The sequence below is a fragment of the Accipiter gentilis genome, chromosome 29 (assembly GCF_929443795.1).
Source record: "Accipiter gentilis chromosome 29, bAccGen1.1, whole genome shotgun sequence".
Taxonomy (NCBI): domain Eukaryota; kingdom Metazoa; phylum Chordata; class Aves; order Accipitriformes; family Accipitridae; genus Astur; species Astur gentilis.
In genome coordinates this window covers 2,977,678-3,117,392 of record NC_064908.1, presented here as the reverse complement: position 1 = coordinate 3,117,392, position 139,715 = coordinate 2,977,678, and the positions used below count along the sequence as shown (strand labels likewise).

Below are 139,715 nucleotides of genomic sequence, written 5' to 3'. Positions count from 1 at the left end.
CAGGCCAGCACTGGCCAGGGCAGGGGTTGCCCCCTGTGCGCTGTGCCTGCACCAGCCCCAAGGGTTGAAGCAACCAAGCAGAATGGACTCTGGCCAAGGGAAGTTCAATAACCCAGGCCCGAGTTTCTGTACAAAGCAATACTGAAAGCACTTAATAGCTTCTTGAAAGCCAGGTATTCTTTTCCCTGACCTTTGTGCTAGGTTAACAGGTTAAAGTTTAACAATTTTTTGCTCCAGCCCCTGATTACCTGACCCCCGCTAGCATGCGGGCAGAGCCTTTATGCAGCAAGTCAGCCTGCTCCTGCCCTCCCGAATTCCTGTTGACTCCCTCTATTCATCTCCCCCCTAAAGCCTGACATCCAGCCCAACGGCTTCAGCATTTTGGGGTGTATGCAGCACATTTGCTCGCTGACCAGGACGCTCACTCACATACACTGCTGAGCTGGGGCTTAGGGCAAGATCCACTGTCCTTAAAAAGACAAAGTGGCCCCAGGCTGCCAGCGCAGGAAGGCTTAGGAGATGCCACCGGCTGTATTCAGCAGAGTGCCGGAGAACGCCCTCGCCTACAAGCCTGGCAGTTAGTGACCTCCAAGGCAGCCCCGGAGTCAGGGCTGCAGCAGCGAGCAGGTTTAGGGTGCTGCTAGAGCCCCGGGGCTCTCCTTCTCGTGAGTGCTGCCCGCAGGCAGGCACAGCGAGGGTACGGCACCGTTAGGGTCCACATCTCGTACGACAGAGACTGAACCAGCCACTCGGGGTGGGATGATTTATCTGCCTGTCAAACCCTGCCGGGGAGGCTAATCCCTTGGCCATCCCATCCTTCCCCAGGGGTGCTGAGAAGCGGCTTTGTTCCAAAACACCCCCTACCCAAGAAGGCTGACAGCAGAGGATCTCCCCTCGAGACACAAAAGCCTGTGCCCGGCCACCCTGGAGATGGGGACCAGCAGCTTCAGGGGCAGACACTGCCACAGCCTCCACCATCAACGCTATGAGAAGAATCTCCTGCAGGAAACAGCCCCAAGAAGTCCCGCTGCAGGAGACTAGAGAACTCGAGAGTACTTTCCAAGTCAAAAAGGCTTTTAATTAAAGGTTTTTTGGGGCAGAACAGGTATTTTCAGCAGCTGCTGAAAGATGCATTAAGCTACAACCCCAGGCAGCACTTTAGAAGTTGTTCCAGATTGCAAGTGCAGCATTTCATGCTCCATGAAATATGGATTACAACCCACTACGGAAGAGACCGGGGTTCGCCCCTTACTGGAGATCAAAAGAGACTTTGCTGCTTTGGAATATTCCAGGTGCTGCCTTCCCCTTGACACCACGCAAGCCCACAACTACGTTTCTGACACTGCAAGCGCGTCCCACAGGAGGTCCCTCTTTCTATTTGACTTGGCTGCAGGCCAGGGCTTGGGAACCAAGCTGGGAGAAACACCAGTCTGGGAGAAAAAAAAAAGGCCAAATACTGCCATGCGAACAGGTGCAGGAACCACTTTGCACCACCATGGCACACATTACTAAATATTCAAACCAAAAGATGCAGGGAAAAAGAAAACAACAACAACAAAAAAAAAAAAAAAAGGAAAGGAAAAAGAACCAGCAACTCTCTCCCCACCTGCCTGATATTTCAGGGGCACAACAATTTTGCAAGGACTGGGAAGGGCACTCAGCAGAAGTACCCACCAAAAAGCATGAGCATCATTTCACCTAATGGATTTCTAACCAGAAAACAAGGTTTTTTTCAGACAAAGAAGGTTCACGGAAGTCCCCAAAAATCCTTCAGCTGCGGGAGCCTGGTCTTCCCTGCAGTCTACCAACTGATCAGACACACCTTGCGCTCCAAGCTAAGTCCAGGTAGGTTGGTTAAAATTCAGAGGCAAAAAAAGAAAGCCAGGCAGTAAAACCAGATGGTTCAATATTCAGTGCATCTGACAGAAGCAGTTTCTGATTAGCCAGAGGCAAAAACCATGCACGGAGCAGCTCCAGCTTTACAGCCTCAGCCGGTAAGGTTGGATCCGCACAGCCCACGAGGGGTAACTGGTGGAGGCAGCAGTACCTGCTCTCACACCTCAGTGTTTAGGAAGTGAAAGCCACTTAGAGAAGGAGCAAATAACCCAGCTCAGGATAAGCCTAAAGATTAAACAGGTCCGGAAACGCTGAGTGCTACAAGAAAGAATTTGTGGGAAGAGGAGAGATTTGCGGTTAAGCCTCCTGTTCCTACATGGCCAGCTCGCTGAGGTACTAGTTAGTCAAGCCTTTGACTATCTCCAGCATTTATTGAAGAGTCATTGGCCTGTGTATTTAATTTGCATTATAATAGACCAACGCTGCCAGACAAACGAGTCCCTGTCCTAAGGGGCTTCCCCAGATCGGTAAGTTTTCTGGCAGGTCAGAGATTTCGCCTTGTTAGGTGCAGACGGGGAAAGCCAAGTCTTCTCCCCCATCCCGAGGGGAGGGATCCTTCTAGGTCTGTGGGTGGAAGCTGCATTTCAAGGCCCTGATTATGCAGCAAAACAGCAGCTTCTTCAGAACCAGATAGGCTAATGGAAATGGCAGATCTGATTTAATTAAGAGCTGTCGCCTTCCACAAGAAAACCTCTCAGATTTACGGTTGTTTTCCTTGACATGCCTCAGTGGCACGTTAGCGATCCGATCTCACGCCCCGCTCTTCTGCTCAGCCCGCAGAGCCTTACTGGGCCAGTCTCGCCGCTCACGGACGGACCCTCGTTGCTCACCCACGGTCTCAAGACGGGCTGGTGTGCAACCGCCTTTCTTGGGTCCCATCCCACCCCGCAGGGTGCTCGGGACCGAACGGAGGCAAGGAAATCACACTCAAGTTTGCCCTTCGAAGCCTTGCAGATTCCTAAAGGACAGGCCTGCCAGAAAAGCAGCACCCCGCTTTTCTGGGGGGTGAGGGTCCCCCACCTCTCCCTGCACACTTCCAGCACGCTGGATGGCCGTGCTCCGGGCTTGAGCCGTGCGTTGCACGGAGCCACTTGTTTCGGAGGGGCTGAGGCGTCGATGGACTGAGTCACGGTTGCAATCAGACGCTCGGAGGGGCTCAGCTTTGCTTGCGCGCCGCACACCCACCGCTGCCGAGAGCCAAGAGGCAAAACCAACCGAGAACCAGGGAGAGAGGAAGGGAAAAAAAAAAAATCCAAAAAAACCCCAACCCTTCAGACTCAAGTGCAATGTTTGCTCTGCGCTGCCGGATATCTGCAGGCTCCTTTCCCCCAGGAAGCCTGACACGGTCAAGTGGGCAAAAGGAGCTGCAGTCCCCTCCCGTGGGGGGGGGGGGGGGGGGAGATACGAGGCCCCTCCGGGCTCTCCCCCTCCTTCAGCCCGGGCCCGCTGCACCGGGAACGGGGGCTGGGTGAGGGCTGAGCCTTCCCGGTTACCGGAGAACCGGGGCCGGGTGAGGGCTGAGCCTTCCCGGTTACCGGAGAACCGGGGCCGGGGGACCGCAGCGGGATGCTCCGGCTCCCGGGGAGGATGCACCGGAGATGGAAAAATCCTTACCAGTTTACCGGAGCGCTCCCGGGCTTTTTTCACCTTGCCGTAGGTGCCTTTCCCTAACGTTTCCAGGAACTCGTAGCGGTGTTTGAGGTTGTGTTTATGGTGGTGCCGTTTCACCGCCTGCTTCTTCATCAACGGCCGCGGGGATTTAATGAGCCCCTCGGCCAGCGAGGCGGCCAGCGCCGGTCCCGGTCCCGGTCCCGGTCCTGGTGCCGGTCCCACCGCCCGGTCCATGCTTCTCTCCCAGCCCCGGCTCCGCCGCCTCCCGCCCCGGCCGCTAAATGCGGCGGCCCCGGCGGCCGCGCCCCCCCCCCCGGTCCCTTCCCCGCCTTCCCCCCCCGCGCCCATTGGCCGCACGGCGGCGGCCGCCCCGCCCGGGAACCGGTGTCAAAAACAAAAAAAAAAAAAGGAAAAGAAAAAGAAAAAGAGGGGGGGGGGATTGGGGGAGACGCCAGGAAGGGGGGGGGGGGGGGAGCTGTGGGTCAGGGGGGCACCCATAAGGTGGGTGCAAAGGGAGGGGGGGGGCAGCCCAGGGAGAAGGGAGAGAGGCAGGGGGAAAAGTGTAGGGGGGGGGCACAGGGGTAGTAAGGGGTGTAAAGGGGTGTCCCGCAGACTGGGGAGGCGGGGGGGGGTGGGGGGGGGTGTGTGAGGACTTTCCAGAAGATGATGCGGGGAGAGATTGGTACCCAAAGGCTGCGAAGATAAGAGCGCTGGGAGGATGCGGAGCGAAGCGTCCGGGATGCGGGGACACAGAGGGAGACAGACGTACGGCCGGCCAAGACACGCACGCACAGACGTGGTTTGCTGTAAGGAGCCACAATGCGCCCAGGAGTTTTGGGAAAACAAAAATAATATCGGTATTGAGGGCAAAAAATCAGAGAGGGGAGAGGTCTGGGCAAGCGCAGCCCGTCCATGCTCGCCACAGGACCGTGCTTCGCCCTCCTGGACGCAGGGCCTGGGAGGGAGCAGGGCGCTCCGTGCCCAGAGCCGGGGGGGCAAACGTCTGCAGGCTGCTCCGGCGCTCCCACGCAAAGGCTTTTTATGGACTTTTCTGGTTAAATCTGCAGCACCTTCCCGTGTGGTCTTTTTTTGCCCCTGTGGTAAATCTTTGTTTTGAGATATTAAAAGAATGCAATTATTTCCCAAAGCAGCCAAAACAAAAGCTCTTGCCCAGCTCTGGCATGTGTGAGGACACACCGTATTGATTGAAGAAAGAGATAACTACGGCATTACTCATCCCCACACTCAGACCTGGATTTTCCCACCAATTCCAGCAGCTCAGGGCAGCCTGGCAGGGTGAGGCAGAGCAGGGGCTCGGGAGCATCTGCGAGGGATGATTTAATCCAGCCCCAGCCCCTCTCTGCCCGCTTTGTGTCCCTGAGCACAGCGGCGACACAGGCTGGAGCCGTGCAACGGCCCAGCACCCGCTCTCGGCGTCCCATGGCCGTTCCACGTCTTCGTCTGGATGAGACCCAGGAAGGCGTCACAAGTCCCCTGGCTGGTCTTGCAATCTGGGTATCGGAGGAGTGAGATTATAAAACAACCTGTTGAGGACATTCGTCCTGCAGGGTAGCTGGAACAACAGGCACCCGCATCCAGAGACAGCGGTGCACCAAACTTCTGCTCGCCCGTGGCTGTGATCTGTCTCGGTGCTGGAAGGATGGCACATGAGCTACCAGTTCGATACAGTTAGGACGCACAGGTATCTCGTACTGCCGCTGTCCCTAATTTTTATTGCCAATGGCCGCGTGGGACCTCTGTTCCTCACAAGATGTCAGAGACGAACAACTTCTCGCAGCTTCGGACTGGTCCTGCATCCTTTCCACCCTCAAACCACCCATCCCCCAGCTGAACACCCCATAACCCATGGGCAAATCTCTCTCATCATTTTCAAATTAGTCATCTCCCACCAGTATGGAGGGGGATCGTCCAACCGAGATACTGTGCTGAAGCAGTGAGTTGCAGTAATGAATTATTTACTGTGCAGTAACAGGAGCTGCCTTTCAATCTGCAAGTGGCCAGCAGGACCCATAGGGAAGATAAACAAGGCGTAGATGAGATTAACTAAACTGCTGTAATTTCAATGTCAAAGTAAACAGATAGGATCCTGTTCAGGCACAGCCCAGAGATTGCAGAAGGGTTGAAGGGGGAAGGTACAAACCTACCTTCTTGCAATAAACAAAGCAATTTCACTTGACTAAGATGAAAGTGTCTGTGTCTCCTGGGCACCGCGAGCCCGCAGAGTAATGCTATCGGCAGCTGTGGGATCACTCGTGGTTTAGCCCACTGGTCCAAGAAAGCACTTGAGCACACATTTAACCTTAAGCACGTGTTTAATACTGCCGTTGATTTATAAGGATGCTTTCCAGAGGCTTTCCCCGTGATGAAAGGAAGCAAGCCTTGGGTAGCTTCTCTTTATGTTTCTACCAGATAAATTCTTTTCTGCAATTTTGTGTGTTGTCGTTGATATGTAGGCTTAGGTATGCTTTTGTTCTAGACTGGCTCAGGAAGCCTATTTTAATGGAAATGTCAAGGGACACAGATCTAAGTCCACTGGAATCCACTGATAAGGATCCTCTATTGTAACAGTATTGCTACTGCTTTCTCAACAGTGGGGAAATCCACTAAAATTCCCCCTGCCTCCCCCAGCTGCAGCCTTAGAAATCCTAAACAGGGTTTCTCCAGCGGCAGCCCTTTGTGCCACAGGCCCCAGTGCATGTCCGCTAAAACCAACATGAAAGTCAACAAGGAATTTGGCTCGATGTCAGGTAAACCTGCTCAAAGCGAGTCTAATCAACTGGATGCTTTGTCATAACGGAAGCTCTGTTTACTTGCAGGCTCCTAACTTTTTCTTTAATTATTTGTTATTTTAAAATAAATGCTACAGCATTACCTCAGTGCTGGAAACATCCACATCGTGGTCAAAACCTACGGCTCCGCTTTTAGACTCGGTGGCAACCGGCTCTGTTCACCTCTGCTCGCGGACTAGTAAAGGAATAAACTTTCCCCAGAAGATCCGCTTACAGCAGTGAGCCCTCCAGGAGGGAAAGGAAGAGCTCCGCTAGGCATCAAAATGCCAAAGACAACAAAAAAGTTTAATGATCGCCTCTCGTTAGTGGTCTTCCAAGCTGGCAGCATTCCTCACCTGCTGCTGGGTAGTGCTCAGGCAGGTGTGAAACCCATTCCTCCTCGGAAAACACTAAGGAAACTGGTTTTGCTCTGATCCTCCCAATTGGGCGCCCCATCCATCAGCAGAAGAAGGGAAACACATTAGCACCAATAGGAGCCTTTTGAAAAGTAATTTATGGCCTATCACATCTAATGATTACAGCAGAGGCCACCTCTGCCCCCCGCTTCCACCGCAGCTGTGCGTTACACCAGCCTGCGGACTCCAGCCATCCCCATACGTCTGCTCTGGGTAAAGCCAAGCTCATTTTTTCTGGCTTGATAGCCACTCGGTGGGCAGATTTGCGCCCAGGCTAGTCATTTCGAAGGATCGTTTTGCAAAACTCCATTACCCCGGTAACGTTTGCACCGTGGTGCTCGTGAACCCAGGTCCTGCCATCTCGCCTTATCGCTGCCAGCATAGGCAGAGGCACGGCGGGGTGAGTGGAAGGGAGCTCCCTGCTTTGCGGAGCTCTGGAGATAAGGGATGTGCCACAGCCAAGGATGGATCACGGCTGGAGAAAGCAGAAATATTGCCTTTCAGCTGGACAATGTAGAAAAAAGCATCACTCTTGGAGGAGCTCCGCATGTGGAAACGTGAGTGATGACGAAGCATGCCAAGAAGAGAAAAAGAGAGAAGCAAAAACGTACTTAGGAATGACCTGGTTTGTGCACAGCCTGTGGGCATGGCCCTGCCGGGGTACAGCCTGTGGGGAAGGACAGGCTCCTGGGTCGGTGTCCTGCTCACCCTGCAGCTGAACCAGCCACAGAAGGTCCCAGAACTTCATCTCCTGGCCGCTGGTACAGAGCAAACCACCCCAGGTCAGTGACACACGCCTCCTTTAACCATTAGAGTTATGAGTTCTTTAGTCCAAACTGTGACGAGGCCAGGACCCAGCTGCTTCAAACTATGAACTTATCTTCTTTGGATTTTTAATCGTCACGTTACCAGGTGAGAACCTGGTCTTCATCATTATATGGGATTTACCTCAGAAATTGCTACAGCTACATAAGAGCGATGTGCAGTAGTCCGAATTACTTTAATCTAAATGGTTGTTGAATAAAAGCCAAAATGGCAACCCCCATCCAACTCAAGCCGTGTACTTCAGCCACTACAACATACATTAACCCCTATGGCTGAAGCCCCCACTGAAAAACCAGCAAACCCCAGACAAGTGGGGGCAAGGGCTGAGCAGGGACTCGTACGCAGTTTTCTCTTGTACTGGTGAGTTTGGAGCAATTCTCCGGGCTTTGCTCTCCTCTCGCATACACGCCCACGGCTCATTCTAACACACAATTAACAGGAGTTCGGTGCCCAGACCAGCAATCACAAATTACCCACACCAAGGAGAGAAAATTTTACATATCTAATAAATAAAATACATTATTATATATACTAGTCTTCTATTATACTGTCTCATTCAAGGTCCCCCTACTACAGATCAAACAGATTGTAGAAATCAAACAACCCAGGAGGCCCTGCGATACATTCCCAGGCGCTGGAAGTCACCGCAGGGAAGGTTAAAGCCTGCGGCAGCACATGGGGCTACACAAATGCTGAGGCATTCATAAAAAAAATAAGCAAACTCCCCCCCCCCAAAAAAAAAAAAGCCAAAGCTTTTATTTTCAGAGCAGGAAGCGTCTGTATTTCAGGGTAGTGACTCGATATCCGTCCCAGTGCCGGCGGATGCTGATGGAATGGGTTTGTCTGCTGGCAGCGACCGGGCCGGCTCAGCTGTGACCGGGCAGCTGGTGTCCCTGCAGGTTGGGGACCGAACGGGACCAGGGCAGCACATACAGGGATGGCAGCAAGAGACAGGTCCGAGTGTTTCCTGGTGCCACTGCAGCTCCGGCAGCATGGAGGAGCTCTATTCCCAGCTATCCAAAGATAAATTCAGCGCTGAAGCTGTACGACAGCATTCACACAAAAGCACGCTGGGTCTCCTCTAGGGAAGGGTTGGTCGACTGATGGCCGAAGGGCAGCACCGACCCCAAAGAGCATCTTCCTCCCGCGGCCAGGACCAGCCGAGCAGAGCGGGGCATTGCTGTGTGTGTTATGGGCCCACAGCAAGGTACAGGAGTCATTATTGCTCCGCAGCCAGACCCGTTAGAGGTTGTTCTAAGGAAGTTTCCTTAGGCAGACAAAGTCTGCTCAGGGACAAGAAGAAGCGATGCTTTTTGGCAGGAGGGCCAGCGCAGCCCTTGGCACTGCTGTGTCGGAGCAGCCACCGGCGCTGGTACTGAAAAGCCTGGCTTTCAGTAAACACAACTTCGAGTATCGGGAGTTCAGGCGAGGACACGGCAGCAGCCAGCTCCAGGATCTGTTGAGCCCCATTAGGTAGCTGGAAAACTACAAGAGCTCAGCTGGGTTTCAGATAAAGGCGCACAGAGAACTGGCCGCAACTGCTGAGAAGGTCGGTGGGCGCAGGGCTCCTGTGAAACCTGAGGGCTGGCTGGGACAGAAGGACGAGCCTGTAGCTTTTTACAGCTCCCCCAAGACAGGAGGAGCTGGCTGACATACCTACTGAAGATCAGTAAGAAAGAATGCCACAATGCCCCGTTCAAAGCACTTGGTGTACTGAAACGTGATCCCATTTCAAGGCAAGTCTCTCTGAGAGCTAATACATATATTAAAAAAAAAAAGCTACCGCAGGCAATTACCAATCCATTCTCAAGATTGCTGACAACAATTCTCCGAGGCAGGTTAAAATTACTACATATTTTGGAAAGAAAGCTGGGTTGAAAACCAGTTATTTTATATTTATTTGCTTTATTTCTAAAAGATTCCCTTTGCACCACCATCCGCCATTTAAAGGCCAGGTTCAGCAAACGTGTTTTAACATCATCTTCTACACTGAGGTCTAAGCACACCCCTTAAATACACTACTGAATCGGCATCTAAATAGGTTTTCAAATGTCAGACAACAGACACCAGTAATCCTGGTGATGTGAGATGAGGTGGACAGCTCACTGGATTCCCTGCCCCTGCAGAACAAACACCACAGTTTGTTTTCAGTTGGCCTTGGGAAGCCCTGCCCAACGTACCAGGGCAGCAGCAGCCAGCCAAGGCCACAAACTCTCTTCTCTGGGAGCAGGAACGACCCCAGCCACGGCAGCAGCTCCTCTGGAACAAAGCAGGGAGGAACGACGCAACCCAAGATGCTGCAATGGGACCTGGTGCGTGTCTGCCACCCACCGAGCTGGGGCAATGCGTGAATCCATGCGAGTACCTCCCCGAAATCTCTTGAAGCAGCTCTGTTTGTCACAGCTGTGGCTCAGACAGCAGTACCTGCTGGAGATGACAGTGGCTGACAGGTATGTGCTCTCGTAACACCGGACAAACCCAGCCGTGGGTGCAGCCCGTGGCGTGAACCTGCAAGTTGCCTGCTCCCCGACCCGCTCACCGTGGTGGCAATTTTGTTGGCTGACATCTCCCAGGAGCACAGCACAGCTGCAGCCTTTGCAACGGGGATGTACACGCAGCCCCGTGTGCTATCACACATGAACCCGGTCCCACGGCACGTATGTGCCAACTTACACATATGCTGGCGGTGCAGGGTGTCCACACGCAGCCAGTTGTGTGTGCGCCCACGCCAACACACACGACTTTTCCACTCTGTGCATCTGTATAGGTACGCGCACAGACACACACATCTCGCAGCACAGGGTACCTCTGTGCCATGGCCAAAGCTAAACAGCAAAACCAGTCCGGAGGAGAAAGGGGTTTGTCATCACCCCTCGCCCCGAGAAGCGGCCGTCCGCCCCACGCAGCCCCGGAATCTCACCCTCCACTGCTGGCAATTCCCATCTAAGGCCCCGTTCCACGGGGCTGGTTTGATCATCGGGCTGGACCTCCCGGCTGTGGCTTTACCTCGTCCCTCCAGGCACAACAAGCTGCACCAAGTATCAGTTTCAAAGATGGAAGCACTGAGAATCATCTGCTGAAAAGCATAGGCAACATGCATCTGGGGAAACAAACGCTGCAGCTATCTAATCCCTAGAGATTCAGCGCAGAGCTCAGGGAGCTGCAGCAGTGCGAGCAAGAGCAGGATTCAACCCCACAGACATCTCCTTCGCTGACACTGTGCAGCAGCATTACAGACTATCTGCCTGGGAGACCCAAGAACAGAATTCAGCTCATGTCATAGCTACTGCAAGGTGTCTAGGCTCAGAGGCGATGCCTGTTCATGGGAACGAAATGCTGGAGGAGATGCGTAACATCCTTTCCATATCAAGTTATTTGCTGGATCCTTATGCCATCAGCTAGGATCCCTGCACAACCCAAACAGGCATTTTGGAGCCAGCCTGTGATGCCAGCAGCATAGTCCACCTGGGTAGGGCACCCCCCCCCCCGCCCCCCCAGCTCCAGCAGGATGCCTGCCAGGAGGTGCTGGTCCAGCCTGGGCTCAGCCCATGGATGCCATCTGCCGTTCAGAGCATTGGGAGGAGACTGGGAGCCCATCCAGCACTGCTCAGCCCAAACAAGCACAGCGCTTCTTAAAAACAAACAACCCTACACACAGAGTCAGGGTGCATCTGATTCACCTCCCTGCTCCCCAGCCTTGGCTCAGGGTCACATCTCCATCACCTGGAGGGCAGGCACAGCCCTTTTGTTGCAAACAAAAGCAGATTATCTCCTGCAGTCTTCTATTTCCCACAGCAGTAGGAACAACACAGAACAGCAGGATTCAAGGTGCAGTTGTGAGAACCATCAGTGGAGACACTTAATCCTCCAGCTCCTGTCTGCCAGCATGCTGGAACTAGTGAATGCCACCATCAAGCCTGTAGAGGTAATGAGAAAGTTTGGAGGATTTCACCTGCTCCTGGAGGGAATCTCAACCCGCTAGAAGGGTTTTCCCACGAGCCAAGAGGAGCCAGGGAAGGGCTGCTGGTTCTCAAAGGAGGCTGGGTGGCTGGCAAGAAGGTGGCTGTGGCTGGAGTCCCACGGCATCCCCTTCCAGTTGTTGAGAAGCCCAGAAGCAACTTTAAATAACCTGGTGCTGCCTAACAGCTCGCTGCCGATTGCTGGACACTCATCATCCCCATGAGAGAGATGCCCTTGGTCCAGAGAAGATCCATGGATGAGCCCCCAGAGAAGTCCAGCAATAGCAAGGAAGCCCAGGAGGGGTTGGGGGTCAGGAATGGCATTGACCAAGCCATTTTTGGGGTGCAGTGCAAGTGCTGTGGATGGGACACATGCTTACCTCCGAGTCTCTGCCATCCGGTTGTTTTTGCTTAGTGCCATTCACACTGCATACGCAGACATCTGGGGTGGACACTCAAATAGCCTGTTCCAGGGCAAGCGGCTGTAACATACTCTGTGTTTTTAATTATGGGTTGATTTTTCCTGGCTTCTGCAGCAATCTCATTAAATCTCTTATTCCATGATTAATTAGCAGAGTTCCTCCAGCCCCACCTTGGGCTGCTCTGCCACCCAGCAGAACAGCTCAAAAGCATGCTTAAAAGCTTGAAACCTTTTCTTGAAACGATCAAAGACAGTTAGTTTGAAAACACAGCCAGGTTCCTTCAGCAGGGTCAGGCACTGGCAGAGCCCAGGAGGTCCCTGAGCCCCATCAGGGACCAGGCTGAACTCAAGCCACCAAAAGCCAGATCAGAGGGGCCACACCGAAGTGGTGGGCTCCCACACGCAGAGCCCAGCACAGGGGCCGATCAGACCTACCCTCTAATCGTAGCTTTTGCCACTGACCATGTAATTACGGGTATGGCTTTTCTCACCTTCCTGCTGTCTGGTTACCTCTCTGTGTTTGCTAAGCCATTTATGATCTGCTGGTAAAAAGCAAACGACATTATTACTAGGGAAAGTGCTTCAATTTTTCAGGTGCAGAGGTCTCTGAGTGGGTGTTATCTGGAAGCACGGTGCAGTGGAGGCGTGCTGGAAGTGTCTGAAGTCTCAGCAGCTGCTTTTCCTGGCAGATTTTGGGGAGAAGCCAGCAGACAAAGCAGGAGGTGGCTGCAGAGTGCACTAGAGGTCACAACAAAAGCTCACAGCTGCTCAGGAAGCCCCCCCAGTCCCTGAAATCAGGATAGACACGGAAACAAACCCCTGGGAGAGCTGCTCAGGATGGGAACTACACCTGGAAAAGTCCAAATGACATCTAGGTTTCAAGCTCTTGTGAAAACTTGACTCTGCATAGCACCAGCATGGGGGAAAGCATCCCCAGCATCGCAGAGTGACCTGCTGCTGGCTGGGGACACAGCAGCTCTGGGGACGGACGGACCAGGGATCCTGTTTGGTGACGAGAGCTTGGGTTTCACCGCAAAGGCGGCTGACCCGGATCTGCTTCTCGCTATGCTGCAACTCGGAGAGCTCCTCTTTCTCTCCCCTCTCTAAATGCTCAGCACATCCCCCCAGCTTTGATTACTGACCTTCTCCCCCCAGCCTTGTCCCCAGTCCCCCATCTCTTCATTAAGTCCTAGAGCGGGTTTACTCCCATGACACTGCTTTGTCTGTCACTCTCTCCAGCCTTTCTGGAGGGAGAAAGCAAAGGATCAGCCTCCAGCTGTGCTGCAGCCAGACAAAGGGAGCAGATTCCTCCTCCCCTTGCTCCAGCTTAACAAAGCCAGCCCAGCAGCACCGAACCCTGAGCCTCGACCAGCGCGGCCTCACTGCAACAAACAGGGCTCGGGGCTAATGAGAAAGCAAGAGCAGAGGAGCATCAGGCTGTGCTGTGTGTGGGAAAGGTTCCTTAAGGACAAAGGAAAACACTTCATTAAGAGCTAGAGACTCTCAGCTGTGCAGAGGCAGCTGAAATGGAGATCCGCTGTGCCAGGAGGCACCGGGTTTGTTCTAGAAGGGGAGAAGGCTCCCTCTTTCCTTCCAAGCCTCTTCCAGCCTCCTCCAATTTTTGCAGTTCAAAGGGATGTTTTATGAGCCTTCTGGGGTCAGGAGGCAGCACCCCCAGGGCTGCACACGCAGAAAGGGGTGCTCTTAGCACCTTCCCTCAGCTCTGCTAGACCCAGCAGACCTTTAATCATCCAGGGATGCTGTTAGACAAAAACACCTGGCCCTGGTGCCCCACTCACTCTTCCCTGCAGCCTCACCCCCCAGCAGATCTCACTCTGGAGCCCTGCTCAACTGCACTGTGTCAAGATTTCTCTGCTGGGCTCCGTGCTCCTCACCGCAGGCCTGGAACAGAACCCAGCATTGCTGCGGGCAACTCCTCCACCCTGGCCAGAGCTGCATATCTGCATGAGGGGTAGAGCTCCTTTCTGCAGTTAGATACTTGCATCTATACAGCCTTCCAAAACACGGCGCCTGGATGAACAAAGCATCAGGACCACAGACGGGAACGTGACAAGGGATGGGGACAATCACTGTTGTGCCTGTGTACGCAGCCAGGGACAAGCAGGTGGGATGTAAATAATTAGCGAGCAGGTTATTAGCTGCGGAGTTGGTGCCTTTCACCTTTCCTCTAACTTTGGGATTAGAGAGAGGGGACTCGGAGCTGACAGGGCTGCCCTTCAAAAGGAACCACTCGCTTCCTCGCAAATACCGGCAGACAGGAACGGACACCCCTCTCCGCGAAGGGGCAGGAGCCAGCCCCAGCCCGGTCTCACCGGAGGAGCGATGCTCGGAGGAGATACAGGCAGAGAAGCCGGTCCCTGACCCCCTCGGGGAGCCCAGGTCGGGGGTTTCCCATCCCCATCCCTGCCGTTGCGGCGGCCGCCGCACGGTGTCCTCGGTGCTCCGCAGCGGCAGGAGCGGGTCCGGATCCCGGTGGAGCCCCGCAGCTGCCCCCCCGGGATCCTCCTCCCCTTCTCCTCCTCCTCCTCCTCCAAACCTCTCCCTGCAGCCCAGGAACCGCTTGACAAAAAAGAGGGATGGGACACCGCGGAAAGGAACAAGCGATGGGGCAAGTGCCCAAGGCACGGGATAGCCCACCAAGCCCCGGGATGGCTGCCTGCGCTAGCCTCCCACCCCGTCCCCAACCCCTTTTTAATCTGGGTCCCAGCTTTTCATAAAATGACAGTCTTGATGCAGTCTGGAGCACAGCCAGCCTTCTTCGAGGGTTCTTCTGAAGACAGCTTTTAATGGTGCAACTGCTACAAGCTAGAATTGTAACCCGACGGTTTGGACAGCCCTCCCGCAAACTGCCTGGGAAGAACAAAACCGAAGAGGAGGCAATGGCCAACAAAGCCATCACCAAGGCCACTGCCCGGCCCCGGGGTGAGAGTGCTCCAGAGGCAAGGCTCAGTTTTTCTCCTTTCTCCCTGGGCTGAACAGAAGATCCCAAATCATTAAAGGAGCTAAAACCAGGGCTGGAATATTGTAGGTTGAAGCCATCTCTGCGGGAAACCCAGCAAAGGCAGTATCTGTGCTAGTCCTGTGCCAAACGCAAGGTCTTCCCTCTAGCCAAAAAAGTCCCTTGGGCATTCATCCCTCCCAGGAGCATTGGCAGCCCCTTGCTCCAGCTCCTGGCAAAGTGACAGTCAAATGCTACAGGTTTGCAGGAAAAGCCTTGCTATGAAGGCAAAAGAACGATCCCCTGGGTCTGGCTGCAGGTTAGGAGTTTCCTGTGTTGCAAGCCAAGGGGATCTGTGCAGGGAAGCACACGTAGATCCCAGGATGCTCGAAGAGGACAACATCACAAGAGTCTTCCCTGAACCACCACTGACCTGTCTGGACACTCCTAACACCTTCAAACCCGTTGCCTTTGGTAGCGGGTCAGGATGGCCGCAGGGAGACACTTGCCAATGCCCTGATCCCCGGAGTCCTTCCTGCTGGCAAGAGACATGACACACCAGCGCTGCGAGCAGTTCCTTCATCTGGGTTTCCCCGTAGAGCTCTGAAGACAACTGGGAGGGGGATCCTGGCCTGGAACGGCAGCACCCAGGAGGAAGAAGAGGAGCAGCCCTGTGGGCTCCTGCCAGCCATGGCTCCAGAGCAAGGCTGAGTTTAACTACGGGCAGGCAGAGCCGAGCTGCCAGGCTCCCAGGCCAGTTTGGATGGTGCTCACCCAGCCTCAGCACCGCTGAGAGCTGCCCAGCACCACCACCACCACTGCTGGAGGCAGTGAGGGGCAAGGTCCTCCACCGGGCAGGAGCCAGCTAGGAATCGGAGAGGCACAGGGCCTCCACGGCACTGCTCAGACCCTGGCTCACCCCACCGACAGCCAGCAGGCAGTTCCGGATCACGATGCTGGAGCAGGCACAACGTGGGGTGGGCATGGGGGGCAAGCTCTCCCACTTATTCTTCTCGGGGTGGAAGGCCTCTGCGGACTCCAGGACGGTCGGCTGGTTTCCTGGAAGCATAAAGTGAGGTACTGGGTCACCTGGGAAGCACTGGCAAGCATCCCTCGTCTGCTCCAGGACAGTGTCTGTGCTCTGGACTCCATGCCCTTATGGGATCTGTTTTCCCTGCTCCCTCAGGCCAGCCAGGGCCAGGATCTCATTGCTCTGTAATGGTAACACATGATTCACATAAGCTTTTGAAGTGTTATCACCATCCCCCAGTGCCTCACCTAGCCCCCCAGCCACAACGACTCTGCCTTTCAGGTAGCCAGCCACGAAGTCTGCTCGCCTTTTCTTCAGGTAGAAGGAGCGCTCCATCTTCATCCAGCCACCTGGGAGGGACAGGACAGACTGGGTATTACAGGAGCATCCACTCCTGGGAAACCATCTGGCTTCTCTGACCTACTTGCTTGTGAAACCACAGTTTTGCGCTGCTGCACCTTGGGGTAATAAAACCCCGTGACACAGGGGTCAGCTTCCTCACCACCAGGTCAGGAGGCAGCTGTTGAATCCAGCTGCCTCGGGACCATGGTTTTCCCCTCTGCTGCCTTGACTTGTTAATCCTGACCACAGGCCTTCCTCTAGGCTGAGCTCAAGGCACCAGCAGTCCCAGGACTCAGCAGATGAGAGCTCTGAGCTCTGCAAGGACAGCAAAGCCCCAAAGCACAGCTCTGTGTGCCACCCACCCTCCTCCTCTGGAAAGGACAGAGCCGGGACAGTCCCCACCTTGTTCCATATCAAACATGTCCACGGTCCTCATGAACTTGGGCTGCCGGTAGAGCCGTCCCTGCCGCAGGCCCCCGAGACTGAAGAGTTTGTCTTCTGTGGGCACAAAGCTGGAAAAGGCCCTTTTGTTGGGGATGTTGGGAAACTTGGTCCACGACCTGGTCTCTGTGTCAAAGACCTCAAAGGCGTTGATAGCGTACTTGGACTGCCTTCCACCTGGGGCAGGGAAGACGGAAAGAAAAAGGTCAGCTTGGCTCATAGCACTAAGCCAACAGCAGCAAGAACCAAAGGAGTCTCCTAGGGCAGGCTGAGAGCGAACTGCCAGCCGATACGATGTCCTCAGGTCTCAAGTCACCTGCATGAGGGTTTGCCGAGCCAGGTAACTTCTCACCCTTGCGCTCCCGTTCCTTTAACTGCAGGTTCATGACATGACAACACTTCATTTTTCAGTGCATCACACCCTCCGCTTCCCTCCACACCAGCAGCAGCGGGTCGCTGGCACAGGAAGGTGTTTAGTATGCACCAGTTTAATCAAGACAAATTCACAGCAGAGCAGGGATCAGCTCTCAGGGAGCCTTTGCAATTCAGATGAGTTCAGCGCCAGTGCAATCCAGCAAACCCCGGCCTTGCTGCCAAGCTCCTGACGGAGCAGGAGAGCCAGAGCAGCTGCTGCTACCACCGCCAAAGATGCGTATTATTCTTCTACCCATCAGATGCAGATGAATACAGCTATTCTCAGCTCAGATGCTCAGCGTGCCTTTGAAGGCAGAGCCTGTGCTCGCTACTGGGCCCACAAACTGTTCGCCAGCAGCAAGCAAACTGCAAAATAGATCAAAGAGGTTTTTTTCTGGTAACCCCTAAAGAAAGCCAGGGCTGTCTGGCAGTTTGAACAATCAGGACTCCTGCATTTTGATCCCGATATGCCATTTGGCCATGAGCTGACAGCAACATTTCTCTGCCTCAGTTTCCCTTTCTGTAAGCCAAACATCATGAAAATTGTCCCCTGCAAAAGGCTCGGTCCAGCATTTCCCAGCTACAGCAGGTCTTTCCTCTGCCAAAGGCAGACCCTTTGTGAAGCTGCACAGTACTTTGCTGATATAAACCGCATAAAGGTATTTTTGCTCACTAGTTGAGTCCAAGGGCTTTTAGCGCAGTCACAGGACTGCAAATTGAGCTGGCAAAGACCAGCTGTACCCTCAGCTGCCAGCAGCCACGGATGGGCCTGGGACAGGGGTGGCCACTCACCCAGCACAGAGCTGCTGCAAGACCCACGAGTTCCTGGGACATTCAAGGGTGCAGGGGCTCTCACCGATGCTTGCTATGGAGCCGTGAATCCGAACCCCACACCAGTCCCCACTCAAAACCTACAGCTGCAAGCTGGTGTTTCTGAATGCATGAGAAAGCAGGCAGGGATGGAGAAGAGCATTCCCAAAAGCCTTTTCCAGGGAGATTTCTCAGTGCTCAGATCAAAGGAGCTGCTGCCCAAGGAGGAGGCGGCAGTAGGACTGCTTCTTACCCAGCACGTAGATCTTGGTGCCTCGCAGGAAGGATGTGGCAGCGTATCTGGGTGTGGGCATGGCCGCCAGCGACACCCAGATGTCCTTGAGCATGTCATAGTGCTGCAGGTAGTTGTGCGGCCTCAGGTCAGATCCCATCCCACCAGCCGCATAGACTCTATAGTCTGGACAAGGCCAAGAAGCAAAAAAATTAGTCCCACAAAATTATTATAGAAAAGCATCAGAAATACCCACCTGCAAAAACACATGCCATCATACGATGTGGACCAGAACTGTTCGATCCTACCCACGACCCTGTGTATGTCCCGAGCTCCCATCTCCAGGGCAGAGGGGAATGCACTAACCTCCCGGTCCCCACAGCAACTCCAACTTTAAACAGAAAAGGCTTTTTAAAAGCCTTTGAAAACTGGGAACTCTGGTGCCTTTACTTCTCTCTTGCTCAAACCCTGGCAGCTGAGGCTTCCCTCTGTTTGGGGGCTGCTGCTCCTCAGCTCAGCTCCTGCTTTGTCCCACTGAGGTCTGGCACAGGATGGCAGCTCTGTGACCCGGACCGGAGGGCTCAGAGCCAAGACAAGGCACCGAGGCTAGTTGTTCCCCACCAAATCCGTATCAGCTACATCCACCTCTGGCTAACAGCAAAGCTGGCTCTCCAAAACAAAATCCTACCTGCACAGCACCCACATTATCTCCTTCAACACGCACTTCACCCCACAGACAAGATTCAGGAGAGCAGCGACAGCAGCCTTGCCTTTCCGGGCAGCCCTACAAGGCAGCTGAAAAAGCAGAGACCAGCCTGCACACTGCAAGGATTTGGGCAGCTATTTCTGTTCCTGGCCTCTCACACCAAATTGACCCTGTCGTATCAGTCAGGCAAGCTTATACTCAGAGAGAAAATCATCTCCAAGATGGTAAACATTATTTTTAAACATTCCTTGATGGTAGCTTTTAAACCCACTTAAGCAAACAAACCAAGCAGCTTTCAAAGAAGCTGCCTGGAGATTAGATTCGTAATCCCAGGCACGGTGGGTAGCTGGCTGACCTCAGGCATGCTGCTCAGGAACACAACTCCCAGCCCCAGGCTCTTCAAAGAATGGCAGAGCATGCTAAAGGAAATCAATGCTCCGCATCTCTGCTTAGAAATTAAAAAAGGAGATGGGCTGATAAGGCAGAGCCTCACAAGCCTTTATCGAGCCCCATTTAAGGCGGTGGTTAAGCTTTCGGAGGGGAGCTATGCAGGAACCCCGCCATGAGGCCAGGCACTTCCCCTCCTTGTGCAATGATTTGAGCCCATGACCATGAAGCTGACTCTCTCATGGCTGGTTCTGGTTTGGACCAGAGATGTCTCTTCAAACCAAAGCTATTTTGCGGCTCAGACCTTCACCTCTGGCTCTGCAGCTCAGCCAGGACCTCCCAAGCCTGGCTACACTCAGCCAGCAGCACCATTCCTATTTTTCCAGGATCTGCAGCACACAAGGACCAGAATTTGCTACAAAACCCTGGCAAAGTCTGATTTGAGGCCCTGGAGCTTGGACCTGTCTGAAATACCCCCAGGTACTACCACAGCCACAGCCCTCGTGGCTCCAGGGCTGACGGTACAGAGCAGTCCCCAGGTTTATCTGCTTTTGGCCACCCACAGAACAGCTGTCTTTACCAGGTGGGATATGATGAACACCCAGGGTTCAACTTCTCCAAAACCTTTTCTGTGCTTCTAGAACAACATAACCCTGTGCCATTGCCCAGAAAGCTTTTGTGCCTGATGCACCAACCGATGCTAACCCTCCCCATCCCACCACCCCGCAGGCATCCCTCCCTGCCCTGGAAGGACACAGCAGGAATTGAATGAACCCTCCTTGCCTTTTGCCGTCACCGAGATGCCCATGGCTGCTTCTCTCAGCGAGTTCCTCTTCTTCCACTTGCCCTCATCTATGTTGTACATCTCCACTATCTTCAGCGGCATCTGATTCACTCCGACCCCTCCTATCACCATGATCCTCTTGCCCAAAGTGGCCACGGCCACCCCGGCCCGAGCTGTGGGCATAGGGGGCAGCGAGGTCCACTGGTCGGCCTCGGGGGAGTAGACCTCAAAGCAATCCATGGGGACACCGTTGTCATCGCAACCCCCGATGGCAAACACCTGCCCGCCAGCTTCCACCAAGGTCGAGTAGACCCTGCGGCTCGGGAGCGGGGCGAGGGTTTTCCACTGGAAATCTTTGGTATTAGCTAGCTCCATGGTGGCTGGTGGGGCAAGGCAGCATCGATCCCTGCCCACGGGAGGGGGCTGGCTACGCTGCAAAACAGAGCAGACGGAGAAGTGCCAGGGAAAAACAGAAAAACGCAAAGTGCAAACACCATCCTTCCCCTGGCAGGGCTGCAGGCAGCCTGGTGCAGAGCAGGGACGGGAGCACCCCCGTCAGACAGGCTCCCCCAGCCACCAGCCCCCTCCGCCACCCCCCAACAAAGAACAGCAGCGACCGGTACCTTTCATTGCATCTCCATTAATCCCGCAGTTCCAGGTCTGCCTCCGAAGCTCATGCAGAGACCGATCCTAAAAATAAAACAAAACAAAAGAGGGAGGGTAAAAAAAAAAATATAATAAAAGGCAAGAGAGGTTGGAGTCAGTTTGTTATCCTATTCCCTGAGCATCCCCGCCCCCAAGCGACATTCAAACTGAGGAGGCTGCAAGCCGTCTGCTCACTTCCCTGGCTGTTTTCCTGCCTGCTAGGGAACTTTTCCTTGCATCCTCCTTTTCTGACCTGATTCTTCCTCCTGACCCCTGTCTACATCCTCCTGCAGACCCAGGGAAGGACCCGCTCCGGCAGTCCTCGGCTGGGAAAGGCGAAAGCCAGCCCTCGCCTCTCCAGCCCCGATCCAGGGGCTGAGCCGCGGAGCTGTGAGGGATCCAGAGAACAGCCCAGGGAGGAGAAGGCACAAGCTCTCACTGGAAACCCATGGTCTTTTTTCGTCTCCTCTCTCAGAATGGCTGTTAAGCATGCAGATGAGATTAATTAGCACAGGAGGCCAGAGAGGACAAACGGAACAGAACAAAGGCAGCAGCTTGCTCGCTTGCCCAGCGTGGAATAAGGTGCCTTTTGCACTGAGCATCTCCGCCTTCGTTGTGTAACTGAGGTTGTTTAACAATTGCCCTTAAAACAAAGTAAGATTTATCTTTACCCTTGCAGACGCAGCAGGCTCTCCCAGCACATGCTGCCTGCACGAACATTTGGAAACAGGACTGTAGCGTAGAGTGAGCAGTTGCCAAAAAAACCCAAAGAAGGCATACTGCTGGCTGAGCACTGCTCTGCTCTAGGACACAGTCATTCCCTCTTCTCCTCATGCACTGACTCCTGAGACTTTTCCCCACGGATGCTGAGGTCCCACTGACCCCCTGAAAAGAGCTTCCCCAGCAGGAGAGCAGGGCTGCCTGGCTCTGCTTTTTTTGTGGACCACCGTTTGAAAGCCCCTGGAGCAGAGATTCACTCCTGGACCCACTTCCCTGCCTCCTGGCAGACACCCAGCCCAGGGCCAGTGCCCCAGCCCATCTGCTGCTTGGGGTTATTTTTTTTTTCTTCTGATACAGCAGTGTGGCTGTGGGGTGAAATGCAAAGAGCCAACTTGCTCTTTCCTATCCAAGATACCTAAGCACAAAGCAACCAACCGTTATAGCCCTTGGATTTCTTAAGAGGATGGACTCCCTTCTCCCAAAAAGGAGAACCAGACTTGTTTCCTGCTGCTTCATCTGGAGCAGAGAGTAAACAAGCGGGCTCTGCAAAACTCCCTGAGCCAGGAACAGGTCATCTCCTCCCTGCACCCCACTGCCTTGCCTGGCCGCAGCACTTACTCCCCAGGTCTGACCACAGCCCTTCAGCTCTCCGACAACCTGAGCAGACAGAGCCTGTAGCTTAGCAACAGCCACCTACAGCCGCCTTTCATCACCATCACTTCAGGTGATGTGAGTGGGTATCCTGATGCTTTCCAGGGACCACAGCATGGAGCAATGAGGCAGATCCCCCTGGAAGGGGAGAAGCCTTGGGGTGCACCGGGCTGCATGTGGGGCAGAAGCACACGGGCTGTTGCTGCTGTACCCCAGTCTCATCCTGTGTGTAGCACACCGGGGATGCCACATTATTTCTTCTATAAATTCATGCCTGTTGTGTTCATCAGGTAAGCAGGGAGACAGAGGTGGCCGTCGGACCGCAGCCAGGGCCAGGGCATTTGCCATTCTCTCAGACAGGTACAACGCAGCATCCCCACAAACTCCTCATCTCTGTCTCGGGGCTCAGCCTGCAGGGCCCATCTGAAGGGGAAATCAGTTGTCATGGTCATGTTAGTTCCTACATCTCCTCTGAAAGCGCGAATTAGAGGAGGGTGATGGAAAAGCATCAGTGAAATGGGTCTCGGACAACTGGACTGAGATCCATCAAAATCATTTCACGTACAAGTCTGAGCTGGCATGAAAACCAATCAGTCCAAGCAGGGCTGTTTATTTTAACTTATTATCCCAGAAAAATTTCAGTAGTCAGCTAAACATCATTTACTGCATAAAGAATGTGGTTAATAAACCCATAAATACTCCTTGGGCTGGAACCCTCCAGCAGCAGGACCCAGCACGGGCACATGCGCACATCCCCGGCACTGTGGGGGCCGCAGTACAAAGGAACACAAAGCAACAATAAAAAGCAGCAGCAAGTCAAGCCACACTTTGCATCTTCCCAGCAGCTGAGGAGAAAGGGGCAAACAACAGACTAGATCACCAGCTGCTGTTCTCCCCTCTCTTCAATCCCTCGTCTTCTGATGTGCATCACCGCCCACAACTGGATCGGCTCAGGGATTTATGCCTTGGCAGTTTAAGCAGCTCTGGACTATTGCTTTCATGAATAATTTATTTTCTTTCCAGGTGAATTTTCATGCATTACCATGGACAAATTCAGCACGGGCCAGCAAATTAGAAAAGCAGAGCCAGCTCCTGGAGCATGACAGATTTGCATCCTGACCTCCGAGAAGTCATTTTTCTGCCCTGTGCCTCAATTTCTTCAACTAAACAGCACAGTGCTGGGATGAGACACAATCGGCATCACCCAAATGTCTGACAGAAGCAGAACCTCACAGCTGGTGCCAGACAGTTTCTCCACTGTCATTAAGGCTATGCAGAACTCAAGCATAGCTGTCTAAAATTGCCTAAAAATTCTTTTTCGACATACCAGCACAGAGAGTGTGATTCAAAGCACTCGGAGATGGCTGAGTATTTCTGTGGAGTGCTGGGCAGATCCTTCAGGAGAACAGGCAGAGCAAAGACCTGCAAATTCAGCCCAGCTGTGGTCCCAGACAATGGGAACCAGCAGATCCAGCCAGCCAGCACTCCCAGCAGCAGTAATGCAAAGCTCTGCCTGAGCTCAGCTGCCTTGGCATACAAATAGTAGTTTGCTATTCTTCTCTTTCATGCTCTTTAAAGAAAATCAAGGTCAACCTGAAACACTGTACTCACACCCTTTGTCTCCATCTCTCCAGCATCACCTGAATCTCACTAAAAAGCAATGCCAGCACTGCGCTGTAGGAGCTGGGAGTTGTCAAAATGTGCTGACCAAACACCCCCACGTGCTGCAGCCATGTTCTCCTCCCAGACAGAGGGAATTATCACTTAATTATACCAAACAAATTGGAAGCATTAAAATTTCTTTCTTAAATGGCTACATTAAAATAAAAATGAATGGTAATTGCTTTTCTATCAGAGGAGATGGCAGGCACAGCGCTGAGCCCACTCCAGGGTCCAGCCCTTACCCTTGCAGGACAGAAACCCCTGCTTTAAGAGCTCAGTAAGCAGCACAGCACCCCTCCGCCCCCCCCAGGGTCTTTCCCAAGTGGTTACGGAGCACAGTTGGGCAGGGAGAGCCCCACGGCACCCGCTGAGAGGGGGACAGGGCTCCGGTGGGAGAGGGGGACCTCTCGGTGTGGGGGGCTGAGCTCCCTGTGCTCTAACACCCAGCTGCTCCCTCCAAGGAGAGGCCATTCCTCACCCCGCAGGTTACACCAGGCTCATTTTCGAGAGCTCCCAGTTTAGTGGCATTTATTACCTGCAATGATTTGTGGTTTATAAAAGAGATACGCTGGTGGGTATTAAAGTGATAGATGGGCTGAACAGGGGAGAGAGATCTTGGTGCTACTGAGTGCAGCTGCTTTCGCTTTCCTTCCCATCTCGCCTCTCTCCAGGATTTAGAAGTTTTGCTCCTCTGGGTTTGAAATTCCCTGAGCTGCAGCAGCCCAGCACACAGCCCAGCTGGAGCCAAAAATCTCCACCCTCCAGCCATCGGGGTATTCTTTTGGCTGATGCGCTACCCTAAATATTGCATTGCAATGCCACTGCATGAGCACAGAGCGAAAAGGGGTCCTATGTACACCTCTCCAAACTGAAGGAAATGCAAGGAGGCCCCAGAAGATGAAAAGCCATGGATATACCCCCAAATCTTCTATTTTTAATGCTCATGCTGAGGATATCCATCCCGAGACATCACTGTACGTACCCCCAGCCACACTTATGCATAACACACTTCCTCCAGGGAGGAACTCAGGGCTCAGGAAACAGAGAGACACCTAATCCTCACCCAGCCCGAGGCAGATACAACTCACTACAAACCGATCCTGTACCACATTTGTCTAACTCGCTCTGAAAAGCCTCCAGCACTTCTGCTGCCCCAGCAGCAGATCACTGCTGTGCCTCACAGAGCATCACCCGCTCAAACTCGCACTTCGGGAACAGTGATTCTTTTAGGGACACCACAAACATCCAGGAGACCACTATGCTTCTTCCTGGTATCCCATCACAAGTTAACTTGAGCCATATCCAGCTGACCCTCAGCTTCCCTGACTTCAGTAGCATGACCCCAGATTTCCATCACTGGGTCTGGGACACACATCAGAGCCCCACCAGGAGCTGTGCTCCCAGAACATCACTACTCCCCATATTGTCTGCCAACTGCCAAACGCCTGCATGTTCCTTGCTGTCACCAGGAGCAGGTTAAAACAGACACAGCCAGCCACCAGCCTGACAGAGAAGCCTATTAGAGAACCTACTGCCTTCAGAGAAAAAGCTCTTGTACTCACCCAAGTGTCACGCCAGATAAACACGGGGCAGTCCTGCCATGTGCCAGCCAACGCGAGAAAAGGGGCTGCAAAGCCGAGCTGAAAACAGCCTGACATCCAGCCAGCATCACTAGCCAGAGCAGTAACAATTCCTGCTGCTCTGGGGATGGGCGTCACAGGGGAGGCAGGAACAGGGGCAGTGATATGCTGGAAATAGCACACAAAAACTGAGAAGAAATTGTAGCTTCTGCTCCTCAGCACCAGGCAGGAGTGAGCAGCTTCATTTCGGCTCTGTCTTGGCTGCCTGCGCTCTATTAAATAAAGAGCAGGGAGAGATGACACAGCACAGACTCAATTAAGACAGCTAAAAGGAGATGATTCAGTGCAGGGAACCCATTTCTGTCCCAAGGAACAGTCATGGTACCAGGCCAGGAGGGGGGACACAGAGAGGAGAACCCCAGGAATTTCACCTGCTGCCAAGGAAGAGTGTCAGGCACAGCCCAGCTCTCCCCTGCCTGCTCCTGACTGTCTTCCCAGTGCAATTCCAGGTTACAGCAACACTCAGGTGCTTTCCCAGTGCTGCTCCAGGCACAGGGTCCAACACACAGTTTGGAGCAGGAACCAGCCCCTGGGAAGCATCAGTCCCCTGTGGCTCAGCTCTTCTGCTCCCAGTGTGACCCCAGAGCCCAGCTCACCCACTCCAAGGGGCAGAGACAGAGATGAGCTGTGCCACGTACGGGATGCCCGGGATGCTGCACACAAGGCTCAAGCACACCTCGCACCGGCAGCCTCTCCTGCGACCTTCGTACCTGCCCTCCCCAGGACTGGGCGCTCAGTTCACCCATACGGGGAAGCCACTTGCTCCCAGGGCAGGTAGGGAGCCCACATCTGCCTCTCCTCAAAATCCCAAAGGTAACTACCTGCAGCTGGAGCCGCTTGTTAGCACAGGAACATCCCAGATTGGCTAGAATCAGGGACTTTGTCAAAAAAAAAGAAAGCAAATGAAGAGAAAGGACAGTAAACAATGACAACTTTCTTTATACTGTTTTCATCTACACTGGAAGCTAGCAGGATACAGCGCATCTCAAATAACACATTGAAAAGTTTCAGATGTGGGAGCAGCACCTAAACCTCCCCATTAATCCCTGTAATTGAAGTGAGCTGCTTTTCCTCCTAGAAGCACATAAATATCATGGTGTAACCACCCTTTGCACTGTCAGATAAACATGAGCACAGCATGAGGCGGCTGTGTCCCTGTGGACTCAGGTACCAACCTTTGCTGTTAAAAAAAAAAGGCATCTTTATTTCAGCAAAGACACAGCCAATAAGAAACAACATTCACGGGGGCAGATTTTTCCAGGAAGCTTGTAAGTCCACATTTCCCCCTGCTCAGCACCCAGAAGGGATAAATCCCTTCTCCTGCAGGGAGAAAGCTCACTTCTCTGCCACCCAAGAAAGCAGACTTTCAGAGGAGCCCAGCACCCCAAAATTCCATCGTACAGCAGTCCAGAGAGCTCAGCACCCCCACAGACAGGGCTCTCTTCAAACCCTCACCACTTATTTGAGGTTCTTAGTGGGATCAGGGTCTTTGGAAAAATCTGGCACCTTTGTAATGTCCCCAGCATGGGAGAAGCCTGAGCTCCTGTCCCAAACTCACACTCTCATTTCTTGGTGACACTCAGAAGAAGATATAGACAGCCTTTCTACAAGCTTTGACTATTATACAGTCCTAGCCTGCAAGGTCATGTAATACCAGGTCTAGGTTTTCAAGTAACTCCAACTTTAAACAGAAAAGGCTTTTAAAAAGCCTTTGAAAACTGGGGACTCTGGTGCCTTTACTTCTCTCTTGCTCAAACCCTGGCAGCTGAGGCTTTAAACAGAACATGCATGAAATTTTCAGTCTGGTATTTCTGACCTCTCTTCACACTGAATCAAGTTTCCTTGCCATAGTAACAGCTACCCAGAAAAATAACAACAAAAAAATCCATTAGTTCCCTGCCTTTCTCTGCAAATTACCCAGCTGGCAAAAGAGACCGTTTAGATATAAGGAAAGACAAAAAGCATTACAATTATAAGAGAATTAATTGTACCAAGCAAAGAAAAAGCAGCAGCACTCACAAGCAGTTTATTCCATTCCTTCTGTTCCTGAGCATCTCTCTTTGCAGACATAAGTAGGGGCAGCTTGAACATGAAGACAGCAGGCTGTGACTGATCTGACCTCCTCCCCAGCTACACCCCTTCCCCCCATTACCAGTCCCTTGAGATCATTTCCAGCCTCATCATGCCAAATGCAATTTCCTGAGATTGCTAATAGGAGGAAGGCAGAGAGGTCATGGAAGGAAATATTCCACAGCTAAGAGCACAGCAGTGGTGGATCAGAAGGATGCCAGGAGCTTTAGCAGGCTATGGGACAGGGAGAAAAGAGGTTTCATTTTTTTGGCACTTGTTAGCACAGGGAAAGAGCCCAGGCCATCCTTTTTTTCCAGGGTGGGCTGAAGAATCAGCAGAACAAGGTAAGGTTTATTCACATCACAGTTTGTCTCAGGAGAGGGCGTTACAATTTCATCAAGAGAAAAGATAATCCACCTGCAAGACTGCAGGGTACCCCTTCCCCAGTCCAACTCCCAGCAGCATCCTGCATCCCCTCCCCTTGCCCCCGCAGGCTGCCTCTGCTCTTTGCACAAACAGCTTCTCTTTCTCACAGGTCAACTAAGATCTTTTTCAAGCCCTGCAGTCTTGCTGGTTATGTTTATAAAGCTCCTGTTACTCTGTATTTAGGCTGCATCCCTCTGGAGGGAACGTGAAGAGCTTGGGCCAGATCTCAGCCGGGGGTAGCACAGCGCACGCACCCATCGCTGCTGCCTGCCTCAGCTGCCAGGGCCTGGTCTGGGAGAGAGGCTGAAAAGATGGGATTTGGGGACTACTGGGGGGAGAAGAAAAAAAAAAAGGGAAAAAACATCCTCCTTAACCCACTTTTCAGGGAGGGAAACACAAACTCAAAGCTTCGTTTCTGGTTGCTCATTAAAAGCCTGGCCTGACACTGGGAGAAAGCTGTCCTCCTCCAAAGCATCCCCCTCCCACCCATCCCCAATAACCTGCTGACCTCCAGCGAGAAACTCCCTCCCTCCTGCCAGAAGAGCTCGGGAAGCACGGATATACTCACAGCTCCCGGGAAGCCGCGCCGAATCCAGGTAGAGCATGGCTCTCTGCTAGAAACGCTCTTCAACACCCAAATCCTCGGTGCCTGCGGAGCATCCCCCTCCTCCCAGCTCCCTCCCGCACCCTTCGTCCCTCCCGGCACCCCACAGCCCTGGGGAGGGGGATGCGAGCAGCGATGGGAGCAGCCAAGGCTGGGAGGGCTGCGTGGGAAGGATGTGAGGAGAGAAAAAAAAAAATCAGCATAAATTCAGCAGCCCTAATCTTCACCCTCCCAGAGATGTAGGGCAATTAAGAGGGAGAGTATTTCCCCATCTGGTCTCTTCCTCAGTGCCGACAGCCGGGGGTGTGCGTGCGTGTGTGCACAGTGCATTACCAGACCCATACTTAAGCCTTTTATGGCTCCCCACGCTTGCACAGGATGTTCTGTAACGGCTGGTCCCTGCCTGCAAAAACAAAACTCCTAGGAAAGGGAAATAGATGGACAAAAAGAGCAGAGTAGGAGCTGAAAAGCAGGAGCTGCCTCCGAGAGGAGGCAGAGACCCAAACGTGCTGCTACGGCATTCCCTGGGCTGCAGCAGGACCCGCTCCGGGAAGAGCTGGGGGTCTGCCCCAGGCTGGCTCCCAGTTGTGGCTGGGAGCTGGTGGATCCCCCGCTGCCAACTGGCTACAGCTCAGGGAGAGAAGAGCCCAGCGCTGGTACGCATATCTGATGGACACGCACCCCACAAACACCCACCGTGGGGAAAACAAGGGCACAGCAGGGACAGTTCAGGCAGCAGCAGCCCCAGAGCTTCTGCTCTCTGCAACTCTGGCTCCAGGCGTCCCGTGAAGAGCACGCTTTGCTCTGAGGTTGCAGAGGCAGCAGTAGGATGCAGGGCCCTTTGGGCCTCAGTTTCCCAGCCTGCTGGACATCTTCCCTGACCTGCTTCTCCACTCTTCTCCTAAAAGTGTTGCAGAATAACTTTACAGAAAAATCTTTTCTAAGCAAAAGCCAAAAGAGAAAGATATTTTCGATGCATCATCCATCAAGCTTCAAAGCTCCTCCCCAGAGACGCATTTCCAGTTCAGCCCAGCAGATGTTTCTAATCCTTCAGGAACCCCCTGAGCTCTGAAAGTCCCCAACACCCCCAGAGATTTCTGCTCCTTTCAGCGTTGTGCTCATACATCTTTCCCCACCGGCACAGAGCTCCGAGCACGCATGACTTGGGGCACAGCCAGTACCCACACAGCAGCATCAGGTGCTCAAGCACTCAACAGCCTTTGAACCTGCAGCTTCCAGAGCTGGAGGAGTCTCCTATTTTCATCTCAGAGGGACTCACTTCTCCACTGGCCACTTCCCTGCAGCCCAGACCAGGGACAGTCTCCAGAGATGGCTGGAGTAGGTTTCCAGTTCAGCCCTGGCTTGCAAAAGCCCCTTGGTGTTGACCCCAATTCAGGCCCATAACGATCCAGGAAAGGTTTATTCTTGCCGATAGCTCATGCTGGTTGAGATGGGGAAGTATTTTAAAGCAGCTCTAGCCATAAAATAAGAAAAATGAGGAAATCAACAAGAAGTTGAGTCAAATGACTCTACATAAAGCAAATTGTCATCCCCTACCAGCTATTTTAATCTCCTGTTAGCTTTCCGGTGGGAGGATTCAATTTGCATTTAAATAAAACCCTCAAGCTCAGGGCCAATCTAACATTAAGATGTTCATTACAAAGGCATTTACCTCTTAAGAAATTTTAAGAGACCCCATCAAACTGGATTTTAACACAGGGGCTATTAGCAGTCTGGCATTATTGGACACTTAGTATTTTTAAGTTGTTATTATTTACCAGACTGGTTACAGATGAGTCCAGGCAGCTCTGAAGGAAGGTTTCCAGCAAGCTTGAAAGCTCCCTACTTACAAAGCCAGGAGGTAAAACAACCCACACAGTCAAAAATCATCATAAAAGGTATTCTGGAGCCCCTGAAGAGCTGCCTGCAGAAAGCTCAGTTTCATGGGGGTAGGGAGGCATGGGGAAGGAAAGGGGAGGCTGCAGGACACAGCCAAGGGCAGGCTGCTGAGACGAACTGATGGTCAAGCCACAGGGTTGGCAGCTCCTCTCTGTCCCCAAATTAAACCATGGGGCTCCCATGCTGGGTACCAGCTCAAAGCAGCCTGGCAATGGGTGACCTTTATGGGTGAGGGTGAAGGGGCTGTGACAGATTGCAGCTGGCCCTTGCAATCGTATTCTACAGCCGTTTCCATTTTAAAACTGGTGATAAACTGTGGCTTACAAAACCCACTGAAACACAACAGCAGGTTGGCGTTTCAAATCATTTGGGTGCTCCTGCTTTGTGGGACCAGGACACTGGGTTTGGCCCCAGGTGGGTTTTTGGTTGGTTGGTTTAGATTTTTATTTTTGTGGGGTTTTTTTTGGTTGGTTGGTTTTGGGTTTTTACATTGCTGTTTGATCTCAAGCCCTTCATCTGCTTTTTATTTTCCTTCCTGCTTTTTGTCTGCCCATTTCACCTGTTGTTTCGTGGCGGCAGTTGGGCTCCCCATGCTGTGTGTACAGCACCTGGTGAGTGGGGTCCTTGGGTCAGCTGGAGCCTCTGGCTGGTAGCAGAAACACGATGGATTGTGATAAAATAGGGAGCGGGGATGGTGTGACGCAGACCAAGGCCCTGGTAGAGCTCTGCCAAGAAGCCTTGATAATCCTCATCCTCATAGTCCTACATATCTGATGCTAATAACTTATTAAAACAAATACTCTTTCATCTTCATAAGCATTTAATTCACCCAGTTAAAAACAAAACAAAGTGACTCCAAAAAAACCCCCCTGATGACCTTTCACTGGCCAGTGTCACTTCTTAGATGAATGCAAGCAGCCTTACCTTCCCATGATGAACAGTCTGCACCACGTCGACACCTGCAAAAGACCAGAAAAATGAGAGATGAAGGCAGGGGAAGAGGGCGAGTTTAAATTGGATAAAAGCAGGGAGACAGGTACGGCAGCTTGGCCATAAAGCCCCAGGTGTTCTATCCCTGACACCCGACTTGCCTGGTGGATGAGTCAGACTTGACAGGCTGGAAAATAACTGTCTGTCTCGGAAGGACGGAGCTTACACAATGCGCTACAGAGACCGGAGCCCTCATACAAAGGCAGGCGTTGGCTTCACTCAGCAGATGCTTTTTGAACAGTGAAAATTGCACAGCACTAACAACCCGGTGGCCAGCAAGCCCTTCCCACGGCACAGGGCTTGTGCTGGGAAGGAGGGAGGGACACACTCTGCTACCCACCAGCAGCTAGGGAAACAAACTCACCATCGCCTGGCAGCTAATGCCGTGAAGAAAGCAGAGTTTACCCTCCTCCGGATAGCATCTTTTCCTGGCAGTGTCTTGCTTGTCGCTAAGGAGACCTCTTGAGATACCTTGAAGAACTTGTAAGACAAGGAAGGCCCTGGCTCACTCCAGATTTGTGCCTCAAAAAGAACAACTTTTGCAGGCTGCTTGGAAATGATAAAGGAGGTGTCACTGTTAAAGAAAAAAAAAAAGAAATAATAGTCCTGAAAACCTGTAGCAGTTCCCTGCAATTCAACATCTGTTTCCATGGGAACAGCAGGAGAGTTGCAGGAATTCCTACAAATTACACAAATAAGCCAAACCGTAACATTTTCTTTTCTTCTTTCTTACCTGCATCACTTCAGGTTGAGCCAATTCAATCCAACAAGCACTCTTGACCAGACCACTTCTCAGAAGTGTTTGGGAAAGGCATGTTAAACTGCAGTTAGCAGGCCAGGAGGTAAGAAAACAGGGGAAAAAAAGCAGCAAAAATCAGCCCTGGAAGGCCAGTAAAAGGCTTTTCTTTCAGAAGAGATAGGATCTTGGAGATAAAGGGGAAAAACATGCAAGAGGCCCACGCATATCTCCGTGCCAGCAGTGGCTGGAGCACACAGCCCCCCCGGCACTGCTGACCATGGGAGACCATGCTTTGGCACAAGCAGTGGAGAGCAATCCTGTCTCTAGTCTCCCTGCGTTCAGTCCTCCCCTGTCATTTCTTCCAGAGATTTGGCAACCTGACAGTTAATTAACTAGTTAATTAATTAATTCTCCCTCCTGCAGGGCCCTGAGCTGGTTACAGTGCAGATAGTCACCTTAATATGTGGAGACAGCAGCCAAGAGCTTCAGGATCTCTCAATCAGAATATTTAACCCACGGGGAGAAGTCCACCAGCTGTGTCTGCCCATTTGACAAACACAGAGAGACATCATTTCAGGACAGACAGGCACTTTGCAAAGACAGTTGCTGGGAAAAAAACCCAAAAAAACAAAAAAACCCCTGCACGCACAGTAACATTCAAAATTGGCTACAGTTAGCAGAATTTCATCAGCAGCGTGAAAGAGCTTTAAGCTGTCTAACTAGTTAGGCTATGGATGCATCTGGCTTTGCATGCTTTTTATAAAAACAAAACATAAGTCTATGTTTATACACAAGTGGAAAAAAAGCTGTTTGTTCCCAGGAAGAGGGTTTATGCAAGACATAGCAGGGCTAGGCACAGCTGATCTCCACGCACAGTTACCAGAATCCTGAAATAAAGCAGTGGTTTGCTGGTTATCACAAGCTGCATCTCTTCTGTGTTCATTAAGGGAGTGTCTGTTATAATGGAAGATCACATCTGCCTTCCTGAGCAGTCCAACAAGAGTCAATATATTCCGGTGCAGGGTACAAAGTGCCTTGGGTTTTCCGCCGACCACGTCTAGCTCTGAGAAAGAGATGAATGCCTGAGCAAGAAAAGGGACTTTGAACAGTGGTGTTTTGTTCTCTAGTCTTCAAAGGAAGCGAGGGTTAATCATTCATGGACCAGGCAGCAATAAGAGACAAGAGCAGACTGTGTAAAGAATGGATTTGAAAGGCGGGATGTGGGTAAAAAACATCAGTGTATAATTCTGATTTTCTGTAAAAAAAATATTTTAATAGATTTTGGTGAATTAAGTCCTAATCCGCCCCCAAAAAATTTCATTTAAACTGCAGAGAACATTGTTTTTCTTTCCTTTGGGGGCTAAATGTTGAAGCATTTTGTGCTTTAAAAAAGAAAAAAAAAAGATCAGTTTGAAAATTAAATGCTTTCAGAAGTCAAGATGCTGTTTCAAAGGTTGCCATAATGAAACACTCCAATTTCTCAGAATTCTTCTCTTTGTTTTGCTGATCCCCAAAGCTAAATTCACGGGCAAACATATCTGTAACAACATACTTTTGCCCAATTCTCCCTGGATTAAGAAGTTCTATTCTTGGCTCTGTCACATGAGGCTTTTGTGACAAGTCACCAAAACCCTCCACGTGTCCATCCGCAGCAATTCATTTTGAGCTTGGCTGGACGGCGACTGCTTGGCAAGCACCTCTGACCAGCATCTCCCCTAGATGTTCCCCTGCTCCTTACAGACTGGCTGCAAAATTGCTTCTGCACCTGCAAGATCTTAAGCACAGTTGCATGTAGCTAAAGGCCAGTAAAGCCAAGGGAAGCGATGAGTAGATCCTGAGCTGCTCAGATCGCTGCAGCAGCGGAGAAAAACCATCCCCAGAAAGACCAAGGCAGATGCAGAGGGAAGATGAGATTGCCTCACCCATCTAACCAAGGCTTGTCTTCTGCAGCTTCCATTCTCCAGACATCTCCCAGCCCCAGCTGCTGCCCATCCTGGGGTGTCTCTGAGATTAGAGATGTGTTACAGGAAAGTTGATTATAATTGACCTCACTGCTACAGCACTTCTACTATTCCCTATTTAGCATCCATTTTGCTGTCATTACTCTCCCAGAGCTATTTCTGCCAAGCATAGATCCTTGCTGACAGGTCTCTAGTGGAGAAGGCTGCAGTGCATAAAATTAGAGACATGGGGGAGACAGCTTCTGATAGCAACCTGCCAGCCATCCGCGGGGGCTCCGCGTGGCAGGGAAGGTGCGAGATGCGGGGCAGGGGTTAGCTGTTAAACTGGAGGAGGTGGGTGGTAATGGGATGTCAGTTCATCAGTAATCCTATCCACGCTTTCAAGGGAACTTAGCAAAGCAGGGTAAGAGGGGCTGGGGGCAAAGACTGAGAAGTGAGACAGTTCAGGCAAGAGGAGGAAAAACTGCAGAACAGCAAGCAGAACAACTTTTTCTCTGCTGCCATCAGAGAGGTGTCAAGTCCTATTCTCCTTTAGATCTAGAGCAAAATCCCCATGAGTGACATGCTCCTTAAATGCCACCCTACTGGAGTTTTCTTTTATGGCGAAGAATGGAAATACACGGGGGTTTTCTACCTCTTGGATAAAAAGGAAATCCCAGACCAAACCATTTAACTTAAATCCCTCCTTTAGGGCAAGATCTCCCTAGCTCAGTTTTAAGTATCATCATCTTTCCTCAGCAGATAATGCCACATGCATATTTCATCCTAAATGCCAACAACTGGAACTGGGTTAAGACACAGAGCAGTCCCCACCCCAATCCCACCGGGACACAAGCAACCTCTGCCAAGTTTAGCACTTCCACTGCTGGAAGTTCCTCCCAGCACATGACCCGTTAGTGTGCCTTGCATTCATCGTAAGGACTCACAACCCTGTCAAACAGATTTAAAAGAAAAGCCTATCGGTGCTCTCAGGCACTAGCGTTTTATTAAACACAACCCTTTTATAAGGGTTGTGTTTAATAAAAGACATTACAGTAGGCATAACCTTTTATGGTTATGCCTACTGTAACGTCTGAATTTCCAGACAGTTTCAGCAAGAGGCAGCAAGTCCATTCCTACAACAGCCAAATGCAAGGCTGCTTCCCAAGGAGGGGGTGAAGCCTTCAGCAGTCCAGGAAACTGGCACCCTCTTTCTTTTCCTTCTCTAAATTCCCAGATACAGCAAGACCTACCTGAGATTGCACAGAGCTGAGCTAGATTTGTTTGCCAAATCAATAGATCTCATACGCTTCAGGCTCAAGAGCAAACATCCGTGATCCCTGGCATTAAGCAGGGCCAGCGTTGATGGTGATGTTTTCCTTCCAGCCACTGGGAAAGCAGTGCAAACTGCAGACACGGCAGGGCTGGGTGCCCTGGGAGATCCATCACCACAAATCTTATTATGACCTCTTAAATCACAGTATGCTATAAGTGTAAAGTAATTTTATGTAAAAAAAAAAAAAAATCAACCCAATCACCTAACAAAATGCCTTGCCTCCACACTAGTTTTAGAGCGGGACAGTTAATAATGGTCCATTATTTCTGTCAAAATAAAGTGGATCCAGACCTCACGTTTGCCAACTAAAACTAGACAAAGTCTGTCACCTCTAGGGAGGCACTTCTTTCCTCTCCCATGTGTCTTCCTAATAGCAAATAAGAGCCAAACCCAGCAGGAAGAGCTGCTCTAATAAGAGACACTGTAGGAAATAGGAGCACCCAGCTAGGAGAGGGCAAAAGCCCTTTCAAAATCTACCTTTCCAAATGGATTAATGGATCTGCTTTCTAGATGGCAAAGTTTGCTATCTGCATAGGGTTTTACTTACCAAGAAAAAAAAATCACTGTATTTGGAAGCATCCTACTGTATCAATGGTGACCCATGACTTTATCCCTAGCACTCCCAGTGCAGTCCTCAATATCCCTGTTTGTACAAAGCAGGCAAGAACAGAGCAGCACTGCATCCTTATTTTCTTACCTTGCACCTTCGCTACTGCTGTTAGCCAAGACAACAAATTTAGTTATCATACACCTTAAAAATAATCTGCCAAAAAGAAGGCACTCCCTTTACCTCTAATTTTCAGTGGTTGGGATTGCAGCTAACTGGGAGCAGGGATACAGAGTGGGGTGGAATGGGACACAACTTGCCTTCTCCCAGTGCAGACAATACCTACATGATGTTTGTTTGTTCTGATGATCAGTTCAATAAAGTGAGCAAGCACAATACATGCTAAGCTCACTCCCCAGGGAAGGAGGATTAGGTCCTACTCTGTTCTGGCAAGATCACTACTCTGCCTTATTCATTTCCACTGAGCTAGAGGAGTCTTGGCACAAACTGAACTTCTCTGGGATCGGAGGAAGCTGTTCCTCCCCCATTTTGAGTCAGGAGAGGAACATGTTTTTAATCCAAATCCAATATTAACAAGACTTACAGCTCAGTACAACTTTCTTGAAGAAAGTCAGGCAGTAACAGGGAGTCAGTACCATCACCTGAGGCTAGGAGGAAACCAGGGATAATTGACATTTTCAACAAGCCCAGCAAGTCTACCTCCTGTGCTACACAAGAGCCAGAATAGGAGTTTCTTTTCCAAGTGTGGCTTAAGCTGCAGTGCCTAATGTGCCCAGGGGCCTGGTCTAATTCTCCATCTTTTTTTTTTTTTTAACTGATTAGGAACATTTGCCCTCTAAGTATTTATATCAAAGACAAGACCCAATAAAACAGTGTTGGGCAGTAACACACTTATTTCATATAACATATCAGATCAGCACATATCCTTCAACATGAGAGCACACACCCCTAGCATGTTGAACAGCAGGAGATTAATGTTTCTGTTATCCATTGCCAGGAGGATTCCAAACATCCTCATCGCTGGAGCCAATGCTTTGCCATCCTCAACTGAAAGGAGGGACTAGAGTAATCCACTAAATTCAGAACAGAAAAACAGAAAGGGAAAATGCATGTTGGCTACCCCACAGTGCTCTCCAAGTGAGATAGCTGATGCTAAGAAGGAGGAATTACACCTCATTTCATACATCTTCAAATGAGAGGAATAAATGATAACTTTGTTTCCCGATAAGAACAAGGCTCTGAAGTTAGTTAGGAGGAATGGCCTGACTATACAGCCCTTCACCACCCCCCTGAATAACCAGATCAAAGCTACCACGCATCAGCTGGATCATTCACAAGGTTTTGCTGAGGAAGTGCAAGATGGCTAGACAGAGCGGGGGCATATAAGCACCAAAGAGCAAAGCCTCAGAGTGTGAACTAGAACTGACAGGGTCTATCAGTTACTTAACAGGGAAGCAATGGTATTTACATAGCAATTTGAAGCAGCTAAAAATTATTTTCCTATGAATGCAACATCAAGCCAAGACACAGCACATTCCAGCTTTCATCGCACTTGCTAAACTGGAAAATGAGCTTCACAAAGCAGGAAACATTTGAGAACAGAGAGCTAACGCCACACCTTGGTGGAAAGCCAGCCACCTTAATTCCATTTACTTAGACTGTTACAGGAGCCAACCCCCTACTTTTTCATTTATTACCATTTATCCTACTTAGAAAAAGAGGTAACTTCTTACCTCACATTAAAGCCATTCCCAAGATGCAAGATAAAGATTACAAAGTGCACACATCTTAAAGATGAAGCAAAATATCTCAGAAGTTAAGGAAACCATTCAGTATCTCATACCACTAGCTTACTGCGTTATGACTTACACAGGGAGGATTTTCCTCTTACACCAAAGTGTCCAATCTAGGGAAACAAAATTTTCTTTCTTGGTAAAGCTGGCACAGACAACAGGAAAAAAACAGCAGTTTTTAAATCAAATGCCTTCAGCAATTTTAGGGTACTGCAGTGCTTTTCTTCAGCTTACATGCCAGGTTCAAAGTTCTGCATTTCTCCTGTGAAAAGACACTAAAAGGCCTCAGCTCGATCTTAATCCGCAAGTCATTTAAATGAGTGTCATGATTTATGAGAACATTGCACAGAAAATCAGGTCGTCCTCAGATGAAGAGTAGCAGGCCAACAATGGGAGATCCTCACTTCCACCATTTTTCCCTTTTCAGTAACATTTATAGACTTGAAGGGGCAAGAACATTTTTCCAGAAGTGGTTAAGATATAATAACTCCTCCTTTGATCCCTCGTGGCTTGTATTATATGCTAGAGCCATTCCCTGTCTTGCCAGATTGGCAAGCAATTTGTTCCCTCAATTTATATCTGCTGTTTCTCCGATATAAGATAACCAGAGCACAGAGAAGCTGTAAGTTCTCAATGATGCAGTAATCCCAGCCACAGGCAGCTTCAGAAAAACCAAGCCATGCAGAACTCTAAACACCTCCGACTGATTAAACTCTCTAGCTGGGGCACAAAATGTGTGAACGTGGCTTCAGCAAAGGAGAAACAGTATAGCACGTCACATTTCCAAGAGTTAGGAGCTACTGTATATAGTGAACACCAGGCAAAGACAAGTCACAGGCTGTTTTCACCCTCCTACTAGCCTATTAATTCACTGCCTGAAGAGCTTGTTCACAAGTAGCAGGGAGAAAAAAGTGCATTCTTTGGTTTTGTAGTCACCACTAAATGCTGCTTATGTCACCAGGCCAGTGCTTTTATTTTCTTCACAGAATGAGGTTTATGAGCAGACTAGTTGTATTAGCCTCCATTAACGATATGCACGAAGATCACAAAAACAAAGATGGCAAATATCACAATCCTCACAGGCATGTGCGGGTATCAAACTTTGAGTCATCTCTTCCTGTGCTATTTCTGCTCAGTTCTTCCCAGTTTCCAGCATCAGTGTCTCTTTTTTTCCACTTCAGCTGTCTTCATATTCTTCGGAGCTGGTGACTGCCTCCTCTCTTTCTTTGGCCTTTTCTTGCTGGATCTGTGAGGGAAAATAAAAAGTTGTTTCAGGTAACCTGAATTCTCATTGCTGACCTTACAGAGCCAATAGCCATTATCTTTTAGACATAGAAACCTACCACCAAGTGAGCATGGAATCTTGCAATTACAGCAGAATATTAAAAAAAAAAAAAAAAGAAAAAAAAAAAGAGTGAAACGAAAAAAAAACCAACAAGCCACAAAGCAAATCTCCTGGTTACAAAACAACAATCTTTAGAAATTAACCCAAGTACCACCTCTATGCAACTGGCACAGTGGGATAACCCAGTGCTGTTCAACTCTCATGCTGGACACCTCTTAGACCTAGGGAAAGGCATCTGGGATATAGCATGCAAGGAATTAACAAGCATTCTGGGAGATGCTTGCTATTTGCTACCATAGAACTGCTAGCAAAGTAGCACTAGAAGCACTTCTGGTTAGCCTCTAGCTGAAGCATGATCTACAGGTCAGGACCCCTTTTGATTCATGTATTCCCATGCAAGAAAAAACCCCACCACAAACCCACTTTCATGATTTTTTAACAGCAGCAGGAGACAGGCTCCCAGGGTTCCCTCTTCTGTACATGCAAAACTGAAGAATGGGAGTGTACTTTTACAAAGCTGTAAAAAGGAGCTCAAACCTGAAAGAGACTCTAAGGAGTCTGTGGAGACTGCTTTGCTTTCAGTATCTAAGCAGGAAATTGTAAAAAGGCCACCCACACTTAGAACCTGCCTCAAGTTCATCCATTAAAAGGAAATGGCCCCCTTCTACCCCCCCACCAAATGTTAATATCTCACTTCAACACACTCTTGAAACAGGTTTATTGAAATGGTATCCCATCAGCCAGGCAATGCCTTTATAGGAAACCAGATTTCCTGAGCATCAAAAAAGTTGTTGTTATGACTCCGCGCAACCGTACAAGTGTTGGTGTTGCTCAGATGCGGAGAAGGGCAGAAGGTGCTGAATGGCCTGGCAGATTCACTAGTGCACTGCAGTTTCTTTGCTATTATAATCACCTGGCAGTGGGCGCACAGGAATCCCAGCTGAAACTCCAATGCTGCACTTAAGGCACTCTTCAACTTCAGAATCATTTTTATCTAGTTTCAGATATTTCTCTGCTAAAGCTTTCTTTTCTAAGAAAGAATTTCCACAAACACTATGCTTTCAAAGACGTTAATCTGCAGATAACCATGAAGGAACTTCTCTAAAACAGGAAAACAAAACAAAGGAAAGGTGGTTGAGGACAAGAGGAAAAGGCAGGTTAAATGCACAGTACCCGATTCCCCCGGGAGGCAAAGAATCAGAAAAGCAAGCTTCACCTCGGTCATCTTCATCAGTTCCACCACTAGACGTTCTACTCATCTGATAAAAAAAAGAAAGCATGGCAAGAGATTCAATGAGCTTAGTGCATAAGCTTTTCATTTCTAGGAAGCAAAGCTACCCAACAAGCTGGAGAACACTAGAGCAAGGCCACCTTAATTTCAAGGGGGAGGATGCTTCATCTTTGGAAGTCCTGGTGTTACCAGAACAAGACTAATAAGGAAGAGTAAATGCATGTCAATGATCACAGCAGTCTAATAAGGATGGTGCCCAGACATAAGAAACACCATGTTACTTCTTGATGAGAAGTGGTTCAGTGAATGGAAGCTGCTGATTGTTCTTCTGCATATAGCAAAAAAAACAAAACCCAAAACACCAACACCTTTGGGAAGTACTTAAAATCACCAAGAGTAGGTTAAAATAAAGGCTGGTTGCCTGCAGTCTACTCTATCACGGATGCCTCTGGAATATTAATTGGTATTCGGTATATCATTGTACTCTTGTCCACCATTTTCTCATCCTTCTGGAAAAAGAAAGACTACTTTAAACTGATTTATTGCACAAGTCAGTGAGTAATGCACAATAAACAGTACTTTGCCTCTGGACATGTCATCTAATCACAGCAGCTCAACAAACTCATCTGCATGCAAGGAAAACAGTTCTATAATCAACATGCCTGTTACATTAATGCTCCAAGGCCTTACTCAGGACTGGAGTCCCATTGTGCTGGGTGCCACCGAGAGACAGAAATCTTGTGCCAAAGAGACCAGTAGCCATGTCCTGAAAAGATTTAGCCACCATCTTTAACATCATGCAACAGGGTCCACTTCTAGGGCTGAAGCCTAAATACTGTAGTTTTTAACAGATTACTTACATTTAACATTACACAGGTAAGTGCTTGGGCAAAAAGATCCACTCAATCGCCTGTTTCAAGATGATCCATGTCTGAATATTAAATGCTAAGTGGAATTCATCCTACAACTACATCAAAAAGTTCTCCTACATATTCTCTTCAAAAGGGAGCACTATCTTCTTTAAGATAGCCATCTTCTAGGTTACAGCTATGCCGGGAAGGAAGTGGAATGCCTTGAGGGGAACATCTGGCTACCCTGCCAGAATTCCTCCGGTACAAGCAAGCTCATTTGCTCAGAGTTGACTCAGGATCCTTCCACTGCACTGTGAAGTGCGTGTTAAATAAATTCAGATAAGATGGAAGATTTCTAAGCTTAAGACTGATTAAGAGACCAAGGGATGTGCTTCTGTACTGCTGTATTAGTAAGTGAAATGAGATTCCGTGACTCCTATCATTTGGATGGGGCACTAGTCTGAGGGTTGTACCTTGGAAGTGTTTTGTGCCCAGAGGAAGTGCAGAGAGGTGACTATTGTAAGTTAACAGTGCTGTAATACCCTTTTCCTGCAAACAGCCTTGAGATTGCTGTGGGGACTGCTGCCAGCTGATCTCTCTGGTCCCTGCATCTGGTCTATGGGCAATTCATCCTCCGGCAATATTTGTTCTACCTGTTAGTATTTCAAGACAGACTCATTAATGCAGGCTGTGGGCACATAATTAAAGCCTCTCATTGGGAGTTACCACAAAGTCCTGAATGCCATACAAAACAGACATGTTCTTGTTATTCATACAGATTTAAACAAGAAACTTTTTGCAATTTTTCCACCTGTGACAAGTCCACACATACAGTTACAATGCAAAGTTGATTTAAACATATGTAACTAAAAGCCTGAAATAATTTACATTCCATAAGTGAGGACTCAAGCAATCCTCAAGATAGCTTGTACTTTATCATTAATTAGTCATCGGATATGTACTCTATTCTTAATTAGCAATCCTTTGTCTAATTCTTTTATATTTAAAAATATAATGTGAGAGATGGCCCATCATAAAGAGGCAACATTTTTCATTTGTTAGCCACTAGCTTCCCAATTATTCTTATGAACATATCTAGGACGCACTGAAAGCTACTAGATTGCCCAAATAGATGGAGTACAAGTAAGCCATTTAATGTTCTGTTGCCACAAATTAACCTGGCTTCCTTTAATAGTCATCGCTAGGAAGTCAGAATTCAGAGACAGCAAACAGTGATGGAATTCCAATTTAAGTTCACTTCTAGATTTAGGAATTGCCAGATGGAATGACATAACAAAATTAATGTGTAACAAGTAGAGATACTTTGCTATGATCTCCACAAGACTGTAACCTGCATCAGGCAACAGAAGCTTCATATGATATTCAGACATCTCCAGGTGTGAAGACTATAAACAAAAGAAAAAGCAGCAAAATTGACTGAGAAAACACCGACGACTTTCACTACAGTATTAAAGGTCAATATATTTTCAAATAGCAAAACAAGAAAGTACTTCTTCAGTGAAGCAGGTACAGAAGAACTACAAGTTTAACAAATACTCACTCTTACAAAAGAAAGCTCAGGAAAGTAGAAGGCAGGCCATAGAAGGATGCTATAATTAACTGATTGGAGGTAATTGCTGCATTTGTCATGAGCTAATGCAAAGAACATCAGTTTATATCAACTTGCAATTTCCTTCATTTAGCTGCAGATACATAAAATATTCATGCATTGGTAGATTACTTACTTCAGCATAGCCAGAGGCACAAGCTGCTGTCACTTTGAAGTCTTTTGTTTCAAAGGTTACTCCAGTACTTCTGTCTGAATGAGGAGAAAGGGGAAAAAAGGTCCTTAAAATACAAGCAAATTAGCCTGAACTAACTATACCAGGTTGCATAATTTGATACTTTAAAAAGCTACAGTTCAGGCCATCTTTACAAATCGCATTGCTTAATTATCCTCTTGTGCATTCACTGGAGCATTCTTTGATTACAGATGTGGTTTGTGTGCATCCTGAAATGGCTTGCCATCAACCAAGCAGCACCCAGGCAGGCACCTACATAACATGGTTCCAGAAACAGAGGGACTGCAAACAAAGCCAGCAGCAAGCAGCAGAGCTGAGTATCAAAACACATTTGAGTCTCTAAGCTAGAGTAAAGAAGTGGTTAAGAGTCCATTCATCTGTTGGGGATCACATACCAAAATCAAGTGAACAGTCACTTATCCATCCCCACAGCTCAACGCAGTAGAGCCAGTAAATAATCTTTTCCTTTAAATCATTTTCAATCACTACACAAAGAAGCTGTGTTTGAACCAGCTCTGCTTTTGTTATGACAGCTGCTATACTGTCAGATTAGTCCAATGCACAGCTGTTGGCTTAGTGTTTTTTCAAAACATGTCTAAACTGCTCAGGATTCTGGAACTTTTTTTTTTTTGAACAGCAACAGAAATCACCCCACCAAGCTAATTGCTTAAACAAAACTGGATGTTCATTACAGTCTGTAGAATAAATGGGAAGTTTGGCTTCATCTTTGAAGAGAACTTCAAAGGACATTACAATAAAGAAAAGGTGGGAGCAAAACAGCCTTTAGTACTAAGGAACTCCCCAAAAGGCTTTTTGAGATTAAAACAGAATGTTCTACTTGAGTAAAAAGAGTAAAAACCCCTTTCAGCTCAGATTTTCCAGAATATTACAAGACCTCTAAAATGGTCCCCTCACTTCATTCTCTTTATTCCACCTCCTCTATCTGTTCATCCAGAGTGCTTCTGCCACAGGATTTTATTTTCTTTCCATACAACCCCCTGCTGTAGCCTTCATTTAGTTTGTGCTTTCAGTGCTGAAGGTATCGCATTCAGCTATGTCAGTCTAAAAGAAGTATATACATACAGATTAAGTACAGTCAAGTAATGCTACCTAACTAAAAGGTAGATTGCCTATGTTTATTTGACATATCAAAAAAGGGAAAAGGCATATAAAGGCCACAAATCAAAGATCAGCTCTGTTAGGGCTGTATGAATACAATAGGTTATTTTCGTCAATGCTCCTCCAGCACATTTCCATATATATTACACAGACTAAATGAATCATTTCTAGCACACAAATATTGTGCATGACTGCATGCAACAGCTGCTCCTTCATGCATTGGTCTCTAGTGACCTGATTTTGATTGTAACATTTGCCATCCTGATGGGGGGGGGATAAACTCCAGAGATCAGAGACTGTTTGTTTTAAGGAGCAAAATTGCCTAAAGCCACACCTCATTTACCTCCCCTTAAGAGGGCAGAGGCTTCAGATCTGCTCTTTAATGCCTTTCTAGATTGTTTTCTGGAACAATACTCTTTCCTCACTCTACATTAATAAGTACAGCAATTGGGACAAGATAAAAATGAAACAACCTCAGTGATATTCCCACAGTCTTCGCTTCTATTTGTGACTAGTGAGGAACAGATCAGTACCTGTCTCACAAGACACAAAATCCAAGTCACAGGTATAGACAAACATCACTAGCAAATACTCAGATGAAAGGTGGTTTACAAAGATGAGGTTTTTGTACAAACAGAGCCCCTTCAGCATCAGCACTCTCTTCATTAGGGCCTCATCAAATATTGGCAATTTTCCCATTTAATTTCTCAACATCTCCTCATGGACATCAGAAGGAAGCCTCAGGAGCAGTCCAGGAAAGGTTGGCAGGCTGGCCCACATCACAGCAGTGAAGCTGTTCACCCCCTGGCACTGGTTCAGGGACCTCTATTTATAATCGGCTGACAAAATATGGGAGGAAGGAAGAAAGATGGGCACTGCCCCCCACAGATCGCAGCGGGAACAGACCACGTAGATTCCAGGAGATCATGTCCCAGTCCATATTTACTGGATTTACCTTCACATTTAATTTTTCCCTTGGGAGACTAAAGAAAAAAATAATAAAAAAAAAATCACATAACACAGTACATTTGACTTCCACAGGAAGTTCTGTCCCACTGGTGTCATTCTTTCACAAAATATTTAGACCTCACCAAGGTTAATCACATAATCACTCTCTAGAAAGACCACTTCAGCTCTATGTGCTCACAAGTTTGCCCTGACCAGCAGGAAAAGTCCATCGCCACCACTGCAGCTCTGCTCCACTGGGCCACAGACCTCAGCTGTGCCCACACCAGCTCACAGGTGGGGACATTTATCCAAAATAAAAGGTTCCAGTATTTCAGATGAAACCACTTACCTTCTCTCAGAATCAGCTGGAGTCCTGATTGCTAGTTAAAGCAGTGAGAGAGGGTGCTGGAAGGGTATCCTTTCCCTTACCCCACTGTTTGGTATTAGCAATTACTCTCTTACATCATAACTTCCCACAACACCCAGTAGTTAAGTCAATTGGAAAGAAATTTCACTTGGAAGGAAAAAAATCCTTCTCCTGGAAAAGTGAAAGTTGGAAGTGTCATCAGTATCATATAAGCTTAAATATAAAAGTTACACCTCATACCATTTAAACAAGTTTGCCAAGAAAAAGCTAATCCTTATCTTTCATGGGAGCAAAATTGGAAAGATATAACCAACAATCTCTGGAATAAGTCCACACTGATGTATCAACGGGTAAAAGCAACATAAGTACTAATATTTTTTTGTTTGGGGTTTTTCTGAAGGACAAAAAGAAATACCATACTGTGGACAAGGGTGAGGTAAGCCTGTGTGACACCACAAGGAATCTGGACACAAGCCAGTTCCAGAGCCACAGCACTACCAGGATCCCCCGCCTGGCTGGCAAGGGCAGGCTGCAGTAGAGATGCAGGGAACACAAGCGAGCATCAAAAATAATTACGGAACTAGAGGGATTGTGGCAGGTGAAGGGAGATGAGAATGTATAGTGGAACACAATGACTGTAAATAAACTTTTTCAGACTGATTACACTATAAAAACAGTCTTTCCAAAAAAAAGAGCAAGAGACCCTACGCTTGAAACCTTTAAGGAATAAGGCTGATTCCTGAAGATCACACAAGAGGGGAGATGTTTGCACCATCACACTCTCAGACACCATTAACTGAGATGGAATAAAAATCACAGCAATGCTCTACACCTATGCAATTTAAAACATTAAGAGACAGGAAATAGAGCATGGAAAGCCATTTTGAAGCACTGATACTCCCTCAGCTGTGTAGTACCCAAGTGCACTGGAGATAGCTTGTATTAGAACAGTTTTAAGTGAGGAAATCCTAGGAAGAGATACTTTCTGCAGAATTCATCAGAGTACTTTTACCCTGAAACAGACAGATGCAATTTCTAAACAGGAAAAAAAAGCATTTACTAAGCACCTGGCATTAAAAAGTACATGCACACAGAAGCCTTTTCATTGCAATTACCTTTCTAAATACTGAGAAGATGATAAGTTCCATTTCCTGTTGTATCAAGTCACCCTGTTCAGTCAGCATTGAATGCTTCAGTGAAAACATCAGCCAGAAGCCCTGCAGCTCCAGAACTTACCTTCTTCCACAAACAGGTGTAGGAAATACGCAAACAAGACCCAGGTATTTTGGTATCACATTTGGTATTTAGATCAAGACAAATGTTAATCATGAAGCTATGAATGACACCTTCCTCGGGAAATCCTCATTAAACAATTGTCTTGAAAAAAACAGTTGTCCCATCAGAGGAAAACACATTTAACAGCAACCTGAAGGGCTTTTTAGAAAAAAAAAACCCCAAAACAAAACACAACCTTAACTATTAAAACTATTAAATAGTAACAGACCACTGAGAACAGAGCAGACAAATACTCAAGTTCTACAAGTCATCCTTTTAAGGGGTTCCGGCCACTTGCTTTAAGCCCATCCACCCCTTCCCACAGCACAGTTAAATCCCAAAGCAATTACACATTTTAATCAGTAGCCACATAGCAAACACATGCAATATTTTTATTCAAGCTTCCACAGTGAGGTTTAAACATATCCTACTGTCACCTTACAAATGGTTTTAATATTGCACATTTCAGGGAGCACATCGCTGTGGATATATACTTCCAGATACGAGGTTATTTTTTGTCCAGCCATTTTTCCTTAATTAAAATTGTATCAGTGAAGGCAGTGCAGTGCAATAAACACTCTATTTCTTTTAGTCTGGTGCTATTTTTCAACATAAAGGTAATCTTTGTGGCAACAGAAGCTCAAAGCATCATTCCTATGTGCTATTATAAAGCAATGAAGTTCAAAAGAAAAGCTAGTCAAGACAAAAGCCATTTAATGGAAAGAGATCAAGACTACAGGAACTCAGTTGTACATAACCCATCATCCCCTGAACAGGTTAAAGCAGTTCAAGTTAATGACCACTTAGAAGCTTTATCCATTCTGCAGATTAGACTTTGCCTTTATTGTTCCTTCCAAATGTAAAACAGTTTAAAATAACAAAGTGCCTCTTTTGAGTCAAAGCTAGAGCTACTTCTGCTGTTGTAAAGGCAGTAAAGTTATGTATGGAGCACTATGTGTTCTAAGCAGTATCTAATTCAGCTACTGCTGGGGTTTCTTAGCAAAAAGCAAGGCACCACTTACTTCATGTAGCATAACCAGAGACAAGCATCATCACCCAGGATTGTTTAAAAGCTGTGCTCCAGTTACTGGTGGTGCAGCTTTGTTTATCCTCTCAAAGCCTGTTGCCAAAGTTCCCTCAGAGTCTGTACAACACAAGCGCCCGAAGACAAAAACATTCCTAAAATATTACTTGCATCAGCGGGAGGATCCCAGCTGATGCCGTCTCTCCGGATCACTACTCACCCACGCATATGGTACTCTGGCATCCCCTGGTACCAAATACCACTCACATTTCCTGAGCGCTTTGGGGTCACATCTGTCTATGATCTGTATATTGAAAAGACTGGGTATTTCCCAATGGTATCAAAGCAGTTGAAATCTAGCAACTCTGAAAAATTACTCCGTCTAAAGTTGTTTTCCTACAGTGTCCTTGAGAGTAGCGCCTGCAGTTGGGGAAAAAAAAAAATATCATAGCGAAATAGTTCTGTCATCCAAAGTTTCTTTACTTATGCCCCAAGAGCAGCACTTAAGTCATTTCTCCCGTTTTCCCCCAGTACTTGGGAGTCATTTTGCATCACCCATTTCTTTGCTACGTTTTAGCAAGAGGACACACTTCTAACACTACCCCAATCACCACAGCCACCGCGGGGCCGTCACGCCGCCTCGGTGTCCCCTTCAGTTTGCAGCCGACGGGGCTCTCAGGGGACACCTGCCCACAGGAGGACGCTGGGCTAACCCTACAACCATGGCACCTCCGAACCTTCTAGAAGCTGCCCCGCTTCCTCTCCCACCCGGTCTAGAGCACCCGCTTCGTTAAAGTGGGGTGAAGCGCTGCTCCGGTTTCGTTAATTCAGGGCCAGGGCCTGCCAGGCCGCAGCACCCCGGGAGGTCACGGGCACCGGGCACCTCACACTCGCCCAAAGCAAGAATTAGAGGCGAGAAGGAGCTCTGCCCTCGCCGCCGGCTCTCTTCACTCCCCAAGCCTGCAGCTCCATCAGCCCGACACCCCGCAGCTTCCCGGCCCGGTGCCCCCGGCGTACCCCGAAACCGGCCCCGTTTTGCCCCGGCGTTAAAAGGGAACCCCGAAGGGAGCCGTGACCCCGACGTGATTCGAACACGCAGCCTTCTGATCTGGAGTCAGACGCGCTACCGTTGCGCCACGAGGTCTCGGTATAACCAGTCCCGGCCGGCCTGCAAGAGCCTGCGCACCGCCCCGCGCATGCGCGCCCCCACCAGCCCCGCCCCGCCGGGCCCCCCAGCCTCCGCCGCCGCCCGGGCCCCCCCCACCTCAGCCGGGCCCGGGCCCGGGCCCTGGCCCGTCTCCCCCCCGAGCTGGGCCGTGCCCCCGCCGCCGCCCGGGGCTCCCCCCGGCCCAATCCCGGTGGCGGCGGAGCAGGCCGCAGCCCCTCACGCCAGGCCGCCTAACGGCTTTCAAGCCGCCCGCCCTCCTCAGTCGGCCACGCCCCCGGTCGGCCACTCCCCCCCTCCGTGGGCTGTACCACCGCCTGGGGAGGGGTTGCCCCGCGCTACCTGGCAGGGTCCACCTGCGCTCCCCCGTCCCGTCCCGGGGCGGACCCCCCCCCCGTCCCCACCACCTCTGGTCTGTCCCAGCGCCGGTACCTCCAGATTTAAAGGGCCCAGCCCCGAGAGAGGGAGCCCCGTTACGTGCGCTGAGTTGGACCGGGCGGCCGTCCTCAGCTGGAGCGCTGCCCACGGCCAGCAGAGATAAAGTGGTCTATATGTTGCTATTACACTGCAGTATGGTTTTGCTGCCTCGGTCCCATAACCATCCCATATTTCAATGTGCATCTGTTAAAGTTCAGCCAATTTTGGCTGCCCTTGTGAGTGTCACCTCTGTTTATATCCACAGTCACCTTTGGGATTTGGGAACCCATCCCAACAGCAGCTTTATTAAATATTACTAGAGCTGCCACCACTTGATTTTACTGCAGCTTCTGGTTTGTACCTGCACTGCGTGCGTGTAAATGAGTGACTTTGCAGCGCGACTCTCTAGCTGCACGCAGGGCTTGGTGCGAAAAGAGCAGGGTTAGGGAAGTGCATCTCTGCGCCCCTCTGCCCATCTCCCACCGCAGTCCCACCAAACCCACCTCCCCTTCTGCTCCCACACCAGCTCAGGGCCACAAGCACGAAATAAAACCCATCTCTCGGAAGGGTATCGTAAAACTGGTTTATTACAGCAGCTCCGTAGCTGCTTCCCTGCATGCTCGTACAGTCAGGCCAGGAAAGTGCTTGCTCCAAGTGCAGACGGAGAGAGACATACAAACGACCTGCAACGGCGCGCTGCTTCCGAAAGCAGGGCCGTGGCAGTCCTGAATATTAACCAGCAGGAGACAGATCAATAGGCGAGTCTCTCAGTGCAAACTGCAGTCATGATATGCATCTATAATTTATAGTACAATCTTGTAAACTAGATACGTTACAGCAGAAGCCGTCGGGCTCGGTGTATTTACAGCTCCAGGATACCTGGCAAGCATTAAAAGGAAACGGTCTCCATCGTCTCCACTCGGCAGAGGTTTGCTGATCCCTTCCCACGGTGCTCCCGGAGGACATGGCACTGCTGGGATGCTCCTGCACCCCCAGGAGCTGCCCCAGTGTTTGCCAAGTACCCCCGGGGAGGGCAAGGAGCAGCTGGGGAAATGCCCCCGTGGGCCGGATCCTGCCGCAGGGCTGCCGGGAAGGAGGAACATCCCGGGAGATGATGGGTGTTTTAAGAAAAGCCCCCAGGAAAATGATGCTCTGCCCCAGCTCCCTTCCCTCGTGCTGAATTACCCGGCCAGCATCGCTCATTAGCATGTAGCCCGATAATTACTCAGACAAATGTGTTTTTCCATCTGACTTCAAAAGCCTTTGGCTGCAAATCTTACTGATATTGCAGGAATGAAAGGCGTTGTTGTGGGGCTGATTTATGGTTTAAGTACCACTGTGCTCTTACCCACATTGATCGCATTTCCAAACACTGGTAATTTGTATTACGGGGTCTTTTGAAGAACCAGCTCAGAAAATGAGGAAGCTTGTCATATACCAAAAACCCTGATCTCCAAACGTCTATAAAATCCGTACTCTAAAAATTCTTATAAATATTCTCTCTAGCGTAGGAAATACCATAGGAAGTGATCTACTCTGTGCGTAAATATGTGCGCTTATTTACAAATGCCACATTTATTTTCTCAAACGTACAGTACTGCCCGGGAGAGGACGCCTGCCTTGCCGGGGATGCTCATTTACCATCCGCCAGCATGCAAGGCTGACCTGGTCTTCTGTCTCTCCAAAGTAGAGAAAAGTCATTTACTGGCATCATGAAAACAGACTAAAAATAGCCGGTTTCTATGGCTACTGGGGCTGGGAGACTCCTGAGGAACATGTCTGGGTAGGTCCCTTCGTGATGAAATCCAGACAGTGGGATAAAAGAAAAGGACAATAAAGAGAGGTTTAACGCTTTGATCCTTGTTAGGCAACATTAGGGAGATGCTGCAAGGACGGTTCTGTGCCTTTCCCTCTGCTTGGTCGTTGCGCACTTCTGCGGGGATCGATACGGGTTTATTAGGGGGGAATTAGGCAAATTTATTGGATGGAGCAAAATCCCAAAGCAAACACTTAAATTTAAGCCGGGCTTTGTTGAGTCAGGGCTTCCTTAGTGCGTGCCCCCTGGAAGCCTGCCTTTGCCTGCTTGTGCTTGCTGTTTACGTGCTTTTGCATAGGGATGGGGCTGAGACACATCGAGGAGAAACCTGCATGGTGGGGTCCGGTCCAAGCTCATTTCTGTATAAATAATATTTTTGTAGACATCTCAGTACACAGACTGCCTAGACTGGCATAAAACAAACGTCGAATTCGACCCGTATCTTTACACTTGTAATAAACTCCTGAGCAGTGATTAATCCCTAGAGGTTTAAGTCCACGAGTGCACTACTCGTGTGGTCACCAGAGGTTACAGAGGGACTGTGCAAAAACAAAGTTACATTCAAGAAACGCGCTTTGTGTTTCACCAACTTTCTTTTTTTTTTGTCCCAAAGAGAAATCCAAAGGTCCTCGCCAAGGACAGCACTGGGACTGCAAACCCTGAATTCGGGAGGCTGTGCTGATGTGCAAAAATGGGAACAGAACAAGATCAGCGTTTTCCCAAAACAACGTGAGCTTCCCGGTGCCCACCTGGAGCTGCCTGAAACTGTCTGTACTTTGTCCTCAGAGTAACATGCTGAAAAATGTGGTGTTTTGGGGCAGCCACAAAGACCGGTTGGTTTTTGAACTCTAGGAAGACAGATGCACGGGGAGGCGAGCAGGCACGGGCTGGGAGGATGGAGCCCAACCCTGAACTGGAGATTTTATCAGGCTGCCTGAGATATTTCTCTGCGCAATCCCCCAGCGCTGGCTAGCAGGAGGGCAGCGGGTCACCCCGGGAACGTCGAGCAGCTGGAAGAAAATCCTGCCTGCGCGAGGGAGGGAGGATGGCTTTAACCAGGTGATTTCTGGAAAAAGAAAAAAAAAAAGGCATTTTTCTCTTCGTTACCACCTGCGATGCAGAAACTGCCCTGCCTGTAGCAAACACAGCTCTCGTCTTAAATCCAGTGCTCTATGCCAAGCTGATGCTCGCAGGGTGTTTGGGTGGAAGCCGTCTGTCCTGCTGCAGAGCATCTCCCTCGGGATCACCGGGGTTATTCCCTGGTCCTTTTTCATATCCCCAGCAAAACCTTTAAGAACACGTAACAAGACAAGAGTTCAAGCTGCAGCTTTTTTTCTTGGCTTCCCTCCTATAATTTGCGTGTGTACCCTTCCAGCTCACTGCACAAATATTTCTTCATCCCAAATCGGCGCAGCACAAGCTCCCCTGGCAGGACCACCTCCGTCACCAGCCCGGCCGCCGATGGAGGCTGCACCCCTCGCCCCCGCACACACACACATGTTTTGGTCCCCAACCCGGCTATTGTCATGCAAATAAACATCTGTAGGCTCCCTTGCTCCCAAGTAAGGGAATATTTACAAAAGGGCTACACTGCCTATCTTGGAAGTGAGCCTGAGGCGATGCTTTGGTTATTTTGATCGTTAAAACTGATTTTTTCCTGACACTCCAGCATCAGCTCCAGACCCTGAACCCTTGGTACGGGCAGCTCCTCGTTTCGGACGATGTTACTTCTCCATCCACAGAGCTGGTACAGGGGTGTCGCTGGCTGCTGCCGGCTTCGCTCCAGCCCTTTGGCACTGGAGGAAAAGTCGGGACACACGGGAAGGGGCCGAGCCGTGGACCGAGCCCCCTCCAAAACCCCGGCGGGGACCTGGCCGGGGCAGGCACTGGCTGCAGCCCGTGGTGAGAGGGGCCTCCCTCCTCCGTGCATCCCACCGTCTGCTTCGAGGGAAGTTGGATGCTTTCCTTAGTGTAATAGGATTAAAGAAGGATTATTGCTGGTGGGAACAAATGCATCTTTTGGCAGCACGGCTTCTCCTCTTCCTGAGGAGGGGTGGAGGTGGAGGGTCTCTCCATAAACCCTGGGAACCCACAGTACGGATAAGGCTCGTGGTGTAACGGGGGATTTGCAGGGAGCTCAGCTGTACCCTGAGCCAGCTCTGTAACGGAGAGGAGAAGTTACATCTCGCACACTTCTGCTGCACCCTTTTCCCCAAGGATGCCTGCGAGCAGCCGGGACACGGGCGGTTTTGCAGCCTCGGCGTCAGGCTCACTGCTCAGCCGTGGGTCCCTGCACCTCCCTTCCTCTCTCCAGAGGATGGGAAAGCCTTGGAAAAGCACTTGGAAAAGCACTGGATGGACAACTCCAGCTTACAACTCGTTGCCACCCATCCTAGTAAGATTTATCTACTACAGTGTGGCTCAGGTGCAGTTGCTTCTGGAGTGGAGAAGCGAAAGCAGGGTGGAAGAACCAAAGGCAGAGTGTCTGAACTTGGGAGGGCAAGAGGAAATCCTGAACAATAAGCAAACTCTTAGTTTATAAAAATGCCAGGGGTTGTGCAAATGTGGAAGAGAGAGAGACAGCGAGAGAGTGTTTGTACTGTGACAAGAGCTGTCAACTTCCCAGGCTTCGCGGTCTCAGAAGCATACGCTGTCCTATTAAAATGCTGCCACTGGAAAGAGAGGAAAAAAACCCTGTTTGCTTTTGCCCACTGCAAATTTGTCAGTGGAAGCTGGCTGGGCAGCTCAGAGGGACGAGCGGCGCGGGGCTCAGCTCTTGGCAGGTTTGCTACAGAAAAGCGCCAGGCTGGAGTCTGGTGGGAAACAATGTGCAGATGAAAGGACCTTCAGCCATAAATCCAGAGGTCAAGTCATTATGATGGGGGAATCAAAAAGCACCACAAGCCATTTATGAACACAATAGAGGTCAATCCAGGAGCAAACCATTTTGCTCGGAGCCATGGTGGAAAACATATTGTTGCTTTGAGAGCTACATCCATCCAGGGAGGTGGGAAGTTCTCTTTAAAAATTACTGTAGCTCAAGCGCTTTAACATTCATAATGCACTTGGTTCATTTATTCTGTTTTCAAATGAACATATAATAGGTGTGGGTGAGCGTCTGCCTGTCTCAATTGTATGTGCTACCACACATGGCTAAATACCTGGCTTGGGAACCCCTCACTGGAGACAGGAATATTCAAGACACAGGGAAAACCTGACCAGGCACAGAGCTGCCGCACACACACGCAGAGCGTGCGCCGCGCGTGCATCACGTACAACGTACGCACGGCAATGCACGACGTGAGCACGACGTGTTTCCAGCAGAGCTCCCAGTTCATCCCAGACCAGCCTGGGGGACTCCCACCGCAACCGGGAGCCCCTGGAGCACCATCCCGTCATGCACCAACCTCATCTCCAGGGCTGCTCTCAGCGCAACGCTGAGCCTCCTCCTAGACACGAAATCTCGGGGCGGCCGTTAGCGACACGTCTTTAGCTGCCAAACCATGATGGATTTGTAATCCAAGAGGTTTAGCAGCAAAGGTTACACAGTAATGAACTGGGCCAACCCCCCTCAACCCCACAGTAATAACTCAGCTTTTGTAAAGCCTGACTGAGCGAAACTGCCCATGATTTTCCCCAAACCTCTGCTTTTGATGGTCTCCCTGGAGCATGCGCCTGCTGCCCGAACAGCCCCAGCTCCCCACGCTGCGCTCACAAGGGTGATCCCTGCTCAGATCCTCATTGCCAGGGTCCCAACTTGTGCCCCCCCCCAGGAATGGGGCACCATCAACCAAGCCAAAAAACAGGTGAATCGGCATTAACCTCCGCTACCCTCGGTGCCTCGGTGAAGCAGCTCCTCCTGCTCTGCCTAAGTAAAAGGTTGCTGCAGCCCCAGAGGTCCCAGAGGAGACATTACAGCCAGTAGTAACCACAGTATTTTCCGCAATCTGTGCGTGCCAGGCTGAAACCTGCTGAGCTCGATGGTGACAAATGACAGGGAAGCCGGACCGTTCTCCTGGCTGGTCCCTCACAGGGCACCTCACGTGCCACCGCGTGCCCTCTCCTGTGCCGAAACCCGGAGCCCAGCTGGGAAATACCCGACTGGGAACACTCGCCCAGGGACTGCGCCGCTGGATCCCACAGCTCACAGCCCTTGGGCTTAAGGAGGGGAAAAAGCAAAGTACCCCGAGCCTCCCGACCCCGGGGACCGACACACGGAGACCACACGCAGTCCAGGCCCCCGTGCCCGGTCCCGGCTGGCTGCCGCCTCCGAACTGGCTCCGAGCAGCACATCCCACACCAGTCAGCTGCTTCCCACCACAGCCCAGACAACAGGCGCCCAGCAGAGAGGATTTAAAGCTCCTCAGCTGCACCTTGTGTTATTGGTGCTTCTGGCCAGGCTCAGGTTTTTGTGCTAAATCCTTTGGATAAGAAAATAAAATAATAGCCGTGTTGGTTCTGGATGTTGGCTGAGCCAACAAATCTCCTCCGAAGGGGAGCTGTCAGTGGCAGATACAGCTCTGTTTGCCGAGTGCAAATTTGGTCTGGGAGCACTGGGCAAACCCTGGAAAGGTCAAGCCAGTTAATCACAGGGGGAGGATTTGTTCTCCGAGTGTGCTCCTCCGCTCTGGTGGGGGCTCCTCGGGGGTGTCAATCCACTCAAGTCAATACCCCCCCGTGATGACAGGCATCGGGCATAGCTGCCCCAGAGCATTTACCCCTTCCTAGGGGCTGTCCCTGCTGCTCTCTTGCAAACGGGAGCACTGGGGCCATTGCAGCTGCTGGTGCCTGAAATGAGATCTTGAATGCCGGGTGCATTCAGGGACAGGGAACCGGGCACCGAGATCCAAGCAGCGGTCCCCAAACCCCAGGGGGACCCTGGCTCACCAACACTCGCCAGCTTTCCAGCGCACAGAGCCTGGGGCTGTTTGGAGGGTATCTGAGCGGGGATGTTGGCCCGAAACGCCTCCGGGAAGGCACAGCACGCAGGGAGCTCCCGTATGGCTTCAGCGGTGGGTGGGAAGGATGGACAGACGGGGTGGGAGAGAGAGGGCTACCACCGCGGGAGGAGGCATTGATGGGAGCAGGACTAACCCTGGGGGGCAAGCGGCTTCTGCCTAGCAGCCCCGGGCATTGCTTTTTGCCCCAGGCTCAGGAGGTCTCCACATGGAGAAGGGAAGCGTGGTATGGAAGAATTTAAGGATTTCTGCTCTGGAGGACGTGTTGATGCTAGAAGTATCCCTGGAGTGAATCTCAGGTGCCTTGAGCTTAGGGATTTTGGCCCGTTTGCCAAACAAGAACAACCTCCCGCTGAGCCTCGTGGCTCAGGTGGGTTTGCAGGGGGTCCCGTGGCACGAGAGCTCCCGGCCCGCACCGGTCACACAGGGAACAGTGTCTGAGCAGGGTCGATGTGTCTGGTGCCTCCAAAACGCTCTGGTGTGCTGCACCCACGGGACCAGGCAGGGCAGAGGCATGGAGAATGGCTTCTTGGAGTCACAGACATCAGCTTGAGATAGACTTTGGAAAAAAAACAAACCCCAAACCAGCTTGGTTTTGACCTTCCCCCAATTCTGCAGCAGCAGGACAACTTACCAGCCAGGGGCCAGCCTCTCCAGCACTATGACTCCAGGAACGACGAGGTCTGGCCCCGGCTTTTGAAAACCCCTCCAGGTCTGTCCGTTGAGACTTGTTGGAGCAAGGACAGGTCAGCTAGCTCGGGAGGGAAATCTCTACCCCGCTGGGACGCAGGGTCCCTCCCACACTGACTGTTCGGGTGCTGAGGGCTCAGCGCCCAGCCAGGCTGGGGGTCCGGGCAGAATTGCTGCAGCACCTGGATAACATCCACAGCATCTGCTTCTGCCTCTCGGCAAGGTCATTCCCGTGCTTCAGATCTCCCCCGGTCACGCAAATATCTGGGAAGAGGGAGGGGAGAGAAAAATGAAAGAAGCTGCAGGATGAGTGTGTTAGAGCAGATTAACCAGCTCCCCCTGCACTGTCCCCAGCCCACTGCTGCTATCGATGAGCAAAACCCTTGCTCAGCCCCGGGCTCCCCTTCCCCTCCCAAGCACCATCCCAGGCACATCAGCTCGGCCGAACAGCCCCCCAGCCCCCTGAGACACCCCGAGACCGTGCAGGCAGAGGGTGATGCTGGTCCGTGGAGAAGCGAGACGAAAGGAGGCAGCAAATGTCCCCCCAGCAGTCCCGGCGTACCGAGGGGAAGGGGACGGAGTCCCGAGGTACGGCTCGGCAGAGCACGAGTCTGCTCCTCACACTGCTGTCTCCTGCTCCGCGCTGGACTCTTCTTTCTTCCTCTTCATCTTGCAGAAGCCATGGAGCCCGCAGAAGCAAGCAAAGGTGAACTGGGGCATCACCTGGAGCAGGAGAGGTGTGGGAGCACCACCGGGACACCTGGATGGGGACAGGGAGAGGAGTCAGGGCAGCTCCTGCAGATGCACAGGGGATGCACAGGCAGGATGGAGGGCGTAGGCCAGATCCCCAAAATCACAAAACTGGAACATCACCCTGCACCGGCACACAACTCCCTTCCCCCTCCTTCCCCGCACCCGAAGCCCCCAGCCACACACTCCCAAATTCCCCACCCAGCAAAAGATGAGGAGATTAAAACTCCCCCCCGCCCAGCCCCTCTCCTCAAAAGCAGGGAACAATCGGGACAGACGTGGGGACAGCTTGCAGCGCCTAATGCATATTCGAGGGCCGGGGAGGTGAGGTGCCCTGGGAGCGCCCCGGCACAGAGGCAGCACCAGCGGTTACGGCACAATGAGGCACAGCTGAGAGCGGAGTTCACTCTCTTTGTGTCCGTTTTCAACGGATAAAATAATGCCCCAAAGCACAGCCCACATTACGGCCCAACAGCTGCAAAATGTAATTATGCAAATGAATGCTGGTGGGGTTTTTTTTAAATAAATAACAAATATGCACAGAAATACTATCTGAAACAAAACCTTCGTTTTTCTCCCTACTTTAGTTTTTAGCTTTTGTACAGTTTGCAGATGACCAGCTCTAATTCTGCCCCAGAAGAGGCGGTGCCAGCGCTCAAAGCGAGCCGTGCTCAACCCACACGGCGCTGCACTCCCCAGCAAGACTCATCCTCACCACCACGACCGTGCCATCCTCCAGCCCTGCAGAGAGCAGAGGGACCATGGCACCCACAGCACGGTCACTGCCAGGGCTCCCTGCAGAGCCTTCAGACAGGTAACATCTTGGGGCCTCAGTTTACCCATCTGTGAAATGGGCGCAATGCTCAAGCTGCCTGGGGACTAAGTGGAAATCTCGCTGTAGGGGGGACTGTCACCTCCCGAGGCTCACAGCCACTGACAGTAGTGAGCAAAAAGTGACCTCCCCAACAGCCGGGCACTGCTGAGAGCCCCCAGCACGCTGCCTGCAGCCTGCAACCCAGGCAGAGTTTGCAGCAGCCCTAATTCACAGCAGGGAGAAAATGAACCATGGGGAAAAAAGCCAAAAGAGGTGGGGGCCATGGCCCCCCCATCTCTACACGCTCTTCACCAGCGGTGATGTTGCAGGGGGGTGATGCCACGTCCCCGCCTTCCCACTTTTTCCCTTTCCAAGGGGCCCAGCTGCAGCACAAAGCGAGAGGCATGCCATTTAATTCACTTCTGCCACTGCCCCCCCCCCCCCCCCCCAGCCATCTGGGTACCTGTCTAGTAGCTCCCAAATTAAATAAGGCTACCTCTGGAGCTCACAAATAATGACAACAGGCTCTTTAATGAGTCTCCCGTTCTGAATGGCTTCTCAGCATAGCGGCAGGTCTCCGCGTCTCTCTTTGTGCTGCTGCTTTTTGTTACCAGCCTGAGAATGGGATTTTGGAAGGAATGGCTGGTGCGGAGGGGCTGCGCGGGGGCCAACCCGCCTGGGTTGGGGGGGGACACTCACCTCCCGGCCCCTGCGCCCTCCCGGCTTTGCACAGCTTCGGCAGGGAAGGGAGAAGAAGCCTCTGGGAGCCGGCACCCCGGTTTGGCCCCTTGATCCGGCACTGCCAAACCCAGATTTGGCAAACACCTTCCTCGCCCAGCGCTGGTCCCCGCTGTTTAGCCCTCTCCGAATTAACCAGGCAAACACTGCCCCAGACCTCCCAGGCAGCCTCGGCTCAGCAGCTTTGGGTCCCCGTGGGTGCCCGTCACCGCTGCCCCGTGCCACCCCACGTTCCCCCCCCGGCTCCGTGCCCGTCCCGGCCATCCCCCCTTGCAGACACAAAGCCGCCCCGAGAGCCTGGGCGGTCCGGCTGGGACCCCAGCGTCCATTAGGGAGCTATTGATATATTTAGAGGAGCTTGTAACGTGGAGGCTTTTCAGGCTGACCCTCTGCCTCCCATTCAGGCAGCAGACAATGATGAATGAGCCCCGGAGAATAGAGGCAGCCCAGCTGAGGCTGACGCTCCTGTTCTTCTTGAAAAGGTAGAAAAAGGATCCTGAAGGAGCAAGGAATAATTAAAAAATAAATGAACTGGCTTGGGTAGTGATGACAGAAGCCCCGCTTGATTTGCAAGGGTTGGGCATGCTTCACAGACCCGTGCTGCCCTTTCTATTCAAGGGAGAAGATCCTTTGGATAAAACTCCACTGCGGCAGAGAAAATGCGAGGAGCATTAAAAATGTAAAGCTAGAGAATTCTCTTTAGTCAACTGCATAACCCCAGGCCGTGTTTGTCACTGTCACAGTGATGAATTGGGAGCTGTCTGAAATCAGCATGCTCACTTTAATAATGTCACTTTCCCTGAGCCCTAAAAAATGTCTTTCTGAACCAGCTGGACAGAGCCCATTCCTTAGTCCAGCAATTACCCATTTCCCTGGGCTCCGCTGGGCAGCCGGGAAGCTCTCAGCAGCACGGCCGGCAGCTGAAATGGGACAGCTTCGGGAGAAGATGTCCTGGGCAGGGAGAGCCAGGGATGCAGGCAGGGATGCAGGCAGGGATGCAGGCAGGACTCAGCACAGCCTTGCTGCGGGGACGGGCTGGGGCTGCCAGGTGACACCGGTGGCTGCCGGACCCGGGGAAGGGGTGCTGAGGCACTGGGATCTTTCGTTTCGGCTGATTTCCTTACTCTGCCTCAGCTTTTCTATTTCTGAGAAATGCCGTTGAATTAACTTTTAGCTACTTGGTTGGAAAAAACAACATTAAGTTTTGCATTTTAAACCCTGAATTTCAAAGCTGCCTTTTGCCGCCAGCGTGTCGGTTTTTTCCTGGGAAATGAGATCATTTGCAATGGAAATTGGTCCCATATTTTTGCAGGGAACCGACTGGAATTAAATCATTTGCAATGAAATGTAGAAAAGTTCCCAGAAATTTCATTTCATTTGCCTTTCATGATAGCTAGTCTGTCCACCTCTGCAGCCAAGATTTTCAGGAGTGGCTGATGATTTGGGTTTTCTAAAATCCGCTGAGCAGACATCCTCGGAAAAGTCCCCGGAGAAGCACCTGGGGTGGCAGCCCTGTGCTCTCGGGACTTGCAGAGACTTTCCTTTGTAGCACGGCAGCCCTGTGTGATGCAGACGCTCCCTGCACGGGGGGAGCCTTGCCTGGCACTTTCGGTCCTTTCTTTCTCAAGCATCAGAGGTTCAGGTCCCACATCCCTGGGGCTCGCTGCCAGGGCAGCCTGTCCCTGTGGGGACACAACCTCTTTCCCACACTCCTTATCCTCCTCTTCCTCACAGCCACAGGATCCATCCAAATTTGGCTATTTTTTCAGCCAAGCTTTCAAAACCATTATTTCCTAGGGTTGCTTATTTCCCCCCCCACACACCCCCCCAAACCTTGGACATCTCGCTGCTTACAACCAGACCTAAGATAAAACCAGCTTCAAAGCAGTTTCTATAATGAGCAGCAGTGCATTAGAATCCCAACAACAGAGGAGACGAGACCGGGATAAAACTAACCTGAAAAGAAGCACCATCCCTTTAAGGAGAGATAATGAACGGAGAAGCTGTTGCTTGGCATGTTTGCAGAGAATCGCTAATTAAAACATCGCTTCTGTAAAGTATGCTGATCCCATTGATTCTTCCCCCCACACAGTTAATTTGCTGCTAGGAAGGCAAAGTCGCAAGGGTCCTCATTATAAAAATTTCACTGGCTGCAGCTAATGGTTGTAATTAATAGGTGCAATAAATTTCAAATGGGCAGCCAGGGTGTTCATTAGCTGTGGGCTGACTCAGCACCGGTGGCCTCACCAGTTACTAAATAACCCATTTCCAAGCAGACGGGAGGAGGAAGGTGCTCTGTGCCACAACCGGCGCATCCGTAATTCCCCGCCGAGAGCAGAGCTGAATAAATAATTCCCAGCAAGTCCCAGATTTGTCTCTTTTTGTCTCGGTGCTGGATTGTCCGTGCAACCCTCCTCCAGCTCTCGGCCAGCTAACTGGGGGCAGGTTTTCTCAAAAGTGCTGGTGCAGCCAAGTGACCTGGATTTCGTGTGGGATCAGCACTCGAGGAACTGAACTCTCGGATGCAAAGGCCGGGTAAATACCCAACGATAATATCACGTAGCCAGGCACAAATCAAACCCCGGGGAAGCTGTTCATGCCAAGCACAGACCCACACGTGCCCACGCAGCCAGCAGGTCTGCCTGTTGGAGATGTGGGCTGCGGCGTGATTTTTAATGCCCCGCTCTTCCTCTGGGCGTCCTGCTCCAGGGCTGAGCTTTAAAATCTCCCTGGGCTCCCGCTGAGCATCATTCCCTCCGTAGGAGGTCCCAGTGCCGCAGCCCCGTGTGTGCACCAACCCTCCCGGGGGGCCGGCGAGGCGCTGGGCATCCCGTTAGGGCTGGGCGCCGTCACAGCTTTGATTAAAAACCGCAGCTTTTTAGTTCATTATCATCTGGCGGTAATTAAAATATTAATAATTGGCACTCTTTCCCTGAGTTATCTCCTGGGACCAGCATCCACAGGGTCGGGCGACCCAGCAAGAAGCCGGTGCTGGTTCTGCCGCTCTTCCAGAGCATCATCAACGCTGCATGGAGGCAAATCCCATCCCGAGCTCCCGGCGGGCAGCAGCGGGCAGGGACCTCAGCCCGTGCGCCGTGATGTGGGAAGAAACCCCCCGTTCGCCCCGGGCGGTATTGGGGAGCTGGTGCCCTGTGACCTCGCACGCCTGGAGTCAAAATTTATGGCTGCTGCCACGAGGGATGGCCGGGGGCCGATACGGCAGCACGAGGCCTCTGTGTCGGGGCATGCGGCTGCGATTTCCCCGAGCCGCAGGGCAGCGCAGGACAAGCCCGTGCCTCACCCACCGGCAGCTTCGGGATACGGGAGCTCCACACCCAGCTCCCGGAGGATGCCGGGGACGATGGATGCCTCGCTCATAAATGGCAGTTATTATCTGTAATTAGCGGCTTGTCCTGCTCTGCACATTCACTCCCTGGAGCTCAGGATGGACCGGGGACTGCTGGAGGGGTCCGACTGCTCCGGCATCTTCCTTTGCTGGATGCTTTCGGAGACGGAGCTGCCCTGGGCACCTTTGCAGCGGCTCTCTCTCAAGCTCGCTTCCCTGGACCAGGGATGGGATATCGATCCTGCCTTTTTAAATATAGGTGTGTGCCTAAATTCTCAAAGACGCTTTGAAAATGCCAACCTGATCTGCTGTTTTATTTAATGCTGTCGATGTTTTATAAGCACGGCAGCCGAGGGTTTTTGCTGTGCCCAGCCCTGGACGTGAGCAGTAATTGCAGCCGCACGGGGCCGCGGGCAGAGGCTGCGCTAATTGAAAGGTGACTGGAGCTGCTGCTGAGAGGCGGATGCCAGACAAGCTGAGAGCTCACCTGGTGCTGGCAGCATCTCCTCTTCGCGATGGACCTTTTCCAGGGGTCCCTGCCAATGCCTTCTGCACGGCAGGGCTTTCAACGAAACGCTTGTCCCGTGTGTGTCTCCCCCCTCACCTCCTGCAAGCCCCGGTCCGCTCTCCCCCTGAGGATCAAACAGACTGAAAACCACAAGTCAAACCTCACTGCTTAAGCCCTTGTGCGTTGCCAGGGGGTACCGGAGCTGGACAAACAAGGGCAAGAAAGAAATCTGGCAGAAAGTCACCGGCCCTGGCTCCTGACCACCGGACACCCCGACCAAGGTGCCCGCTCGGTTTCCTCCCGTCCCGGCTGCTGTTGAACGCAGCACCGCAGAAACAGTGGCTCGTGCTCCCTCCGTTTCTTCCCTGCTTCAAGTCTGCCTTGCTAAAAGAAAAATCAATAGCATAAAGGGTAGTGAGAGCAAGTCTCAGGGGTGGAGTATCTTGTCGGCATAGTGCAGACAGGCTGCCAATAATCCTGCTCTGAGCCGCTTTGCCCAACAGCCGCCGAAATATTAATGGGGGTTGCTACCGCTCCAGCACGGGTGTTTGCATCCCTCCCTCCCGCGGGCTCTTCACGACAGGCAATTGCCGCTCAGGGATGGGGTCTATACCCCTGCGCCAGCATCCCCAGTAGCTCTTTCCCCCAGTGCTTGCAGGAATGCTTGTGGCGATGGCAGGGATTTTGCTGGGGGGGCTCGGGGCTGTGCCCACCCCGGGGATCTGCCGCAGCGCAGCACCCGCTAACCCACCGGGACCATCCGGAGAGGATTTTGCTCATTATTTCCCCAGCACAACATTTTGGGTAGCAACAAAGCCAATGGCAAAAATGGGATTCCTGGGCTATTTTTGGTTCATTTGCCCTGCTCTCCCCTTCTTGGCGGTTAATGGCGCCCTCATTCCCGGTTCCCCATCCCTGGCCTTGTGCCGGGTCCGGAGCAGCCCCGGGGTGGGAGCGGCGGGGCCAAGCCATGCGTGTCCGCCGCAGGGACGGGCCCTGCTCGGTGTGAATGGCTCGGGGCGGCCATTGTCATGGGTGAATTTTCTGAATGAGCAAATCCTCATTAAAAAATAATTAAAACAGCCTGGTGAGATTGGCTTAATTCCTTTCATTTTGACTGATGGTGTTTAGTTTTGATGATTTATGTGCCACAGTCTTGCCAGCTCTCATGCTTTCATTGTTGGAACTCATGGGATTTCATGATTTTCTTCCTTCCACACCTCCTTGAGTCATGGGATTACAGCTGAATCTCAGCTTTCATTTTTTTCAATGACTATTATTTTTAAAGATGCATTCCAGGCTGGTGAAATAAACTTGAAAGCCTGACACCTAATGACTCAAAGCTCAGGAAGTGAAGAAAAAAAAAAAAAAAAAAGAATAGAGAAACTGCTCGCTTCCTGCTTGGCGAGGGCGGTTTGTAACCCCCCACCGTTGGTCGGGTGCCGATGGCGTTTGGGTGACGGGCTCCGCGGTGGTGGGGACTGCGGGATCTGTAGTGGTGGGGTCAGCAGCAGCACCCTTCTCTCCCACCCCATCCAGCCCAGCTCCGCTACGCCCGCAGACATTGCCTTTGCACACTTAAAAAGTGCAACTTCGCCAAGTCCCGCTGTATAATTAAACCTGTCCTCCTCACATGCTCCCGGCCACCGCCTCCCCTCCGACATCCTCGTGGCACCGGGCTGGCCGTGGCCTTGCGGGCGCTGATGGGACGGATCCTGCCCGATGCAAACTGGCTGGTTCCAGGCTCTGGAAGGGGCACAGTGTGGTGGGGAGACAGGGCTGGAGGTGCCCACGTTTTTTCTCAGCCCCCTGCCCCGGGGGGAGCCGACAACAGCAGAAAGGGCTCCTGCCATCACCTGGCAGCCGTTTCAGTGCCGGGTTAAGGCAACGGCCGCAGACCCTTGGAAATGCCCTTGGTCTCCGCCTGACGCTTTTGTTCTGTGGGGCTGCAGGTGGGGATGCTTTGAACCGTGTGAGAAAAGCTCGCTGCCAAAGAAAAGCCGCTCCCGCCGCCCTCGCAGCCCCCTTCGCCGGCACCCGGCGCCGCCGAGCGCCCTTTCAGCTCTGAATGGGGACGACGGCGCCTGAAAGGCCGTGCCCCCCGCCATCGCCGTCCCCCTTTGTCTCTCCCTCCGCTCGCCACCCCCTGCCCCATCCGTCTTGCTAAACCTCTAAGGCCCTGCAAGGCTTCAATGCCCCCTTTCACTTGTTATTTGTTACCAAATAAATATGGGTGATTAAAAAGGGATCAGGAGTCCGTGCGGTTTGCAGAGGTGCCTGGAAGGTGGAGTCCCTCCTCTGTGTAGCCCATGGCTTTTCGCCCTACATGAGTTAGGAAAAGCAATCACATAGGAATAAAAAGCCATAGACCACAGCAGAGGGCTTACCCAGGATAAGCCAGCAGTCTTTGGGGAAAGAAAAGGAAGAAGGGAAAGGAGGGGTAAAAAAAAAAAAAGTAACCCTTCTGTCTAAAGTTGTCCTCCCTCCCTGCGCCCAGCTGGGAGCACAACCCACTCCCTCCCTGCACGGGGACCCCAAAAATAGGGGAACCTGCCACCCAAAGCACCCCTCAGCACCACGGCACCGCAGGGTGGTTTCTCCTGGGTTACCCTCGGGTCGGGAAGGAGAGAGCCAAACCTGCCGTGCCTGTCCCCTCCGCGGTAACCTGCCAGCGCGGTGGCCTGACCCCGGGAGGAGGACCCGGCACCCCCTGCCTTTTCTGCTCCGAACGCCGTAATGAACTGCGGTTGCAGGGACAACCGTGTCTCGCAGCAGAAGTGATGCTTAAAAGACAACATGCCATAGCCTGAATCAATGGCAGCACGCCCAAGGAGCAGGCAATGAAATGGTTTATTTTCACTCTCCCAGTGTCCTGGCCACAGCTGCACCTTGGTATTCCCCATCACATCTTCTTGTGCCGCTTTTAAGGAACCCAATAAACCTTGAGTTATAAACCAGATAGTCGCTCTGGTTGCAAACGGAGCAGCACAAGTTTACGCCAGTAGATCAAGTGTCCCTTTCCATAGGGGACCACCTCGCTGTTTGGCAGTTGCTTCCCTTGCAGCAGCCCAGCACCCCGTAGGGTAAATCCCTTTTGCAAGCAAGGGGGGAAAGCGCTCGCCTTGGGCTATGGCTGTACGCTGTCCTGTAGCTGTTTTGAAAATCTGACCCTTCGGGCCACCGAGGGACCTGCCCACAGTCACCGAGTGGCTCAGCGGCAGAACCGGGAACCGAAAACCTTCCCTTGGCCCCGCTGCCCCCGCAGCTCACCTGGCTGCAGAGGCGGCGGATGCTCGGCGGCGAGAGGTGCATCCGACAGACCCGCCTTTGTCGGCTGAGACAAAGGGCTAAGGAAAGGTCTGGCTGCAAACCCGCCTCCCGCTCACTTCCCCCGCTGCTGCCTTCCCCTGATGCCTTTTTGGGGGAGCCTCCGTCTCTGTACCCACAAAAAAGGCATCTCAGGACAAGGTGACGCCTTTCACGGGGAGCAGCTCCTCCAGCAGCTCCTCTGAGAGCCAGACACAGACCTTATTCTTTAGCAAAAGCCTCTGCACCTCCCCACACCTGGGGGAGCTCCTCCGGTGGCACCGAAACTGCCCAGGTTGTCCCTGGGAAAGCGCTGGCCTCTGCCTTTTTTCCCTTGCCCTGCCAGGACGCCGGCGTGTTCAGCAACAGCGACTGCTAATTGCCAGGAGCTGATGAGGTCAGCTCTGCTCTTGAGTCTAGGAAACTCCCTTTCTCGTTGCCCTAGCAAGAATCCTTGGGAAATTCAGTGGTTTTAAAACTATACAGCAACCAGGTTTGGAAGTAGGAAGGATTTTGCACCCTGTGGTTCATAATAGCAGTGAACATGACTTTGACCTACAAACCAAACTTCTGAAGCACACGGGTAGCTCTGAACTGGCGTTTTCCCAAGGTCTTTCCTCTTTTAACTCCCATATATGAACAGCAAGTAAAAAAACAGGCCACCATGTGCCCCCACCTTCTGACACAGTCGTGCTCCCTTCCCGGCCCCGGTGCACGCCCAGGCAGCCTGACACCCCGACCTCTGCAGGAGCATCCTTTGGCCCCAACGTTACGCCCTTGGGTGCAGGCATTGCGCTGGAGAGGTCTGCCGGCAAATACCCCGGCGCGTGCCCGTGGGTGCTGCGTGGGCGCCAGGAGCCCCGCGTGGGTGTCTGCTCCTTGGCTCCGGCACCAATCCACCCCCCTGACCCAAACAGCCTTAATTTCATTGCGCATTGCACATTCGAAGGGTAAATCTGCCAAACCGGACTTAACGGCTCTTTGGGATATGGCCCTGTGGCTCCGCTTTGGTACCCAACGCCATCCCAAGGTGGTTGCACGCAGCTCCAGTGCCAGGCTGCTCTCCCCAGCATTGGAACATGAGGACACATGCCCATCCGAGAACCACCAGCCCCACGCCACACACCGCAGGGACGCGAGGACAGCCCGGAGCCGCCGGCCGAGCGCGGCTGACCTCACCTTTGGCAGCGCGGCATCCTCTCCGCGGGAAGGGCACCGTGCCAGCGGGCACGGGCCTTGGGATGGCAGCCGCCGTGGCATCGCCCGCACCATCCTCTCCTCCCTGCGCCGCCCCTGGTCCCCGCCGGCAAAACCCTGGCATCGCAGGGATGCTCGGGGAAGCGGGTGCCCAGCGCTTCCCGGGGTGGTCGCCCTCCATCGCCTCCGAGTCCCAGCCGGCTACGGGGTGGGGGGTGTCTCATTTTTGAAGCCTCGACCCCTCCCTTGCCGGCTGCTCCCGCTGCCATCCCCAGCGCCCCGTCCCCACGTCCCCGCCGAGCCTCGCTGCACGGTCGCATACTTGAAATGGTTGTGCTCCAAGGGGCCGGGAGCAGAGGGAGGGAGCGGGGGGTCAGGTATTTCTCCATCCCTGGCTCCGGAGAGCCAGTAACAAAGGCGCTATTGAACTGCAGCCTCTCTGGTCTGTGAAGCAGAAACCTCTTGTATCTACTTCACTGCCTTTGATCTAACTCCCCCAGTGGGATGTATATTACTCATGTCCTGCTGCTCGGGTACTGCTGCCAGAGTGGGACGGGGGGGACAAGCCCCCGCTCGTCACCCCGGGTTTGGAAAACGTCCTGCCGGCACCGGGTAGGGGCACCCGGCACCCGCCTCCGCTGCTGGCCTTCCCTACGGCCCCACTGCCTCCCCAGTCCGTCCCCCGACCCCGTCACCCTCCCAGACCCCAAACTTTGGGGGATACGTGCGGGCGCCCAGTGCTCAGCCGAGCATAGAGGCGGGAGGAGCAGGGCTCTGCGCCTCGCATTCCTCTTCTGTAATTAAAGCCGGTGTGCTGGGTGGAGGGGGAATTTCCCAAAGGGTTTTACTGGCGTCTGGACAAGGGTCAGACAATGAGAACATTTGACAGGGTGCCCAAATCCGCTGTATCTTGGATACGCTCAAAGCCTCCCCCGTGCTGTTCGTCCCAGGCGCTGGTTTGCAGGAGCTGGGGGCCGTTTGGGCAGGTTGGGCGGTGGGGAAGGCGGGTGGGAGCCTGGGGACTCTCTCATGACGTCCCCACAGCCTTCGCCCCAGCCAGGGTGCCCCAAAAATGCAAAAGCTTGAGCAGCACCAGCTTGGTCCGAAACCACGTCCCCACTGGGATCCCCCAGAAAATCCTAGGTAAAAGCATCAAATGCACCTTAGGGACTGACGATACTTAAAGCGGTGCTTTAAAAAAGTGCTTTGCTGCCTTCAGCAAGCTACCTGCCTCGCTCCTCAGGGAGCCAGGGGCACTGGGGGCTTAGCCTGGTTTCACCAATCCCAGGGGGGCACTGGGATGCTGTGACAACCTGGCTGGAAACCATCCCAGCTACCCAAAAGCACTTGAGTGCTTTTGGAAATCTTATTCTCCTGTCTTTCTAGCCGGTTTGGAGAAAACCCTGCGCCTGGCAGCTCCCAGGAGCATCCACGTGTGGGCATCGCCTTTGGAGCAGGCAGACCCCTGGGGTGCCCGCATGACAGTACCCAAAGTGAGAGTACCCAAAATTACAGCACAAGAGGAAGCCTCCCCGGAGCCAAGGGCTCTCAGCGCTGCTTCGCCTTCTCCCAGGGCTCATCCCCTCCTTCCCCAGCTCCCTGCCTGCGTCTCAGGTGCAGGGAGAGCTGAGACCTTCAGAGAACCTCTCCGGGGCTGCCTCCATCCCTGCGGCAAGATGGAGAGAAATAATACATACCCGACAACTGAAACAGAAAGGATGGATGGACAGATGGATGGACAGATGGATAGATACTCAAGAACGGAGACTGACCAAGCTGGGTACACCTAAAGGATTTTGTTTTCCACAGAGATCCATACTAGTTACATCCCAAGAAGGTGCAATCAGCCTTTCTTTTAGGCGATCGTCTGCAGTTCCCCCCTCCCCGGCGCCTCTCTGCCCAGCTGAGGGTTGGCTCGTGCCCCAGGGTAGGGCATGAGGGACCCAACTCTTGTTTAGTTTTGAAACACCAACAATTAGAACTTGGGGAGCAGTTGAAGTCAGAGTTGGGCAACGATCCATTTTCAAGCTGTCTTGACAACTGGCTCCAGCACAGCAAGATTAGATCTACTAATCACATTTATAAGGCGCCCAGGATCATCAATTGGGTATTCGGAGAATATTTGTCATTGTAACAATGTCATTTCCCAGCCTTCAGCATGCATTACCTTGTCCTCCAAGTCGTTATGGTTGGACTTTTTGGCTTTATGGAAACATCTACTTTGGGAAGAGGAGGCTCAAAAGCATTTGTTGTATCTGTGCCTTGTACAGCCAAAGGTGCACGCTGTCTGTCACTTGTACGTCCCATGGGTAGGGTAATACTGGGGTTATTTATGGATTTTAATCAGCTTTCTCATCACCTGATTTTGTATTGATAGCTACTTTAACAAAACAGATATAACCCAAATCTTTCCAGAACGCTATATAAATCCCCCAACTCTTACAGGCAATAAAAAGGGAATCCAGGTATGCTGAGCGACACCCCGGATCACACAGTGCATCCTTAATGGTGAGCTCAGGAAAGCAACACGGATCTGCTTCCCTGCCGCTCCCCAAAGCAGGCATCTGACGATGAGACCACGCTGTCTACAACACCGTATCAAGACATGCCGGAGAGATGTGTTCAACAAATCCATGTTTGCAGCAACAACAGCAATCGCAGCCTGGGCACAGCAGCTGCCGCTCGGCTGCGAGTGCTGCAGCATTGCATTCGGGAGCGAGCAGACGGAGCCCAGGCTCCCTTCACGGGATGCGCTGGCAGCCACTGAAAATCCACAGGCTCAGGAAGGGCCAAAATAGTCCCAATTTTGCAGGTGCGCACGCGGTCACACGCTCCTTCCAAAACGCAGAATACAGCATAAAACTGGTCTGAGTTGTTTTAAGGAGCGAAAAGAAATCCTTTCATTTTCTGGCTACTTTTCCACTTTGATTTATGCCCATAGGGGATGCTCAGCCCACCCCTCTCCAGAACAGCAGACATTGCTCATGCGGCGTCTCCCGACATCCCAGCAGCCCATGAGATGTGTTTTCCCCTCCCAGCAGGCACCAGTGCTCCAGGGTCTGGCTTTCCCTAACTCAGGGATGTGTATAGGGAAACTGGGGCTGGCGAGGTGCCGAGAGGGTCGGCGCGTGCAGAATTGGGCTCCGGCTGCCCCGGCACAGCTCAGCCCTGCACCGGGCTCCCGCAGGACTGGCTTTTGCCTGGGTGCCTGAGGTTGCTTTAGCAAGCAGAAATGTTCTCACTGGAACAGGCAAGTTTGAGCCAGGAGGAATATTTTGCAAATCCAGTTAGTTTGTACCAGTTGGATTTGGGTACAAAAACAGCTCTGAGAAGTTGCAACCTTTCCTTCCCACTTTCCCATTTGGAAAAGGTTGCCACTTCCAGCTCACCTTTGTTCTGACCAAAAATACTATTTTAGGTGGCTGGAAATGTAATGAAAGTTTTTTCTCTGGGTGAAACAAAACATTTTCCAACCCTACATGATTTTGTTGCTCAGCTTGCTGAAAAAAATTCAGAATTAATTCATTTTGGTTTGACCCCTCGGTGCTGCCGTGCTCCGCAAACCAACGAATCAGTCCTCAGCAGAGACCCTGCACCTGAACCGAGCTGCCCTTGGAGGGGCACGTCTGGCCATGGGACCCCAAAACCATTACTCGTGTGTGCCGGGTCACAGCCCATATGATCCTGCCGAACCCCAAACCCCTCCGCTCTGCCTCTGCTCAGTCCCGCTGCACACTTTGGAGCATTGCTGTTTCCTCCGGCTTTTTTTCCAAGGCAGACGGATGAGAGAGGCAGAGAGGGAAGGGACAAGATAATGACCCAGATCTGTTCCTGCAAACTAGCCATCAATTTGCCACGCAGCCCATTAAGAGAGGGCAAATGCAGCTCAGGAATCCAGGTAAGTCACTCGCTAACAAGATCCTCCCGGGCCTTTTAGCACATTCCTGGTCACAGATATTTCAGCTCCCGCAGCCCCAGCTGTAATTAAGTCTGGGCTGCGAGGCAGGAGACGCTGCAGTAGCCAGGGGGGAATTTGTCTGGATTTGCCGGGGGAGCGCGCAGGGCCGGTGAGCGATGGTCTCGCTGAGGTGGGGGCTGCAGCCCCGGCCGTCCCGTGCGGGGCAGGGGCTGGTCCCTCGCTCAGAAGCGTGCGAGGAGGGCGAGCGCCGATCCCCTCGGATCTCCCGTAACTTGGGCTTGGTGATGGAGGGAGAGGGAAAGTGGCGGGCTGAAGGGGACGGTTCAGTGATCGGGAGCGACTAGAGCAGAGGGAACAAAGAGACGGAGGAATTAGAGGGGGAAGGCGAGGAAAGAGTCCCGTAGGGGTACAGGGGCGCTTCGTCCAAAGGTAGAAAGTGAAGGCAGGATAACCATCACCTCTGCACCAGCGTGGCCCCTTTGACTCCCCTGGGGAGACACTTCCCTGGGCTCAAACCTGCCTCAGGTGACGCCAGTGACTTCAGGGACATCACCCTGGGCACAAACCTTGGGAAGCAAAGAGATCAACCCATCTCCCATCATCGTAAATGGGGCCTGAATCCACTAACGACGGGCGGTGCTGGGGGAAGCAGACCCGCTCAGGTGCCCTTCTCCTCCCCTCGCAGACCAGACCCCAAACCCCCTTTGTACGTGGCTTCACCATCACAGGCACCACCTCAAACAGCTCCTTTAAAGCCACAGACCCGGCTCCCTCCTGGAGCAGGAGCAGAGACACCCGCCAGCGCTCTGCTGGAATTTACACCACGGCTTTGCACCATATTTGAAGAGGGTTTAACCACCCATATCCACCGAGGCTCCTTTTCCTCGCTGGCAGGGGGATTTGCACTGGCACAAACAAGAGAAATTGCAACCTCCTTTACAAACACCGCTGCCCCACGCTGCGATCCCTGCACTTGTCCAGCAGCCGCACTGACCCCCCAGAGCATCCCTGACTTAACCTGCACATGCGACGGAGGATTCCTGGCAGATATTCCCATCCAGGTTGTCCTGTGCAACCCTGTCTGGCTGCAACGTGGGACACCGGCGTGCTTCCCACTGGGGATTCCCCTCTGGATGCACGAGTGAGGGTGGTGGGGCAAGGAGAGGTGGCAGATGAAGGCAGGGATGCTGGCAGAGCTGTGGGGCTGGGGGGACCCTCCCAGCATGCCCCCATTGATCGTCCCCATTGCTGGCTAGAGAGGATTAGCCAGAGCTGGGGTGACTGGGATCAAAACGGGACGGGTTGATGGTCTACCCACGTGGGAGCTGCCATTGTGCACCTGTGCGTGTGCAAGGCAGAAGGGTGGTTAAGCCTCACGCAGCTATTCACGCTTTCCTGGGGTTTGGTGGACCGTGTCTGGGCACCGAGAGGTCAAGCTTGCTCTTGCTTTGGGCTTTACGGGGTCTCTGCTGTGGTCGGGCTGAGCTGGCAGCCCCGGAGGGAAGATCTCCTGAAAGCCGAGTGCGGGCTGACCCCGGCTCACGGGCTGTCTGTCCTCTGCCGTCGTCGGCAGCTCGGTGCAACAGGCAGCGTGCAAGGGCAGTGCGCCCTGCGAGTGGGAAACGTGGGGCTGGAATAAGAGACAGCACATGGATTAGCCCCTGGAGAGGGAACAGGGGCATCCGTGCCTAGAGGCAGGTTTGCACGGCTTGAGTGGCAGGGGTTGGGAAGCATCGTGGATGCATCGTCTGTGTCAGGTCCAAGGCGATGCAGATGTGAGATATTTGTGTTTCGTCTGCTGCTGGCCCTGTTGTTCACTGTTACCAGTGATTTGTCGTGTTCTGCTGACAAGTCGTTGGGAACTCGTGACGTAAGGTGACACCTATTAGCATGAGGAGAAATTCTGGTGGAGAAAGTGTCTCTTTCCCACTTTGGAAACCTTTTCTCCATTGCTCACCCTGCTGGACAGGGCACCTGGGTCCCATTGCTCCCTCCCGAGGGACAGCCACACCTGGAGGGAAAACGAACCTCACGGGGAGACCCATAAGCGCAGTGTGAATGTGCCCCAAGCCCGTACCCGAGTCTGTTCCCTCTGCCTGGAGCAATCCCAGCCCTGGTTCCACCCAGCCCTGCTGCTGAAGGTCTGCCACCGCTCCCTGGGGACACACAGACACCTGCAAAAACCAGGAGGGGACATCCCTTGGGTCCCCCCGGGCACCCCCAGCCCGCTCCTCAAAGTGGGGATTGGGGGGCTTTGCCTCCTTCCCCTCTCCTTCCCCTCTCCTCACTGTTGCTGAAGCTTCCAGCAGAGAAAAATTATTATTCGCCTTAACAGGCTATCGCAGTCCAGACACACGAGTGCACCCAGGCACTTGCACACACACACGCACGCACGCACACAGAGTCTCTGTACACCGGTATCCAAATCACTGCACAAGCCATTGGGAACTGTTTGGTCTCCCCAGACCCTGCCAGCCCTCAGGACCCCATCGCCGGAGTCCCTTTGGTTTCAGTATCCCAGCACGTCTGAAATAACAGCAGGAATCAAATGACACCGCAATCAAGGCAATTCCTATCTCAAAGTAATTAATTTCCTTTTCCCTTGCTGACATCACCGTTCAGGTTAATACATGCACCACTTCCCTTATCTTTCTTTCGGATTACCTCATCGGAGAGAACCCGGAGAGCCTCCCTCTCCGCTGTGCCGAATACCAGCACTGGTGTTGGAGCTGCAAGTTTGCAGCCGGAGGAAGGATTGCTCAAATGCAGTTCCACCAGCACGCCCAGCTCTTCCGACCACACCGGCACTTCATGCTGTTTTCTTACAAGATTCAGTGATATTCGGCAAGGCACAAGCACTAACAAATCTGCTCTTCGCCCTTCAGTTCACACTCATCAGAAAGAAAAATACACTTCTGCACCAGGCAGAGTTTCTCTTTGCCCGCGATCGGGGGCCAATGCACAGATTTTATACACGTTACAAACAATGCGAAAGTGTTTGCACACACACACATACCCAGTCCTACAAAAAGACCCCCACTTCACATGTGTGGTACTTGAGTAAGACAAAAAACTTATCATGTATGCACACAAACATATATTCATATACAGGAACACTCATATAAGTGCACACTTCATACTGAAATCCAACAGTTAAAGAGCTCACGTGTAATTTAGCTGATAAGTACGCTAACATGTGTTGCATGTAATTGTGTGTCAACGTAAGTAATGTGAATACACGTGAATAGAGACACATACATCTTCACAAACATTCATATAGTGATTAATTTTGACCAGTTGGTGATTATTCTCACCTAAAACAAAGAGAATTTAATTTCTTGCAGCTCATCACAGACACAGCCACAAGAATATAACCACCACAAGCAAATGCCACACATTAGCTACAACACAGCGCGAACAGCGGTAAATATATATGTATTCACATACACGTACATAAACACATTTTCAACACACACAACAGAGATAAAGGACTCGAATTGCTTTGGGATGCTCATACGCAGACATTGCCCCCGGAGTTGAAGTCCCCGGGGGGAGCTGTACAGGTAATGCCCGCACCCAGGAGCTGATGGATGCAGGTGTCTGCGTGTGTGGTTTGCATGTGCTCATTACAAATGCCCATCGTACGCTGCCTGTGCACCCGCTCCTATTCACTGCCTCGCTCTTGTCACACACACAACTCCTCCAGGCAAGACTTCAAACAAAGAAAGAAAGAGAAAAATGCTGTCTTACTTTTTTCCTCCTTTTTTTTTTTTTTTCCCCCTCCTCTCTCCTCCCCGCCGCCTCAATCGCGGGACTTCAGCGGGACCGCAATTCTTTGGTGGTGATTATGAAAAGCAACTTCACAAACCGCCGAGCGCTGCACACAGCCGTGCGGAGGAGAAGAAGAGCTTTGCCAGCAGAGAAGAGAAGGAACAAAAGCCCAGCGATGCCAGAGCGGTGCTGAATAGGTGTCTTCCTAATTGTAAGGGGATTGTGTGGCTGTGTGTGGTTGCGGGGCGGGAGGAGGCGGGTGGAAGGGGCGATGGGAAGAGGCCTCCCTCCCACGCCGGCTGGGGACGGCCGCCCGCAACCCCAATCTGAGGTTAGTGCATAAATTATCTCCCATCTCTCACGCTCTCCCCATTGGGTCGCCGAGCCGCCCGCACGTCTGCATCCCCGCTGCTCCGCTCCGACGACAGCTTCCCATTCCCCGCAGAGCCCACCGCGGATGCCCGGTACCCACGGGGGGCACGGTCCCCCCCCCCCCTCCTCCGCGTGCCCCCCACCCGGGGCAGGGATGCCGGCTTTCTCCATCTCGCCTCTCTCCTGTTTTCTCCCTTTCGGCTTTGTCTTCGGCCTCGTCTCCCAGCCAGGCAGACACAAAAGAGCCTCTGACCTGGGAGGAGAAATACCCTTTTCCAGAAAAAAAAACAAACCACCACCCGAGTGCTCCGGTGTGCGCTTTCAGCAGGCAGGGAAATTAAAAATAGCTGGTATAGCTTGAAATCGGAGGCAGTATTCCTTCCCTAATGAGTGTAATTAGCGGAGTGAGGATGGAAGCGTGTTTCCCTGGCTGTTCCCTGCATCTTTCCGTGTCTCCGAGCGCCAGCCTGCCTGTGCTCTTCCATAGGCTTTTAGGAAACAGCATTTTTCCACTTCCAGGAGCTGCCGGGGCAGGAGCTAGCTGTGCTTGGATGCAGCTATCGACATGCACTTCAGCTGCCTTAAGCTCTCCCTCCAACTCCGTCTCAAAATAGAGGGGTTCAGACAGGATTAAATCCCCAAACACACATCCCGAGTCCTCTGGGGTTTGCAGAAGCAGAGACAAGTCGGATTTTGGACCTTTTTTTTTTTTTTTCCCCCTTGCTCGTTGCTATCCATCCACGTTAGCTCTCATAAATCCTGAGCTGTCAGTGTAACAACGGGTGATTCAGTGGGGATTTAGCCAGGCTTCAGACCCGTGGAGCGAACCAGATCCTCCTCCCGTGGCAGCGCCTGACCAAACATGAGCACGGCATTACCTCACCCTGCGCCGGGTCCCCTCGTGTCGGGACGCGGGGCGTTGGGCTGATCTCCCGTGGGGAGCCGGGAGGTCCCTTGCGGGGTATAAGGATGCTCTCTGCTCTCTGCCCTGTGGGTAGTCCCCTCGGTGACCCCGTAAATCCAAATTCTGCCCAGGATTCGTCTATCAATCCATCGATTTTGGCTAAATTGGTGTAGATGAGAGCAGCGAGCGCCTGCGATGGGATGAGGATGCAGCAGGGTCCACCCCGCGCATCCTTCCCCTGAACAGGGAAGGGGCAGCAGACGAAGGCCCCCGGGAGGGGATGTGTCGGGCAGCTCATTAACTGATGGGCCTAACGACCTGCTCGGCTGGGTTGTCCGCACAAGCCGGAGGAGGAGCAGGAGCATCCGGACGGGGAGACACGTCGGATCTGGGCACGGGGCTGCCCGAGCAGGCGGTCCAGCCGTGCCGCCGGGCTGCGGCAGGCCAGGAGCAGTCGGGGAGGGCTGCACCGTCTCTCAGCATCTGCTCGGCTCTGACATTGTGCTCACTTGGGCTTTTTTTTAATTGTCTTGATGTCCCTCATTTGCATAATCCCCATAATGCAGCGCAGCAGGACTTTTGCTCTGAGCTAATAAATAGATGACAAAAATAAATGTGTCATCTAAGATTTGCTTCCATTTCTTTCCTTTGTGAGCAAGCTATCACCAAGAAATGATGCTCGCGGGGTTGATCTCACAGGAACTGTCAGCCTGGCCTGCCATAAGCAGCGATGTTCGCTTTGCCCGTGGTACGCAACTTTGCCAGATGGTAGGCTGGAGTCGTGAGCTGGGAGCAGGAGAAAAAGGTGACTGCGAAATGCGGGATGTGCTCCTCACTGCCTGGGGTTTGCTCCCTGTCAGCCCTCCAAAGCTCTTTCCCAAAAGTCATCTCAAAAGCGGGCTCGTGAAGCGCCGGCGAAAGGACTGCAGACCGCAAAAAGCTTCATCGTTGTGTTTGTAGCGTGTTTGCATCCAGTAACAGCCAGGCAGGTATCTGGTGTGCCTTATTTTTAGATGTATTTTCTTCAAAATTATGGGGCACTGTGGTTTCGTCTCCTCCCTAACACCGCGGCCAGCTCTCTGCTCAAAGTGGACTTGCACTACTTATGAAATTAGTTCCCTCAGCTGAGAAAAACAGTAGTCACTCTGCCGTGAATATCCACGGGGACTCATGAGGCTGGAAAGGTGCCACGTGTTTGCTACGGGACGATTTCACCCTTGGTTTTACAAGAACTTATTTATCACCTCAAAGAACTTGGCTTGGTGGTGCATGGGGCATTGATGGGAAAGCCAGAGATCCCACCCCAAACCAGCCTTAACAGGCTCAAAGTTTTAAAACAGAGGCTGCAATTATCGCTGGGGCTCTTTGCTCCAGCACTGGGGTTTTTCCTAGGCTGGAGCTCAGCTGGAAGTGTGGGAGCTGCTGGGCTTCCCCCCCACATCAGGTCAGACCAGAGGATGCCTTCTGACCAGCGATGGGGTTTGGACCTGATGGAAGAGAGCAATGAGACTCGTTAGGTTTCCGAAGATGTAGTAGAGATGGTTACTTTGCAGAGGGTGCTGGCAGCTCTGGAGATTGTATCTCGTGCATTACAGCAGTTGGTTTTTTTTTTTTCATCCCGCAGCCCTGTGATTCTGGAGGATTCTCAGCTCTTATATAAAAACGCTTTAGCATTTCCAACTGTGTTGTTTGCTGAGAAAAGCCTGAAAACATGAATCCTAAAGGGTAAAAGCTAGAAGAGAAATAAAGACCTGATAAAGTATGAGCTTTCTTTTTTTTTTTCTTTTAAAACCCTGACCAATTTTAAATCATTTTTATGACTGTACGTAACTGCTTTCTGGCATGTGAATGCTTGAGCCTGGTGTTACCGTAAAGACGGATTCACAACCACCGGTCAGTGGAGGAAAAAGCACTGCCTGTGGTTTCCAAACTGCTCTGATCAGGCTGTGAAAGGAGCTCATCAACCTCATAGAGCTGCAATTAATTGATATTTGACAGGTCCTGGGATAAGGCTTTCGGCTCACACACAGGGTTTCCCAGCGGGGCGGGTCTGCGGAGGTCTCCCCCGTGTCGGAGGTGGGACGCGTTTGCAGCAAACTGGGCTGGAGGCCGGGATGCTGGGGGCTGCAGCCCTGAGGAGGAGACGCAAGTGCAGTTGGGCATTTGGGGGGGAAGAAAAAGCAGAGGGTGAGGAACAAGAGACAGGGAACCAAGGGGGAGGAGGAGGGAGAGGTGAGCTGTGGCGTAAGGCTGGATCATGACTCTGGCTGTGGTGAGCTTTCCACCAAGCAGCCAAGATCTGCAACAAGTCCTCTCCCAGCTCGTCCCAGCAGTGCGGTCTGCATCCCTGATGGTCTGGATCAGGTTCAGCTGCCTCCCAGCCTGAGCACCAGATCCCTGTGGTGGGGTGAGACAGTAGGGTGCTGGGACAAGGGTGGGCAGAGAGCCCTAAGGATGGAAAGAAGAAAAAGACAGCGAGAGAGATGAAAACCAGATGAAGTACAGGAGAGAGGCATGGAGGACCGCGGAGCATCCCTCCAGGATACGGCGAATAATTTTCCCCTTCCCCAAAGCACAGCAGCGAGGGGACAGGATCATCCGTCTTCATTACATCACAAGAATAGGCTCTGTCAGGCTACACTGTAAAACTAATCAATATTCCCTGTGGCCTCGCTGGCCGCAGCTCCTGCCACGCCGGCAGGCAGCCGCGCAGCCAGGGCGGGCACCGGGGCACGCCGGCACACCAGTGCTGGCACACTCGGGCACTGCTCCCTGGGTCCCCATGGTACTAGGGGTGGGGAGAGACGCCCAGTTTTTGCCACACACTGTCCACACATGCTCGATGATTTTTTAAACGAGTTCACACTCTTATCTGGCTACCCAGGCATTTCGTTTTCCCCTTGCCGTAATATCCTGACGCCCGGCTGCCGATTTTCTGTAGACAACTGAACAAACCTCCTGCAACAAAACCCCACAGAAGTGCATCTATTCAGGGAGCAAAAGTCACCAGGAAAGCCTTATTTGCCCCGTTGCAATCACACAACCCCACTCAGATTGCAAACATAACTCACATACAGTGTCCTAGAGCCCGTGCACAGGGCAAGGCACTTCCCTCCGCAGGGATGCTCCTCTAGAGCAGAAGGAAGCAAAGGGTTGTGCTATGAACATTGCTCAGCTCCTCAAAGCAATTTGGGCCAGCCTGGCCAAAGCGCTCAGCATCTGCCCTTGTGCCCAACGCACCCAGCCCTCGCACCCAGCCCAGCCGTGCGTTGCTTTTCCCTGGTGCAAACTCCCAGCAGTCCCGAGGCAGCGCTGGAAATGCTCCTTGTCTCATCGCTGCCTGGCCCTGCTCAGTCCACACGTACAGGGGCAAGGAGTTAATAAACCTAGGAAATAAAGGTCAAGATTCAATCATGGGGTGCTGCTAAGAGCAGAGCAAAGATGCTAAGGCTTTCAATTGTCCATGGTTGAAAAATGACGGAGGGATGCAGGGGACATGCCTGCGCGAGCAGAGCTGTTGGAGAGCGAGGCAGCGTGCGGTGCAGAGGGGTTAACCCGATCGGCGCTGCCTGGACTGGCTTCAGGGATCAGCCCTTCCCTGGAGAAGGTCCTGGCTGCACCTAGAGCCGGGGCTCAGCACCATTCCCGCTGTCTGATTGCTCCCGAGAAACACCGGCGAGAAGACAGACCGCTGGGATGGGAGACCCTCAGGGCAGACGAGACCCTGACTGCCACATGGGTCTTCGGATTTTACTGGGGGATGCTGCAAGCTAACTGTAGTGGGGGTCCCTCGTTGGAGGTAACTGCCCAGCACCAGGCAGCTTGCACCGACTCATACCGGCCTCATACCAGGCATGGCCTCATCCGTGCCCACCCTACAGACCATTCCCGGAGCAGGAGCGGGGGTCCGGTGAGCTCCTTGCCCTGCACCGGGGAGCTTCGCTGCGGCTGTTTTCAAGGCAGCTTTCAAAGCAGTCGCTCCCGCCCCGTGCCTGGGCTCCTTCTGCAAGCAAAAGTCTCACCCAAGACAAGACCCATCCATCTTACTCTCAACCCGGCTGCGCGGCTAAAAATAAGCCAATAAAGTAGCAATCACCTTGGAGCAGCAGCAGCTCTATTAAAGCGGAGCGAGCCGTGGCACCTGCGTCCCAGCTCCATGGCGCTCCTGAGCCAGAACCCCGGGAGCCTCCACCTGCCCCACTCGGCCCCGCTGCCGCGGCGTGACGGTGGCAGGAGCTGGCCCGGCAGTGCTGCCCCACGGCCCCGTGCTCCCTCCTCGCTGGCCTTCTCCGGAGGGAGATGCTCCTCGTTGCCTCCACGGCACAGCCACGGCTCCGTGTGCCGGCATAGGATGCGGGCGGCTTCTGCGCCTCCGGCACCTCTCCTGCCTGCTGGGAGGAGGAGAGGAGAAGAAGGGTTTATTGCTGAGCAGCAGCGATTGCTTTGCACCTCTCCCCTGTCCCAGCAGCTCTCATGGCCCGAATTGCCCGTCGGGGCTTCTCCCCCCGCCGTGTGCCCTGGCTGCGGGGACCCCGTACTCATTGGGGTTGTTCGTGTGCCTCTTCCTGTGCAGAGGTTGGCCGAGGGGCAGATCCATCCTGATCTGATGTGCTGGATGTTTGCATCGGTTTCCGTTGCGAACGCTCATTTGTCATGTAGATCCCCTGGCATTTTTTTAAAGGGTAGATTAATTTAGGGGAGCTCTCAGATCCAATTTCCTCTGGCAATGGCTCTATTAGGCTGTGCACAGCAGAGATACAGGCTCCCGTCCTCCTGCTGCTACTGATGGAATTTGATTCCGTGCTGCCAAATCTGCAGGGCTGCAAACACATTCTCACTCTTGATTAATGTGAGTAATTTCTGCTTGAAAGAAGGTTGAAATGAGCAGCCAAGGGGAAGCGAACGGTGAGGGTTCCCCCCCACTACCCCTCCTCCTCCCCCATCCCTCACTGCTGTTTGCATTTTACCAGCTCTGGCATGGGCTAACAGATAAACAGAATCGCTGGCCCCGTTTCAAGAGCAGCAGAAGGTGCGGGAGGCGGGGGGCACCTCGGCGCAGGCGGGATGCTGCTCTGCTATGCCTCGTGTAATGCAAGGGGCGAGGGATGGGTGAGGGATTGCCCCCCCACCCCCAGAGCTGGGGGTGGGGAAGGGACCCCAGGCTGGGGGGACAGCACTGCCCCTGCCCCGCTCCCCCACCCTTCATGGTGGGGGGTGGCGTGGGAGGGGGGTACACGTGGGGTGCACGCAGGAGGCACTGGGGGGGGTTGCACAAGGGTTGCACATGGGGTGCGGGGGTCTGTGGGGGGCAGCAGGTGGGTCCGTACGTGGGGAGAGGGGTCCCCCACGCCTGGCTGCAGAGTGGGGGGGGGGGTCTCCTGCCTTTCCCCGTGCAGACACGCCAGGGCACAGCGGTCCTGCCCTCAGCCTGGGTTCGGTCGCTCCCGCTTTGAGGAGCGATGCTGAACGTCCCCCCGGCCTTGGCTTTCCGTCCCACCCCACCCATGGGTCCCCAGGGGTCCAACCTGCTCCCACCGGGCGAGCCGCTGCAGGGACTCCCTGTTTCCCTGCAGACCGTTCACAACACCGTCTGCTTTTGATCCTTCAGGCACATCACCTGGGGCTGGGGTGGGGACCCGAGATGCCTGCACGGCTCTCTGTGTGGTTTTGGAGAGGGAGAACCAGTTGCCCCGTGCCAACACGGTGAGTAGCCCCTGCCTCAGCATCCCTGCGGCACCTACCACACAAAAACCTGCCCTGCAGGCAGGGTCTTTGTAGGACACCACTGTAGCACCAGTAATAATGGGAGTTTTTCCCTGGTGAAACCCCATCCCCTACATCCTCTCCCTCAGGAGCAGCGGTGGCTTTGCATCTCCTTTTCAATTTATTTTTATAAGGAAGGAGGGAGAGAGAGAGTCACATCCTAATCTGGCAAAATGTCAGGGAGTGATTCAGAGAAGAGGCGAGCAGCAGAGAGAGGCAGCCCACACAGGAGAGTTGTTTCTGATTTCCAAATGTCAGCATGTCCTTTAATTAAATGCTGATTAACAGGGGACGTGCTCCCTTGCGCTGGAATCGGGGCTGCAGTTGGTAACATCGCGCTCCGCAGGGAGCCCAGGCGATGCCGCCGGCCTGCTCGTGCCCATGGGATGAGCTGCCTGGCACGTCGGAGAGGTGGGAGAGCCACGAGAACTGGCCCTGCCTAAGCAAGACAGCCTTGCCCCGTGGTTTGCACCGCACTGAAGGCACCAAAAGGTGCTGGTTCAGCTGCTGCACGGCTCGGTCGTGGCAGGCAAGGCTCTTGCGCCCAGGTCCCCGCTGTCTCATCTAGCCGCTGAGCTGGGATCGCGCCTGTGATTTTTTTGTCTCCAAGTGGAAGTTTTAGTGGATCTAGTTTAGTGAAACTGGATGCAAACCCTCATGTGGATGCTCTTACTTTAGTCTGAGCAGCTCTTTTCTTCCTCGGCTTCTGTCTGTTCTCTGTACGCTTAAGCTAGGCTGCAAAAATGCTATTGCATTTGGGATCTTGGAAAACAACTTATGTACCTAATAATGTCCCTAAGCATTATCGGTTACAATGCTTCTCTTTGTCCTCTCAAGCGTGCCTTGTCTCTGAAGTCAACGGGAGGGTTATCCTTGAGGTTAGGAGGGCTGGGCTGAGCTCTGGGCTGTGTCTGCCCTGGGTGGGTGGCAAAACCTCACTGTCCCTAGCAGTGGAGAGCAGCCCCGTACGGAGATAGCCAGACTGGAAGGTGGCCAGCTGCTTCGGTCCTGGCTGCCACCCAGCTGCCTCTGCCTGATGCCGTCCCCAAGCACCGGGGACGATTCTCTCCCGTGGTGCGGGGAGGTGGCACATGGGATGGAGCTGGTAAGTCCAGGCAGCGCCGTGGGAGGCTGCGTGCTCCCACAGCCGGTCCTGGCCTGGGGAGCTTTGCATGGGACCTTCTTATGTGCGGACCCTCCTGGTGAACTTTGCTACGTGCCCTGGGATGGGTGGTTGCCCAAGCCCAGCTCTGCTCTGGCCTTTGGGATGGTTCGGGCTGGCCCAGCTGCAGGTTTTGAACCGGGCAGCAGGTTTATGGAGACCAAAGATGTACGTTCTGCTCTGCGCCGCATGCATCTGGCTGACCATAAAAGCATTCCGAAGTGTACAAAAGCTCTCTGGACCGCACGGAAACTTTTACCTTGGGCAGTCTCCTTCAGAGACCTGTGTCACACTGCATGCGTGGAGCCACTCGCACAAGCGAAGCCTGCCAGGGAGGTTACAGGGCTGAAGTCACATGCCAGACAAGGCTAAATCTGAAGAAATAGTCTATAATTAAAATCACGCTTTTCAGTGCCAGAGCTGCGAGAAAAAGCTTTTCACGCTTATCTTCCCTTCTCCACAGCCACAACCGCTCTGCACATCACTCCCAGCGCCAGCAGAAAGTTTTTTCTCCTTTTCTGCGCCGGTGGAGCCGGAGGCGTGGGTTTGGGTGGCCAGTGGCTCTGGGTGCCACGTTTCCCCGTGCCCGGTGCAATCTGCAGCTCGCAGCAACAAGTGTTTGCTCTCCGGACTCCCACAGCGATGCTGCCTATTCCCAAGCGCCACCTGACGGCATCATCTCCAGAAAGGGTTTGTTAGACAATATTTATACTGGCATAGGAACACGAACCAGCTCCGGCACCAGGGAGGGTGGAAAAGGAAAATAGGACCACTGGTTGAGAGCAGCCCTGGACTCAGCACCCTGCCCCGTGCCTCTCCCCGGGATGGGGCAGACCAAAGCTGAGTTCAGCAAACACACGCACCGGCTGCTCTTTTCTTAAGACCACAAAAGTTCTTCCAAGCTACCCAGGAGTCAGGCAGATCCTGCTAGCCCTGGCTGGGGGATCCCCACAATTTGCCCCGTTTTAATTCTCCTCGACGTGCCTGAGAAAACAGCTCTGTGTTTATAAACCTGAGAGCAAATTGCACAGAAATCCCAGGGGGCAGCAAGTCCCGAACACCTCCCACACGGCAATGGGAGAGAAGTCGCTTTCTTCTCCCGCCACACAAGGGATTTTGCCACATCAGTGTCACCTCCAGCTCCCTCTGCCCCCCCAGAGAGGTGCCACCCAGACATTTCTCGGGGACCCTTCAGCTGCAATAGCCAATAGGTCGGACACCCTCCCAGCCAAAAGGAGAGGGTCTCCCCCGACGTAGCAAACAACAGCCCTGGCTTGCACGACCAGCAATAGCGCATCGAAGAGGCGTCCTTCAGTCAGGCCTCTCTTCTTCCCCTCACCCCAAACCAGTGCCTGCTCAGGGCAGGGGCCTTAAGTGAGAAGAGCACAGTGCTGGCTCAGGGTCCTTTTTGCACATGAAGCCCCGGGAGAGGGAAGCCTAACTCTGCTAACGTCCCTGCTTCACTGCCTCCCCTCCCTCCCCTTCCCTCCACCCCACTGGGAGCACTGGGCACCCGACGCTTGTCGGGAGCAAGGCACCCGTTTGGGTGAGCCCCTGGTTGCATCCCCAGCCTCCCGCGTGCTGAGCAGGGCAGTGCCTGGCTCCCCAAGGATGATTCTTACCCGCCGGGATCCCTGCTCGGCGTCTGGCACAAGCCAACCTGCCAGTGCCCCGGGTCCAGAGCCCATCAACCCGGCGGGTACCACCCGCTGCTCTCCCCGGGTCTCGCTTGCTTAGCCTCCGCTCCCGACTTCGGCACACGTGGGAACGCTAAGACACCCGACATTAAGGCACCCAGATGGAGAGACTGCAGCAAAGTGGTTTGTGCTGGGAGGGATGGGGAGAGGACGCAGGGGAGGGGAGGTGGCGGTGGTGGGAAGGGGGGATGAATCATTTTGAGGGAGCCAGATTTCCATATTCCCCCTGCTGGAAAATTAAAGTCTGCTCTGAGTTTGCATCCCAAATGTGATTGCTTTCGGATCCCTGCCTTGGAAGGCACGTACCTCTCTCAGCAGCCGGCCCTGCCGGGATCAGCGTCCATGCTGTCTACCTGTCAGCAGGCTCTTCCTTCTGTTCACGCTGAGCATCATATTTTCTTTGAACACCGAGGTAGTTAAAAGCCGCAACTTAAGGACTCGAGGGGGGGTGGAGGTGGATGGACTCACTAAGCATGAAAAGCAGCTATTGGCTCTGCCTCTCCGGCTGCTCTGCCACTGGGTTGGGCTGAACATGTGTCATCCTTCCCCTCGGTTCCCCTTATTTCCCCATCGCTGTCCTTCCCCGCTCGGTGCCGGGAAAGCGGGGGGAAGGAGGGGAGTCCTTGCCGGGTTATGAACCCCCCCGCACCCCGCGGCAGCGCCCGTCGCACCTGCCCCGGGCAGATGCAAACGCTGCTCGAGACTCCCCGCTCCCTCCCCGTGCCGCGCGGCATATGGCGCGTGATTTTTAATTTCCTCGGGACGGCGGTTCGTATGGCGACTGGCAGGTTTCTCAATCGCGCTTTAGCAGGCCTTTGATTAACCCCGGGTAGATCCTTACGTGCCAACTGTCCGTATGGGCTGAACAAAGCGCTTCCCGATTCCACCGCACCCTACTTCCTTCTCATTAACGGGGAGCTCTTCATTTGAGCCCTGGCCAGGACAGCGAGATCGGTGTCCTGCCTTTAAAGCTGCCTCTTCCCACGTTGTGGCAGGTGAGATCTGTTGCTGGGAAGAGGAGCCCGGCTAGAATCCTTTTTTCAAACCCTGCCTACCTGTTACATGTCAGCCCAGCGCAGGATCGATCTTGCCAAGTGAAATAGCTGAACGTTTAAATCAGCGGCAACGTGAGAATCCAGCTTTTCTGCAGAGCTGCTCTCTCAGGCTCTCTGCAAACACAGGTGGAGTCGCTGAGTTTCACTCGGGTCCTGCTGGGAAAGCTTCCCCTGCGACCCCAGCCACTTTTCTTGCAAAATTTGAGGTCCTTAATAACATGAGAAATTAGTCCACCCCTTTGACAAACAGGGAGCTGCGCTGTGTCTCTTGGGTAACAGACACCATTTCCAACAACTTGGATCTGTGCTCGCAGATCAGCACAAATGTGTGTTTGAACACAAATGGGCGACGAGCAGCCTGGTTGTCTCTTCTGCTGAAAGGTTTCTAATATGGGCAGCGTTGGCTGTGACAGAAGGAATGTCGCTGCTTGAACTCCATCTCGCATCAGCAAGGCCCTACGGCTCCTGCGTGTGGTCCTCGGTGCAGAGGCAGCACAGAGAGCAGGGAGCCCCTCGCCCGGTGGGTTGTGGTCAGTGAACGATTGTGGAGAAGCAGCCGCTGCCTCGGTGAGGACGTGCCCACGCTTCCCACCTCTAATCCAGCTCTGCCATCTCACTGCAGCATCGCCACGGCACGCCGGTCCTCTCGCTGGCATTAGGAGGAACAATCCCGTCGCATTTTGCACATAAGGAGCATGGCAAATGGATTTGCCATCTTCATGGACTTTGTTTTTGAACAAAAGCAAAAACTACTAAAAACGTAATCGCTTTACGCTGCTGCCGTTACAAAACAAAGCTGAGTCTCGCTCATGCCTGGCAAACACTGAATCATCATCCACCTTTGTTCAGGCAAAGAGGGGATCATTAGGACAGCAGATGCATCGGGGAAATCCTTCTATTTGTTTTGTTCTTCAGCAGACCGCAAGGTTGCAAGAGCTCTGTGGGAACTCAGGGCTTCTCTCTTTGATGCACAGGATGAAGATTATGGCAGCACCTCTGGATCCGGGATACTCCCTCCTGGAGTTAAAGACCTTGCTCGTAAGGGGCAGATCACATTAGCACAGCACTTGGATGACCAGTATGGTGAGTTCCTGCAAAATTGCAGTGGAGGGCAAGAAATCTGATACTCATGTGATCGGTAATATGGTTATACTGAGTTTGCTGCTGGACAGGCGCAGTCGAGCGATGCATTCCTAGCTGCAGGAGTTTTACAGCCTTGCAAGCTACACGGGAGTTGCAGCTCAGCTATAGTTAATGTCGAGAAAACTCCTTCTAAAAGAGTGGTTACATCCTCTAAAATACACGTTTTGAGTTGGATTTCTGTAGGACTTTCTCGCCTCCACAGGGGGCAGACATGAGGGATAGTTATCCATCCTTGGGGATATTTCAGAGAGATACAGCTGCCCTAAACCACAGTGCTCTTACAAAGGCCCACCTGGTTCCTGTAGCAGCATGCGGGGGGGGGGGGGGAAGCGCTGCCAGGTTTTTAAGTGTTTTTCCAAAATCCCCCCACTAGCGGGCAGCAGGAGGAGAGGCTGTTTATGGGAGAAAGGAGATGTCGCCTGAGAATTGCAAGAGAAGGATTGTTTCTCTTAAAAACATTTAATGTAAAGTGTAACGGTTATGGCCCAGAAGAAAACTGCGGATGTGTCACCCTGATCCTGTGCAATAACCAGCCAAAACCTCTGTGCCCTAGCAGGAAATCTGTGTGCAAGCTGATGGGTTTTTTTCCTGGAGCATTAAAGCCCAGGTAGCTCCCACAGTGGAGCAGAGGCGACTTGCCCAGCGTTTCAGATGATGTTGGTGGCAGAAGCGGGATGGGGACCCACGCAGGGGCGTGATCCCCCCTCGCTGCAGCGTTTCCCACCAGCCAGGGAAGATCGCACGGTGAAGCCCCGAATGTCACAAGGTCCCAGCATTTACCATCACGCGCTCAAGGCTTTTCCGCTCCTTCCCCACCCCACCTGCCCACGCAGGCAGATTTTGGAGGGGAACCAGGAGCGGCGATGCTGTCCCCCGGCAGAACGGGTTCGGCAGCTCCAGCTCCCCAAGTTGAGCTTTTGCTCTTGTGTGCCTGCGTGTGTGTGCACGTGGGCTGGGAGAACAGTGTTTTAACAGACCACGGGCTGCTTTAACTCCTCTTCAGCCCTGCAGCAGCCCTGGAAAAATCTGTGCTTATCCTATGGGATACCCCAGTGCGGGTCCCTGCGCCCAGGCTCTGCTGCCAGCTCCCTGCCTGGTGGGTGCATGGCTGAGAGGGTGCTCTGCCCTGCCAGCAGCACCCAGGCAATGCCAGGGCTGGGCAGAGGTACTGGGTACCCCAGTTCAGCCTGGGTGAAGGCAATAGAGCGAGCAGAAAGGGTGCCATGGCCTCGTTTCTCCCTGTCTCAGCTGGGTTGCATGGGTGCAGCCTGGCATTTCCCAGCCAGTCATTTCTCCAGAGGGCCACGAGGTGGAAGCATTTTCCAAAAACTCCTGCGGTGACCTCGGAGAGTTGGGGGCAACATGCCTCTGGCTTGAGCAGGCGGGGGGAGGACAGGACAGCCGGGGAGCTGAGGGGTGGCTGTGTCGTGGAGAAAAGAGCTGAAAAGGGATCAAGTAAGGGCACAGGTCACAAGGGCAAAAGCCCCTTCTCCGGGAAAAGGCTCCTGCAATGATCCGTGATGCTACCTGCCCGCGACCCAGGGGAAAATGTCTTGTCTTCTGCACCTCAGAGGCAGAAATGCAGGAGCACGCACAGCACAGGGCTGTGCACCATGCTCTGGACCCCCCGTGCTTGCTCCATGCAGATGGCCTGCCCAGTAGTCACTTCTGGACCCCAGATGCTGAGCCCAGACATCCTGGAGAGATGACCGGGTTCTTCTTTTTTCTCCTCTGAACAGAACTCCTGGACACCTGGATTTGTGGCAGCTCTGTGCAGCCCACTCCCCTTTCAGACTAGGACCAACACAGATATCCAGATGCCCGTCTCTCTGCCTCCCCACGCACCATGTCCTGCTGCTCAGAGCCAGCGAGTCCAACCAGTAGCCCCAGGGCTGCAAGCCTGGCAGGACCTGCCTCTTGGGAGGACCAGTGCTTTCCCGGTGGCCAGGTACCACAGCCAGGAGCAGGGTTTGCCACTTGGCACGGCGTCGCGCTCAGCCCTCGTTCGTGGTGCTTGACAGGGGGCTCGGGGTGCTGAGTCACGGCCGATCAGCTGTGCCTTATCGAGGCCGGGGAGCGGACATCTGCTTCGTCCCGCTCAGCCCTCCCGGCCCGGCAGGAATTACTGGCACGTTGCTGAATGCCAGGCGTCAGCTTGCCGGGAGGTTGTCTCGGCTCGTGGGAGATGGTGGCTGGTGTTCTCCCAGCCAAGAGAGCTCGGCCGCTGTCGGCCAGGGTCCGGCACAAAGCAGGTTGGGGAGAGAGCCCCCGTAAATATCATTCCTTATGGCCATCAGGCTATGCAATGGTACTCCACTCTCCTGCAAAAGCTCAGTGCCTGTGCTGAAAGCACACATTTCCCTGAGATATTTTATAAGGGAGGCACAGAGAGGAAAAAAGGGCTTAGCAGCAGTGAAATGGCACTGAGATTCACCTCTGTTGTAGAGGGCTTCACAGTTCAATGCTCCACTCTGCCACACGATCCCATCAACCTTGGGCAAGTCCCTTTACCCCTTCTCCACTTGTGACACTGGAGTTGGACGTTGCCTTGTTAGCTGTGGGTGTGGAGGGGTTAAATATGGTAAAACCCAGGGAGGAGGTCATATATACAGACAGATAAATGGGTACTGCACTCCTTTGACAGGCGATCCCAATCAGAAGGTCCTCAGCTTCCAGATGTTTAGGGGGGGATTACAAGCAGCACCAGCTTCTAGGCAGGACCCTCATTCCTTGGCTAGCTCTGCTCCACCCCCAGCTCCAGAGCAGAGAAGCAGTTTGGTCCAGCATCCCTGTATGTGACAGAATAAATGTGCAGAGTCCAGCTCGGTATGCAAAAATGCCTTGACATTTAGCCTTCCCTTGTGTTTGTTTAATAAGTAAACAGCTAAAAATAAGTTGCTTATACCCAAGGGGCTTTTGAGTAGCATAAACCAAGAAAGTGAAGGCTGTATGCTGGGTAACAGAACTGGTATTTTCCTCTCATTCTCAGTTCTACATCAAAGTAGTTTTATGGACTTTATTTATTCCTGACTTGAATCAGCATGAGCACAAGGAGAATCAGCCTCAGCATCTGCAAATGCAGACCTCTTCTGTGGTGCTAATTGATTTAATCTGTGAGACATCAAGAGAGCAGATTTATCCAGCACAGTCCTGCCTTAAACCTGTATTTTGGGGTTTTTTTTCCGGAAGCACCTTACTTGGCCAAAAGTAGTGGCACCGGTGGCTGGCCTACAGGAATGCCTGTGCTGGCAGATGATGGGTCAGTGCTGGATCTCGCCAAGGCAAAGCACAGGGGAGCAGAGAGCAAAGCACAGCATTGGGGTTGCTCTGATTTCTGACATCTCCTGAGGGTTCCGCTGACAGTGCACCCTTCCAGGGTCACGCATGTACCATCCCATCCACCGCTTCCAGCCCGCTCCATCTGGCAGAGATGTGGGGCCCTTTGAAATCCTGCTGCAAAGCCTCTTGGATGCTGCTGGAGCCTGGAGAGACGTGGTCTCTGCCTGCATTGCAGGGCTTCAAATGGCCAAGTGCAGCCTCCAGTCCTAGGGCATCCTGCTCTGGTTTGGAGCATCTCAGCTGTATGACGCACCATGACTGGATGAGCCTCCAGAGTCCTTTTTCTGAGCTTTGCGATTTGGAAAGGCTTCTGGCCAAGTTATTTGGTACACAGGGATGGTACACAACGGAACGACCTCATGCTTTACCCCAGAGCTAGAAATGACTGCACAGACAGTGTTTCCCTACAGCTATAAGCAGAGCATCAACAGTCCTGAGAGCCCTTTGGGGATGCTCTGGATGGGATGCTGAGGTGAGGAGCCCTGGCTCCCAGGCGTGCTGTGCAGATACCAGGAATTTCACTACGGTGTGGAGACTGAGCGCGCAGAAAACTAGACCAACCGAGGGCAGGATCAGGCTGAGACCCGTGGAGCGTGGTGGGCTGCAGCCACCCCATCCACAGAGCACTCAGCATCTGTCAGAATGAATCTTGAGCCTCTTCCAGCCAGAATAAGTCAGAGGGAAAGTTTCTCTGCCGCCTGTCAGGGGAGATGATTTCAGGCTGTGTTTATAGCAGGTGTGCAGCATGTGAGCAGAAGAGGAGACTCAACATGCCATTAGAGCACTTATTGTCTGGGGAATTACAGCACTAATGAAATAATAGGTGCATTCAGCTAGGAAGAAGCTTGTGTTGTAGATTCTCCCCAGAGACTGCCTTGCAGGGAGCTGCCTGCCACCGGCCCACTGGTGGTTTTCTCCTGGGCAGATGCCTCAACACCAGTTAAAGCAAGTTCTGGGCCGCACCCTGAAAGCCCTTTCCCGGTGGGGGAAGGCAGCCCATCTCCCCTCCTCTGCACAGCCTGGAGCAGGACCTGTGCTGTGCCTGCACTGCTGTATGCTATCCCTGGGATACCCAAGTTTTTCCCTGGGGTGCAGGCTGTCCGGCGAGGCTTTGCCACCGAGTCTCACCTCCAGGAATCTCTCTCTGCCCGTCATAACCTTTGCTGCCGACGCACGTGTGTTTGCTAGCTGGGAAGGTGGGGGCAAGGTCCTTGTCTGCCCTGCCTGCGCCAGCCAGTTTTGTTTTCGCCCAAGGGAGAAGCAGCACAGAGCAGCGTGCAAATGTTTATTGCGGAGGCGGAAGACTGGAGCAGTGCTGGATTCAAGCGCGGGTTTCCATAAAGCCTGCGGGGATGGAGGCAGGAGCTGACACTGAGGTGCACGGCCGTGCAGGAGCTCACACAGCCCCTCAGGGGCACCAAGGAAGAGGCAGCCCGGGGGTCCTGGGGTCCCATCGGTGCCCTGTCACTGACCACGCTGTGGTTCACACCTCGTGCCTCTGGTATTCGTTGCTGCCCTCCCAGCAGCCCCCAGCCCCTTTTGGGGATGTTGTTGCTGCAGCACCCTGCCCCAGCAGCTCCCGCTCTGATCACAGGAGCTGCCATCCTCCTGCCTTGCCTAAGAGGGAAGGACTTGCTCACAGCAAGTGGCAGCTGTGTATGAGATTTTCCTCTTTTCAGCTAACTCTGCTGCCATCTGCTCCAATTCCCTAATTATAACGGCAGAGGTGGGGGATGTCAGACTGGTTAGCAGGCAGTGTGGGGTGAACATCAGCTCCAGTGGCCTCGATAGACCCGGGTGGGCCGGAGCGGCTCTCAGATGCCCTGAGCTCGGCTGGCACAAGCGCCGGCATATGTGTGAAGGCAGGACTGCGCCCACTCCCCTCCCAGCTAAGCCAAGCATCTTTCTTGGACATATCCCTACCATTCCTGCTCTCTCAGGGATGCTTTGCTCTGTGTTCCACCATGCATGTGTCCAGCACTGCAGTTCAAGCCCTTTCTTGGCTCTCTTTGTTGGAAATGTTCTCACATTTCTCATCTCTCCAACGCCCGCTGAAGTTTCTGCCTGCATCAATGTTTTCGGAAGCCAAAGCTGGGTTGGATTCCTCATTTGGGCTGAAAATAGCTAACAGACTGTGAGGCAAGCAGCAAATCCTGGCTTCGCATCCTGAGGCTGTCATAGTCAGCAGTGAGGGAGTCCCTTTCTGGTGCCACCCAAGCTGTTCTTGCTGAATAGTGCCAGCCTGCTGCCGTGGCTCCTCCCTTTCCATCCATCCATCCCTGTGGATAGAAGAGTCCTTATTATTCTCCAGCCAGACCTCCTGCACTGCATAGGCCAAAGGATTGCATCCTGCTAATAGGGGTCTTACTGGTTTGGGCTGGAAAAACCCATCCGATGCCCTGTTCTTAATCACTGGGTATTTCTTGCATGGCTAGTCTCAGTCCAAGTAGGGACTCCCACTTTCTGTCAGCAGGAAAGCACCAGACACTTTGCTGGTGTTTCTGGTGCACGCTGGCAAAGAGAAGCATCTGGTCTGTGAGGTTTGCCCGAGCACATTCCCCTACAGTACTTTAGCCCCGGTGCTCCTTGCTCCCAAGAGGAAGCAAAGATTTAAGCCCTTGGTGCACTTACTCACCTCTTTCCAGTAGAGAGGACTGACTGTTCAGCCTACAGCTCACCCCGTGAACTGCCGTGGAAAGGGGAAGCTTGTCAATGAGTCAGTGGGAGAGAGATGGATTGTTCTCTGAAAAAAATAACCTATCTCCTCCCTGCACTTGCTTCACACAGGGTGATGAGGGACAAGGTCCGCTCACAGGAGGAAACTCCTTTGGGGATGGCATTCAGTCACTTTTGAACTGCAGCACTGGTGCCTGGGCTCCTCTCGGCAGAGCTGAGATGCTTTAACCCCTGTGAAGCAACTGCTAAACCCACCTGGAAACCTTCAAGCAGAGCAGTCTTGCTCAGTTTCTCCAGGTCCCATGGCTGGGTGAAGCTCAGTGTTCTTAGGAGGTGTCCGCCCTAGTTCTGCATGCCAGCCTTTCTTTCGCATTGAGGCTTCCTCTCGCTGCTGTGTAACAGGGAGGAGGGCGCACGCAGCCCTAAGTGAAATGCCAAAAACAAAGGCCAAACTCATCTTCCAGTGATACCACTGGCAGGGCAATGGATGCTTTTGCTCCAGAGCTACTTGTTGGGGGAGAAGTTTTGGTATCCATCAGACTCTGTGCATTTTTCTGGCTTTGCCCATTGTGCTGCTGGAGTTTTGCACGCATACAGTAGGATCGTGGAGGAAATACTTTGTGCATAATTTTTACTTTTTTTTTATATATATAATTTGGCAGCTCCTGGTTGCTAAGTGCATGAATCTCTGGTGTGGATTTGTGGATCTGTTGTTATGGTGATGTTCCATGGGCAAAATGAAGAGGAACTGCTGCTGGATTCACTGGTTTATAATTGGCCTAACGGTTGCCACGGTCAGCCGAGCTTTGGCCAACTGTACTTTGTGGACGGTGACTTTACTTTGCATGCAGCACGTTGACTTATCCAGTGATTTACACTGCGTTTAGTTTCAGGGTGCTTGGTGTTCACAGGAAGTCAATTCTTGTGTGGGGCAAGAGTAGGTTGCACTTCATCTGGGCTTATTTATGAATGTTGCTGGAGATTTGCAGTGGGACCTTGAGGAACTCCCTCAGCTCTGGGAACAAGCACTAGGCTGCGTTAACAAGGATATCTGAGCTTGTCTCCATTTCTCCCACTCCTCAGTTTACCTGCCTGTAAAATGGGAGTAACGATATTCCTTCCGTCTTGCCCATTTACATTTGCAGAGTCAGACGCCCACCAGAGATGTAACTCGGGGGGGTGTTGGTGTTAAATAAGGGAGATCTACAGCCGTTGCACCCCGTGTTAGCACTGTGTGCAGGCACAGGCTGAGCCTTGTGATGCAGCAGCAGCCACCCTCCCAGTGACAGCAGCGGGTGCATTTGCCCTCTCCAGCACTCGATACGAGCAGATCCTGACGTGCCAGGCTGGGCAGTTAAGCATGGGGCCCATTTGCCAGTTTTCCTTGACTTAGCAGCCAGCCTTTAAACTAAAGCACTTTGTTGCTGAAATGCAGCGCTGGTCTCCGGGCAATGATTTCCACATGCCTGCGTGTGCACAAGGGATAACGGTCCACGGGCAGGGGAGGCATTGAACACATTTTCTTTCCATGACTCGGTGCCTGCGTTACTATTGAATGTCAGGGCAGTGGGGAAGGGAACTGCTGCCTGGATGCAGTGACTGTAAAATATTCCCTGCAGACCTACACACAGCCACTTGCCTTGGAGCAGCACACATGCATGTCCATGTGAGTTTAGTAGTGGAGAAAACGTGCCCGTGAGCTGCTGGGGATCTGGAGGGATCTGTATCTCAGACACCGCTCTGTGTGGCAGGGGAATGAGGCCGGAGGAGCTGCAGGAAGAAAACAGGTGAAATCCCCCTGGAGCTGCCCTGCGTTTCCTCAAGAAGTCAAGCACATTCGTGTTGCTGCTGTTTCTCTAATGCTCCAGTCTAAGCTGTCAGGTTTAATATACTTCCTGTATTTACTGGGATTGCCGGGACTCTTATGTGAGAGCGCTGGGTTGCAGATTGGAGCTCCGGACCTCTCTCTAGGGAGACAGTAATGCCTACTGGATAGAGCACTGTTCGGGGGTCGTATCTTTCTTAACTGGCTCTTACTGGGCCTGGTGCATCATCGCTCCGTGCGTTTTGACGTCTTCGTTCCAGTTAGCTCCCTGCTGAGCACATCCAAATGTCTCCCACTTAGGCTTTGACTCCAGCCCCTCCAGCCTGGAGACCCCGTGGGAGAGCTCCTGCCTCTCCGCAGGGTGCTGAGCAGGGCACATGCGGTGGGGCTGCCCCCCAGTCTGGGGAAGGGTATTAAATGGGGACTAGCAGCTTACAGCAAAAAATGACGTGTTCTTACACCGAAGGATGCTTGGCAGGGATGTAACAGAGGACAGGCTGCTGCCTTCCACTTTTTTGCATTTGGAGACTGCTGTCGCCTCTGCTCAGCTTTTTGCCCTCGAGGCTGAACAGCCTGGACCGCCTTGGTCTCTGCCTACGGCAGGACCGCCAGCCCTCTGGCTGTGTCCCCCCCTAAGCTGCCCTGGGCACTCTCCCTCCTCTCTCCCAAAGCTGGCGCCTGGTTCTGGATGGCGTGTCCCTGCCGGGGCCTCACCATGTGAGGGAGAAACGGGAGGATTTAATGGGTCTGGCCAGGAGCCATGCAGGGAGCATGCCTGGAGCAGGGCGCAGTTTTACAAGACAGGCACTGCCTGGGCTCCAGCTCCGTGTCAGTCCACGCAGTGCTCCCGTAGCCCTGTCCTCGGACAGGTTTGCACAGGGACGAGGGGTACACGGCGGAGTCTCGCACCCTGCATTTGCCCTTGCGTCAGCCGTGGGGCTCGGACTGCTCTCCCCACGGCCCCGAGGCTGTGCTGACCCCTCGGCATCCCGCGGTCCCTCTCTCACATCTCTGCAGTGGTGTTTGCTGACAGGGAAGGTTCTGGAGAGCAGCAGCCCTAGCAAACCCCTCGGGGCTGTGATTAAAATGCTGCTCAGGATGCTGCTGCCTTCCCCGCTGCTCCTGAAAACCACTCCAGCCTGCATGCCGCTTGCAGCCTGTGAAACAGAGGTACCATTTTCCCCTGGTTTAGCAAAGGAGCCCAGCTCAGCAGCTCTGGCTGCTGTGTTTCTGGGGGTGGCTTTTCAGGAGGGATGAAGAGGGTGAGTGATCTCCTGGCGTACAGCAGAAACGGGTTCGCTTCTACCTGGAGGAGGTCCTAGGGCTGTGCCAACGGCAGGAACAGCTCGGAGCCATCATCCCGGGTTATAAGCATCACAGCCCCGCTCGGTTACAGCACCCAGCCAGCCGTGCTCCTTTGGATGGAGAAAGACACGAGCGTGCGAGTCTCCGTCGGGCCTGACTCTCTGCTCGCTGCAGCCTTCTCTCCTTCAAACAGCCCCTTCTTTCCTCCCTCCAGCCAACTGCGCGGCTGGGTGACAGCAGAGTGGCCTGGGGTGAGGAAGCGCAGCCCGTGTACCTTCAAAAGATGCAATTTATATCAAAAGGGAGAGCAACTGTGGGCCACAGCCCAGCACTCCCCTGGCTGCGCCAGGCAAGGGACACGCTAGGAATTGCATAACTGGAAGAGGAGGAGAAGGATTTGCTGAGCAAAGTCTCCCCTGGCATGAGCTGAGGTGATCACAGCCATGGACTTACACAAACTCTTGTAGTTTCCCAGCCAGACCCATTTTTGTATGAAACACTCCGAACTAAAATGAGCCCATTTTCACACCTGATTTCCCCTGGAACTCCAGGAGGCTACGCGATTTCATTGTGACAATACAAAAGGGAAAACCAACCCCAGAACCCAAAGTAATTTTAGAAAAAAATCATACAAATCAAGCATGCCTGCCTTTTGCTCAGCCATTAAGTTGGCATGTTTGAAAAACGCCCTGCAGGCACTGCCTTGCAAATGCACTGCTCGGTATTGCAGAGGCATCCGCTGGTGGATGCCAAGTTCAACACCAGCAACCTCAGCCCGTGTTGCCCTTCACAGAGCACACATTAAGGGACAGTTTGCTTTGGGCTATTATTGGTGGAACGGACCCAGCCCCACTACACAGTGTAGAGTCTCGTTAGCACCGCGTCAGCCCGCCAGGGAGATGTACTGTGTTCTTGTCCCACATGGTGGTGAACATCCATCGCACCGTAATGCAGCTCCTCTCCCATCCAGTCTTTGAACACGCATGTCTAGGAATCCCTGCTGGCTGCAGCGGCTGGGTGCTTTCCCTCTCCACGTTCTCCTCCCAAAGCCATCGTGTCAGGCTTACAGCTACCCCTTCCTTGGCGTATTGATTATTGTAATTTATGTTTATGAGGAACGTCACGCGCCAATAAGCAGCTTGCATGACACAGCCACTGAGCTCGTGTCTCTGTCCGCTAATTGCTTGTCACGTTCTTGCCCCTTGCACATCGCTTCTCTTAGAGCTGGTTTCTCTGTCCATCTCCAGTTTGGGGGTTTCCTCTCCTTAGTTAGCCACAGCTTTTGCTGGGGATCTCCTTTGTTTTCTGTTTTAAAACGGACTTACAGTGCCAGGTGGTCTCATAGCCGTGGTACGGAGCGTGTGGCAGCGGTTGTTATGCTGAGGGCTGCCCTGTGCTGGGAATGGCACGTAAGTGTTTGAGACATCTCCCCCCCCCACCCCGCAGACGTCTCCCCTTTAAACAGAGGAGGTGGGTGGGTATGGAAGTCAGAGGCACGCCAGAGCCTGGCTGGACCGCTGGGCTGCGGAAAACGTGCCAGCTTCTGCAGCCAGTGGCATAAAGGGAGCGTGATGGCTATCGTCACCCGGAGCTGCCGCTGACTTTGCAGCCCACATGACCAGGTACTCATTGACCAGGGGTTAGGGGAGGGCAGTCGTTCATGCGAGCGGAGCCAAGGGCCAGCCTGCACATCGCGCCTCTGGGTCTTCTCCTTTGCTGCTCCTCCCCGAGCCCTACAGAGTAAAGGATGCAAACCCCCACGATGCAGGTGAGAAACAGGCTGCTCAGGGCAGCCAGAAACAAGCTGGCTCACCCCGTGTCCCAGAGGACCGGGTCCTACCCCCGCTGCAAAGCCATCACACCGCAAGCTTGAACTCCACGGCTGCTTCTGGAGGGGCAGTTCCAGTTCAGAGCCCATTCGTTCAGCCCTGTGTGCTCAGACGAGTCTTAGCTCACGTGCTCACTAAATGAGTTGGCCGAAGAGTTGGTGTCGAACGTTTTACCCCCCTCACAGAGCAGACAAGCAGTACTAAGGGCTTCAGGTCTTGGCTGGGTGTTGCCGTAGGACAGGCTAAAGCGAACAAACAAAATGGATCCTGGTAAAACGTCCCTTTCCTCCATGGGGGCTCAGCTTTTATGCTTCTGCAATGCCATCTGCGAAGCACTTCCCTGTTCCTCAAAGTGTCTCCCAGCAAGCTTGATGGTTCTAATATAAGAAATGAGAGTCAGCAAGTCCCCCGAGACTCCCACGTTCAAAAAGGAAAACGGAAAAAGGAGTTCTGTCAGCAGCAGAACTAAGGAAGCCCAAATTTGTGTCCTCCGGACAGTCTCCCTTGTGGAATCTCAGATGTCTGGAAAGGAGAAGATCCTATATGCTTTCCTGGGATAGGATTTCCCCCCAGAGAGCTTGTGCCCGCTTTCCTCCTCCTCACCAGCGTCCTCTGGGCTCCCGCTCTCCACGCTCTGGGTGGACGGCTTTTGTTCCTTCCCTGCCCAGGTGTCCTGCTGGCATCCCCCGCCACGTTAAACCTCCTGCACATCCCCCAGATTTTAGGCATAATGCCCACTAATTACAAAAACTCTCCCGACAGACAGGATGGTCTGTAGAGGGAAGGCGAGGATTCGTATAGCTGGGGCTATAAGAAATTAATTAGTTTCAGACAGACAACGTTGGCACCTCCAGTGAGCCTGATTTATTTCCACGGCCGGTCTATTTTTGGCAAGGCGAGAATGTTTGGCTACGTATAAGACAATAAATAGCTGGAACGGACGGTGAAGCTGCCGCTAAAGACAAACCCCCAACCGGAGTGACAGAAGCTGTGATTTCCAAGGCTGCCCAAGGGATGCGGGCAGCCCCCGGTCCCTGCCGGCTCCCCGCTTTCCCGAGCTGCCCTCACTCATCCTCATCTGCCAAAAGCCTCAAGGACGAGTAGGAAGAGCTACAGGAGGGAACTCCCCTGACTCGTGTGCTGGGATCGGGGAAGGGGGCGGTGGATGGGGAAGGGCCGGGGGGGTCGTGCGCTGCTCCCCAGCCCGCAGAGCAGCTCGGTTCCCCGCCGGGCAGCCTGAGCAGGGCCGGGTCTCCCGGGGCGGCCCCGGAGGGGGACACGCAACGGGACCGAACAGGCTCCTTATCCCGGGCTTGCGGCGGGGAGGAGCCAGCGCCGGCACCGAGCGAAGCACCGCGCCGCTTCTCTCCCCAAGCACCGTCTCCGGTACCGGCACCGCTCCAACCCCTACCGGCAACCGGGACGGCTTTTGCTTTGGTTTCGCCACCGCTTTGGCTCTACCGCTACCTCTCGATCGCTCCACACCCTTTCCGCTACCGGCACCGGCTTTTTTTGCTCCGTTACCGGTTCCCCCCTCCACCCACCCCCCCCCCCCGGCCCCCAGCTCCCAGCCCGGCCCCGCGGCTCCCGGAGCGCCGCCCCTGCTCTTCCCCGGGACCCGGCGGCGGCGGCAGGAAGGAGGAAGGACGGAGACGAGACCTGCTCGGCGGCCGGTGAGTGCCGGGGTAAACACGGCGGAGGGCTGGGGGTCCGTCCCACACACACCCCACCCCCACCCCCCCACCCCCCCCGGACCCGGGGTGTCCCCCCCCGGGGTCCCCTGCCGCAGCCTGGGTCGGGACCGTCGTTGCCTTTGGGACTGTTTGGGCAGAAGGTGTTGTAGGGGAGGGGATGGCTGAAGTTGAGGGAGGGTTGAGGTCTGTAGCAAGAGCGGCAGCGATTTTATACCTGGCTCTTCCCCGGTGGAGGAGATGCCTGAGAGTGTTTTGGTCCTAGATGGGGTTTTGGGGAGCCCCGGTCAACCCTTCGCTCGCTATCGACTTCTCCGTTTGGTAGGCACCCCTGGCACGGGTTCCTCAGGGAAGGACCTGGAGGGAACCCTCCACTCGCCGGCGTGAAAGTTTCCAGGGGGACTGACACCCAGGGTCTTCCCCTGCTCGGGTTGGGGTCCTGCTGCTGGCTGGCCGGCAGCATGGCAGTCTCCTCATGCTGCATTTTTTTTTTGAATTTTTTTTTTGTGGCTTGTCAGTATCAGCTACATCTCTCCAACACGCCTGTTGCTCTGACGAGTTCCCAGGGGTGCGGAGAACTTGCCCCCAGAACGCTTCTCCCCAGACAAGACCGCAGCTCTCCCTGCCATGCCAGCTCTAGCTCCCGTAAAGTCAGGCTTTAATAAACTTGCTCTTCTCTCCGTGAAAACAGACTGGAATGAGCACGCTGGCTAGTGGGCACAATGGTGGCATTAGCTCTGAAAAGAAGGAAGCATCAGGGGCAGGCCCGGGGCTGCTGGCGTTGGTTTTTTTGTGCTCTGCATCAACCAAATGAATGGTGCGAATGGTGCGAAGGGGGAAGCGCTTCGAGCAAGCGGCAGGCAGAAAGTTAGTGCCTCCAGATGAGATTTGTGAAAGGGTAAGTGTCTTCAGACCGGACCCTCTTCCTGCAGAGAAATAGGACTAATTTCCTCCTCGGTGGTAATGGGGCAGCATGTAGATCTGCAACATGTGCTAACAGACAGAGCTGAAATGTGGTAAATGCGAGCAGAGTCTTGTTTTCCAGCCTCACGAGGCATTGACAGGGCATCTGGGTCACCCCGTCTGTGGAGAGGTCATGAAAACCAGTTCCCGTGATCCTGAAAAGATTCCCTTGATGCAAACACCAGGCCATTAGAAAATCGGTCAGTTAGTGTCAGCGGGAACGCATCAGTGGTGGCACGCTGAGATCTCAAAGTGCATTTGTGGTCTAGAGCATCCTTTCCCCCCTGGAGCAGATACAAGTCAATCGATGGGACATGACATGTCCAGGAGCCTGATGCAAAGAAGGAACGGAGGCAGGAATAGAAGGAGGGCACCTTGTTCACCCGCTGGCACCCCATCCGTGAGACTTCATCTGTGTGTGTGTATGCGTGAGGCATCCAGCACACAGTTTGCTGATTTTTAGACTCTCTTTGTCATGCCAGAAGACTTCTGTGCAAGTTTTGGCGCTCATTACCCAGGCGAGACCACTTCTGATGGGAGGTTTTGCAGATTTCGCAGATTTTATGCCAGGAGCCCAGACTTACTTACGCAGGAAGGTATTGGTACCGTGTCCAAATGAGGGCAATTAATAAATGAGTAGTGGAACAACCTCCCCAGCAACGGCTGGGAGTTCCTCCTCTCTTACCCTGCTTGGAAAAGAGAGGAGATTTTGTAACTGAAGAGCAGGACTCTGGAGATCTGACCCTGTCCCTGGCCTTGCCACGGATTCTGTCTGACCTTGGACGCATCACCGTATCCCCACGTCTGAGTTCCTCCATCTGTTAACACTTGACCTTGCTTTGTTCTCGGAGGTTTGCTCCCTGAGATCTATAGAGCTTTGGGATGCTGGCAGAGATAGGCGTGGAAGCACTAAAAGACTTGTCTGGATGCTGTGCAGGCCCCTTTCACTAAACAAGCTCTCTTTGTGGTCCCTTGAATGGACCCTTCAGCCGGGCTTGGCTGGCAAGCGAGTGACAAAGAGCGAAGTGATGGTGTCACATATTCGTACGTTACAGGTGACTGAAATGGAGCTGATGTGCCCGGCTGCTTTTTACTGGCTTCCACACTAGCCGCTTTACATCTTTAGCTGCTGCCTTTCGTACGCGTTTATCGCCATTGTCGCTGTCTTGTTTATCCCGGGTAGGCACGGGCTGGGGTCCAGCCCTGCTGTGCCAAGAGCACGGATGCAGGAGGAGACAGTTTTTGCCTTCTGTTGCCGGCACTGTAGCTAGCCAAGATAGATGAAGGCGGCTTCATTTTGCGTATGGGAAAGTGGAGAGACAAAATGGCTTGCTCAAGGTGCTACAGGGAGCCTGTGGTAGCAGAGGGAATTGAATTTTGATCTCCCAAGTCCACGAGGATCCCTCCGTTCCCTCTGTCCTTTGTGCTGCACCCTGCCACTTGGTGAGACAGAAACCTGTGTATGTACTTTCCATATGTTGTGTATGCATTAAAATATCCACGTTGCAGTTTCCACTGAGACCATCCCCTTGGTCTGGCCTTCTGGAGAGAAATGAATGTTTGGTCAATCCTTGTAAACCCTGAGACATTCCTCTGGCTTCCATACAGACCTGAGGTTTGGGCCAGGAGGTCTGAGAATCTCCAGAAAATCTGGGACACATGTTTGGAGTCATGTCCAAATAATAGTAAGAGTTTCCAGGAGGGTTTATACTCACTTAGAGCCTCCCAAATTCTCCTTCCATGCTCAGGGAAATTGAGGCAAACTTAAAGCAGCTTCTCCAGGCAACAGGACAGGGGGTCTTGACTTTGGGGCCAGCTACAGAGTTCAGAAAAGATCCCAACCCAGCCTGGAGTGGGTTCCGCTCTGTGTAGTTAGTGTACTGAAACCCTGAAAGGTCAGCTCTGGTTGATGACATGGTCTCCGTTTACATCTTCACAGGTAGAGAAACAATTAAAGGTCTCTATTTAAAAAAGGCCCTTCGACTGCTTTCAGCAAACTCTGTCCGTGCAGAGGTTTGACCTGCTGGGTTTGCTTTTCTCGAAATTTACTTGCTTCTGCTGTTTGTAAAGGGAAAACTGATAGCAGAAAGCAACCTGTTGATTAATGTAGATGCAAAAGCCCAGATTACAATCTGGTGAACAATTAACTTTGCAGAGTCGATCTGTAATCAGAGGGAGCATCTTTTGCGCTCTCTTTACATTTCTAATCAAGGTTTCTTTTCAGGTAGCATTTTGCCTGCAGCCAGTGTTGCTCATCCGCTGCTTGTTTGCTCAGTCGCTCACAATCTTAGCTCATATCTTTGTCTAGGCAGCCCGGCTGGAAAAGAAGCTGGTGTGAAATTATTTTCAAGCCGCAGAGCAGAGCTAGCAAGCCTTCGGAGATGGCTGGGGTTCATCCGCGCTTCTGACACTGCTGCGATCTCTCATCTCTCTTGTTCTTTCTTTGCCTCCCTCCTTATGTGCGGCTTATTCTTGCTGTATCTCCAATCACAACTTGAGCTCTGTATTCTCTTGCCTTCTGGGTTTCCTCGCTGTTTTAGGGATGAGCTCCAAGCCACCACAATTAAGGCTAGATTTTTTTGCAGGCAGGCTAGGCATGCTGCATTCCCGCCGGGAAATGTCCACGTATCTTCAGCACAGCATGCCTGCCCACTGGGCTGATCTCTGCTGAAAATCTGACCATTTCTTTTCACACCTGAGCAGCAGCTGGGCTCTTGTTAAAATTCTCACTCGTGTGCTGAATGCATAATGCACCACAGTTTCAAGTGTAGGCAGGACCTGCAGGAATACAGCTGGTGAAGCGGAAGGATGCTCCAGGCTTTGGGGCACTTGCTTCAGAGGGTTGGATTCAGATGCCAGCGCCAGCTCTTCTGGTTTTGTTTGTGGCTTTTCTGTGCTCCCGTCTTACATCAGGTACCTTACATCAGGTACCTTCCCTGCCACGCCAGGGTGCCGGGAGGATAAATAACTCTGAGGGTGTTCACGCTGTGGAACGGAGGGGTGTTTGACCTGCTGCTTTCAAAGATGGATGCTCATTGCTTTTTGGGAGCCAGGTCTCCCAGAGCAGCTCAGGTGGAGACGTTTCAGAGCATCTCAGGCTGTGCACAGCCAGCCTGGGTCTGACGCTGACCTGCTGTGAGCCTGGCCCTGTATTCTGCTTCCCTTTTAGCTTCCTTTGTGGATTTAAATCAGGGGCATTTTGAAGCAGGATTTCTCATCGCTGCCTTTTGCACCGTGAGTCCTCAGTCTCTGGGGCCAGCAGGCACTACCATGACAAAAATAATAAATTATTTGAGGAGCAAATTTCTGATGCAGAGCTGTCAGTGCCTGGTAGCAGTCACCCCTGCCAGCGTTACAGGAGCACACAGTATCACCAGAGCTGTTACTGCCTGGGATGCGTAGAGGAGGAAGAAAATGGGATGGGGTGGTGTTGGGTTTACTGCCCTTGCCTTGGAAGGGAAAGAGCGCAGCTTCTGCGTGCGCCTGGAAGGAAGGGCGCTGCTAACGAAGACGCTTCATTGCCAATTAATGGTGCATTCAGTCCAATTATCTTGTGAGTTTTTAATTACACCCAAACAATTCACCCTCGCGCCACCCTTGAGCTCTTCATTTATCAGGTGGGAAACTGAGGCAAGGAGCATATTCTTGGTGTTAGCAAGGTCCCATCAGTGATGGCGCTGGATCTCAAACCTGAGCTCTAATACTGTCTCCAACATGTGCTGTTTTGTGCTGGCCTGTAACTAACAGCCCGTCTGTCGCTGTGGTCTGGGGTGACATGAATTTTATTTGTCTTTTGGGCACCCCTTCAGCTTTTGCTCAGGACCTGCCATGCAGTAATGTTTTTATTACTGAAGACTTCTACATAAACGCTCTTCCCCTCCTTCTCTTTCTTCCCCAACCTCTGAAATGCTCAGCTGTTTCCTTTAGAACAACCCAAATTTCCCCAGCCGGGGGCTTTGGAGTGGGGCGGGTGGCTGGATTTGACCAGTTCCGTGGGGTGCTGCTGTTGTTTTGGTGGCTATTAATTGAATTGCTAAATTAAAAAGGAGAGACTGTTGAAGCTGACCATAAATACTGAAACCTCTGAAGAAATCAAAATGCGCCTTTTTTTGGGAAGCAGAAACATTCCAAACATTCTGTTTATTTCTGCTATTTCTCTATTTTGATTTAAATAGTTTATTTTTACTCAGTCTATTAGTTATTTGATAAGTGTTAATATGCTGGTTACTCAGGGGTTGTGATTCATGATCCCGGTTAGATTTAGCTGCAACCCCCTCCCCCCCCCCCCCCGTCACTTCTCGCTCACACCCGCTTCTCCCCAGCACTGCGCACTCTTGAAGCCGTATCTTTTTTTAGTTGCTAAATCTGACAAGGTTTATGAACGGGAGCCTTAACTCTGCGCTTGTGAACATGCATATGCATATAAATTCATTGGTGTTGGGGTTTTTCTGTATTCCAGTGTGGAACATCACCTGGAGCTTGGTTTTATGCCTTCTAGCATGACTTGAATTATTTGGTGGAAAGCCTCTTAGACCGGCAGCTTATGCACTGAGCCTGTGCTGGAGCAGATGTTGCTGATCTATAGATACCCAAAGATGCAGCCAGGGACCTACAGGGATCTTCAATAGCACTTTGGGTTTTTTTTCTTATTTTGGACTTTAAAAATCTGGTTTGAAGACAGCAGCTGAAGTGATCTCTTTTCACCCAGAAAATGCATCTTCCTATTGCATCTGCCCATGTTGGCAGGTTAAATTCCACTTTCTGCCACACTTCACCAGATGCTCAAGTGGTGTCAATCAGCATTGCTCTGCTGAAGTCAGTAGACCCACCGCAGCACAAGACACGGCAATTTTGCCACCAGCCGAGGCCGTGAGTGTCACAAATCCTCTCTAGTTTTGGTAGTAGGTTCTCTTCTGTAACGTGTGCTTGTGTCATCTCTGCTGTCACCCTGATAACACAGAGAACTAGAAACTACTCACTCATTTCTGCAGTACCAGCATCGCCAGTGACCTGGTAGAGAGTGTGCTTCAGAAATTCGGGATCCAGTCCTGTTACTGTAGATCTGGGCAGCAGCGATCTATAAACAACAGACCAAATAAACCAGTGCTGCAGTAGTGGTTTGGAGGTAGGATCCAGAGCCAGATCTCCTGGACTCTTTTTCTGGCTGTGCCGTTGACTTGCTATTTGACCTTGGGTGAGTCCCATCCCATTTCTGCACTTCTGTTTTTCCCGTCTCGGTGGCGGGGATAATAGCCAAATTCACAGCCAGGCTGAGGTACAGTTGATATTGGTGAAATGCTTGGCCATCCTTGAACAAACAGTGATTACAGAAGGGCGAGGAACTGTTCCTGTGTTCCTGTAGGCATAATAACCTTTCTGACATCTGTTCTCCCTGCCTCAAATCGGAGCAGCGATTTAAGTGCAAGGGAGAACCAGTGAAGAAAATCTGCATTCAGCCTAAAGCATGTGTTGCTCCTTCTGCTACAGATATTCCTGAGGGTTGGTCAGCTTGTAATTATTAACTAATTACTGCACAGTAATCACTGTGCCACAGGATACAGGAAGTATAGGCGGTCGGGAACAAACCGTATCTCGCAAATCCCAGCCTTTTCTTATCTGTCCTTTGTATTTTGCCCATCGTGGTGGTATCTGCCTTGCAGCCCTGCCCCTCAGGCTCTCAGAAGGGACGTAACAAGTCAGCCTGTGGCTGGATACCTCCGTGCGCTGTTTGCTTTTCATGTTTGCAATTAGGGGACTGAAGGCCAGTGTTAGTCCAGAACAGGGAACAGCTACATCCCGGGCTGTGGCTGTGAGGACGACCTCTTCTGCAGGTTTGCCAATGTTCCCCCTCCTGCTTGAAGAAGACCACATCTAGGGGCGAGCCTTTGCAGCCCTCGCGATCTGCCTCTACAGTAAAGGCATTGATATTGTGTGTTTCCTGAGCATGGCACTGGCCAGAGGAGGTGAATTAGCAACCCCGGAGGCTGAAAGCCTCTCTTTATCCCGGGAGCAGGTTCGGCACAGACGGGGAGCCGCTCTGCCAGCAGTGCCGCACCGGAGTGCCGCGGGCTGCCGAGACCTCCTGCGCTGGATGCGATGGAGTCGGTCCCCGCTCGGGATGGGTGTGCGGAACAGAGCTGCCTAAGTCCGTCAGCTGGCGTATTTTCTTTTTCGAGGAAGAGCTGGGGTCTGAAATGCTGCCCAGTGCAGGGGAAACCTCTGCAGGGCCGAGTCTCACTGTAGGCTTGTGTGGTCAAGGCAAGAAACCTCTAAGGGATGCCTCAGACTGCCCTGGTCAGAGGAGCCAAGGGGTTTGTTTTTTCCGCTGGTTTGGTTTTTGATTCAAGGCAGAAAACTTCTCCGACGTGGGTCTGAGGTGGGGGAGGATGAGCTGTCGGGGCCGTCACAAATCATCGTCAGCATCAAGAGCTGCTGCTGTGCCTGTGGCCGAAGGGAGATGGGGACACGGGGACCTGAAGCTGCAGGAGTGGTAGTTTGGGCCCCCCCACCCCGTCCTTGCATTGACCAGGCGTCTCGGAGCTGTTTCAGCTCTTTGGAAGGGTCCCAGAAAGGCTGCGGATGGACCAGCCCTCCTAGTGTCTGGGTTTTAGGCAGGAATTTGCAAACACCATTTGCAATGTAAATTGGGGGGGGGGGGGGACGGGGACGGACGACGACAGAGAAGCAACATTACCTGCCTGGGAGTCTGAGAAGGAGGCAGAACTATTAGTTTTAATGCTCTTTTCGGTCATACCCAGGGTTGCTTTGTGTCTTGTCCAAAAGACAATCAAAAATGCAGAGTGCCTCTGTGTCCCCAAACTGCTCTCTCCTTTAAACGAACCATCACAACCCCCCCGGTACCACCTTCACATCCCTCCCTCCCACCATGATCCTCCTGCTGGGATGTGCAGAGCTGCCCCTCACGCTCTTGAATTCCTCTCTGACCCTGGCTGCAGCTACGCAGCGATGGAAACAGGTAGTTCCTCTGTGCAGGAGGTGCAGAGAAAAGGTCCGATTGAGTCATTTTAATTCCAGGAAAACACGACACAGTATCTGAGGGAGAAGGCGTGTTTTTATAAATTACCATTAGCAGCATGTGTTCTATTTAAGTACTTAATCCCTTTCAATCCCTTCTTATTAACGATTAATTGTGCAACTAATCGCACTATGATAGCAGCATTGCAAGTGCAGTTAGTTGCAGTGTGTACAAGCAACCCCACCAGTATTAACCAGATAAGAATTTGGTGTGGTGGTGAGAGGGGGGCACCTCAGCTCGGCTGATGCTCTGCTGTGTGAATGTACGCCAAATCTCTCGTCTCTTTGGGTCTCAGGATTTATAATCCTTTCTTATCTTGAGCGTTTCCTATGAAGCGTACAGCTTATCAGCTTGCGAGGCGGGAGAGGAGTAGAATTGAATACAACCAAGTGAGCTTTGAACAGCTCTGCTTGATGTAGTCCCTTTTCATCTCACTTTCTGAGCTTTGAGTCTCCTTCGCTCTTGTGGCCTGTTACTGAAAACCACATGGAAATATGTCTGTGTTTTGATTTGGGGGCTGAGGGGGCTATATTTGACATTTTATTTCCAGATGTGCTTCTGTTGTCTTACAAAAGGGCCGTGGACTGCAGCCCACGGGTCAGCACGTGTTGCAGCCCAGCACCTATCTCCTCCTAACAGTGTCCAAGGACTGGTGAGTCCAACCACGTGTTTTCCTGCAAGAGATCGCTCTCCCTCACTCTCTTTGACTCTGTTTATCTCATGCTGGGCTCTGTTATCTCCCCCAGTTTCCAAGGCTCCTGCAGAAACCCATCTAGCTTGTCAAGGACACCAGAGCTGTAGGCAACTGTGGAGGGGACTCAACCAGTATGCAATGAGAGTAGTTTTTAAAGTGCAGGGGGGAGGTGGGTTGGGAGTGAAGAGAGAAGTGGAAAAATGAGCTTAAAGGAAAAAAAAAAGAGAAAAAAAAAAGAGAGAAATATTTTGTTTTAAAACCCACCAAATAGACTTGCTTTGTCTGCCATTCCCATGACTGACATTGCAACTTTCAGGACACTGAGCGGTGAGCTGGGGCTTGGCTTGGCGAAACAGATGTTATTTACAGTTTAACAGGGAACAAGGTTTATCTAAACAGCGTGTGCTTGCTGAGTTCCCAGATATGCATGAAATGTTGCCCTCCATAGGGAAGTGAGCAGAGGTTTGCAGGCACTGAGGCATGCTTAATCTGTTTATACATGTTTCATCTGGGATATCTCTGTTTGGTATCCAGACGTGTCCATGTTTGGTTTAACATGAAAATGTCGTAGCCATGGTAGTGCTTAGCTGCGGTGGGTGAGGATATTAGGGAGGTAGGTGTCTCCAGGCAGTGCAGAAGGATGGCTGGGGATGCCCTGCAAGCTTGTGCTGCTCTCTCAGGGACAGAAGTTTCCTGGAAAGAAGCATCTCACCGGGCTTGGGATCCTGGAGAGCTTGCACCATCACAGAAGCCTGGGCTGGGCTCTTGGGCAATCCCACAGCCTCCTTGTAGCATCCCTGTGTTTAAGGAAAACGGTGCTGCTGGTGCAAAATACCTGATCAAGAGCTTCCTGAGCAGAGGAGGTACAGCACGGACACAGCAGGACAAGGGGATGTGCAAGCTCATCCCTGTCCTGGGCTGCCCAGGGGGAGGGAGGTACATGGGAGGATGGCAGGATGAGGAGCCAAGGGGAAGGAGCGTCTCTGCATCTCAGCCCAGCCTCCTGTCTTTCTGCTCTCCCAGCTCTTTTTTGAAGGAAGCTGGTGGAGCAGGCAAGACTGAGAAGGTTTTGCTATACGGGCACACATCCAAGCCGGTTGGCAACCCCCAGAACTGAGGAGCTGCCGTACCTCTGGGGGAGGCCCTCATTTAATGTCTAGTCAAATCCTAAGCGGAGCAGGACCACTTGAGGATCCGCTTCATTTGCTTTCACTAGCTGTTCCCTGAGACATTTACTACTGCGAAAATCTCTTTTGGTGTTTGTTTCTGCATGAGTCCTTCCCTGCATGTGGCCCAGACAATGTCTGGTTTTCACTGTGTTGCCCAACCCCTGGCTCTTTGCAAAGTGGAAATGCTTCATGTGCAGAAATAAGGAGTGTAGTGTTCTTGGCGGTGGTATCGGCGCTGAGATCTGAGAAGTCAGAGGAGGGATGGCGGGGACACTTGGCTCCCTTCAGGTTATGGAGAAAAACTTGAACATTGAAATGGGGAGAGGGGAGAGGGCACGGGGGACAGGAGAGCAGGTGAAATCCTTCCGTACAGGAGCAGCGGGCCAGGGGCAAGGGAGAACCATCCCTGGAGGCCGTTCCTGCTGATGCAAGGGTGTCTCAAAGCCCGGCATCTAGGCAGCAACACGGAGCTCTTGCCAAGTTCGCTGCCTCAAAACGGTGCTCTTAGCGCACTGGGATCCTTGGCAGCCACCTCGTGGCTCAGGAGGCTTTTAAAATCTCCTGCCTTCCTCCAGCCTTGACAGGAGCTTAGTAGAGCAGAAGTCCCTTATCACCAGCTGGAGCAAGGACTTGAGCAATCCCTTCTCTCATCGTGAGGATGAGGTGTGGGCTCTGGATCTGGGAAGCCAAGCCAAGCCAGAAAGATCACACGGACGCCCACCTGCACATCTCACCCCCGGCTGGGGCTCTAAGCACCACTGCGGTAATCGTGATAAGGAAGGGTCCCGAAAAAAGATATTGCAGCATTACTCTTCCCTTTATGGGGGAGACGGAGATGCCAAAAGTAATTACAGTTTGTGCTGTGCTTTGAATTCCTCCTGATTCTTCAAGCGTTGGCTCGTCATGCTCCCTACCTGTGTGGCTGCATTTCCCTCGCATCTGTGGCAGAAATACATACACACACGTGCGCAAAGCCCTCCAAGGATGGGTGCACAACTGGTTTAAGATTAAATACCAGATTAGTGCAATCCTTGGCAGGGAAGTAGACTTGCAGTGTTTGCTCACTACCTTACTACCATGTGACTATTCCAGAGCTTTAAATAAAACAGATTTGAAACCCTGCTGCAAAGAGTTTTATGTGCCTAATGCCAAACAGTGGTACCGCTGCTCCAGAGCACAGTCGTGGGGAGAAACCCAGTCCGTAGCTGGTACTGTAAACTCTGCTGGAGTGGGGAGAAGTAGGTCAGGAACACCGGCCCCTTTCATTCATTTCTTTTCCTGTTGCTGCAGAAAGACCTGTCCGAGAGGGGGGGGGGGGGGGGGGGGGGGGGGCGCTGGTTTACTGGCAGTGTCAGCTCCAGGGAGCTGCTGGATCTGAGCTGGGAGCTTGCTGGGGGACGAAGGACCATTAATCCCGTATGAAGCTCTTTGTACAGTCTCTCCGTCTCCTCCTCCCATTGCCAGGGCTGGGTGGCATAGAAATCCAGATACCTACGGACTGTAGAGTGTAACTGGCAGAGGTCTCAGCCCTTTTATAAGTGCAGTTTATCAGGGCAGAGCAAGACAAGCTGGGCTCTGTGCATTTCTAGTCTCCTAGAAAATGTGTGGCGAAGAGCCGAGCTCTTAATTGCTTTGAGTGCTTGTGGTTGTCCCGCTTCTTATAAATGTTGTGCTTCTGTTTGTATCAAAACCGTTTTCTATTTTTCTGGGAAATTCGGTCCTGTCAAGATCCTTTGATACCAGGGTCCCTCTGGTAAGACTTTTCATGAGGATCTGGCTTTCATTTCTTCTCTTCACCTTTTCGTTGTGCGTTGGTTGCTGTCCCCCTCCTTTTCTTTGCACCAGAGGTAGCTGCATTTCACAAATTCCGCGCAACTATCGGGTGTACAGGATGCAACTTCTGTTTCTTTAAATACCTCCCTAGGAATGCTTTTAGAAAGGGGACCCGGGCAGCAGGACTGTGTGATCCCTCTGCTCAGCTGTCCCTGCGGAGCTGAGGCAGCGCGATGCCAGCTGAGCTGTGATCACACCCCTGGGCAGCAGGTCGAAGCCGACTCCTGTGTCTGCCTTCCACATCGCAGCTGAAGAAATGAATGACCCCCAGTCCTCATTTTGCACTGATGCCTTCCTTTCAGCCATGTTCTCACATGCCAGAAAGAGCGGCCTTGGGTCGCAGATGAAATCAGGGGTCACAGAAGGAAAATTCCAGTATTTTCTGTTAAAAAGACAGAGAGAGAACCTCTCCTGGCTCCTCCTGACCACTGCAGGGAAAGCGAATCCTGGCTTTCCGTGAGCTCTTGTCTGCGTGGCAATCGCAGATGAGCTTGCAGCTCTGGGAGCTCTGTGTGGGCTGGGGAAAGAACGAAAGCTCTAATTAAAAAAAAAAAAAAAAAAAGGAAAAGGAGGAAATAAAATAGCAATTAAGAAGGCAGCAGACCCTACACACCCCATGCTGTGTAAGCGTGTGGATGACAGCGTTGCACAGCTTCATCCAGCGGGATGGAGCTGCAGGTGTGCTGGGGACGGTGCTGGGGGAGAGGCTCAGTGGGATTTGGTCTCTCCTGCACCAGGGATCTTCTCCCGTAACGTGGATCCTCCTTCCCATCTAGCAATAAAGGAAGGGCAGGTGCTGCCAGCCTCAGCCACAGGTTAAACACTCCTGAGAGAGAAAATAAGAGGCTTTGTGTTACTGAGAATGACTTTCTTTGGCAGCTGGAAGCTGGCACCCTCTTCGCTGTCTCTCCCAGCCACCTGGGAACGCTGGCTGCCAGCTGCGGGGCTGACAGTGCTCGGTTTGTCTTTCTGGAGTGTCTTTCATTCAGCGGGATCCGTGGACACTTTTTGGTGGTGCTTGCATATTCGGGAGCCTCTGTCACTTGTGGGGTGTGACATGACAGCCAGGTAAGGGGAGGTGATGCTGGGAGAGGGCAGCACAGGACATCAGGTCTCCAAGGAGCTCGTGAAGAGCAGGCAGGCTTCGCAGCGAGGTCCCTGCGGTGTAGCAGGGAAGAGCCAACCTGCCTCGGATGCAGCTTGGATTGCGTTAGTTAATTGTCATTCAATAATCGTTTGAGTGTCATAAAAGGCAAGGACCAGGCTGGCTTTTGCTGGTAATGTTCCTCTTCAGTAATTACTTGTGTTGATATTGCAGTAGCTCCTCACTGTGCTAGGAGCTTGGTATACACACAGTGCGATGCTCGTTGCGAAGGACGTGCCCGCTGTGTAATAACAGGGTGAAAGGAGAAGGTGAGTCATGGAAAAGGGGAAAGAACAGCTAAATATCATGCAGCTGATCAGCAGCACCTGCGGGAGCATACCTGAGCTGTAAATCCCAGCACAGCGCTTTTGCTCCCAAGCGTCGCGTCGCAGCCCGGGTCTCCTGCATCACGGTGTAGCCCCGCCGTATGAGCAAGGCGGTGCTGCCGTCACGGTGAACGCTGCCAGTGGGACACGCGCCCTGAACTCCTGAGCGACCGTAAATTAAGTCTCAAGAACTTAGATAGATGCCATAGCAAAACCGAGTATCAAAGGGAGCGTCTGCCTCGGAGCCGAACGCAGTTGTGTTGGGCTCCAGGGGGAAAAGTCACGCACTTTTGCTGAGGCTCATTTCCCGCTGCCTGCCGTTCTAGTGCAAACCAGCAGCGATGGAGGGGTTGGAGCAGGGGATCTGCTGATCTACAGCGGCTGCGAGCCTGGACCGCTCATCCCCTGAAGACGATGAACGTACCATAGAAACACTGTCACGACCACCTTCAGGGTGGCTCAGCAGAGCGGACAATGCCAGCACTGAGCTCCCACCCGTGACTGGGATGTCTGTGGTGGACAAACTGTTAGCAGCCTATTGTTCTTCCAGCCGAACACTGGACACTTTTCTCAGGTTAGCATCGGCTGAGGAATAAGTGCCTAGTGTTTTGAGGCTGCTGGAATAATGACCGTCATTTTAATGCCTTCCTCGGAGCTGCCCTGATCTCACAAAGAGCCGGGAATGGAAGAGCCAAGTGAGAACTGCTGACTGCACCGCACAGGGCTGTGGACACAGAGAAAGGCAAAATATACAAAGGCAGAACAAACCTCCTTTGTGTGCTCTTGTTACTGGGCTCATTGTCAGGACTCGGACAAACGAGAGTGGAAATGTGCGTCTAGCAAAACGGCTTTCCTTCCCGCTCTCACCCGTGCATCAAGTACAGGTTATAAAGTCTCCAGAGGCTGGGCTTGCAGGAAGTTTTCCGTAGCATTCACTCTTCCCAGGCTATCTTCGTGTCTGTGTGAGTCTCTGAGATCTGTACGTGCTCCATGTGGCTTGTGCTCTGCCTGCGTTGTTGTCTCAACAGCAGCTTACCACGGCCATAATTGCAAGGCTGCAAATGAGGGATAGAAACCCTTCTGTGCTGGGCTCTGTACACCCCACAAACCAGGCTTCTGCCTGCAAGGGTCTCACAACTGAGGAAAATGCAAATAAACTGGAAGGGAGGAAGGATGCGTTGTCATTCTTGATTTATAGCTGGGGAAACCGAGGCGTGCCAAGAGGGTCAGAGCCGGAGTGGAAGCCAGTCTTGCGCATTTGCTACAGGATCATTTTTCCTCCCAAGCCTCCTCCGAACTGGAGACGTGAGAAGGAAGGGCAGCGATCTCCTGGCTGCCGTAATCACATTCCTGATGCACTGCATTTGTTGTAATCATGAAAGCCAGTAGTACAGGAGGAGAAAAAATTGCAACGTGCGGATGGACTGACTCCCCGGGGACCCCAAGTTCCCTTTTCAATCATGCCCAGCGCAGTCGCTGCCCTGGGATGATGGTCTTGCTGTTTGCTACAGGGCTCCTGTAGATTAATGGGAACTGATCGCACTCCCTTCCCTGCGGGATCTTGACCTCCTGGCTTTAGCTCCCTGTGTAGGAGGGAAATGTCAGGCCCCCTGAATAGCAGAGCTGAGCGGCGGGAGGCAAATGTGGAGGGAGGAGAGCTGGCCTTGCTTTCTCTCCTCATCACTCACCTTTTGGGGACAGTAATCGTGCAAACCGCTCTGTCTGATGGGCACGGTCCGCTGCCCAGCACCAAGGCTGAGCAGTATCTGGCCCCGGCTCTGCAGGGCCATGCCGGTCCTCGCTGCAGCTCCGGACAACCTCTGTCCGTCGGAACTAATCTACCCGGGCACTCGGACTGTGCTTTGCAGCATCTGCCGTGGGGAGGGAGCGGCTGGGAGCTCGTTACCCCAGGGAGGATTTCATGCCGACAGCTGAGCAGCTGGGGAGACGTTCATTTGGTGGTCAGGGGCTAATATCCTTCCCTGCCCCTCTGACCTTGCCGCAGTAGGATTCCCAGCTGCTGCAGAAAATTCAGCATCGCCCCTGCTGTATGTTCGAGTCATCCCCAGCACGCTGTGATTTCCCTCTGACTCCCCAGCACAGCCCCAAATCTCTCCCTGTCCCCCTCCGTACACCTCCCGAGCGCCCGACTCTGGCCCTGCCGAGGAAATTTGGGAGTGGAGGAGGAATTCGGCTTGTGCTGAGCTCCTGTTTGCACAGGAATGTGCACCACGGAGAGGCCAAAATCTCTCCCATCGCCTGCGCGCAGCGGTCTTGCCAGCTCATGCTACTTTTCTCTGCCCCTTCTGTGTGCTGGAGCTTGGGAAGGAGCCCATCAGCTGGCCAGGAGAGACCGGTTGCTGGCCGGTGGAGAGGGCTGCTGGGCACACGGACTACGCTGCTGAGCTTTTGTTGGGTCTGACTTTTGTCTCCATGCCTTGCAATGTGAGGAGGGGCACGTATTCAACCGGTGCCTCGATTCTCTGTTTGTTTAGCCCTGTAGCCACGTTCAGCATTGCATGATAGCTGTGTTTGCAGAGCAAATAAGGCTCTACGAGCAGAATTCACCATTTCTCTGATACTTGCAGGAGTGAATCAATGCTACCTAATAGCTAGAAGCATGAGCCGTAACTGCTGAGTAGGACTGTTCATTTTGCCTTGTAAACACAACTGTTAATCTCTCTAGGGATAAAAAAAAAAAAAAAAAAAAAAAAAAGGCTTAAAACCCTCATACTATTCCCTCCAAGCCTTCCACCCTTTCAGCTGGGAAATGGGGGCAGGAGTCTGTTAAAATGGTAGAAAAAAATGGAGCCACTTATCATTTGTGAAAAGCAATAAAGTGGTTGTTGGTTGAAAGCCTTGCTTCCAAGGCCCTGCAATAAGCTGAAGGAGAAAGCGGACAGTTTCATACACTGATGATGGCTTGTCTGTGCCTAAAATACCTGTCCCTTGAATTCCACAGCAGAGAGCCAGCGGGTTTTGCTGTACAAATGCAAGAGAGATTCATGTGGATAGTCACAGCCCAAATGCCTATGGGAATAGTTTCGCTGAAAAATAGTGAGTGCAGTTATTGCTAATGCAGCAAATACAGCTTTGAATGCAGTGTTTAAAGAATCATTAACATCTTGTCTTGATCATGTGATGAGCTTTCCTGACAGGATTCAGCTTTGGGCTCTTTGAAGTGTTTTAGCCAAGTATTTACTCTCTGACTACATTACAGTAAATGCAGATCATTCACACTGCTGGCTTTAATCCCTTTTCCTTGGCCAAATTCCAACTTGACTGATTTCATTTTTGCCTGTTGACGCCTAAATTCCTTATTGCCGTTTTAGACTGCTGTTTCTACCCGTCGTGTCCTACCATGCAACGTTATGTTTCTGCATGTTGTTAGTCAGCCGGCGTCTTCCATCCCAGAGGTGACTGCAGTTCGGGGGTTGCTGTAATTCCCTTCAAGATCCTTGAGGCTGTAAAACAAGTGATGTCATTGCTTTGCTTAGCAAGTGTCACTTTCTCTCAGAAAGTCAATAAATGCCTCCGCTTCCTTTACTCCAGTACTGCGAAACGTGGTGGAAAACAAGAGGCAGTCGCTAGCAATTCTTCCTTTGAAATCCATGCCGTGGGAGAGGGCTGGGCTGCTCCGCTCAGCTGTAAAAGGGGATACCTTCTCTTAAAAGAAATGCAGCCGGAGGGTGGACGAAGCCCCTCGCACCCTGGGGGGCTGCCTAGGGCGGTGTGCGAGGAGGGGTGCCCTCCGGGGACCCCCCACTCCCTGCCCCATGCGACGTGCTTCAGCCTTCTAGCATGCAGGTCGCAGGATGCTCTGCTTGCAGGAGGGGAGCAAATCCCAGTTTTAGGGCACCTGGATCCAAATGGCCGCTCGGGGCAGGACAAATTCCTCTCTGGGAGGAGCGGAGGGCTGAGGATAAGAACAGTCCCATAAATTCCAGCTGACAAACGCTTTAATGTGAACTCCCTCACCAGACACCAAGTAGGTCCAGGTCTAGCTGGAAAAAACAGCCACAATTGCACAGAGCCATAAAGATAATGAGTACAGGGCAGGCTTGTGCATAGCAGGGGAGGTAGCTAGCCATGTCGGTGCTATTTTTACCCCCACCCCGCTTCCTCTGCGAGGAGGTTTATATTTAGCAGCCTGTAGCTGCTGGCACTCTGGTAGGTGGCAAGGGGGGGAAGGATTTGGGCTGCAATTTGTGGAGACCAGATTTTTGTCAGTGCAAAGCTGTTTGCCTTCTAAACCATTTGCACCTTTTTGAGGAGGGTGAGTGGACAGGGAGGGAGATGGAAAGACCCCTTCCCCTCATCCTCCTCCTCATTCACGTGAAGATGGAGTATCTTTTATGTTCCCTGTATCTTTCCTGGTCCTGGAGTCAGGGGCCCTTTGGGACATTATGGATGGGCTCCGTGGGGGATTGTCAGAGCAGGAATTGCTCAGCAGCTCATGCTGAGCACCTTCCCGTGACCTTCTGGTCCTGTGGTGTGGGTTGCTGTCTTGAGCATCCCGTGCCACTCACTCCCTGCCAGGGTGGGACTTTGTCCCCAGCGCAGCGGGGTGACTGCTGTCCTTTGGGCACGGCAGGCGCGGGGGGGCTTGAACGGCTCTGCAGCAGCCCCCAGCCCTCCAGCCCAGTCCCTCCCAGTCCCAGGTGGGGTGCCCTTTCCAAAAGGGCAGGAAAGGGGATGGTGCTCAGGGTTGGGATCTGTCCTCCTTGGTCCTGCAAGTGTGTTATCCAGGAGCTGGATAGCCTTTCATCCACTGTTAGGGGTGCGCAGCATTGCTAAATCTCTCTTGAAACACAGAGCCTTCCTCTCCAAGCTGTGATTTAAGCATCTTGGGGGACTGGCGAGGGGCAATCTCATGCAACTCTATCTCTCTTCCCTGCCAGTTTGTAGTGAAAGCAGGCTGGTATCTTCAGGTGGATTTGGAGTCAGGTAATTGCAGCACTTGCTGCTGCAAGTGTGCCCTTGCACTCGCTGTGTTACGGCCACGTGCAAGGATCACTCAGGATGCTGCCAGAGTGCAGTTTGTTAATGTAACCTTCACCAGAGATGTGTGGAAACTTGCTTATGCCCTCATTTGAAAGAATAATCGGTGGGTCTTATCTGAACATTAATGTGGAATGATTGTCTTTTGTTTGAGCCTCTGATGTACCTGCTGGGAGCATCCCGGATTTTCCCTCAGCTCCTGTTTGCTGTATGGGAGTAAAATGGTGCCTAGCACTGGACCCTCTGTAGCTTTTACTAGTGCCACTTCAGCAGCATGCACAGCTGGAGCAAAACACTTCAGGTCTGTTTAGTTCCTTGGGTGCCTGCAACAGTAGCGGCATTTCCGCACGCCAGCAGTGCCTGGGTTAAAACTTGCTTAGCTTGCAAGGTAGGGAGCCAGATCAGAGCCATGGGCTGGGAAAATGGTCTCCAAGGTAAGTGTCAAGCTTTGCCTTCCCTTCAGAAGGAACAGCACTGCTTGGAGACTTTATTCTTGGCCACGAGGAAAGCACCAGCATGGAGACTTTGTTAACGCAGCATTCACTAGCGCCAACATCTTTGTTGTCAAAGCATGTTTCTGTAGTGCTGAGAAAACATTTAAGTGTCTGAAGCCTGAAGTGGATGTGTCTAGCATCCTCCTGCCTCGCTTTGCAACTCAAAGCAGCCTCCAGTCTCCCTTCCCACCCCCAGCCAAATACCCCAGCCCTGATTCCAGGTCCACAAACATCGCTGGCGAGCCTTCGGCTTTAGGTTTTTGCAGCATTAAAGGTGGGAGACGAGTGGGGATGGTTGAGGGGGGGTGAGTCCCTAGGATTCAGGTGAATCCCAGGGATTTTCAGGGGATTGCACCCACAGCAGGGTGCCGTGCCTCACAGCAGAGCGTGGCAGGCACCCAAACGGAGTGTTTATATTGCTGACGGATAATCTTTTAAGCTTTCAGATGCAGGCGTGTCAACCCAAGGGTTCCCGTTGCCTTGGCGACGCGATGCATTAGCTCCCGGATGCTGTGTCTGATCGCATCAGTCTGGAATGTGATCACCCTTGGTTTGTGCTGATAAGCCCCCGGGTGGGGGGGCTGGGAAGGAGTGGGGAGAGCCAGGAGTAAGGGGGGGCCCGACCTGCTCCAGGGTTGCGGGAGAAGTTGCGGGATGTCGGTGCAGGAAGGAACCGCTCTGGGGAGTTTTTGATGCCTCTTTGGTACCAAGGGAAGATCTTTCTCTTAAGATCCCCCCTTGGGTGGGTGGGTGGGTGAGAGTAGCATTAAAGGAGGCCAGTGCATTTAATGGAAAATCCCCCGCCAGACAGGTTGGAGGGTTGAGACGATAAAGGCTGGTGGAGGAGCATCATCAGATTGGGAAGGGGCAAGGGACAGACCCAAACCTCCTCAGGCCTGGGACTGGAAGGGGCAGAGCTGTGGCTGGTTGGGGGTGAGACGCCGATGTCCGCAGGTCCAGGGGACAGGGAGTCTGGGCTGTTTGCTAGGTCCGTGCTCGGCAGGAGGAATAACACCTGAGCGCAGCGGGGCCGGTGCTGAAGTCCAAACCATCCGCAGACAGTTCTCGCAGCCCGGTCCCAGCTGCGCTGCTGAGCTACAGACAGGCCTGGCAAGAGCCGAAATAGGAAAGGCAAAGCGGCGTGTGGCTCCGAGACGCCCAGAGCGAACTCCCTCAGCCTGCTCGCGTGGCTGCTCAGACTCGGCATGCTTCGCCATGTGCCCCTTGAGGGTTTTCTTCATTTAAGGGTTTTATTGCTTTAATCAGATCCCTGGCTAAGACGATTCTAATGCCCGTACAGGATGAGTCATTCAAGAGCTTGTGAGCAAGCTGTGAGCTTGAAGCATCTCCCCTGACCGTGGCTCTTGGGGATCCCCCTGGCCGGTACTGGCCCCACTCAGAATTTTGCTGCTGGCTCAGAAAGTCTTTCGTGCAAGGGCAAAGCAGAGACCAAACTGCCAGGGGAGCGGTGCCTCCTTGTACAGGGAAGAGTGTGGTATTGAATCTTTACCATCACTGTTGACTCTTTCTTGCTTTCCTTTTATTTCTACCCTGCTTTTCCCTGTTCCAGGCATTCCCGGAGTTTCCAAGGATGCTGTAAGGCGCAGCCTGTATTGGTACTTGCAGTGCAGTGTGCACAGCCCTGCCCTGGGCTCATCTCTGGCAACTAGCTCAGAAAAAGCTCCTTGCACCTCTTGACCACAGTCAGCTCTTAAAGACATGAGGAACCCGATTCCCTTGGTGACCATGTGGCTCCTCTTTTGCTCTGACACAGCAGCGGTGCCTCGGAGAAGGGGATGTTCCCAGGGACCCCTGCAGATCCCCAGCAGGGGAAATTCGGGTCGGGGTGCTGCCAGGGCTGGGGGTCATCCCGTGCATCGTCCAGCCCTCTCAACCTGCTCTCTCCCCTGCAGGGCTCTGCCATCCCTCGCAGCACAAGGTAAAATGAACAAGATGAAAAACTTCAAGCGGAGGTTTTCACTCTCGGTTCCTCGGACGGAGACCATCGAGGAGTCGCTGACGGAGTTCACGGAGCAGTTCAACCAGCTCAACAACAGAAGGAATGAAGGTAAGGAGCCCCTGGGCCCCTACCGCGGTGCTGGGGCCGGTCGAGAGCATCTGGGGTCAGGGCTGCCAGCAAGCAGCTCCACTCCAGCCCCCCGGCCTTTCTCTGGGTGTGCTGACGTGTGGAAAGTTACTGCCCCTTTGTCTGTGTTGCTTTCCCCATCTATCCAGCAGAACTAATAACACCTTGTCGTTAAATCTGATCTGAAGAGAGATTGATACTTGCATAAGGAAAACCTTATAGGAGGGAAAGGTATTTGCACAAAAAGGAGAGGGATGACACATCTGTGGTTAAGGTAGAGAGTGTGAAAGCGTGGGATCTCCTCCTGCCTGCCCAGAAGTGACAGTGGTGTTTGAGCCCTCACCAAGGCTCCGGGCTGACGCTTCCACCCAGCCAAAGGGGCTGCTCTCCCTGTTCAGGGGCTCGCCGAACCACCTTCTGCTCCTGGACCCACAGCCTTCTCCCGGGGTGCAGTTTTCAAGGTTCCAGGGAGCAGGGAGGTTTAGGGTTAACACCTCCATGAGCAGAACAGGGCACATCCCTTCTGCAAACAGAGCAGCCGCCTCACTGCAGGCTGGGGCAGGCTCTGCTGTCTCTGGCTATGGGCATATCAAGGGAGAGGCAATGCTCGAGGCATAAACCGAGAGCAGATCACGCCAAGACGGCCGTGCACGGACAAGCAGGCAGAGCCGCTGACAGGCAGGCGCTTGGAAACCTGATAAAGCTAGACTTGATTCATCCGGGGGTAAATCACTGCTGCGGGTGCAAGGCTGAACCGCTCCTGGCGATCACGTCATACGTTTGCTGCTGCCTCCTACCAAAACAACTCGCTTTGCCACAGGCCAGCCCGTTCATGTGTCGGTGCCCTCAGCTCCGCTCAGGTCACGTTCAAGCTCTTTTTCCCCTCAGCCTGCAGCCACAATTGCTAGAAACTTTTGCTGCAAGCAGGGGCTGAGGCCATGATGTAATTGCCTGGCACTCGCATCTGCCCCAGCAGGGTGGGATCGTCTCTCTGCCAGCTAACCTGCTTGAAAGAAGAGATGCAGTAACCTCATTTAGAGCTGGCTTTCCTCACTCCTGCAGCTCCTGACGCTCTTCTTTATCCCTCCAGACACCCAGGCTGCCCTGAACAGCATCCCTTCATGGCCTCCTTCCCTGCTCCTATACACACACCCCTCCCCTCCCACCCTAGCAAGCAGCGAGGGCTATAATTAGATTTGAGCCCTTAATTAGATGTGCAGAAGCTGCGGGGATGAAATGGTGCAAGACTAAGAAAGTCCTGGGCGCTGACAGCTGCTCCTGCTGTTGCCTTCCTTGGGGGACTTCTGCTCTGGGATGTCTGAGCCTCGGCTCGTTATCTCCGCCGTGCAAACCGAGGCTTTGTTGGAGAGGCGATTTCCCCATTCTTCTGCTTTAATGAAGCGTCGGTTACGGTTCTTCCTTTGCCCTTGAATGGCAAACCAGTGCACGCAGCATCTGCCTATGCCCCCCACTCCGGCTTTTGGTCTCACTCCTGAGGTAGCCAGGAAAGAATAAGAGCACAGTGGAGACCGAGCCTGGGGCCAGGACTGAGGACGTTCCCGACCCTGTGGGTAAAGGTTGGACCAGTACTAGACCGTGACGTGGTAGGATTAGGAGATCCTTCTGCCTGGACCCGGGAGCGCAGCAGGGACTCGGGGTCTGCCACACCACCCCGTGGGGTATGGCTCCTTGTGTGCTGCCAGATCCCACCGGTCGAGACCTCCCTCCCTGCGTGGACACGGCACATCCTGACCCCTTGCCGCAGCTTTCCCTCCCAGGTGCCCCCCCTGCTCCCCACCGCACGGTTCCCAGTTTGCACCGGAGCCCTCTCCCACGCAGCAGAGGCAAAATGCGCTGCCCCTGCCATACCCACCACCCGGATCCTGCTCCCTCCTGCCCGAGATCTCTTGATTAAGTTTCCCTTGGGGATTGTAAACAAGCCCGAGAAGTCACCTCCACAGTGCCCTTAATCTCCGTCTCCTGCAGGCTGCGGCTGTTGTTTATGAAGAGCCTTGACAGCCGCATTTGTCTGAGGCATCTCTTAGGCTGTTTAATAAACCACTCCTGGCTGGGAGCTCTTTGCCCACATCCCTGTGCCGAGAGGACTTGGTGGGGGCTCAGCAAAGGGAAGCTGGAGGCATCAGTGCCGAGGGGCAGAGCTGGGGGGGGGGGGTGGGAGGACCCCCAGCACCCTGGGGTGAAGAAGCATTGGGGTACGGAGTGGGAGTGTGACGCTTCAGATGTGTAAGGGGACGGGATCGTTTTGGTGGTGCTGGAGGGGATGAGAAGGGGGTTTGTGTGCAGGTTGCTCTCCTGCAGGGTTCGGTGGTGAGGTTTGGACCTTGGGGAGCTGCCTGGTGCGGAGAGGGCTCTGACTTTAATTCTCTCGGAGGTGTTGGTCTCCTCCCTTTTACAGATGGAGAAATCAGAGTGCAGAGGGGCAAAATGACTTTGCTGCAGTCGTGCAGAAAGCTGGTCGCGGAGCTGAGACTAGAGCCGTGGCGGTCACTCTTGTGCTGCTTCTCTTCCCCATGAAAGAGCTTTGCTTCAGGTTTCACCTTCCTTGCTCAGGACCTCTGAAGGCGGCCCTGGGGCTCTCTCGGCCGTCTGCGTGGCAGGCAGGCTTGCCTGCAGCGCTCTGTTCTCTCCTGGTGAGCAGATGACCTGTGACAGTTCAGGCACTGTGATCACTGGCTCCAGAAAAGAGTGCTAATCACAGCAGAGATCAGCACATCATCTTTTCTTTCATCACCTCACACAGCTCCTCAGGGAATTGCTTGCAGTTTTTATTTTCCCTCCAGCATCAGAAATCACAGGTTATCAGCATTCACAGGTCACGGCAGTCTGCAAATCCTGCACTTTGGGGGCCTCCGCCTGTCCTTGGGGAGGAGGGTGATGCAGAGGCCAGAAGACCTTCTCGTGAAATGCTCCCAGAGCATGTGCAGAGCTGCTCTGGCTCTGGCAACAGGACACGGCAAGGCCTTCTCGTGCGTAGAGCCCTGCCTCGTCTGTCGGTGATCCGGTGGGAAATCCCCAGCACCGTCCTCTCCGTCCCGTAATTCTCATGACTTCACCCGCAGAGGCTGATAAAACAAGGTCTGAGAGAAGCAGAGCTGGCAAATGGAAAAGCAAACAGCTTTCCAGCCTGGACACATCCCATCACAGGCAATGTCACCTTGGCGGAGTCTGACAGTGCAGGGAGGGAAAGGGGGTGCCTGTGGTCAGAGCCTAATTTTCTTGCAGCCTGCCTCGGGGCGTCCGATGCACCCCCCACCCTGCCGTGCATCCCTCCCCCGGGCAGCACAGCCTGTCCTCGGCCACGGCGGCTGCTCAGCCGAAAGCCCCTGGGTTAAGGAGAGCCCAAGCTGGGATCTGTGCAGTATCTGATGTCCTTGAGAAAGGCCAGCACCATCTCCTCATCCTCAGAGATGAAGAACCTTCTCCATGGCTGCTCCAGCCTCACATTAAGGCTGAAGGCAGGGAGGCTCCTTCCTTTCCTCCTGGGCTTCCCCGGTCACCCATTCCTCTCCAGATTTTCAGAGGTATGAGGTCTTGGTGTCTCCCGGTTGCTTTGATAAGAGCTGGTGGCATTCAGCAACAGCTCCTATCTATGCCAAGGCTTTGCCCCAAAACAGCTACTACCCGATCTGTCCTCCGAGGCCAGAGAAGGTCTCAGTATTTGTGCTGCAAAGCCTGCGTAACTCCTGGTTTGCAATGGCATAAATCAGAGCTAGATCTGGCCTTTGGAGTGCAAGGCCACAAAGAAGTGATGATGAGGGGGAGGAAGGAGGATGAATAATCCAAGATCTGAGTGCAGCCCTGCCTCATGAGTGTAACAGAGCTTTGAGAGGAGAGTTCACACTTAGCAAAGTAATTAAAAGTTGTAAGTCAGGCAAGCAGTGAAGGGTTCTGGCCCCTTTCCTTGGGAGATCAAAGCTTGTTTTGGCAGAGGCAGTGTTTAAATATATTTATAAAAAAAGGCGGGAGGCTCGTCAAAGGCAGCCACCGTGTCTGCGGTCTCACTTTAATTTGCTTTGATATCCCATGCAGCCTCATTATTTGCAGAGTGTTAGGGATCACCATAATCCACATGAAATGCCGAGCAGAATCAAACAGGCCCTCAACGTTTGCATGCCCACAGCTTCACGTCTCCTCCCGCGAGCGCCCGGCAAGGTCCTCCAAGCACAGGGGCAACCCCAGCCCTGCGAGAGCATCTCTGCGGGACTGGGTGTCTCTGGGTGCTGGGGGCACCTCGCAACAACACAGGACAGACTGGGCTGGGACATCCCGCCTGCCCTTTCTGGCCCCAGGGCAGCCACAACACTTTTTCCCTCATCTCTGCAAGTCTTCTGTGTATTTTTACGTGTTTTTCCCATCCTGCGGTAGTTTACATCATTTGCGTATCCCATTCCTCTTTGCATGCGCTAGAATGTCCAGTTTGTCGTTTTTACCTCTGGCTTTACATGTGATGCTCTTGTAGATGAGGAGAGATTGGCACTAATGTACCTGGTGGGTTGCTGGCTCAGAGAGACAGTGCTGCTGGTTTGCACCTTTCAGGGCAGGCTGCGTCTTTTCCCAAGACTTTGGGCTTGTTTACCTATGGGAACCAGCACAAATTCACCCAAACTGTCATTTAAAGTGGATTAGTTGAACTCCATTCAGTCAGCTTTTAAATGGCCTTTGGGGGTTCTTTTTGATAATTTACTTAGGAAATGGGCAAGTTAAAAAGATTTGATCCAGTTTAATTGATCCACGTTAACTTCATTCCTGTGATTAATTCAGGGTAAGTTTCCAAACTGTTCCTACACAAACAGATGGCCAGAAAGGGACAGGGACCAGAGTCCCGCAGCGGTCCTGGGAGAAGGGGTGACTCTGCCTTGTTCTTGCCTGGCTGCCCAAAATCTCCTGGCACTGTTTCGGATGCTCCTGAGCCCAGTGGCATGGGCTGAACCCATCCCTTAGGTGTGGGCTGTCTATCGAGGACGCCCTGCATCCCTTAGCTCACGGGTCCCCTGGTCCCCCAGTGACCGTGGCACAAAACCGCATCTTTTCCCAGGTCACTTGCCTGCCACCTCTCATCCATCAGATGAGCAAATTGCAGCCAGGTCTCAGCCCTGCTCACCACCCCGTGAAAGCCAGCCCTCCTTCTCCAGTCTTCAGCAATGAGATCATCGCTGGCTGCCTGAACACATTGGGATCCGTGTGCCGAAATCTGCATTAGGCATAGCAGGGGATTGTCTCTCTGCGGTTCAGGGAAAGGGCTTGGCAAAGGGGCAGGGCTCAGTCTGGGACATCGCAAGTCCTCCCTGGGGAGTTTCCCTCCTGCAATGGGGAAATAACTGCAGGGTGCCTGGATCCGTGGAGGACACGGGTGCTTTATGGCAGAGCCCTTGGACCCTGGAGGGCTTGCTAACTTGGAGCGTAGCTGCAAAGTTTAGACGAGAAGGGAGAGCTGTGTGGCCACAGGACAAAAAAACAGTCGTCCCTGCTTGGCCCTACACCTTTTCAGAGGGAGTTGCATCCCTCCCTTGGGGAGGTGGTTCTCCTCCATCCCAGCACAGCCAGTTAGCCCTGGCTCCTCCCTCCCAGCACACCCAGTTAGCGCTGCCTCCATCTGAATGGCATCCATGTGAGTCGGGGGAATCCACTTCACTGGGGTCCAGGTGACCTGCATTGAACTCGTCAGTGTTTTGCTGTGCCCGTGGCTGGGTCTATGCATGCCAGAATATTCCTACCAACCAGCTGGTAATTACAGAGTGAGGAGGTTTAAGTGCAAGCCTCAGACTGGAGACCAGAGGGAGCTCAATGGCTTATTTTGTTCTGATTTCTTGCTCCTTTCAGGGTTTCTTGGGCTCGGTGAGGGTTCACACCTGGAGTCCCAAGAGGAGAGTTATTTTTCTGAACTGCTTTGGTTTTCAAGAGAGCTTTTGTGCTTCTGGGGACTGTGTGTCTGGTAAAGTGCAGCAGGTTGGGGCAGGAAAGCCTGGAGTGTTTTGTTTTGCAGTAAATGACTCTGCAGCCTTTAATCCCAAACACTTTCTGAGAAAGGGTCACATCCTTGGAGGAAAGTACCCTGACGTCTGTTAGTTTTGGTGGTTCCTGAGGCAGATTAGGTACGCGTGCTTGTAAGCTCCCCAGAGGCAGGGCTCTTTTTCTGTTTTGTTTTTGTACAGACCTAGCACAGAGGGATCCAGAGCCACAGTCAGGCACCAAGGTGTCCCTAAAGCGCAAATCATGTTTTGTCTAATGTGACTTTAGTGAAGATAAGGCTGGAAAGTTAAGATGAATGCTCACCCATGCAAAACCCTGTGGTGCTGCTGGAGAGGGGTGAGCTGCCTGGTGGGTTGAGCACTGGACTGGGACGTGGGAGATCCGGGTGGCCCTGGGTGTGAAGCAGTTCCCCTCTCTGCATCCCCCTCCCCATCTGTCAAAAGAGACCTTCATTGCAGGGGGCTGCATGAGGGCACTTTGGGGGTGCCACTGAGCAGAGCTGTGTCGGTGGCGATGCACCAGGAGTCTGGAGCAAAAAGCAGGTATTCCCTCTGTCTCCTGGATATAGAGAAGGAAGAAGACTTTCCCATGGCCCCAGAGCATCTCTGGACCTCCCTGCCCTGCTCTCACTCTCTTTTCTCCAAAGCAAGTGCCTGGGGCCTTGGCACATCTGCTACCACTCCAGCAGCTTGCTCTTCTTTCTCTTTGTCCTCAGACCTGGCTCAAGGGCACCTGCAGCTGGGACATCTGGGCAGGGACTTCCGAGCAGACACCAGCCCCATCTCCCCCTCTGAGGTGGAAGGCCAGTCCCCGATGGCCGTGCGCTACCGCAACAACAACCAGCGCCGTTTCTCCATGGAGGCAAGTACCGCTGCAGGCTGGAGCGGGCAGAAGGGACGTGCCAAGTTCTGGTTGTCCCCTGCCTGCTGGCTGGAAGAGCCGGTGTTTTATTCGTGGGGACCTGGCGGCCTCAGACACGAGCCCTGATGTCCTCTTGGGCGCACTCAGCGTGACTCCCATGGTGGCTGACAAGCCCAGCGCACATCCCCATGCACGTGCATGCACGCACACCTTCCTTTTTCCTTTGACTAAGGGTCCCACAGATGCTGCACCCATTGCTTCGGCATTCGTACCAGCTCTGGTTAGAGAGCGCTTCCCCTTGAATGTCTCTGTACAGTCCTCCTTTCATCACCCGCTCTTCTGGCCCTCTCCGCAGGATGTCAGCAAGCGTCTTTCCCTGCCCATGGACATCCGCCTGCCTCCCGAGTTCTTGCAGAAGCTGCAGATGGAGAGCCCGGAGTTCCCCAAGCCCCTCAGCAGGATGTCCCGACGGGCTTCCCTCGTAAGTCTCACCCTGCAAGAGCGAGCAGTACCGGGCACAGCGTCTCGCTTCGTGCCTACAAGTCCCAGCCAGCAGATGCACGTGCTGATTGCCACCCCTCCAAGCAGTCATGCCCTGCTGTGCAAGCTCACTCGTACCGTCTGTGCATCATGGAGATACGCACGCACACATCCCTGCCCATGAAAATCCCTTTCTGCACGCTCCCAGCAGCACGCATTCCCCCTACCGTGCACATACGCATCTCTTCCCCCGCGTCACTCCTACGCACGCACAGCTGCGTGCTGCTGTGCAAATCCCCAGGCCCGCACATTCCTTCACTCACCTCTGCACATACCTGGCTTTCCTCTTGGCCTGGCTCCTTCCAAACGGGAGGTGGAAAGCCTCCCGCGGTGCCGGAGCCTCTGCTAGTTGAAACGCAAATGCCGATAAATAATGAATTAGCTTTTGCATTAGTGTTGGCGTTTGGGTTTCTTTACTGCAGAGCATCAGCATATGTAGGAGCAAAAACCCGGTGCCCTGTTTACAAACGTGCGAGCTTGTGTCCTGCTGCCCAGGAGCGCTCAGTGCTATACAGATACAACTGCGAGGTCTCAGCAGGCGTCTTCAGATCTGGCATGCCTATTCAGGGAGAGGGAGGAGAAGAGGAGAGCTTGCATTTACCTCCCTGTTCTGTCTAATCAATAAAATAGACAGAGCCAGAGCAATGTGTCATTAATATTCATGGTCCCCGCCATGAATAAGGCATGTTCCTGCAATGCTCCCAGTATGGCTCTGGGGGGTGTACGGCACCTCAGATTGCAGCAGCCACCTCATTTCCCTGCTCAGGACACATCTGTTCCCAGGGTACGCAGAGGGTTTGGGGAAGCCAAAATGGCATTAAAACCCCACTATGTTCCCTTGGGATTTGCTGGTCCAAATGCAGCCTGCAAGAAAGCAGCTTGTGAGAGCTCGGTGGTGTGCTCAGTGCTTGTTGCAAGAAAAAAGCCTTTTCCGTGGGGCAGATCTGGGGAGCAGGGGATGCTGTGAGAGCATCCCAGACCTGGGGCTGCTGATTCTCCCGGCAGAGCCCTGGGCACAGTGCAGGGGGGCTCCTTCAGTGCCTCCCCCAGGGGATCCTTTCCCTGCACAGCCCTTATCTTTGCCTGCTGATGGACAGCTGTCCATCCAGCTCCATCTGCTGATGGTGGGTGGCATGGCATGGGCCCTTGGCTCAGGAGAGGGGGGCAGCGGTGCTGGGTTGGGGGGCCTCTGCCCTGGCACACAGATAACCCAGACGAACCGAGGAGGTGCCTCTGTCCCCACCGAAAACTGCAATTTCAGGGTCTGCTAGGAGTGACACCTACATCTGTGGCCTTGCAGTGATTGCCCTTCTTTCACCGGGTACACAAGAGCAGGTCTCAGCAATATGTTAAAGAGTTACTGTTCCAAATGGGAAAATATCCCTTTCACGCTTGATTTAAACAGCACGCAGAGAAATGAAAGGAGTCAGTAAAAACCAGGACATAGGAAAGCACTCAAGAAAAGGGCTGGGCATCGGCAGCAGGATCCCACGAGGCTTCTGCCTTAGAAAAGGCATTCGGCTCTTTGCAAATCACGGCTCCCGTTCGACTCGGCCGCTGCTGGTGGCATGTCAGGGTGGTGGGTGAGAGGAGAAGGGAATTGCAGGGGTGGCAGCGGGAAGGGGCAGTCGTGCAGCCTGCGGCCGCCCTGGGGTACGGGATGCAGGCGCCATCCATTTCGCTTAAGCAGCCAGCGGGTTGTGAAGGTTTTCTGATTGATTGCCTGGTCACCTGCAGGGCTTCTCCAGGAAAGTAATGGACTTTATGTACTTAGATCAGCTGGGCTTCTGCATGCAAACACCTGATCTGCCCTCAAAGCTGTTCCTGTCCAGTCTCCTTGACCTTCCCCCCGGAGGTGAAGCCATCCCTGGATGAGATCCCTCCCAGTGATGTTTTCCTTTCTCTCTTACAGTCAGATATTGGGTTTGGGAAGCTGGAAACCTATGTTAAACTGGACAAACTGGGCGAGGTGAGTAGACTGTGAAACCCCTGTAAGGATTTAAATTAAGTTAGAAGGGCAGCTTGAAGTGCAAAGGGCAGACTGTAGCCAAATTTCTTCAATACCTCGCAATTTTTAGACCAAGTCTTTCTGTGGACTTCAGACTTGGCCCTGTAGCTTCAAATGATCCTTCCTCCAAATGTTATGGAGTATATCAGTGTTGTGCCACCCTGGTAAATGGTCTGCATGGCTTGTATTTTCTCTCCCCCCGGCCCCAGGGCACTTATGCCACTGTCTTCAAGGGACGCAGCAAGCTGACCGAAAACCTCGTTGCCCTGAAGGAAATCCGCCTGGAGCACGAGGAAGGGGCACCTTGCACGGCCATACGGGAAGGTGAGGGCAGGAGGGGCTTTTCCCCATCGCAGCCCTCCTGAGCAATGCTGGCGGATTTGGGACGGGGTGGTGCAGGTCGAGACGTGTCCAGGTCCTGCTACCCCAACCTGCCATCTCCTCTCCTCGCAGTGTCACTGCTGAAAAACCTGAAACACGCCAACATCGTGACCCTGCACGACATCATCCACACGGAGCGCTCCCTCACCCTCGTCTTCGAGTACCTGGTGGGTCTGGGGGGGCTTTCTGCGGCAGCAGGGGGGCAGTTGCCTCTCTGCGGGTGGGCGATGGGGGCTGAGGGAAGGACAGGCTGACGTGTGCTTCGTCTTGCAGGACAACGACCTCAAACAGTACCTCGACAACTGTGGGAACCTGATGAGCGTGCACAACGTGAAGGTAAGACAGTGCTGCCTGGGACCCCGGACCCCTGCCTCTCCCCGCATGAGTGCAGTCTAGGGTGTTGCAGGGCTGGGTGAGGCTGGATACCCCTTCTCTCTTCGCTTCAGCCTTCTTAACTCTTCTTTGACCTTTTTCAGCCTGCTCTGATGCTCCACCAGCTTTTCTCCGAGTCACTGCCACCCTAAATTAAAATGACTGTGCATGCAGACTTTGTTCAGCCCCTTTTCTGGATTGCTGATGATGGGCCTGAGCAATTGTCTACGGTGTGTCCCACACCAGGCCGGCTTCGAGGGGTCTTTCCCGGCCATGACTTTAAGAGCCCTTGAGACAGACTCGGTTTTGGTGCCGAGCCCTTGAGACAAACTCATTTTTGGCGCCCATGTTCCAGTGCTAAATGCCAGCCCCTTCTCCTCCCCACAGATCTTCATGTTCCAGCTGCTGCGTGGTCTGGCTTACTGTCACGGGAGAAAGATCCTGCACCGAGACCTCAAACCCCAGAACCTGCTCATCAACGAGAGAGGAGAGCTCAAGCTGGCTGACTTTGGTAGGTGGACCTCTCTGGGGAAGATGCAACATTGCAAGAAGGTGCAGGTGGGTGCAGCTCCTTGACGCCCATCCCCTTCATCCTCAGGACTAGCCAGAGCCAAGTCAGTCCCTACAAAAACGTATTCTAATGAAGTGGTCACGCTGTGGTACCGACCCCCCGACGTCCTGCTGGGATCTACCGAATATTCCACACCCATCGACATGTGGTGAGCCACGGGTCCAAACCGAGCTTCCCAGGGTCTCCGAGACGGTGGGTCGGGCATTTCCATCCGTCTGCCGGTGCAGCACCATACGTGCCCACAGTGCTGGTGACACCAGAGGGTGGTGGGCTCTCCCAGGGACCACGCTGTTTTCCGTGTCCCCTGGGGTTCAAGGTCTTTGGAGCACACTGTCCACATCAGGGGTGAACGGTTACCCGTAACAGAGAAGGGATACAGCTCCTGGAGCTCATTTCCCTCTCCAGGAACCTCAGCCCTGGCCAAGGGGTGGTGGGGCATCCCCAGGGCTTCTCCCACACTAATCCCAGAGCCTCTGCTGCTGCTTTAGGGGCGTTGGGTGCATCCACTATGAGATGGTCACCGGCCGGCCCATGTTCCCCGGTTCCACGGTGAAAGAAGAGCTGCATTTGATCTTCAGGCTGCTGGGTGAGTCTTCTGCTGTCTCCCAAATCCCCACGCGAGGGCAGTGGCTGACTGCAGGAGCGGTGGCAAAGCGCAGCCTCAGGAGCTTGGAGGGAGCCCAGCCCCTTGGCAAAGCCTTGCAGTGGCGTGGGCAGGCGTGGGCAGGAGTGGGCAGGCGTGGGCAAGAGTGGGCAGGCGTGGGCAGCGGCTGCCTGCAGCCTTCCTCCAGGCTTGCAGTCAAGCAGAGGTGTGAGGACGAGGAGCTCCTCGCTGGCTGCCCCGTGGGATGCGCAGGCGAATCCCAGCCTGCCAGGAATATTCGTGCCCTCTCTCTCCTGGGCAGGATTCTGGCATTCGCTCTTCTCTCTGCACCAAATGAGGATGACAGGTTTCCCTCTCTCCCCCTCTCAGGAACCCCAACAGAAGACACCTGGCCTGGAATAACATCCAACGAGGAGTTTAAGGCTTACAATTTCACCCAGTACCGAGCCCAGCCGTTAATAAATCACGCTCCAAGGTACCTTCTTGAGCAGGGACACGTAAGGCATGGTGGGCTGGCGCTGGTCGTAAACAGGAGCCTGGGGAGACCAGTTTCTTTTCCTCCTTGGGGTGCCGGCAGCTTCTGAATGCAGCTGTGCACTGGAGGTCCCAGCTGCCACTTGTCCCTTGCATTGATGATTGCAATGTCTCCTGGGTGCAATAATGCTCCGTTTTTCATTTCCTCCTTCTCTAAGGCTGGACTCAGAAGGGATTGACTTGCTGATGAACCTCCTTCTGGTGAGTGGTAGAGCAGTCCAGGTCAATGGCAAAGGGATTTGCTGAAGTGAAGGTACTCTGGCTGCCCTCACGCTGATTTTGGAGCCAGGCAGGAGACGAGCTGCGACTGCAGAATAAGTCATAGCCCTACAGCTATGGCATTGTAGGTGCTATCCCAACCACTAAGGACGGTGAATCATCCTTCACCCTATGTCCTTTCACACAAGTGAGAGGGCACAAACCTGATGATCCATAAGGCACGACATGACCGGTGCACTCACGGTCACACAGTGTGTGCTGTCCCTTGTGCACATGCAAATGGTACTAGTAATTGCCTGCACCCCCCCGTGGTGCGCACAGTGTTTGGACACACTGTCACCCACGCGGCATATGAAATCGCTTGGGGACTTCCATGTGCGTAGGTGCCCAAATGTGCACACACCCTGTACGGGGCCTCTGTGCCCACTTGAACGCCATCTCGCACGTGCAGACTGGATGTAATTGCCTTTCTCTGGGACTTTGCGCAGTACGAAGCCAAAGGCCGGATTTCGGCGGAGGCAGCCCTGCGGCACGCTTACTTCAAGAGCCTGGGAGAGCGGGTGCACCTCCTGCCTGACAGTAAGTGCAGGCTGTCCTCTCGCCTGGGGGATGCGGAGCAAAGAGCTTCTGTGCAGCCCGAGGGTGATGGTTTGCAGCCAGATCTCTTCGGGATGCCTCCTGTCTTTGCTTACTCGGAGGAAATGGGTGCTTCTGCACCAGGGTGGAGTGGGAGCTTGGGGGCTGCGAACGCAAGAAACGGTTTTGGGCAGGACAGTGTGGAGTAGGAGTGAGCGTGAAAGAAAAGCTCTGATGAGGTGCAGTGCTGCATTTGGGCGCTGCTGTCCCTCCTGGCTCTGGGTTTGCAGACTGCTGCCGGCTCACCCAGCTGGACTGAGCCCTCTCTCTCTCTGCCCCCTCTGCCTAGACGTCTCCATCTTCTCCCTGAAAGAGATCCAGCTTCAAAAGGACCCTGGCTACCGAGGCTCAGCCTTCCAGCAGTCAGGTAGGACTGGGGAAAATCATGCTGACCTCTCCCAGGTGGTGCCGCGGACTGCGCTGGTACTGAGGTTACTCCCAGTGGGTCCCGCATAGGAAAACGCCAAACCTGATCCCTGACCCCTGCTTTAGTCCACAAATTACCCCCGGGGCATCCTTGCTTGTCACCTGCCACAGTACCAAAGTCACATCTAGGTGTCCCAAGGACCTCCTCCGTGAATGCCGTGGGCTCGTAACCTCCTAACCCAGAGCACCGCAGGGCTCGGCTTCTCTGCAAAGTGCCGCTCGCCGTCTGCCCTCTCTGACCCACCTCTCTCTCTCTTCCTCAGCCCGAGGGAAGAACAGGAGGCAGAGTATATTTTAAACTCGGATCTCGCGTTCCCCTTGTCACCATGGAGATCGAAGCACTGAGAAAGGAGACGGCAACACGCTCCCACCTGACCCACCGCAGAATTACTGACTCGAGCAGGATGATGCTGAACGCCCTTGGCCGCAGGCTCTCCCTTGCCCGTCCCCACAACCACAGCCCCTAGCAGCTGCTGTTGATGGACCTGTGGCCTTTTTCCCCTCTTGTTTTCACGTTGCCCCCGTCAGACGTGAGCCGCTGCCCTCTTGTGCAGGTGCTCTAGTGAGGAGCTGCCCTGGGCACTGCCCGGAGGGCAGGATCGTGAGCTGCCCCAGGGAACCGCTCGCTGCCCTTGTGGGGGGGTGAGCTGGGCACGGGGAGGTTTTGTGAGCAGAGAGTGGTATCTCCAAAGCTGGGCTGTGGATCGTAGCGTTTGGTCCAGGCAGGCATTTTTGAAAAAGTACCTTTGCTCAGACAACCTGCTCTGCACCCCGTGTTTCTTGGGGAGACACTTTGCAGCCACGTTACGAGTCAGGGGCATGACCCAGCCTGGCACTGGAGAGACTGCACCTGAAGCACAAAAACCAGGGCAGCCCTCCTTTATTTGCCCTTGCCTCTGCCTACATACCCCTTTTTTCTCTTATCTTTAATACCTGAATCCTGACGAGGATGGAGCAGCTGGGAGGAGGGGGCTTCCCTTTGCTTCCCCCAGCATCTCCCCCTCCTTGCCACCATGGCATTTCCAAATTCAGTCAGCTGGCTGCTCCCCAGGGATGTCCCGAGTTGAGAGCAAGCGTTGGCTTATCCCTCCTGGGGTGCAACCTGCTGGTAGGGCTGTGCAGAAGCGGGGACAGATGAGCATCGGCTCCTTGGTGCCTCCCATTGCTGCGCTGAGCCCTTCAGCCAGCCTTTCCCAGGCACCGACGGAGCAGCCCCTTTCTCATCGCCGAGCCTGCCGCTCCCCCAGCCCGGGACCCTCTCCGCCATCATCACAAGGGGCAGGACACGGTTCCCAGACAAGCGCATCTCCCCCCGTCCCGTCGCCGAGCCCCGTGCGATGTGGCAGAGCCCGAGCCGTGCAGCTTCTCCGTACCAAAGTGTTGCACACACCCACCTCAGTGCATTTCTACCCAGAGGAAGGGGGAGAGGTGCCAAACCTCCCACAGCTCAGCTGTGGGGGCCAGAAATAGACCCGGAGAGAAGCAAATCATCCCTCAAACCTCTTCGCCTGGCCTCTACATTTGTAGCCAACGTCAGATCGTACCAGCCCTGACTCAGATCGATGCCGTGAGACTGAGGTGTGTGCTTCGATCTGAGCGTGCTTCGCTGGCCGAGGACTGCTCCTGGTGCGTTTTCCCCTCCATCCACTTCAGGAACGTGCCAAATCCATCCTGAGCGAAGAGGCCCTGCTGCACCTCTCCCCCACAGCCTGCAAACAGCCTGAAACGTCTTCGAGTGTGTGAGCGTTGCAAGAAGTCTTTCTACTGTATAATATTCACATCCTTTTCTTGGCTGTCCCGGATGACTAGTCCTCTTGCCCATCGGTCCTCCAGCCCATGGATGTGGCCAGGAGACTCTGGACTTGGCAGGTGCTGTGACTGTCACCGGGCACTGGCACTGGCAGGACATGCTGATGTCTTAACCCGTCACGCTCCCAGCCTGGGAGACATTGCTCAGGGGACGGTAACTCTCCATGCCACTGTTTTCCCATCGAGCAGGGACGGAGGGCTCTGTTTTCTGCTTTGCTCTGCAGCCTTTCTTCTGTGATCCTTGGAAAATGCAAAGCGTGAGGATAAATGCGGAGACCCCCAAGCCTCCCAAAGCTTCTGGGGTGACTCCTCCCTGTGCCAGTGCTGGATGCGCCCTCCGAGCTTCCCCCATCAGACCAAAGCTGTTAATTCGGGTTTGTCCTAGACAAGCATCCAGACGTCTGCATTGTTTGAGGTTTGCCCATCCCTGCTCAGTTCCCTTCTCGGTATGTCCAGCATACGGCAGGCTGAATAGTTCATTAATTGTTTCCATTTGATAGGGAAGAGCATGAATAGCCATCAGCCACCAGTGACGCATTTCACCCTGATGTCAGGGTAGTGTTTTGCCTGGTTTCCTACGCCCGGCTCCTGCTGCATGGGGTTTTTTCAGTAGGGAGGTTCGCAAAGGGAGGTGTTGGCTGGAGTAAGTCTGAACTCTCGCACTGTCATCTTTTCTTTCACAAAGGCATTTTCTACAGGAATTTCCTTGGCATGGCAGGGATCTGCGGTGCAGACTTGGCACTTCCCAGGGCAGCCAGCTCCTATCGGGAATAAGCAGCTCAGCAGGCAGGCCAGCTCACGGACGCAGCGTCTGCCCCTCCGACAGCACCTTCAGGTACATGGGTCGAAAAGTGCTGGCGTCCCCGGGGGGGTCAGAGCCTCCCTTGAGGTCTGTGAGCGCAGATCGGACCGGAGGGAGCAGGAACCCCCTCCACCCGCTGTCGGGAAGCCCATTCAGGACACGTTCGACCTGTCTTCGTGCAGTTTTCTTGGCGTTACCATCCCCATGCGCTGAGATTGCCTTGGGCGTAAAGCGCGCTGGGGCAGCGGGTGCTCAGCTGAGCCGTTCTGCTTTCACGCCGCGAGGACGGAGGCAGACCACGCTAGACCACCAGATCGGTGTGGTCTCGGCTCTCTCCGCATAAGAGAGGTATTCCTCTTGAAGGTCAAGGTCACCTACGGGAACCGCTGGGGAGAAACGTCGGGGGAAAGACCTAGCAATGACCGTGTAGACAGGACTGCTTTACCCGGGATCAGATAGCAAAGAGAAAGGGCCTGTTAGCTGCTGTTTATTCTTTCATAGCCTTTGCCTTTCCTCTTACAAGTCCTCCCTGAAGGAGACACTTATTATTGACTAGCCCTGTGTGCTACTAACAGCCGGAATTTAAGATAACCCCTTTTGTTCCACCACATCTAGTGGATATTTGATTCCTATTCAGAAGGGCGATAGCGTGTGTAAATATCGGTGCCTCACCGAGCGAGGTTCAATTTACAAGCTCCTGTCGCTGCTGCGTTTGCACGTGTCGGCTGGCAGAGCCCCGAGCATCTGAGCTCCCACGGCACGCTGCCCGCCAAACCTTCCCGACCGCGAAGAAAAGGAGCCGCAGGTTGGCAGCGATCGGTGCCGGGAGCCGAATCCCCCTTTCTCCATCTCCTGGATAGTGTTACAGTCCCCCTGAGGACCACGGGGTCTGGCTGGGTTTATGAGGACCAAGATCCCTTGGATGCCCCAGTATATAGAAGCCCCGAGCAGAGCGGTACCCCGCTCCTCCCCGCCTGCAAGGGGACGAAATCTGCAGCAGGGCTCCCGCTGCCGATGGCATCGCTCCCTGCCTGCTCCGGCAGCTCATCCCCGGGCAGGCTTTCCCTAGCTTTTGGATCGCCAGTCGGCTCTTAAGTTGGATTTTTTTAAAGTAGCGCTAATGAAAATGCTGGGAATGTCTGTGGCTCGCCGGCATTTTTTTCATTTCATGTGTTCTCCCATCCATCGCTTTGCGGAGTAACTGGCCCTCCTCGCAGATGGGGAGTTTTGACAAAAGGAAACTGTTGCTTTGTCTTCCAGACATTTTTCTTGCAATTTTTTTTTTTTTTTTTTACCAGTTCTGGTGGAAAATGGAGTTTTGGCTGTGCCCTCAGGAAAGGCTGTATTCTTTCCTCTCTCCAGCTGATAGCTGTTAAAGAAATGTAAGTAAAGTAATGTGTAAAGCAAGGTCTGTGTTACGGGACAACAATAAAACTTACAGGCAGAGCTATTTAATTTCACTCTCTCCATACACACGCCTTTCCTGGCCCAACCCGTTGCCAGATCTATGTCAAGATTTTAAATAACAAAACTACATTGTATCTTGGAGACTAAGGACAAAAAAAGTGGATTTTTTCCTCCCCCTTACACGTGATGAGAAAAAAAAAAGTAATTGGAAGGCTGTTTTCCCAAGCCTCTCAAATGTTTTGTTTTGTTTTTTTCCCCATGACTTATCTTCAGTCAGAAATTAGGCTAGCATAAAACAGGAGCCAGAGCTCCCAGAGCAGGCTAGGAACAGGCAGGTGGGAAAACATTAGAGAAAGAGTCTAACCCACTGGACTGAGGAAAGTAAAAAATTTAGTGTGTGTGTCCCAAGGCACGGGGAAGGGACCGGACCTGGGGGTGGGAGCGTGCCCGGCCTTACGTGGCCAAACTCTGCTTTCACCAGCCTAAATCTGGCATCTTGCAGCCACGCAAGCCCAGGTTGGCTCAGAGCACGGAGCCAGCGATGGCTGAGCGGGTCCTGCAAGGGCCATCAGGTCTCGAGCCTGAAATACCTGAGGTTAAACGTGACTCGATCTCGCCTGCCAAAAGCTGTGGCTCTCTGCCCCTCCGTGCTGCTCCGGCCGTGCCGTGCCGCCGTCCTGTCTCTGTACGCTCGAGTCTTGTAAGAAATGTGTTTGGATGTCCCCTTAGCACTCCCCGCTAGCGATGTCTGGGCACAAACACTAGGAAACCCACTTTCTGGTTTCTCCTTTGCCTTCTTTCCTCCTCAGCATTATGCTTGTCCTACAGCCTACAGCAGGAAAAATAGATCCAAGCGGCGAGGATACACATACTGTGAATGTTCTCTGGTGTGATTCATTTGCAGAATACCGGTAATATATTTAACTAGAGTTGTACAAACGAAAGATGCATTTTAAAAGAAATGATTTTAAAGATTTATTCCAAAAGAAGCAATGATTTTTTTATAGAAAGTTTTTCTGGAATAAATGGAAAGGTACAAAAAAAAAAAAAAAAAGAATAAAAGATTGTATCCATCTATCAATCTTGTGTCTGAATGTTTTATAAGAATATTTCAATTTTTGTATTCAGATGTGTCATGGACTATTTTGTGGATGTGCTCATTTTATTGCTAAGGCTTATATTACAGTTGTATTGTGAACGCTCCAAAGCCAAGATTGGACAATAAACTTTATTGAATACAGGATAGTTTTGTACAGGATATAATTTATTTTTATTTTTTTTTTGGTAGGAGAAGCATCCACTTTGTTTTTGAATTTCAGATAGGTAGCACTGACATCTCGGGCACGCAGGTCCCTTGGCAGGCTCCCGAGCGGTGAGTTGCTCCGTGGTGGGCGTGCGGGGGACACAGGCTGCCGGCCCGTGGCAGGGATCGTGCCGTGCCGTGCCGTGCCCTCGTTGTGCCTTCCCACAGACTCATTCCCCACAGCTGCTTTCTGTGCAGCTCCAGGACGCCTTTTGTTTTCACTCCTGCTAGCCAGGGCATTTTTCAGCTGGCTGTAGTAAACTCCCAGGCACAGACTTGGTGCAAAAGGAGTTTCCCACTACCTGATCTTTGCAGGAGGTTGAAACACAAGACCTCAGAAACTTAGGTGCAATAGGAAAATGTTTCTGTGGTCCCTTGCACGGACCCTAAGGCCCTAAACAAATATTGCCATAAGCCTATCAGGCAAATAAAGCACAGAGCTGACGTGCCCAGCCCATGGTTGCAAAGTGACTGAAGGGCAGAGCTGGGGAAGGGACAGGGGAGCCCGGTTTCCCACAGCTCTAGCAGCTAAAAATCTCCCTGAGATCCGAGCTATTCCGCACAGCAATCCCCTTTACGTATTCCTGCTCTCTGGCCCATCGGTGCTGAAGAGAAGCTACGGCCACCCGGGTCTGGGGGACCCGGGACGAGCCAGAGGCGGAGGACGGGGGGACCTGTGGGA

At 52.8% G+C, this 139,715-nt stretch overlaps 4 protein-coding genes and 1 non-coding gene across 11 annotated transcripts in view; 1 reads left to right on the top strand and 4 right to left on the bottom strand.

The window, feature by feature from the left end:
• Positions 1–3,761, bottom strand: part of NUAK2 (NUAK family kinase 2) — an 11,267-nt gene extending 7,506 nt beyond the window's left edge. The window contains exon 1 of the mRNA XM_049832153.1: positions 3,511–3,761. Within this exon, the coding sequence (XP_049688110.1) occupies positions 3,511–3,741 (231 nt within the window). The 5' untranslated portion in view covers positions 3,742–3,761. The remainder of the gene's footprint in view (positions 1–3,510) is intronic.
• A 10,692-nt stretch (positions 3,762–14,453) lies between these two features.
• Positions 14,454–29,099, bottom strand: KLHDC8A (kelch domain containing 8A). Of its 3 annotated transcripts, none has more exons than XM_049832988.1 (7): positions 28,405–29,099; positions 20,646–20,712; positions 20,022–20,454; positions 18,167–18,331; positions 16,651–16,866; positions 16,155–16,256; positions 14,454–15,935 (listed from the first exon to the last, which is right to left on the bottom strand). In XM_049832988.1, the coding sequence occupies exons 3-7, from the start codon at positions 20,395–20,397 to the stop codon at positions 15,742–15,744; spliced, it is 1,053 nt and encodes a 350-aa protein (XP_049688945.1). In that variant the 5' UTR covers positions 20,398–20,454; positions 20,646–20,712; positions 28,405–29,099; the 3' UTR covers positions 14,454–15,741. The 3 variants fall into 3 exon arrangements, with proteins under 3 accessions (XP_049688945.1, XP_049688946.1, XP_049688947.1); XM_049832989.1 differs by lacking the exon at positions 28,405–29,099 and adding an exon at positions 27,360–27,440; XM_049832990.1 differs by lacking the exon at positions 28,405–29,099 and adding an exon at positions 25,263–25,475.
• A 19,640-nt stretch (positions 29,100–48,739) lies between these two features.
• TRNAW-CCA (transfer RNA tryptophan (anticodon CCA)) lies at positions 48,740–48,811 on the bottom strand. Its single transcript has one exon. It is a non-coding gene; the product is annotated as a tRNA-Trp (tRNA).
• A 1,023-nt stretch (positions 48,812–49,834) lies between these two features.
• BLACAT1 (BLACAT1 overlapping LEMD1 locus) lies at positions 49,835–85,347 on the bottom strand. Of its 4 annotated transcripts, none has more exons than XM_049833194.1 (4): positions 85,267–85,347; positions 57,276–57,473; positions 56,658–56,977; positions 49,835–52,131 (listed from the first exon to the last, which is right to left on the bottom strand). In XM_049833194.1, exon 2 carries the CDS (start codon positions 57,431–57,433, stop codon positions 57,332–57,334), a length of 102 nt encoding a protein of 33 aa, XP_049689151.1. In that variant the 5' UTR covers positions 57,434–57,473; positions 85,267–85,347; the 3' UTR covers positions 49,835–52,131; positions 56,658–56,977; positions 57,276–57,331. The 4 variants fall into 4 exon arrangements, with proteins under 4 accessions (XP_049689151.1, XP_049689152.1, XP_049689148.1 ...); XM_049833195.1 differs by lacking the exon at positions 85,267–85,347 and adding an exon at positions 75,042–76,575; XM_049833191.1 differs by lacking the exon at positions 85,267–85,347 and adding an exon at positions 67,355–67,439.
• A 14,362-nt stretch (positions 85,348–99,709) lies between these two features.
• Positions 99,710–138,965, top strand: CDK18 (cyclin dependent kinase 18). 2 transcript variants are annotated; one of them, XM_049832263.1, is made up of 16 exons: positions 99,710–99,805; positions 120,397–120,551; positions 127,276–127,421; positions 127,777–127,902; positions 129,874–129,930; positions 130,179–130,293; positions 130,423–130,517; positions 130,624–130,686; positions 131,110–131,233; positions 131,321–131,441; positions 131,782–131,879; positions 132,267–132,372; positions 132,590–132,632; positions 133,139–133,229; positions 133,576–133,653; positions 133,976–138,965. In XM_049832263.1, the coding sequence occupies exons 2-16, from the start codon at positions 120,428–120,430 to the stop codon at positions 134,008–134,010; spliced, it is 1,422 nt and encodes a 473-aa protein (XP_049688220.1). In that variant the 5' UTR covers positions 99,710–99,805; positions 120,397–120,427; the 3' UTR covers positions 134,011–138,965. The 2 variants fall into 2 exon arrangements, with proteins under 2 accessions (XP_049688220.1, XP_049688219.1); XM_049832262.1 differs by lacking the exon at positions 99,710–99,805 and adding an exon at positions 112,487–112,586.
• The last annotated feature ends 750 nt before the right edge of the window (positions 138,966–139,715 follow it).

Excerpts from the sequence above, each read along its gene's own strand:
- KLHDC8A (XM_049832988.1), bottom strand. The coding sequence starts at position 20,397 with ATGGAGCTAGCTAATACCAAAGATTTCCAGTGGAAAACCCTCGCCCCG. Across the intron at positions 18,332-20,021 it reads CATCTCGGTGACGGCAAAAG|ACTATAGAGTCTATGCGGCT; the intron begins GCAAGGAGGGTT and ends GGCCTTGTCCAG. Across the intron at positions 15,936-16,154 it reads CGTTGTGGCTGGGGGGCTAG|GAAACCAGCCGACCGTCCTG; the intron begins GTGAGGCACTGG and ends TTATGCTTCCAG.
- CDK18 (XM_049832262.1), top strand. Across the intron at positions 130,687-131,109 it reads TGAGCGTGCACAACGTGAAG|ATCTTCATGTTCCAGCTGCT; the intron begins GTAAGACAGTGC and ends TCCTCCCCACAG. Across the intron at positions 131,880-132,266 it reads TTTGATCTTCAGGCTGCTGG|GAACCCCAACAGAAGACACC; the intron begins GTGAGTCTTCTG and ends TCCCCCTCTCAG.